Genomic DNA, 144,179 nt, shown 5'->3' with positions numbered 1-144,179 from the left:
CAGTTCAAAAATGGACAGTAACAGTTGGACAGTAACAGTCCAAGCGTTTGTTAATGAGCGATTTTGACTACCTTAGACGCAGAAATGCATTCTTCCTAAAACATAGAACTTGTATCCTCATGTCTTACCTTTCCAACGCCACAAATTTCACTTGAATTGGAGTTCTATAACTCCAGATATAGTTAAAAATATGAGGAGAGGTCAGACAGTAACAGTTCAAAAATAGACAGTAACAGTTGGTCAGTAACAGTCCAAGCGTTTGTTAATGAGCGATTTTGACTACCTTAGAGGCAGAACTGGGTTCTTCCCAAAACATAGAACTTGTAGCCTCATGTCTTACCTTTCCAAGGTAACAAATTTCACTGAATCGGAGTTGTATAACTCCAGATATAGTTAAAAATATGAGGAGAGGTCAGACAGTAACAGTTCAAAAATGGACAGTAACAGTTGGACACTAACATTCCAAGCGTTTGTTAAAGAGCGATTTTGACTATCTTAGAGGCAGAAGTGTGTTCTTCACAAAACATAGAACTTGTAGCCTCATGTCTTACCTTTCCAAGGACACAAATTTCACTGAATCGGACTTCTACAACTCCAGAGGTAGTTAAAAATATGAGAACAGGTCAGACAGTAACAGTTCAAAAATGGACAGTAACAGTTGGTAAGTAACAGTCCAAGCGTTTGTTAATGAGCGATTTTGACTACCTTAGGGGCAGAACTGGGTTCTTCCTAAAACGTAGAACTTGTAGCCTCATGTCTTACCTTTCCAAGGACACAAATTTCACTGAATCGGAGTTCTAGAACTCCAGATATAGTTAAAAATCTAAGGAGAAGTCAGACAGTAACAGTTCAAAAATGGACAGTAACAGTTGGACAGTAACAATCCAAGCATTTGTTAATGGGTGATTTTGACTACCTTAGAGGCAGAACTGAGTTCTTCCCAAAATATATAACTTGTAGCCTCATGTCTTACCTTTCCAACGCGATAAATTTCACTTGAATCGGAGTTCTATAACTCCAGATATAGTTAAAAATCTGAGGAGAGGTCAGACAGTAACATTTCAAAAATGGACAGTAACAGTTGGACAGTAACAGTCCAAGCGTTTGTTAATGAGTGATTTTGACTACCTTAGAGGCAGAATTGGGTTCTTCCCAAAACATAGAACTTGTATCCTTATGTCTTACCTTTCCAACGCCACAAATTTCACTTGAATCGGAGTTCTATAACTCCAGATATAGTTAAAAATCATAGGAGAGATCAAACAGTAACAGTTCAAAAATGGACAGTAACAGTTGGACAGTAACAGTCCAAGCGTTTGTTAATGAGCGATTTTGACTACCTTAGACGCAGAACTGCATTCTTCCTAAAACATAGAACTTGTATCCTCATGTCTTACCTTTCCAACGCCACAAATTTTACTTGAATTGGAGTTCTATAACTCCAGATATAGTTAAAAATATGAGGAGAGGTCAGACAGTAACAGTTCAAAAATGGACAGTAACAGTTGGACAGTAACAATCCAAGCATTTGCTAATGAGCGATTTTGACTACCTTAGAGGCAGAACTGGGTTCTTCCCAAAACATAGAACTTGTAGCCTCATGTCTTACTTTTCCAAGGCCACAAATTTCACTGAATCGGACTTCTACAACTCCAGATGTAGTTAAAAATATGAGAAGAGGTCAGACAGTAACAGTTCAAAAATGGACAGTAACAGTTGGACACTAACATTCCAAGCGTTTGTTAAAGAGCGATTTTGACTATCTTAGAGGCAGAAGTGGGTTCTTCACAAAACATAGAACTTGTAGCCTCATGTCTTACCTTTCCAAGGACACAAATTTCACTGAATCGGACTTCTACAACTCCAGAGGTAGTTAAAAATATGAGAACAGGTCAGACAGTAACAGTTCAAAAATGGACAGTAACAGTTGGTAAGTAACAGTCCAAGCGTTTGTTAATGAGTGATTTTGACTACCTTAGAGGCAGAATTGGGTTCTTCCCAAAACATAGAACTTGTATCCTTATGTCTTACCTTTCCAACGCCACAAATTTCACTTGAATCGGAGTTCTATAAGTCCAGATATAGTTAAAAATCATAGGAGAGATCAAACAGTAACAGTTCAAAAATGGACAGTAACAGTTGGACAGTAACAGTCCAAGCGTTTGTTAATGAGCGATTTTGACTACCTTAGACGCAGAAATGCATTCTTCCTAAAACATAGAACTTGTATCCTCATGTCTTACCTTTCCAACGCCACAAATTTCACTTGAATTGGAGTTCTATAACTCCAGATATAGTTAAAAATATGAGGAGAGGTCAGACAGTAACAGTTCAAAAATGGACAGTAACAGTTGGACACTAACATTCCAAGCGTTTGTTAAAGAGCGATTTTGACTATCTTAGAGGCAGAAGTGGGTTCTTCACAAAACATAGAACTTGTAGCCTCATGTCTTACCTTTCCAAGGACACAAATTTCACTGAATCGGACTTCTACAACTCCAGAGGTAGTTAAAAATATGAGAACAGGTCAGACAGTAACAGTTCAAAAATGGACAGTAACAGTTGGTAAGTAACAGTCCAAGCGTTTGTTAATGAGCGATTTTGACTACCTTAGAGGCAGAACTGGGTTCTTCCCAAAACATAGAACTTGTAGCCTCATGTCGTACCTTTCCAAGGTAACAAATTTCACTTTAATCGGAGTTCTATAACTCCAGATATAGTTAAGAATCTGAGGAGAGGTCAGACAGTAACAGTTCAAAAATGGACAGTAACAGTTGGACACTAACAGTCCAAGCGTTTGTGAATGAGCGATTTTGACTACCTTAGATACAGAACTGGGTTCTTCCCAAAACATAGAACTTGTAGCCTCATGTCGTACCTTTCCAAGGCAACAAATTTCACTTGAATCGGAGTTCTAGAACTCCAGATATAGTTAAAAATCTGAGGAGAGGTCAGACAGTAACAGTTCAAAAATGGACAGTAACAGTTGGACACTAACAGTCCAAGCGTTTGTTAAAGAGCGATTTTGACTATCTTAGAGGCAGAAGTGGGTTCTTCACAAAACATAGAACTTGTAGCCTCATGTCTTACCTTTCCAAGGACACAAATTTCACTGAATCGGACTTCTACAACTCCAGAGGTAGTTAAAAATATGAGAAAAGGTCAGACAGTAACAGTTCAAAAATGGACAGTAACAGTTGGTCAGTAACAGTCCAAGCGTTTGTTAATGAGCGATTTTGACTACCTTAGAGGCAGAACTGGGTTCTTCCTAAAACGTAGAACTTGTAGCCTCATGTCTTACCTTTCCAAGGACACAAATTTCACTGAATCGGAGTTCTAGAACTCCAGATATAGTTAAAAATCTAAGGAGAAGTCAGACAGTAACAGTTCAAAAATGGACAGTAACAGTTGGACAGTAACAATCCAAGCATTTGTTAATGGGTGATTTTGACTACCTTAGAGGCAGAACTGAGTTCTTCCCAAAATATATAACTTGTAGCCTCATGTCTTACCTTTCCAACGCGATAAATTTCACTTGAATCGGAGTTCTATAACTCCAGATATAGTTAAAAATCTGAGGAGAGGTCAGACAGTAACATTTCAAAAATGGACAGTAACAGTTGGACAGTAACAGTCCAAGCGTTTGTTAATGAGTGATTTTGACTACCTTAGAGGCAGAATTGGGTTCTTCCCAAAACATAGAACTTGTATCCTTATGTCTTACCTTTCCAACGCCACAAATTTCACTTGAATCGGAGTTCTATAACTCCAGATATAGTTAAAAATCATAGGAGAGATCAAACAGTAACAGTTCAAAAATGGACAGTAACAGTTGGACAGTAACAGTCCAAGCGTTTGTTAATGAGCAATTTTGACTACCTTAGACGCAGAACTGCATTCTTCCTAAAACATAGAACTTGTATCCTCATGTCTTACCTTTCCAACGCCACAAATTTTACTTGAATTGGAGTTCTATAACTCCAGATATAGTTAAAAATATGAGGAGAGGTCAGACAGTAACAGTTCAAAAATGGACAGTAACAGTTGGACAGTAACAATCCAAGCATTTGCTAATGAGCGATTTTGACTACCTTAGAGGCAGAACTGGGTTCTTCCCAAAACATAGAACTTGTAGCCTCATGTCTTACTTTTCCAAGGCCACAAATTTCACTGAATCGGACTTCTACAACTCCAGATGTAGTTAAAAATATGAGAAGAGGTCAGACAGTAACAGTTCAAAAATGGACAGTAACAGTTGGACACTAACATTCCAAGCGTTTGTTAAAGAGCGATTTTGACTATCTTAGAGGCAGAAGTGGGTTCTTCACAAAACATAGAACTTGTAGCCTCATGTCTTACCTTTCCAAGGACACAAATTTCACTGAATCGGACTTCTACAACTCCAGAGGTAGTTAAAAATATGAGAACAGGTCAGACAGTAACAGTTCAAAAATGGACAGTAACAGTTGGTAAGTAACAGTCCAAGCGTTTGTTAATGAGTGATTTTGACTACCTTAGAGGCAGAATTGGGTTCTTCCCAAAACATAGAACTTGTATCCTTATGTCTTACCTTTCCAACGCCACAAATTTCACTTGAATCAGAGTTCTATAAGTCCAGATATAGTTAAAAATCATAGGAGAGATCAAACAGTAACAGTTCAAAAATGGACAGTAACAGTTGGACAGTAACAGTCCAAGCGTTTGTTAATGAGCGATTTTGACTACCTTAGACGCAGAAATGCATTCTTCCTAAAACATAGAACTTGTATCCTCATGTCTTACCTTTCCAACGCCACAAATTTCACTTGAATTGGAGTTCTATAACTCCAGATATAGTTAAAAATATGAGGAGAGGTCAGACAGTAACAGTTCAAAAATGGACAGTAACAGTTGGACACTAACATTCCAAGCGTTTGTTAAAGAGCGATTTTGACTATCTTAGAGGCAGAAGTGGGTTCTTCACAAAACATAGAACTTGTAGCCTCATGTCTTACCTTTCCAAGGACACAAATTTCACTGAATCGGACTTCTACAACTCCAGAGGTAGTTAAAAATATGAGAACAGGTCAGACAGTAACAGTTCAAAAATGGACAGTAACAGTTGGTAAGTAACAGTCCAAGCGTTTGTTAATGAGCGATTTTGACTACCTTAGAGGCAGAACTGGGTTCTTCCTAAAACGTAGAACTTGTAGCCTCATGTCTTACCTTTCCAAGGACACAAATTTCACTGAATCGGAGTTCTAGAACTCCAGATATAGTTAAAAATCTAAGGAGAAGTCAGACAGTAACAGTTCAAAAATGGACAGTAACAGTTGGACAGTAACAATCCAAGCATTTGTTAATGGGTGATTTTGACTACCTTAGAGGCAGAACTGAGTTCTTCCCAAAATATATAACTTGTAGCCTCATGTCTTACCTTTCCAACGCGATAAATTTCACTTGAATCGGAGTTCTATAACTCCAGATATAGTTAAAAATCTGAGGAGAGGTCAGACAGTAACATTTCAAAAATGGACAGTAACAGTTGGACAGTAACAGTCCAAGCGTTTGTTAATGAGTGATTTTGACTACCTTAGAGGCAGAATTGGGTTCTTCCCAAAACATAGAACTTGTATCCTTATGTCTTACCTTTCCAACGCCATAAATTTCACTTGAATCGGAGTTCTATAACTCCAGATATAGTTAAAAATCATAGGAGAGATCAAACAGTAACAGTTCAAAAATGGACAGTAACAGTTGGACAGTAACAGTCCAAGCGTTTGTTAATGAGCGATTTTGACTACCTTAGACGCAGAAATGCATTCTTCCTAAAACATAGAACTTGTATCCTCATGTCTTACCTTTCCAACGCCACAAATTTCACTTGAATTGGAGTTCTATAACTCCAGATATAGTTAAAAATATGAGGAGAGGTCAGACAGTAACAGTTCAAAAATAGACAGTAACAGTTGGTCATTAACAGTCCAAGCGTTTGTTAATGAGCGATTTTGACTACCTTAGACGCAGAACTGCATTCTTCCTAAAACATAGAACTTGTATCCTCATGTCTTACCTTTCCAACGCCACAAATTTTACTTGAATTGGAGTTCTATAACTCCAGATATAGTTAAAAATATGAGGAGAGGTCAGACAGTAACAGTTCAAAAATGGACAGTAACAGTTGGACAGTAACAATCCAAGCATTTGCTAATGAGCGATTTTGACTACCTTAGAGGCAGAACTGGGTTCTTCCCAAAACATAGAACTTGTAGCCTCATGTCTTACTTTTCCAAGGCCACAAATTTCACTGAATCGGACTTCTACAACTCCAGATGTAGTTAAAAATATGAGAAGAGGTCAGACAGTAACAGTTCAAAAATGGACAGTAACAGTTGGTCAGTAACAGTCCAAGCGTTTGTTAATGAGCGATTTTGACTACCTTAGAGGCAGAACTGGGTTCTTCCTAAAACGTAGAACTTGTAGCCTCATGTCTTACCTTTCTAAGGACACAAATTTCATTGAATCGGACTTCTACAACTCCAGATGTAGTTAAAAATATGAGAAGAGGTCAGACAGTAACAGTTCAAAAATGGACAGTAACAGTTGGTCAGTAACAGTCCAAGCGTTTGTTAATGAGCGATTTTGACTACCTTAGAGGCAGAACTGGGTTCTTCCCAAAACGTAGAACTTGTAGCCTCATGTCTAACCTTTCCAAGGACACAAATTTCACTGAATCAGAGTTTTATAACTCCAGATATAGTTAAAAATATGAGGAGAGGTCAGACAGTAACAGTTCAAAAATGGACAGTAACAGTTGGTCAGTAACAGTCCAAGCGTTTGTTAATGAGCAATTTTGACTCCCTTAGAGGCAGAACTGGGTTCTTCCCAAAACATAGAACTTGTAGCCTCATGTCTTACCTTTCCAAGGACACAAATTTCACTGAATCATAGTTTTATAACTCCAGATATAGTAAAAAATATGAGGAGAGGTCAGACAGTAACAGTTCAAAAATGGACAGTAACAGTTGGACACTAACAGTCCAAGCGGTTGTGAATGAGCGATTTTGACTACCTTAGAGGCAGAACTGGGTTCTTCCCAAAACATAGAACTTGTAGCCTCATGTCGTACCTTTCCAAGGTAACAAATTTCACTTTAATCGGAGTTCTATAACTCCAGATATAGTTAAGAATCTGAGGAGAGGTCAGACAGTAACAGTTCAAAAATGAACAGTAACAGTTGGACACTAACAGTCCAAGCGTTTGTGAATGAGCGATTTTGACTACCTTAGAGGCAGAACTGGGTTCTTCCCAAAACATAGAACTTGTAGCCTCATGTCGTACCTTTCCAAGGTAACAAATTTCACTTTAATCGGAGTTCTATAACTCCAGATATAGTTAAAAATCTGAGGAGAGGTCAGACAGTAACAGTTCAAAAATGGACAGTAACAGTTGGACACTAACAGTCCAAGCGTTTGTTAATGAGCGATTTTGACTACCTTAGAGGCAGAAGTGGGTTCTTCCCAAAACGTAGAACTTGTAGCCTCATGTCTTACCTTTCCAAGGACACAAATTTCACTAAATCGGAGTTCTACAATTCCAGATGTAGTTAAAAATATGAGGAGAGGTCAGACAGTAACAGTTCAAAAATGGACAGTAACAGTTGGACACTAACAGTCCAAGCGTTTGTGAATGAGCGATGTTGACTACCTTAGATGCAGAACTGGGTTCTTCCCAAAACATAGAACTTGTAGCCTCATGTCTTACCTTTCCAAGGCAACAAATTTCACTTGAATCGGAGTTCTAGAACTCCAGATATAGTTAAGAATCTGAGGAGAGGTCAGACAGTAACAGTTCAAAAATGGACAGTAACAGTTGGACACTAACAGTCCAAGCGTTTGTGAATGAGCGATTTTGACTACCTTAGAGGCAGAACTGGGTTCTTCCCAAAACATAGAACTTGTAGCCTCATGTCGTACCTTTCCAAGGCAACAAATTTCACTTTAATCGGAGTTCTATAACTCCAGATATAGTTAAGAATCTGAGGAGAGGTCAGACAGTAACAGTTCAAAAATGGACAGTAACAGTTGGACACTAACAGTCCAAGTGTTTGTGAATGAGCGATTTTGACTACCTTAGATGCAGAACTGGGTTCTTCCCAAAACATAGAACTTATAGCCTCATGTCGTACCTTTCCAAGGCAACAAATTTCACTTGAATCGGAGTTCTAGAACTCCAGATATAGTTAAAAATCTGAGGAGAGGTCAGACAGTAACAGTTCAAAAATGGACAGTAACAGTTGGACACTAACAGTCCAAGCGTTTGTTAAAGAGCGATTTTGACTATCTTAGAGGCAGAAGTGGGTTCTTCACAAAACATAGAACTTGTAGCCTTATGTCTTACCTTTCCAAGGACACAAATTTCACTAAATCGAACTTCTACAACTCCAGATGTAGTTAAAAATATGAGAAGAGGTCAGACAGTAACAGTTCAAAAATGGACAGTAACAGTTGGTGAGTAACAGTCCAAGCGTTTGTTAATGAGCGATTTTGACTACCTTAGAGGCAGAACTGGGTTCTTCCTAAAACGTAGAACTTGTAGCCTCATGTCTTACCTTTCCAAGGACACAAATTTCACTGAATCGGAGTTCTAGAACTCCAGATATAGTTAAAAATCTAAGGAGAAGTCAGACAGTAACAGTTGGACAGTAACAATCCAAGCATTTGTTAATGGGTGATTTTGACTACCTTAGAGGCAGAACTGAGTTCTTCCCAAAATATATAACTTGTAGCCTCATGTCTTGCCTTTCCAACGCCATAAATTTCACTTGAATCGGAGTTCTATAACTCCAGATATAGTTAGAAATCTGAGGAGAGGTCAGACAGTAACATTTCAAAAATGGACAGTAACAGTTGGACAGTAACAGTCCAAGCGTTTGTTAATGAGTGATTTTGACTACCTTAGAGGCAGAATTGGGTTCTTCCCAAAACATAGAACTTGTATCCTTATGTCCTACCTTTCCAACGCCACAAATTTCACTTGAATCGGAGTTCTATAACTCCAGATATAGTTAAAAATCATAGGAGAGATCAAACAGTAACAGTTCAAAAATGGACAGTAACAGTTGGACAGTAACAGTCCAAGCGTTTGTTAATGAGCGATTTTGACTACCTTAGACGCAGAACTGGGTTCTTCCCAAAACGTAGAACTTGTAGCCTCATGTCTTACCTTTCCAAGGACACAAATTTCACTGAATCGGAGTTTTATAACTCCAGATATAGTTAAAAATATGAGGAGAGGTCAGACAGTAACAGTTCAAAAATGGACAGTAACAGTTGGTCAGTAACAGTTGGTCAGTAACAGTCCAAGCGTTTGTTAATGAGCGATTTTGACTACCTTAGAGGCAGAACTAGGTTCTTCCCAAAACCTAGAACTTGTAGCCTCATGTCTTACCTTTCCAAGGACACAAATTTCACTGAATCAGAGTTTTATAACTCCAGATATAGTTAAAAATATGAGGAGAGGTCAGACAGTAACAGTTCAAAAATGGACAGTAACAGTTAGACACTAACAATCCAAGCGGTTGTGAATGAGCGATTTTGACTACCTTAGAGGCAGAACTGGGTTCTTCCCAAAACATAGAACTTGTAGCCTCATGTCGTACCTTTCCAAGGTAACAAATTTCACTTTAATCGGAGTTCTATAACTCCAGATATAGTTAACAATATGAGGAGAGGTCAGACAGTAACAGTTCAAAAATGGACAGTAACAGTTGGACACTAACAGTCCAAGCGTTTGTGAATGAGCGATTTTGACTACCTTAGAGGCAGAACTGGGTTCTTCCCAAAACATAGAACTTGTAGCCTCATGTCGTACCTTTCCAAGGTAACAAATTTCACTTGAATCGGAGTTCTAGAACTCCAGATATAGTTAAAAATCTGAGGAGAGGTCAGACAATAACAGTTCAAAAATGGACAGTAACAGTTGGACACTAACAGTCCAAGCGTTTGTTAATGAGCGATTTTGACTACCTTAGAGGCAGAAGTGGGTTCTTCCCAAAACGTAGAACTTGTAGCCTCATGTCTTACCTTTTCCAAGGACACAAATTTCACTAAATCGGAGTTCTACAATTCCAGATGTAGTTAGAAATATGAGGAGAGGTCAGACAGTAACAGTTCAAAAATGGACAGTAACAGTTGGACACTAACAGTCCAAGCGTTTGTGAATGAGCGATTTTGACTACCTTAGATGCAGAACTGGGTTCTTCCCAAAACATAGAACTTGTAGCCTCATGTCGTACCTTTCCAAGGCAATAAATTTCACTTGAATCGGAGTTCTAGAACTCCAGATATAGTTAAAAATCTGAGGAGAGGTCAGACAGTAACAGTTCAAAAATGGACAGTAACAGTTGAACACTAACAGTCCAAGCGTTTGTTAAAGAGCGATTTTGACTATCTTAGAGGCAGAAGTGGGTTCTTCACAAAACATAGAACTTGTAGCCTCATGTCTTACCTTTCCAAGGACACAAATTTCACTGAATCGGACTTCTACAACTCCACATGTAGTTAAAAATATGAGAAGAGGTCAGACAGTAACAGTTCAAAAATGGACAGTAACAGTTGGTCAGTAACAGTCCAAGCGTTTGTTAATGAGCGATTTTGACTACCTTAGAGGCAGAACTGGGTTCTTCCTAAAACGTAGAACTTGTAGCCTCATGTCTTACCTTTCCAAGGACACAAATTTCACTGAATCGGAGTTCTAGAACTCCAGATATAGTTAAAAATCTAAGGAGAAGTCAGACAGTAACAGTTGGACAATAACAATCCAAGCATTTGTTAATGGGTGATTTTGACTACCTTAGAGGCAGAACTGCGTTCTTCCTAAAATATATAACTTGTAGCCTCATGTCTTACCTTTCTGACACCATAAATTTCACTTGAATCGGAGTTCTATAACTCCAGATATAGTTAAAAATCTGAGGAGAGGTCAGACAGTAACACTTCAAAAATGGACAGTAACAGTTGGACAGTAACAGTCCAAGCGTTTGTTAATGAGTGATTTTGACTACCTTAGAGGCAGAATTGGGTTCTTCCCAAAACATAGAACTTGTATCCTTATGTCTTACCTTTCCAACGCCATAAATTTCACTTGAATCGGAGTTCTATAACTCCAGATATAGTTAAAAATCATAGGAGAGATCAAACAGTAACAGTTCAAAAATGGACAGTAACAGTTGGACAGTAACAGTCCAAGCGTTTGTTAATGAGCGATTTTGACTACCTTAGACGCAGAACTGCATTCTTCCTAAAACATAAAACTTGTATCCTCATGTCTTACCTTTCCAACGCCATAAATTTCACTTGAATTGGAGTTCTATAACTCCAGATATAGTTAAAAATATGAGGAGAGGTCAGACAGTAACAGTTCAAAAATGGACAGTAACAGTTGGACAGTAACAATCCAAGCATTTGCTAATGAGCGATTTTGACTACCTTAGAGGCAGAACTAGGTTCTTCCCAAAACATAGAACTTGTAGCCTCATGTCTTACTTTTCCAAGGCCACAAAGTTTACTTAAATTGAAGTTCTATAACTCCAGATATAGTTAGAAATCTGAGGAGAGGTCAGACAGTAACAGTTCAAAAATGGACAGTAACAGTTGGAAAGTAACAATCCAAGTATTTGTTAATGGGTGATTTTGACTACCTTAGAGGCAGAACTGAGTTCTTCCCAAAGTATATAACTTCTAGCCTCAGGTCTTACCTTTCCAACGCCATAAATTTCACTTGAATCGGAGTTCTATAACTCCAGATATAGTTAAAAATCATAGTAGAGATCACACAGTAACAGTTAAAAAATGGACAGTAACAGTTGGACAGTAACAGTCCAAGCGTTTGTTAATGAGCGATTTTGAGTACCTTAGAGGCAGAACTGCGTTCTTCCGAAAACATAGAACTTGTATCCTCATGTCTTACCTTTCCAACACCATAAATTTCACTTGAATCGGAGTTCTATAACTCCAGATATAGTTAAAAATATGAGGAGAGGTCAGATAGTAACAGTTCAAAAATGGACAGTAATAGTTGGACAGTAACAATCCAAGCATTTGTTAATGAGCGATTTGGCTACCTTAGAGGCAGAAATGGGTTCTTCCCAAAACATAGAACTTGTAGCATCTTGTCTTACCTTTCCAACGCCATAAATTTCACTTGAATCGGAGTTCTATAACTCTAGATATAGTTAAAAATCTGAGGAGAGGTCAGACAGTAACAGTTCAAAAATGGACAGTAACATTTGGACAGTAACACTCCAAAAATTTGTTAATGAGCGATTTTGACTACCTTAGAGGCAGAAGTGGGTTCTTCCCAAAACGTAGAACTTGTAGCCTCATGTCTTACCTTTTCCAAGGACACAAATTTCACTAAATCGGAGTTCTACAATTCCAGATGTAGTTAGAAATATGAGGAGAGGTCAGACAGTAACAGTTCAAAAATGGACAGTAACAGTTGGACAGTAACAATCCAAGCATTTGCTAATGAGCGATTTTGACTACCTTAGAGGCAGAAGTGGGTTCTTCCCAAAACGTAGAACTTGTATCCTCATGTCTTACCTTTCCAACGCCATAAATTTCACTTGAATTGGAGTTCTATAACTCCAGATATAGTTAAAAATATGAGGAGAGGTCAGACAGTAACAGTTCAAAAATGGACAGTAACAGTTGGACAGTAACAATCCAAGCATTTGCTAATGAGCGATTTTGACTACCTTAGAGGCAGAACTGGGTTCTTCCCAAAACATAGAACTTGTAGCATCTTGTCTTACCTTTCCAACGCCATAAATTTCACTTGAATCGGAGTTCTATAACTCTAGATATAGTTAAAAATCTGAGGAGAGGTCAGACAGTAACAGTTCAAAAATGGACAGTAACATTTGGACAGTAACACTCCAAGAATTTGTTAATGAGCGATTTTGACTACCATAGAGGCAGAACTATGTTCTTCCCAAAACATAGAACTTGTAGCCTCATGTCTTACCTTTCCAACACCACAAATTTCACTTGAATCGGAGTTTTATAACTCCATATATAGTTAAAAATTTGAGGAGAGGTCAGACAGTAATAGTTGGACAGTAACAGTCCAAGCATTTGTTAATGAGCGATTTTGACTACCTTAGAGGCAGAACTGGGTTCTTCCCAAAACATAGAACTTGTAGCTTCATGTCTTACTTTTCCAAGGCGATAAAGTTTACTTAAATTGAAGTTCTATAACTCCAGATATAGTTAGAAATCTGAGGAGAGGTCAGACAATAACAGTTCCAAAATGGACAGTAACAGTTGGACAGTAACAATCCAAGCATTTGTTAATGGGTGATTTTGACTACCTTAGAGGCTGAACTGCGTTCTTCCCAAAATATATAACTTCTAGCCTCATGTCTTACCTTTCCAACGCCATAAATTTCACTTGAATTGGAGTTTTATAACTCCAGATATAGTTAAAAATCATAGGAAGGATCACACAGTAACAGTTAAAAAATGGACAGTAACAGTTGGACAGTAACAGTCCAAGCGTTTGTTAATGAGCGATTTTGAGTACCTTAGAGGCAGAACTGCGTTCTTCCAAAAACATAGAACTTGTATCCTCATGTCTTACCTTTCCAACGCCACAAATTTTACTTAAATCGGAGTTCTATAACTCCAGATATAGTTAAAAATCTAAGGAGAGGTTAGACAGTAACAGTTCAAAAATGGACAATAACAGTTGGACAGTAACAGTCCAAGTGTTTGTTAATGGGTGATTTTGACTACCTTAGAGGCAGAACTGGGTTCTTCCCAAAACATAAAACTTGTAGCCTCATGTCTTACCTTTCCAACACCATAAATTTCACTTGAATCCAAGTTCTATAACTCTAGATATAGTTAAAAATATGAGGAGAGGTTAGACAGTAACAGTTCAAAAATGGACAGTAACAGTTGGACAGTAACAATCCAAGCATTTGTTAATGGGTGATTTTGAATACCTTAGAGGCAGAACTGAGTTCTTCCCAAAATATAGAACTTGTAGCCTCATGTCTTACCTTTCCAAAACCACAAATTTCACTTGAATTGGAGTTCTATAACTCCAGATATAGTTTAAAATCTAAGGAGAGATCAGACAGTAACAGTTCAAAAATGGACAGTTATAGTTGGACAGTAACAGTCCAAGTGTTTGTTAATAGGCGATTTTGACTATCTTAGAGGCAGAACTAGGTTCTTCCTAAAAAATAGAACTTGTAGCCTCATGTCTTACCTTTCCAACGCAATAAATTTCACTTGAATCGGAGTTCTATAACTCCAGATATAGTTAAAAATCTGAGGAGATATCCTACAGTAACAGTTCAAAAATGGACAGTAACAATTGGACAGTAACAGTCGAAGTGTTTGTTAATAAGCGATTTTGACTACCTTAGAGGCAGAACTGGGTTCTTCCCAAAACATAAAACTTGTAGCCTCATGTCTTACCTTTCCAAGGCCATAAATTTCACTTGAATTAGAGTTCTATAACTCCAGATATAGTTAAAACTTTGAGGAGAGGTAGACAGTAACAGTTCAAAAATGGACAGTAACAGTGCGAAAGTAACAGTCGAAGCGTTTGTTAATGAGCGATTTTGACTACCTTAGAGGCAGAACTGGGTTCTTCCCAAAACATAAAACTTCTAGCCTCATGTCTTACCTTTCCAAGACCATAAATTTCACTTGAATCGGAGTTCTATAACTCCAGATATAGTTAAAAATCTGAGGAGAGATCAGATAGTAACAGTTCAAAAATGGACAGTAACAGTTGGACAGTAATAGTCCAAGCATTTGTTAATGAGTGATTTTGACTACCTTATAGACAGAACTAGGTTCTTCCCAAAAAATAGAACTTGTAGCCTCATGTCTTACGTTTCCAACGCCATAAATTTGACTTGAATCGGAGTTCTATAACTCCAGATATAGTTAAAAATATGAGGAGAGATCAGACAGTAACAGTTCAAAAATGGACAGTAACAGTTGGACAGTAACAATCCAAGCATTTGCTAATGAGCGATTTTGACTACCTTAGAGGCAGAACTGAGTTCTTCCCAAAATATAGAACTTGTAGCCTCATGTCTTACCTTTCCAACGCCATAAATTTCACTTGAATCGGAGTTCTATAACTCCAGATATAGTTGAAAACTTGAGGAGAGGTCAGACAGTAACACTTCAAAAATGGATAGTAACAGTTGGACAGTAACAGTCCAAGCGTTTGTTAATGAGCGATTTTGACTACCTTAGACGCAGAACTGGGTTCTTCCCAAACATAGAACTTGTAGCCTCATGTCTTACGTTTCCAACGCCATAAATTTCACTTGAATCGGAGTTCTATAACTCAAGATATAGTTAAAAATATTAGGAGAGTTCAAACAGTAACAGTTCAAAAATGGACAGTAACAGTTGGACAGTAACAATCCAAGCATTTGTTAATAGGTGATTTTGACTACCTTAGAGGCAGAACTGAGTTCTTCCCAAAATATAGAACTTGTAGCCTCATGTCTTACCTTTCAATGCAACAAATTTCACTTGAATCGGAGTTCTATAACTCCAGATATAGTTAAAAATCTGAGGAGAGATCAGATAGTAACAGTTCAAAAATGGACAGTAACAGTTGGACAGTAATAGTCCAAGCATTTGTTAATGAGTGATTTTGACTACCTTATAGACAGAACTAGGTTCTTCCCAAAAAATAGAACTTGTAGCCTCATGTCTTACGTTTCCAACGCCATAAATTTCACTTGAATCGGAGTTCTATAACTCCAGATATAGTTAAAAATATGAGGAGAGATCAGACAGTAACAGTTCAAAAATGGACAGTAACAGTTGGACAGTAACACTCCAAGCGTTTGCTAATGAGCGATTTTGACTACCTTAGAGGCAGAACTGGGTTCTTCCCAAAACATAGATCTTGTAGCCTCATGTCTTACTTTTCCAAGGCCACAAAGTTTACTTCAATCGAAGTTCTATAACTCCAGATATAGTTAAAAATCTGAGGAGAGGTCAGACAGTAACAGTTCAAAAATGGACAGTAACAGTTGGACAGTAACAATCCAAGCATTTGTTAATGGGTGATTTTGACTACCTTAGAGGCAGAACTGAGTTCTTCCCAAAATATATAACTTGTAGCCTCATATCTCACCTTTCCAACGCCATAAATTTCACATGAATCAGAGTTATATAACTCCAGATATAGTTAAAAATCTGTGGAGAGGTCAGACAGTAACAGTTCAAAAATGGACAGTAATAGTTGGACAGTAACAATCCAAGCATTTGTTAATGGGTGATTTTGACTACCTTAGAGGCAGAACTGAGTTCTTCCCAAAATATAGAACTTGTAGCCTCATGTCTTACCTTTCCAACGCCATAAATTTCACTTGAATCGGAGTTCTATAACTCCAGATATAGTTGAAAACTTGAGGAGAGGTCAGACAGTAACACTTCAAAAATGGATAGTAACAGTTGGACAGTAACAGTCCAAGCGTTTGTTAATGAGCGATTTTGACTACCTTAGACGCAGAACTGGGTTCTTCCCAAACATAGAACTTGTAGCCTCATGTCTTACGTTTCCAACGCCATAAATTTCACTTGAATCGGAGTTCTATAACTCCAGATATAGTTAAAAATATTAGGAGAATTCAAACAGTAACAGTTCAAAAATGGACAGTAACAGTTGGACAGTAACAATCCAAGCATTTGTTAATAGGTGATTTTGACTACCTTAGAGGCAGAACTGAGTTCTTCCCAAAATATAGAACTTCTAGCCTCATGTCTTACCTTTCCAATGCAACAAATTTCACTTGAATCGGAGTTCTATAACTCCAGATATAGTTAAAAATCTGAGGAGAGATCAGACAGTAACAGTTCAAAAATGGACAGTAACAGTTGGACAATAACAGTCCAAGCATTTGTTAATGAGTGATTTTGACTACCTTAGAGACAGAACTAGGTTCTTCCCAAAAAATAGAACTTGTAGCCTCATGTCTTACGTTTCCAACGCCATAAATTTCACTTGAATCGGAGTTCTATAACTCCAGATATCGTTAAAACTTTGAGGAGAGGTAGACAGTAACAGTTCAAAAATGGACAGTAACAGTGCGAAAGTAACAGTCGAAGCGTTTGTTAATTAGCGATTTTGACTACCTTAGAGGCAGAACTGGGTTCTTCCCAAAACATAAAACTTCTAGCCTCATGTCTTACCTTTCCAAGACCATAAATTTCACTTGAATCGGAGTTCTATAACTCCAGATATAGTTAAAAATATGAGGAGAGATCAGATAGTAACAGTTCAAAAATGGACAGTAACAGTTGGACAGTAATAGTCCAAGCATTTGTTAATGAGTGATTTTGACTACCTTATAGACAGAACTAGGTTCTTCCCAAAAAATAGAACTTGTAGCCTCATGTCTTACGTTTCCAACGCCATAAATTTCACTTGAATCGGAGTTCTATAACTCCAGATATAGTTAAAAATTTGAGGAGAGCCAGACAGTAACAGTTCAAAAATGGACAGTAACAGTGCGAAAGTAATAGTCGAAGCGTTTGTTAATGAGCGATTTTGACTACCTTAGAGGCAGAACTGGGTTCTTCCCAAAACATAAAACTTGTAGAATCATGTCTTACCTTTCCAAGACCACAAATTTCACTTGAATCGGAGTTCTATAACTCCAGATATAGTTAAAAATATGAGCAGAGGTCAGACAGTAACAGTTCAAAAATGGACAGTAACAGTTGGACAGTAACAATCCAAGCATTTGTTAATGAGCGATTTGGCTACCTTAGAGGCAGAACTGGGTTCTTCCCAAAACATAGAACTTGTAGCCTCATGTCTTACCTTTCCAACGCCATAAATTTCACTTGAATCGGAGTTCTATAACTCCAGATATAGTTAAAAATCTGAGGAGAGATCAGATAGTAACAGTTCAAAAATGGACAGTAATAGTTGGACAGTAACAGTCCAAGCATTTGTTAATGAGCAATTTTGACTACCTTAGAGGCAGAACTGGGTTCTTCCCTAAACATAAAACTTGTATCCTCATGTCTTACCTTTCGAACGCCATAAATTTCACATGAATCGGAGTTATATAACTCCAGATACAGTTAAAAATCTGAGGAGAGGTCAGACAGTAACTGTTCAAAAAGGGACAGTAACAATTGGACAGTAACAGTCCAAGCATTTGTTAATGAGCAATTTTGACTACCTTTTATGCAGAACTAGGTTCTTCCCAAAACATAGAACTTGTAGCCTCATGTCTTACCTTTCCAACACCATAAATTTCACTTGAATCAGAGTTCTATAACTCCAGATATAGTTAAAACTTTGAGGAGAGATCAGACAGTAACAGTTCAAAAATGGACAGTAACAGTTGGACAGTAACAGTCCAAGCGTTTGTTAATGAGCGATTTTGACTACCTTAGAGGCAGAACTAGGTTCTTCCCAAACATAGAACTTGTAGTCTCATGTCTTACCTTTCCAACGCTATAAATTTCACTTGAATCGGAGTTCTATAACTCCAGATATAGTTAAAACTCTGAGGAGAGGTCAGACAGTAACAGTTCAAAACGAGGCAGTAAGAGTTGGACAGTGAAAGTCCAAATATAAAGAAAGGAATGATAACTAGGATTGGACAAAGAACGACAGTAATAATAAGTGAAATGAGAAAAACATAAAGTACTATGAAACGACTGAAAGAAAGACTTATTGGTTGTTGATATGGTTATTATAAAACATATCCTTGAGTGAGGAAAATTTATGAGATAAACCTATGATTTGCAGGAGGGACCACAGACGTGGTGCAACAGCTGCAGCAGGGGAGCACGAGTAGAGCTTCTATTGCAGGTAGGTGATTCACACTTATGCTTCCTAGTTAAATTCCATGATTTAATATATTTTGATGTGAAATGTGAATTACTGAATGTATGTGTATTCAAGGTGAAAAGTTGTTATGTGAATTGCCAAGTGATGAAATTGTCACTGAAAAAGAAAAATATGAGAAGTGTGATTTAAGGCATAAACTAGCATACATTGAGTGTATGTTAGGATCCCGGGAAAGGGGATCACCATGTATTGTCTAGCATACATTGAGTGTATGTTAGGATCCCGGGTAAGGGAATCACCCTGTATTGGCTAACATACATTTAGTGTATGTTAGGATCCCGGGTAAGGGGATCGTCACGAATGGACTAACATACATTTAGTATATGTTAGGATCGCGGGTAAGGGGATCTCCACGTATTGGCTAACATACATTCAGTGTATGTTAGGATCCTGGGTAAGGAGATCACCATGGAATGGCCAGCATATATTTAGTGTATGTTAGGATTCCGGGTAAAGGGATCCCCTTATATCGACTCCTATGGGGTGGTGATGACGATACCAGTGAAATTGGTATCGGTAATGTGATAAGCAAAAGTAACCACGTTGATCTTATAAGGTCTGGAATGAAGGTTGATAGTGGTAGAGGGAACGGTTATTAATAGTTTAAATAAGGAAGAGATTTTAAATAAAAAAAAACTAGAAGGGAGAAGTAAATGAAATATGAATGCATGTTACCCTGTTGAAATTATTAGATATTCATATTGTTATATTTATGGAAATATTCACCTTGCAATAATATGTATTTTGTTTCAAGATCATCGCATGCACGACAGGAGTAGATCGTAGCTTATGTTCCCTTTTTGAAGTCTAGGTTCTAGGGAGTATACCCTTGTATTTTGTAAACATGAAAATGGTTGTATAACTTAATTTGTAAAATAAATGTTTAAACTTGATTGAATGAATTTAACGTTGTAGTTTATATAACCATATTTCATGTCTATGAATTTATATTTATTTAAATTATCCATCCATAATGATATTTTTGTTATATCATGCATATCATAAATATTATGGTTGATAGGTGTGAGTATAATTGTGGATTTGAAACCCAGGTTGATTGGGTCGGGAATTAAGTTATGAGATGCGAACTGTTAGAAGTGTAAACAGGTTACATGTCAGTAAGTTGGGACCTTCCGGTATAGGGGGGACTCCGTCGAAATTTCCGGTAGATGTTAACACGAAGACCGGGAATATGTATATATATATATAAAAAAAAATTAACTACTCTGTTTTTCTATTGACATGAGATTGTGGTTTTATCCCAGAAATGGGGGATGTTACATTTGGTATCAGAGCTCAGGTTGCTATTCCGGGGATAGGAATGATTATATGGTTTTGAAATGTGTTTCAGGATGGTGAGAACAAGACAAGGAGCCATGACTGATCCATCCCCAGTTCGGGGAAGTGGCTAGAGTATTCGTAATGAAAGTGATCCAGACTGGGATCCCTTGGCAGACACCTCCTCTCATATACCTGCAGCATCAGTGTACTCAGAAGGGGGCGAGTCAGTGAGACTTCAAGATGATTCATCATTCCGTCAGGTAGATGAATCCATGCCCGAGGGATCAGACAGACATGAGGGAGATAATATACCTCCACCAGTGGCACCGGTAGCTGAATCAAACCTATTTTCGGATCCTGCTTTTATGGAACATATAGTGAGAGCTGTGACAGCAGGAATGGTAGCGGGGGCCTCCAATACGACTCCTAGATCAGGGGGAATAGTCACCATAGTGCAATGGGTGAAGGGTATGAGAGAGATGGGTTGTATGACTTACCAGGGTGAAGAGGATGCTGAGGTTGCTGGGCATTGGCTGAGGAAAGTGGAAAGAGTTATAAATCAGATGCAAGTGCCAGAGGAGCTACGGGTGGATTGTGTGACTCAACTATTGGTTGAAAGTGCTCACTCTTGGTGGGAGACCATTAGAGAAAGGAGATCAGGGGAGGTATTGAGATGGAGGGATTTTCATGAAGAGTTTGAGGAGAGGTACTATTCTTGGGAGCATAAGAGGGAGAAAGAACATGAGTTTTTGGAATTGAAGCAGGGAGATTTGACAGTGCTGGAGTATGAGTGGAGATTTCAGGATTTAGCAGTTTTTGCCTCCACTTACCTTCCCACAGAGCGCCACAGGGTGGAGAGGTTCCGTGATGAACTGAGGCTGGAATTGAGGATGATATTGATAGCCATGCAGTTTCAGTCGGTACGGGAATTGGTACGTGCTGCTCAGGGTATGGAGAGGGTAATAAAGGATACCCTGAAGCCAGTGGTAGAGCAGAGTCAGGCAATGGGAGCTAAGAGGAGAGATTTTGAGTTTATAACTGAGAGACCTCCTTTCCCAAAAAAGGGGAAGAGCGGGCCATCATCAGGACCGTCCCAGAGAAGGGGTGGGAGTTTTAACCCAGGAGGGAGCTCAGGAGGATCTAGACAAGTCAGTGGAAGAGGAGCTTGGGGAGGACAGTCTAGACAGGGAGTCAAAACTGCTGGAGGGTTTACAGAGAAAAAGGGACCAGTATATCCATTTTGTCAGAGGTGTGAGCAGCGACACCCGGGAGATTGCTCTGCGATGCCAGGGAGATGTTATATTTGTAGAAGTGAGGGGCATCGATGGAGAGAGTGCTCGCATGTAGGAAGAGGTTGTTACTATTATGGGGACACAAGTCACCCGAAGAAGGATTGTCCTCGTAGAACTACTGAAGGAGCCCATGGTCAGAGGATTGAGGTTCAGAGCTAGCAGCAATCGATGACAGTTAATCGTCCTATCAGGCCTACCCAGTCAGGGACGAGTGCTACTCGTGGGAGGCCCAGAAATCAGGAGGGGAGGACTCAAGGTCGGGTATATCACATGACCTATGAGGATGTGGGAGCTGTACCTGATGTAGTGGCAGGTACTTTACAGTTAGATACAATGCAAGTTTATGCTTTAATTGATCCTGGAGCTAGTCATTCCTTTGTATCTTATAGAATTGTGAATAACTTGCATATGTTATCTAGTAACTTGGGAGTAGGGGTGACGGTTAGTACACCTTTGGGAGAGAATATACATATTGATGATATTTATAGAGGGGTAAAACTATATATTGGAGGATTAGAGTTGAGGGCAGATCTTATGCCATTAGAGTTATATGATTTTGATGTGATTCTGGGCATGGATTGGTTAAGTAAACATAAGGCACAGGTGGATTGTTTCACCAAGACGGTGACAATCCAAGGAATAGGTGATAAAAGAGTAGTGTTTAAAGGGGAAAGAAAAGTAATTCCAAGTTGTGTAATCTCAGTTTTGGTGGCTAGAAAATTACTGAGGAAAGGTTGTTCTGCTTGGTTAGCCCATGTAAGAGAGCTGGAGAAGGGTAGCATAGATTTGGCTAGTATTCCTGTTGTGAGGGAGTTTCAAGATGTATTCCCAGAAGAGTTGCCTGAATTACCTCCAGTTAAAGAAATTGAAGTTTCCATAGAAACTATTCCAGGAGTTCCTCCTATAGCCCAGTCCCCTTATAGGATGGCACCTATGGAATTGGCGGAACTGAAGGTCCAGCTTCAGGAATTGTTAGATAAAGGCTTCATCCGGCCTAGTAACTCACCCTAGGGAGCTCCAGTATTGTTTGTAAAGAAGAAGGATGGCACCCTTCATTTGTGCATTGATTATCGTCAATTGAATGAAGTGACGGTGAAGAACAGGTACCCACTCCCATGAATAGATGACTTATTTGATTAGTTGAAGGGTGCTAGGGTATTTTCTAAGATAGATCTGAGATCTGGATATCACCAGTTGAGAATCAAGGAACAAGACATACAAAAGACTGCCTTCCGAACCCGTTATGGGCATTACGAGTTTTCGGATATGCCTTTTGGGTTAACCAATGCTCCAGCCATGTTTATGGACTTGATGAATCGGGTGTTTCGGCCTTACCTGGACCAATATATGGTTGTATTTATTGACGATATTTTGGTGTATTCAAACTCTCACTTGGAGCATGAACAACATCTAAGGGTTGTGCTACAGACTTTAAGGGAAAATCAATTATATGCAAAGCTGGATAAGTGTGAGTTCTGGCTCAAGGAAGTAGTATTTTTGAGCCATGTAATATCCGCAGAAGGAATATTTGTAGATCCAAGAAAGGTTGAGGCCGTGTTAAAATGGGAAAGGCCTACCAACGTACAGAAATCCGAAGTTTCTTGGGTCTTGTTGGATATTACCGAAGGTTTATTGAAGGATTCTCCACCATAGCCTCACCTTTAACTAAGCTGACCTGCAAGGAAGTCCGGTTTGTTTGGTCGGAAGAGTGTGAAGCAAGTTTTCAAGAACTGAAGGAGAGGCTTACTTCTGCTCCTGTGTTGGCCCTTCCATCAGGGACAGAAGGGTTTGTGGTATATAGTGATGCCTCAAAAAGGGGTCTGGGATGTGTATTGATGCAAAATGGACGTGTGATTGCTTATGCATCAAGACAGTTAAAGTCGCATAAGGTGAATTACCCGGTTCATGACCTAGAACTTGCAGCGGTGGTGTTTGCCTTAAGAGTATTGAGACATTATTTATATGGGACACAAGTTCAAATCTTTACAGACCATAAAAGTTTGAAGTATTTGATGTCACAGAAGGAGTTAAACATGCGGCAGAGAAGATGGGTAGAGTTAATAAAAGATTATGATTGTGTTATTGACTACCATCCTGGTGAGGCTAATGTAGTAGCCGATGCCTTGAGTAGGAAGGGAAAAACAGTGATGAATGATGTGGAGCTTAAGTATCAAAAAAGTATAGTGGAATTAAAGAAAATGGGCTTGCGGCTAAGTGTAGGGCTTGAAGGATCACTGTTAGCTCAGTTAAAGATCCGATCTGTGCTTCGAGACAGGGTCTTGGTGGCTCAACAAGCAGATGGGAAAGTAAAAGAGATCAATGAGAGGGTAAACAAGGGTATAGAGACATCATTTCAAATGTTATCGGATGGGCTAATAGCTATGGGTAGGCGAATTTATTTGCCAGAGGATAAGATTTTGAAAGATGAAGTATTAAGAGAAGCTCATGAATCTCGATTTGCTACTCATCCTGGGAGTACAAACATGTATAGGGATTTAAAGGAAAACTACTGGTGGCCAAATATGAAGAGGAAAATAGCAGAATTTGTGTCAAATTGTGGGATCTGTCAACAAGTAAAGATAGAACATCAGAAACCTGCAGGGGAATTACAGTCATTATCAATTCCGGAATGGAAATGGGAGGATATTTCTATGGATTTTGTGACGGGATTACCCAGGGGAAAGAAGGGGAATGATGCTATATGGGTGGTTATGGATCGACTAACAAAATCTGCTTTGTTTTTGCCAATGAGGATGACTGATTCGGTGGATAAGCTGGCAAAATTGTATGTAAATGAAGTAATCAGACTTCACGGAGTGCCGGTTTCAATTATATCGGATCGGGATCCAAGGTTCACATCAAGATTGTGGCCTAGCTTACAATGGGCAATGGGGAAAAAGTTGAATTTGAGCACAACATTTCATCCTCAAACGGATGGTCAATCTGAAAAGACCATCCAAACTCTTGAGGATCTCTTGAGGTCCTGTGTGCTGGAGTTTGGAGGGAATTGGGAGGATCTACTACTATTGGTGGAGTTTACTTATAATAACAGCCATCAAACTACTATTGGTATGGCTCCATATGAAGCCTTGTATGGGAGGAAATGTCGGACCCCAATTTGTTGGGAGGAAGTAGGAGAAAGGAAGCTTTTGGGACCTGAGATGGTGCAACTGACAACTGACAAGGTGAGGGTGATCAAAAAGAGAATGAAGGAAGCCCAGGATAGACAAAAAAGTTACGAAGATCGCTGAAGAAGGCCGTTGGAATTCCAAGTTGGGGATAAAGTATTTTTGAAGGTGGCTCCTTGGAAAGGCATCATTCGATTTGGAGTAAAAAGGAAATTAGCCCCAAGATATATTGGCCCTTTTGAGATTAAAGAAAGAATCGGGCCAGTTGCATATCGATTAGAATTGCCTATATATTTGGATAAGATTCACAATGTGTTCCATGTATCATTGCTGCGAAAGGCCAAGATAGACCCCTCACGGGTATTGCCACAAGTTCCTATGAAGATTAAAGGGGATCTAACCATGAAAACTAAGCCCGTCAAGATCTTAGATCGAGATGAGAAATTGTTGAGGAATAAAAGAGTTCCCTTGGTGAGAGTATTGTGGAGAAGCTCTCGAATAGAAGAAGAAACATGGGAAAGAGAATCCGAGATGAAGGAAAAGTTTCCACACTTATTCTCCGACATAGGTACGTAACTTGAATTTCGAGGACGAAATTTTTATTAGGAGGGGAGATTGTAAATCCCGAGAAAAAAAAACAAAGCTGAATTAAATTAAAGAAAATAAATTAAAATAAAAAGAAGTGGGGGCAAGAACGAATACACTTGAAGAAAATGGGGCCTAAATGCAAATAAGAATAATTATAGAGCATAAATACTCCTATTCTCACCAAAAACAGATCTGCAGCTACGTAAAGAAAGAAAAGAGGGAGTTTTTATATCTATTTTTACAAATCAAGAGAGAAACACCAAAATTTCAAGAACCCATCCCAGATTGAGGGTTATAGGTAAAATAAACCCTGGTAGGAAAGGGATTAACAAGAAAAATTGAACAAGAAGAGAAGAGGGGAGGGTTCGAAGCCTTGATTCGCATCAGGTAAGATATTCTAAACCTGGTCTTATGAGTCATTTCAAGTCGATTATGAATTGATGCCTGGATGTTAATTTATATACTGAGTTCTTAGACTAGAATTGAGGAAAAAGTAAGAGTTGCTAAAGTAAAGAACTTCATGTGTTGTGTGTAAATATAAAGGTTGATGAATCTGGACAGTTTCATCTCTTGACCTTCAAAGAGATTTTGGGTAGGAGAATGAAGGAATTAGGATCAAGTTCCTTCATAGAAATTGTAGTTTTGGATGTTTATTAATGAGTGATTTTGACTACCTTAGAAGCAGAACTAGGTTCTTCCCAAAACATAGAACTTGTAGACTCATGTCTTACCTTTCTAGCGCCATAAATTTCACTTGAATCGGAGTTCTATAACTCCAGATATAGTTACAAATCTGAGGAGAGGTCAGACAGTAACAGTTCAAAAATGGACAGTAACAGTTGGACAGTAACAGTGCAAACATTTGTTAATGAGCGATTTTGACTACCTTAGAAGCAGAACTGGGTTCTTCCCGAAACATAGAACTTGTAGCCTCATGTCTTACCTTTCCAATGCCACAAATTTCACTTGAATTGGAGTTCTATAACTCCAGATATAGTTAAAAATCTGAGGAGAGGTCAGACAGTAACAGTTCAAAAAGGGACAGTAACAGTCCAAGTGTTTGTTAATGAGCGATTTTGACTACCTTAGAGGCAGAACTGGGTTCTTCCCTAAACATAGAACTTGTATCCTCATGTTTTTCCTTTCTAATGCCATAAATTTCACATGAATCGGAGTTATATAACTCCAGATATAGTTAAAAATCTGAGGAGAGATCAGACAGTAACAGTTCAAAAATAGATAGTAATAGTTGGACAGTAACAGTACATGCGTTTGTTAATGAGCGATTTTGACTACCTTAGAGGCACAACTGGGTTCTTCTCAAAACATAGAACTTGTATCCTCATGTCTTACCTTTCCAACGCCATAAATTTCACTTGAATCGGAGTTCTATAACCCAGATATAGTTAAAAATCTGAGGAGAGGTCAGACAGTAACAGTTCAAAAATGGACAGTAACAGTTGGACAGTAACACTCCAAGCATTTGTTAATGAGTGATTTTGACTACCTTAGAGGCAGAACTGGGTTCTTCCCGAAACATAGAACTTGTAGCCTCATGTCTTACCTTTCCAACGCCATAAATTTCACTTGAATCGGAGTTCTATAACTCTAGATATAGTTAAAAATCTGAGGATAGGTCAGATAGTAACACTTCAAAAATGGACAGTAACAGTTGGACAGTAACAGTTCAAGTGTTTGTTAATGAGCAATTTTGACTACCTTAGAGGCAGAACTAGGTTCTTCCCAAAACATAAAACTTGTAGCCTCATATCTTACCTTTACAACACCATAAATTTCACTTGAATCGGAGTTCTATAACTCCCGATATAGTTAAAAATATAAGGAGAGGTCAGACAGTAACAGTTCAAAAATGGACAGTAACAGTTGGACAGTAACAGTCCAAGTGTTTGTTAATGGGCGATTTTGACTACCTTAGAGGCAGAACTGGGTTCTTCCCAAAACATAAATCTTGTAGCCTCATGTCTTACCTTTCCAACTCCATAAATTTTACTTGAATCGGAGTTCTATAACTCCAGATATAGTTAAAAATATAAGGAGAGGTTAGACAGTAACAGTTCAAAAATGGACAATAACAGTTGGACAGTAACAGTCCAAGTGTTTGTTAATGGGCGATTTTGACTACCTTAGAGGCAGAACTGGGTTCTTCCCAAAACATAAAACTTGTAGCCCTCATGTCTTACCTTTCCAACGCCATAAATTTCACTTGAATCGGAGTTCTATAACTCCAGATATAGTTAAAAATCTAAGGAGAGGTCAGATAGTAACAATTCAAAACGAGGCAGTAAGAGTTGGACAGTGAAAGTCCAAATATAAATAAAGGAATGATAACTAGGATTGGACAAAGAAAGACAGTAATAATGAGTGAAATGAGAAAAACATAAAATACTAAGAAACGACTGAAAGAAAGACTAATTGGTTGTTGATATGGTTATTATAAAACATATCCTTGAGTGAGGAAAATTTATGAGATAAACCTGTGATTTGCAGGAGGGACCACAGACGTGGTGCAACAGCAGCAGCAGGGGAGCACAAGTAGAGCTTCTATTGCAGGTAGGTGATTCACACCTATGCTTCCTAGTTAAATTCCATGATTTAATATATTTTGATGTGAAATGTGAATTACTGAATGTATGTGTATTCAAGGTGAAAAGTTGTTATGTGAATTGCCAAGTGATGAAATTATCAATGAAAAAGAAAAATATGAGAAGTGTGATTTAAGGCATATACTAGCATACATTGAGTGTATGTTAGGATCCCGGGTAAGGGGATCACCATGTATTGTCTAGCATACATTGAGTGTATGTTAGGATCCCGGGTAAGGGGATCACCCTGTATTGGCTAGCATACATTTAGTGTATGTTAAGATCCCAGGTAAGGGGATCGTCACGAATGGACTAACATACATTTAGTATATGTTAGGATCCCGGGTAAGGGGATCTCCATGTATTGGCTAACATATATTCAGTGTATGTTAGGATCCCGGGTAAGGGGATCACCATGGAATGGCCAGCATACATTTAGTGTATGTTAGGATTCCGGGTAAAGGGATCGCCTTATATCGACTCCTATGGGGTGGTGATGACGATACCAGTGAAAGTGGTATCGGTAATGTGATAAGCAAAAGTAACCACGTTGATCTTATAAGGTCTGGAATGAAGGTTGATAGTGGTAGAGGGAACGGTTATTAATAGTTTAAATAAGGAAGAGATTTTAAATAAAAAAAAACTAGAAGGGAGAAGTAAATGAAATATGAATGCATGTTACCCTGTTGAAATTATTAGATATTCATATTGTTATATTTATGGAAATATTCACCTTGCAATAATATGTATTTTGTTTCAGGATCATCGCATGCACGACAGGAGTAGATCCTAGCTTATGTTCCCTTTTTGAAGTCTAGGTTCTAGGGAGTATACTATTGTATTTTGTAAACATGAAAATGGTTGTATAACTTAATTTGTAAAATAAATGTTTAAACTTGATTGGATGAATTTAACGTTGTAGTTTATATAACCATATTTCATGTCTATGAATTTATATTTATTTAAATTATCCATCCATAATGATATTTTTGTTATATCATGCATATTATAAATATTATGGTTGATAGGTGTGAGTATAATTGTGGAATTGAAACCCAGGTTGATTGGGTCGGGAATTAAGTTATGAGATGCGAACTGTTAGAAGTGTAAACAGGTTACATGTCAGTAAGTTGGGACCTTCCGGTATAGGGGGGACTCCGTCGAAATTTCCGGTAGATGTTAACACGAAGACCGGGAATATGTATATATATAAAAAAAAAATTAACTACTCTATTTTTCTATTGACATGAGATTGTGGTTTTATCCCAGAAATGAGGGATGTTACAACCTAGATAACCTCAACCCCTACCCCCACCCCCCAAATTGCATATCGTCTAGTATAAAAATCTGAACTACATCTTTCTCATGAGATCGACCCCTTACTTGCTCTATACTATATTGTTTATTTAAGCTAGGGTAATTAATTTATGTGACCGCAACATCGCAACATAAATCTATGGCCCAATTTTAATCAAAATTATGGAAAAACATGTAAGGGACCCACAAATAAATTCAAATGGTCCCTGAATATTTTTAGAATTTTTTGAAATTTTTTAAAGGTCTATTTGGCTAGATATTAAAATAAAGACAAGTTAAAAACTAAGGGAAATACATAAGAGTGTGTTTGTCAAACACACTCTTAGCCTAGGGGCTAGGCTGGTTGGGCCTCCAAGCTTAGCCTAGTTGGTTGGGCTGACTGAAGGCCCAATAATTTTTTTAATATAAGGATTGGTTGGACCCAGCCCAGCCGTGTGGGCTGAGAGTCCAACCCATTTTAACCTTTGCTAGCAAAAGCTCACATCCTGGTGTCGGGGAGGAAAACATTGGTGGTCTGCCATGAAGATGGTGGAGAGTCTGATCGAGTCTATAACTGCTCACAGTGCTAGCTGGGGAGGTTGTCACATAAGAGAGGCTATTATTTTTCCACTAGAGAGGAGGAGGGAAGTTGGTGGAGTCCACTTTTGTTGGTCGCTGTAGAGATGATTGGTGTGGCTAAGAAGAAAAGATCGTCGTTGTTGCGCTGCTAAAGAGAAAACTACTTTAAATGGTGAGTAGCTGTTAAAGATCACGGTTGAGGAGAGAGTCGTTGCTTTGTGGTAGGGTTGTGACATTGTTGAAATTGTTGTAGGAGGCATGGAGGAATTTACGTTTGTTGATAGTAAAGGGGAGATATATGTTCTTTTGTAAGGTTATCGTGAGGGGGGTGTTGTATGGTTGTATTCTTTGGTTTTTTTTCTTTTGGGTATTTTTCTTTTTTTTTCCTCTTCCCCCAATGCTGGAGTGGATAATTCATATTTATAGGGGATGAGGGAGATGTGTTGGCTCCTATTGAAGCCAAATCTTAGCCATTGAGTCTTCTGGGATTAATCCCAACCATTGATGCCAAGCCAAAGCAAACTAGTACTCTTCAACCAAGCTGTCAAAGCCCAGTCGAGTTAATGGTTTTGGATCGGTGTTATAGTGGCTACAGGGGAAAACACTCGGTGGGAATCGTGCTAGGAGGTAGTACGATGTTAGGTATACCAGAAGGGCATCTTCTTTTGTCTTGAATGAGGCGTGACAGAGTGTAAATCCCAAGATAAATCAAGGCTGGATTAAATTAAAGAAAACAAACTAAATTAAAAAGAAGTGGGGGCAAAACAAATACATTTAAAGAACATAGGGTCTAAATGCAAATAATAATAATTATAGAGCATAAATACTACTCTTCTTACTAAAAACAGATCTGTAACTATCATAAAGAAAGAAGAGAAAGAGTTTTGGTATCTATTTTTATAGATCAAGAGAGAAACACCAAATTTCAAGAACCCACCCAAGATTTAGGGTTATAAGTAAAAAAAAAATAAACACTGGTAGGCAAGGGATTAACAAGAAAAAAATTGAACAAGAAGAGAAGAGGGGAGGGCCGGCTGTCATTAGAAAGAAAAGGAGGGATCGAGACCTTGATTCGTATCGGGTAAGATATTCTAAACATGGTCTTATGAGTTGTTTTAAAGTTGATTATGAATTGATGCCTAGATGTTAAATTATAGAGTTGAGTTCTATAACTCCAGATATAGTTAAAAATTTGAGGAGAGGTCAGACAGTAACAGTTCAAAAACAGACAGTAACAGTCCAAGTGTTTGTTAATAAGCGATTTTGACTATCTTAGAGGTAGAACTGGGTTCTTCTCAAAACATAGAACTTGTAGCCTCATGTCTTACCTTTCCAACACCATAAATTTCGCTTGAATTGGAGTTCTATAACTTTAGATATAGTTAAAAATCTAAGGAGAGGTCAGACAGTAACAATTCAAAAATGGACAATAACAGTCCAAGTGTTTATTGATGAGCGATTTTGACTATCTTAGAGGTAGAACTGGGTTCTTCTAAAAACATAGAATTTGTAGCCTCATGTCTTACCTTTCCAACGCCATAAATTTGAGGAGAGGTCAGACAGTAACAGTTCAAAAATAAGGTAGTAACAGTTGGATAGTGATTGTCCAAATATAAAGAAAGGAATGATAACTAGGATTGGACAAAGAACGACAGTAATAATGAGTGAAATGAGAAAAACATAAAGTACTAAGAAATGACTGAAAGAAAGACTTATTGGTTATTGATATGGTTATTATAAAACATATCCTTGAGTGAGGAAAATTTATGAGATAAACCTGTGATTTGCAGGAGGGACCATAGGCGTGGTGCAATAGTAGCAGCAGGGGAGCACGAGTAGAGCTTCTATTGCAGGTAGGTGAATCACACCTTTACCTTCTACGTAAATTCCATGTTTTAATATATATTACTGATGTGAAATGTGAATTACCGAATATATATGTACTCAAGGGGAAAGGTTGTTGTGTGAATTGCCAAGTGATGAAATTATCACTGACAAATGAAATATGAGAAGTGTGATTGGAGGTGTAAACTAGCATACATGTAGTGTATGTCAGAATCCTGGATAAGGGGATCGTCATGGTTGGACTAGCATATGTTTAGTGTATGTTAGGATCCCGAGTAAGGGGATCGCCATGGTTGGACTAGCATACATTAAGTGTATGTTAGGATCCCGGGTAAGGGGATCGCCATGTTTTGGGCTAGCATACATTCAGTGTATGTTAGGATCCCGGGTAAGGGGATTACCATGTTTCAGCGTATGTTAGGACCCCGGGTAAGGGGATCACCATGTTTTCGGCTAGCATACATTCAGTGTATGTTAGGATCCCAGATAAGGGGATCACCCTACATCGACTCATATGGGATAATGATGATGATACCAGTAGAAGGGGTATCAGAAATGGGTTAAACGAAGATAAACATATTTGATCTTATAAAGTATGGAATGGAGGTTAATAGTTTGAATAAAGAAGAGATTCTAATGAAAACCAGAAAGGAGAAGGGAACAAAATATGAATGCATGTTACCTTTTTAAAATTGCTTGGTTTCATGTTGTTATTTCTTTTTATGTGATAGTCACCTTTCAATAACATGTATTTTGTTTCATGAACATCTCATGCACGATAGGAGTAGATCCTAGCTTATGTTTCCATTCTTGTAATTTAGGTTATAGGGGTTATACCTTTATATTTTGTAAACATGAAAATGTTTGTATAACTTAATTTGTATATTTAAAATTTAAACTTGATTAAATGAACTTAATCTCTGTAGTTCATGTAACCATCTTTCATGTCTAAGTATTTACTTTTATTTTCATCCATAATGATATTGCATTATATAATGCATATTATGAATATCGTGGGTAAGAGGTATGAGAATATTATGGAAATTGAAACCCAGGACGATTGGGTCGGGATTAAGTTATGAAAAACGAGTCATTAGAAATGTAAACAGGCTGCATATCAATAACTTGGGACCTCCCGGTATAGGGGGGACTCCTTTGAAGTTTCGGTAAATTTTAATATGAAAACCATGAATATATATATAGAGAAAAAAAAATTTCTCTGTTTTTGGTTGACATAAGAGTGTTGTCTTTTTATCTCCAAGTAGGGGGGCTGTTACATAGAGAATTAAATGCTTCACAAGAAAGAACCCCCGACCAACTCCCCACAGAAGAAAAGAAGAAGAAAATGAACAGTGGTGCCAAAACAACATTGTTTTGTTGATTTTACAAAGAGGTATTTGATCTTTCAATTGCGTCAAATTTGGCCAATTTGGGTTAATTTCTCAAAGTTTCCTTAGATTAAGTCCTTGGTCATGTCAATTTAGACCCTCAACTTTCATGGGGACAATCTGTTCAAATTCTGACATTAGCAATGATGTTTTGCTCATACAAGAAGATAAGGATTGTCACCAAGTCAAGATGTGGTCACTCACTCAACAATTAGTCATCAAATTAATAGTTCCAAATTTTGACCTATAAAAGAAGGCATTTGCCATGTATTTTAGCATCTTAGTTTTCATATCAAGATCATATTCTTGCTCTCTCTCTCTCTCTTTATATTTTTGTAATGCTTAAGTTTTGTTTCTTGTTTATGCTTTTCATTTCCTTTACTTAGTTAACTTATATCTTATTTATGTTCTTATCTTGTTTATTTATGTTTCTCTCTTTCATTATGTTTAGCTAAGTTTATTATGTCAAGGTGAAAAGGTTACACTAATAGTGTAAGAATAAGTATAGTATAAACTCAACATGGAATTTAATGTTTGATACTAACATGTTTTGTAATTGTTATCTTGTTCACTTTTAATACTTTGCTTGTTAAATGTTTAATCTAGATTTATGTTGTACAACCCTTGGTACAACAAATACTTAGCACTTTCATAACCCAACCGTATGGTATAACCGACACTTGTGCTATGAAAGGAACTTTATTTGTTGTTAACATAAGTTATAATCATGTTAACAATTTATAATCCGATTGGAACCTCCTTTGTGTGTGGTTTCCAGTTGAGTAATAAAAAGAGTTTATACTATACTTGTTTGAAATACCATTAGTGGATCCTCTAACCTTGACAATTATTTTATCCTTATATCAATATCACATCTCAAAGCTCTCTTCAACTCCTTTTTTGTTATTATTTATTTCTTTATTTGTAGTTTATACAATTAACCTTCATGTGGTTCGACCTCGATCTTGTCGGGTTATTTATTACTTCGACACTCCTACACTTCGGAGAAGACAACAGCTATTTGGTCGTGTCAAGTTTTTGACGACGTTGCCAGGGAGGTAAATTCTTGTATAAATTATAATATTTATTTTATTTTCTCTTTTCAGTTTTTATTTTATCCATACTTGCATTTAAGGGAATTTGAGGAGGTCTGTAACACCTATAATGACTTACATTATAGCATGAACACCATTAAATTAAAACTTTTTCCTTTTTCATTAAAAGATAAAGCTAAAACATGGCTACAAAATTTGAGACCAGGATCCATTCGTACTTGGGATAAAATGTAACAACAATTTTTAAAGAAATTTTTTCCATCTCACAAAACAAACTATTTCAAAAGACAAATCACCACTTTCACTTAAAAACCAAGAGAAAAATTTTACCAATGTTGGGATAGGTATCGAGACTTGCTTAATACTTGCCCTCATCATGGTTTTGAAACATAGAGATTGGTTTCACATTTTTATGAAAGGTTAACACCTAGAGATAGGCAAATGGTTGAATTGATGTGCAACGGAATTTTTGAAGATAAAGACCCTAATGAAGCAATGGAGTACCTAGACTTGCTAGCTGAAATGCTCAAAATTGGGACACTACAGGCACTTATGAGGCACCAAGTAAAACCCAATCTCATACATCTAGTGGAGGTATATACAACCTTAGGGAAGATCATGACTTCCAAGCCAAGTTTGCATCTTTAGCTAGAAAAGTCGAGGCACTAGAATTGAAAAGGAGTGGTCAATTAAAATCTGTTCAAGACATTGTGTGTCAAATCTATGAAATCAATGAACATTCAACCAATGACTGTCCAACTTTGCCTTCTTTTAAGGAATGTCTCCATGAACACGCTCATGCTTTAAACAGTTTCCGAAGGCCCAATCATAACCCACACTCGTAAATATACAACCCTGGTTGGAGAAATCACCCAAATTTCAGTTGGAAGAGTGATAACAATAATACACAAACTTCACAGCCACCGTTTCAAGCACACCATAATTTCCAAAATTCTTATGGATATGCATCTCCTTATGCTCCACCTCCTAGAAGAAATCTTGAGGAAACATTGCATGCATTCATTGAAAAGCAAGAGACAATCAACACTCAACTTGCTCAAAGCATGACAGATTTTAAAGATACTCTTGCAAAATTGACATTTGCTCTCAGTTTTCAAGAGAGGTAAGTTTCCATCTCAACCTCAACAAAATCCAAAGAGGCAATACAATGCAAATGCAAGTGGTTCTAGAAGCCAACACATGGATCAAGTCAAATCAGTCACTACTCTTCGTAGTGGTAAGGTTATTGAAAAACTCATTCTTGAACCTTGTGAGAAAGATGATGAGTCAATCTCTGAGGGAAAGGAAGGGGTTGAATCTGAACATTGCAAAGAAAAGACTAATTTCCCGCCAGCACTTCAATTTCCACATACCTTGACCAAACAAAGGAAAGTCAATCACAACTCTAAAATCTTTGACACTTTCAAACAGGTAAGGATCAACATACCTTTGTTAGATGCTATTAAATAGGCACCTTTCTATGTTAAAATTTTGAAAGATCCGTGCACTGTGAAGAGAAAACTGAATGTGAAAAAAAAGCCTTTTTAGCCGAACAAGTGCCATTATTCAGAACAATAATGCTTTGAAATATAAAGACCCTGGTTATCCTACAATTTCTTGCTTTATTGGAGAACATAAAATTGAAAGAGCTTTACTTGATCTTGGAGCTAGTGTGAATTTACTTCCATATTCAGTTTTTCAAAGTCTCAATCTAGGTGAGTTAAAACCAACTTCTGTAACTCTCTTACTTGCTGATAGATCTGTAAAAGTTCCTAGAGGAATAGTTGAAGATGTGTTAGTACAAGTTGATAAATTCATTTATCATGTGGATTTTATTGTCATGGACATACAACCTGTTGAAGCATGTAATTCATTTCCTGTTATTTTAGGATGTCCGTTTCTTGCAACTTCTAATGCATTGATTAATTGTAGGAATGGGTTGATGAAGCTATCTTTTGAAAACATGACATTGAAGATGAATATTTTCAATATTTGCAAGCAACCTGGAGATGATAATGATTTACAGGAAGTGGACTTTACTAAAAAATTAGTTCATGATCAATTTCAAACCACTTCCAGTGAAACTGAGATTGATGAATCTGACGATGTGTAAATGGTTTATTTTCAGGAAGAATCAAAGGCAAATAGTTGGAGACCAAAATTGAGGAATTGCCACCATGATCAATTGAGTCCATATCTTCAAGTGTTCAACCACCAAAACCTGCTTTGAAATCGTTATCATTCAATCTCAAATACTCTTTTTTGGGAGAAAATGAAACTTTTTCGGTAATAATCTCTTCCAAACTTAACGCACATCAAGAAGGTAAGTTATTACAAACTATGAAAATGAACAAAAATGCATTAGGATGGACCATAGCTGACATAAAAGGAATTAGTCCTTTGATTTGCACACACAGGATCTATTTGGAGGAAAATGTTAAACCCTCTAGAGAAATGCAATGAAGGCTTAATCCTAATATGAAAGAAGTAGTGAAAAGTGAAGTCATTAAGCTTCTAGATAATGGAATCATTTATCCTATTTCTGACAGGAAATGGGTAAGTCCTACCCAAGTTATACCCAAGAAGTCTGGAGTCACTGTGATAACAAATGAGAAAAATGAGTTAATTCCAACTAGGACTATTACTGGTTGATGCATGTGAATTGACTATAGGAAACTTAATTCAATGACTAGAAAAGATCATTTTCATTTAGCTTTCATGGATCAAATCCTAGAGAGAGTTGCAGTCATGAATTTTATTGTTTCCTAGATGGCTATTTAGGTTACAACCAAATTGAAATTGCATTGGAAGATTAAGAGAAAACTATTTTCACATGTCCATTTGGTACTTTTTCATATCAAAGGATGCCTTTTGGATTATATAATGCACCAGCCACGTTTCAAAGATGCATGCTCAGTATATTTAGTGATATGGTTGAACGTTTTCTTGAAATTTTTATGGATGATTTTTCTATTTTTGGTGATTCATTTGATGATTGTTTGACTAACTTAGAAAAGATTTTAAGCAGGTGTGAAGAGAAGAATCTTGTACTGAATTGGAAAAAAAATGTCACTTTATGATAACAAATGGCATTGTACTTGGTCACATTGTTTCATCAAAAGAAATTGAGGTTGACAAATCTAAAATCGAGTTAATTGCTTACTTGCCAACATCAAAATCTATTAAAGATGTTAGATCATTCTTAGGACATGCTGTTTTTTATAGAAGGTTCATCAAAAATTTTAGTGTGATATTTAAGCCCTTGAGTAACCTTCTAACAAAGGATAATATTTTTTAATGGACTGAACATTGTGAAGAAGCCTTTGTTAAACTTAAAAACTTGCTTACTTCTGCTCCTGTCATTCAACCTCTTGATTGGTCAATACCTTTTAAAACCATTTGCAAAACTATTGTTACTACGATGGCAGAGTAAATGAGGCATTTTAGTGATTCTTAAGACGCATTTTAGTAAACATTTCCAATAGTTATTTGCAATATTCATAACAAGGTCTATCAAAATACTTCTTGAAATATTCAAGTTTAACTCTTGCATTGTTATCACTTGATTTTGCTTATATACTCATTTAACAAGTATTTTTAAACCTTTATTTTCACACACACACTTTAACATATGATTGTGGGTTGCACATTGGATTATTATATTATTTATGTTCTTATGTTAAAGGTAACAACTAAGGGAATGGGATAGTATATAATTTTGAAAAAAAAACAAATTGATAATATTGATGATAATAAAAACATAGATAAGTTTGGTTTCGTAGCCTTCCTAACCTAAGCAATTAAGCCCGAAGGGGTGTTTTAACATCTAATACCCTAAAGTCAACTGACTTGGGAGCTATTGGCCCAACGCTTGTTACATGGGTTAAGGAGAAAAGCTTAAGGGAATTAAACATTGCACTATCTACGTATCAGTATCTGCAACCTGAGTTACTAAGCTCGTAGGGGTGTCTCAACACCTAATGCCCTAAGACCAACTGGTCTGGGACTCATTAGTCGAAAGCTCGTTACATGGATTAAAGATGCATTGTGTTTTAAGTTATATGTATATATATTAAAAAAAAGAAAAAGAAAAAAAATATAATAATCCCAACCCAAGGAAGTTAACTTTAAACATTAGAACAAAAATGTTGTTTTCTTCCAAGTAAAGCCCCATAACTATGTGTTGATATATTGAGTACAAAAGAAAGGTTTATTAATATCTTGTTTAAGAAGTATGAAGTAGATATATAAATTTAATGAGAGTTTGTTTACTTAGAAAGATTAATGGAAGTTGAATGATGAATGTCTTGCTTTGTGGAACTTGCAAATTATTTTTCTATTTTAACGCTTTGATTACTAAGGACTAGTAATAAGCTGGTTAGGGGGTGTGATTAGTACTTAAAAGTATATTTTTATCAAGGTTTTATCTCATCATTTTGCACTTGAAGTATCAATAACTCATTAACTAAAGCATGTTTTATAATAACAAGTCTGATACTATAAGATGCCTTTAATTTATGATACATGTTCATCTTAAATGTAGGCCTATCATATAAATCAAAGGATTGATTACTCAATTGAAAACCACACACAAAGAAGGTTCCAATCGGATTATAAATTGTTAACATGATTACATTAGTTATCTTATTCGAATAATGCTAATACTTGTAAATGTTGTCAGGTATTCATGATTAGAACTTATGTTAACAACAAATCAAGTTCTTTTCATAGCACAAGTATCGGTTATACCATACGGTTGGACTATGAAAGTGCCAAGTAGTTGTTGTACCAAATGTTATACAACATAAATGTAGATTAACTATTTAACAAGCAAAGTATTAAAAGTCAACAAGATAACAAATACAAAACATGTTAGTATCAAACATTAAATTGCATGTTGAGTTTATACTATACTTATTCTTACACCGTTAGTGTAACCTTTTCACCTTGACATAATAAACTTAGCTAAACATAATGAAGAAGAGAAACATAAATAAACAAGATAAGAACATAAATAAGATATAAGTTAACTAAGGAAATGAAATGAAAAGCATAAACAAGAAACAAAACTTAAGCATTACAAAAATATAAAGAGAGAGAGAGCAAGAACATGATCTTGATATGAAAACCAAGATGTTATAATACATGGCAAATGCCTTCTTTTATAGGCCAAAATTTGGAACTATTGATTTGATGACTAATTGTTGAGTGGGTGGCCACATCTTAACTTGGTGACAATCCTTATCTTCTTGTATGAACAAAACGTCATTGCTAACGTCATAATTTGAATAGATTGTCCGCATGAAGGTTCTAGGAAATTGTCTCAGATTTCCAACAAAAAAAGAATTGGTGCATTTGGATTTCTAGAACTCGAGATAAGGGCTGAACACTGAATAGTGTCTGGGCTGCAGGACAAATTCCGACATCTCCGTTGTTGCTAAGATTTGGACTTCCAAAGAGTAGAATTGAGTCTTTGACTTCCCATAAATGTTTTAAGCCTATGTCTTAGCTTTTTATCCATATAAACCAAATTGAAATCCAAGATCAACAGCTCCAGATATGACCCAATGACTGAACAGTGTTCCAGTGTGAACTGAACCAATATCTCTTTTCTAAGCTTAACCCTCTCTTTGTCTTCTCAATTTCAGTAGTTGAACTCATCAATCAATCCTTTGATTTATGTGATAGACCTGCATTTAAAATGAGCATTTACCATAAATTAAAGTCATATTATATTATCAGACTTGTTATTATAAAACATGCTTAAGTTAGGGAATTTAATGATACTTTAAGTGCAATATGATGATATAAAACCTTAGTGAGAATGCACTTTTAAGTACTAATCACACCCCCCAACCAGCTTATTACTAGTCCCTAGTAATCAAAGCATTAAAATAGAAAAACAATTTGCAAGTTCCACAAAGCAAGGCATTCATCATTCAACTTTTATTAATCTATCCAGATAAACAAACTCTCATTAAATTTATAAATCTGCTCAATACCTCTTAAACAAAAAATTAATAAACCTTTCTTTTTATGTGCTCAATGTATGAAAACATAGATGATGAAACTTTTATTTGAAGAAAATAATATTATATTCTAATATTGAAGGTTAACTTCCTCAGGTTGGGATTATTATCCTTTTTTTAACTTTTTTAAATATATATACGTACAACTTAAAACATAATGCATCTTTAACCCATATAACGAGCTTTCGGCTAATGACTCCCAAACCAATTGGTCTTAGAGCATTAGGTGTTGAGACACCCCTACGAGCTTAGTAACTCGGGTTGCAGATACTGATACGTAGATAATGCAATGTTTGATTCTTTTAAACTTTTCTCCTTAACCCATGTATCAAGCCTTGGCCTAATAGCTCCCAAGTCAATTGACTTTAGGGTATTAGGTGTTAAAACACCCATTTGGGCTTAATTGCTTAAGTTAGGGAGGCTACGAAACCAAACTTATCTACGTTTTTATTATCATCAATATTATCAATTTGTTTTTTTTCAAAATTATTTACTATCCCTTTTCCTTAGTTGTTACCTTTAACAAAAGAACATAAATAATGTAATAATCCAATGTGCAACCCACAATCATATGTTAAAGTGTGTGTGTGAAAATAAAGGTTTAAAAATACTTGTTAAATGAGTATATGAGCATAATCAAGTGATAACAATGCGAGAGTTTGTAAACTTGAATATTTCAAGAAGTATTTTGATAGACCTTGTTATGAATATTGCAAATAACCATTGGAAAATATTTACTAAGATGCGTTTCAAGAGTCACTAAAATGCCTCCTTTACTCTGCCATCCTAGTAACAACAGTTTTGCAAATGGTTTTAATAATAGAAAACACAGTTTCTTAATTTTTTTTATATATATAAAGATTTAAAAGTTTAAAGAAATAAACCTCGAAATTGAAATTTGTATTAATACAAAGCTAGTGATAATTTATAGGAGATATAGGTTACAAGTTTTGGGAATTGATACAAAGATTAAATTACAGAAGAAAAATGATTCGTCTACAGAGAAGCTAGATAAAGTTTAAGTACTTAGGAATTGATACAAGTACTTATTGGTATCTGAGCCTACTAGGATTTGGGTAGGAATAGTGACATAAGAAACATATCCCCTGCTTGAGGAAAACCTTAGTTTATAGGTGAATGCTACTAAATGGTGTAAGTCCCGTTAAGTGATTAGGACAATAAACCGATATAACTTGCAGCTTGTTTTCTAAATTATCCTTTCAACCTATGCATTCTGTTTTTTATAGATCTACTTATGTTTCAGCTTCTTCTACATCTGAAACCTCTGAGAGTAAGAGGATTGTAAAAAGTGAAGAAATAACTATTGAAGATATTACAAAAAAACATTGATGATTGGAAAATTCCAAAAATTTCTCAAACACAGATTTATCAAAAATCAAAATATGATATTTTCAAAATAGATTTTACAATTAAAATTGAAGAACGAGATATTCAGCTTACAAAACCTTTTAAGACCATTCAACTCCTCTCCCAAAAATCCATACAAAAACACCTAGCTAGAAACTACAAATATATTCATGTTGGTCTGGTCCAAGTCAGTATAAAACCCTTTACAAAAAAAGTTTAAACACCTCCATTCTAGCTGTCCTTCGAGATGCTAGATTCCATAGTTTTCAAGACTCACTTCTTAGTTCTATTGAGTCTAGCCTCTGTAGCGGTCCAGTATCTTTTGACTGTTATCCAAAAATTACTATATCCCTCAAAGACAAAAATATTTTACAAAGTATGATACTGCAAATCAAATCACATAATTACAATATGCTTGAAGGATCCATCCCTGTTGCTCTCATTTTCAAAATCCATTACAAAACCATGTTCTCAGCCTTTGCTAGTAAACACAAATACCAATCCCAAAAAAGAGAAACTCTCCTTCTTTAAACAGACCTATCCTAATCAAACACAGTTGTTCCAAAAGCTATCCAATGGAAAGATATCACTCTTCCAGATGATTGGATCCTTGAAGGAGCAACCCCACCAGAAATATCACAACCACCACAACCAAATGTCCAAATCAAAGACATAACCCAATATACAGATGGTAAAGTAAAATTATATTTCCATTGTCATTCTACAAGTTCCAGATTCTCTGAAGAATCTTTTTTTTCCAACACAGTAGATCATGATAGAATTTCAAAAATACCTTCTGTCATTAACATTCCATATCAGCCAAACCCACCTAGACACTCTACGTCAGATATCCCTTATGCATGTTTCCAACATGCAGATTACACTACAAATATCCCAAAACCAGTGTATACCAACGTTGAACAACAATCACCTCCAACATCTCCAACCTTCTCTTCAGTCACAGAAAATGTCCAAAATGAGTTGAATGTTTTAACTTCAGAAAAACATTTTGTTTTTGACAAAACTCTTTTCAAAAAAGATTTTTATGCTGCCTATAATTCTGCAAAACGGATTTGGTTTTTTCAACACTTTCTCCAACAGAGAAGTGAGATACAAAAACAATTTTATAATTTCATTGAATTATATAAAGTACAAATTTTGTTCTTTGATTGGTTCGAATTGCATTATGTATTTGAACAGTACATTTCATATCCTTTTGTATCCATTAAATATGCATGTCCGGTCACATCAAGATCCAAAACACTTATTTAGAACCTCACTAGTGGACTAATAGTTGAGTCTGACCATCCAACCTTGAGAAATATCCAAATTACCCACAACAACCAGACTGTAGATGTAGTTCCCTACAAAATACCCTGTGATGACACCCTTTCAAATACCAAACACATTATTAACCAAAATAACTTTACAAACACCAACCTCAATACCTTAGGTAAACAGTTTACCCGACTAGAGAAACATATACAAAGAACTACTATCAGCCCAGTTGGAACCAAAACCTTAAATGACCTGAAACTAAAAAAATCAGTCTTCAAACCTTATCAAATTGCACAAACAAGCCAAACACAAATCCAAGAAAAACAAACAGATTTTCTCAGAGCCATCAAAACACACTTACAACACATTGACAATTCATCCTTAACTGTCCCAGATACACCACAAACAACCAACCCATCTACATCTACGAACTAAGTTAATACCTTACAAAATAGTCTTGACCAATCCTCTTATATCAATATCACATCTCAAAGCTCTCTTCAACTCCTTTTCTGTTATTATCTATTGCTTTATTTGTAGTTTATACAGTTAACCTCCCTGTGGTTCAACCCTGGTCTTGTCGGGTTATTTATTACTTCGACACTCCTACACTTGGGAGAAGACATCAACTCTTTGGTCGTGTCAAGTTATATGGAGCATGTTATGCCAGGAGAATCTTTGGTTATAAGAAGATCTTTAAGTGTTTTGGTTATAAGGAGATCTTTGAGTGTTCAGGTTATAAAGAGAATATCTTCCATACAAGGTATTACATTGATAATAAGGTATGTAGTATGATAATTGATAATAGTAGTTGTACTAATATTGCTAGCTCCAACTTTGGTTACAAAGTTGAACCTGAATATATTTATACATGTTATAAGCCATATAAGCTTTAATGGTTGGATGAATGTGGAGAAGTTAGGGTGACTAAGGGTGTGTTTGGGAACGCGGTGCAAACCGCGTTCCCTTAAAATTTGAATATTGTTTTTTGCTTAAAATTTTTTTTATGTTTTTATATCATTTTAATGTGCTGATGTCAAAAATAATATTTAAAAAATAAAAAAAACTTCATTTTGATGCATTTCTAAGCGAAAAGCACTTTTAATCGCCACCACTACCACAATCCTAAACACACCCTATGCATGTTTTGGTTTCATTCATAGTAGAAATGTTTAAGGATAAAGTTGTAAGTGATGTTGTTCCTATGCATCCTGCACACCTATTTTCTAGAAAACCTTGATAATTTGATAGGAAAATCAAACTTGATGGGTTCAAAAATAGGTATATTATGGAGAAAGATGGAAAGATTTACACACTTGCTCCATTGTCACCAAGGCAAGTGTACAAGGATTAATTAAATCTTAACAAAGCTGAGGAAGCTAAACAAGAATTTATAAAAATATTGGTAATGATGTGAGGCTGAGTGAAAATAAGGTGAGCCATGAGTGTGAAATAATTAGGGGAAAGTTTCGGCCATTAGAAATAGTTTTGAAGATTTCAGCAAAAATATAAAAAAATATAAGGTAGGTTGAGAGTGAAGAGAAATTGAGTGAAGAGAAGAAAGTAAGGGTAAGAAAAGAAGAGTGTAAAAAAATTAGGGAAACACCTTAATTTTTATGCAAAACAAAGTGACCTTACTCTTGTTTATCATTCCAATATGATTTTACTTTTGTATAAGAAGATATATTTTAATATTGATGATTTGAATTCTTGTGTTCCTAGTTTTGCTAAAGTTCTTTTACATGAATTTAAGGGTATCTTTCCTAAAGAGACCCCTAATGGTTTACCACCAATTCAAGGGATTGAGCATCAAATTAATTTTGTGACAGAAGCATCAATTTGAAATCAACTAGCCTATAGAAGTAATCTTGATGAGACTAAGGAGCTCTAAAGGCAAGTAGAAGAGTAGATGTTGAAAGGGTACATTTGAGAAAGTATGATTCTTTATGCAATTCCATTGTTACTTGTGCCTAAAAAGGACAATAATTGGTGTATGGGCATTGATTGTAGAGTCATTAACAAAATTATGGTAAAGTATAGACATCTTATCCTTATATTAGATGATATATTTAATAAGTTGCATGGTTCTTCTGTGTTTTCTAAAATTAATTTGAAAAATGGTTATCATCAAATTAGAATGAAAGAAGGAGATGAAAGGAAGACAACATTCAAAACTAAAAATGAGATGTATGAATGGTTAGTAATGCCTTTTGGTTTGACTAATGCCCCTAGTACATTCATGACGTTAACGAATCATATGTTAAGATTTTTCATTGGAAAATTTGTTGTTGTTTATTTTGATGATATCTTGATTTATAGCAAAGTATTAAATGAGTATATTAATCATTTAAGATAAGTTATTGAAATGCTTAGAAAATAAAGATTATATGCTAATATAAAGAAGTGTGATTTTTGCATGGAAAGAATTATGTTCTTAGGTTATGTTGTTAAAGCAAAAATGATTGAGATGGATGAGGTAAAGATTAAGACTATTCAAGAATGGCCTATACCTAAGACGGTAAGTGAGGTAAGAAGTTTTCATATTTTAGCTAGTTTTTATATAAGATTTGCCAAAGATTCCATTACTCTAGTTTCACCATTAATCGAGATTGTAAGGGAAATGGTAGGATTTTAGATGGGATGATGATCAAGAAAAAGATTTTAACTTGTTAAAATAAAAGGTTAATTTTGGCCTCATTGCTTGTTTTACCTGACTTTACAAAAACTTTTGAGATTGAATGTGATGCCTAAGGTATAGGTATTAGAGCAATTTTAATGCAGGAAAAACAACTCATAGCCTATTTCAGTGAGAAGCTTAATGGAGCAACTCTTAATTACCCAACACATGATAAAGATTTGCATGCATTGGTAAGAACCTTAGAGACTTTGCCATATTATCTTTAACTTAAGGCATATGTGATTCATACGGATCATCAATCTTTAAAGCTGTAAGGTAAATTGAATAAGCGATATGCCAGGTGGATTGAATTCATTGATACATTCCCAAATGTCATCAAATGCAAGCAAGGTAAGGAAAACGTCATTGTGGATGTGTTATCTTGAAGGTATGTTCTTCTTGATACCTTGAACACTATACTTTTTAAGATTTGAACATGTAAAAGAATTATATATGGATGATGATAACTTTGGTCAAGTGTATGGATAATATGAGCCTTCAGCTTTTGAAAAGTATTTTAGGCATGATGGATTTTTATTTAAAGCTAAGAGATTATGTGTGCCTAAATGTATGTTGTGTAAATTGCTTATGAGGAAAACTCATGAGGTGGTTTAATGAGACATTTTAGGGTAGCTAAGACTTTAAATATGTTACATGAGCATTTTTACTGGCTTAACATGAAAAGAGATTTTCAAAGAATATGTGATAAATGCATGGCATGTAAACAAGCCAAATTTAAACTCATGCCTCGTGGTTTGTATACACCTTTACCAGTATCTAAAGAACCTTGAGTTGATATATTCATGGATTTTATTTTAGGGCTACCTAGGTTTCAAAAGAGTAGAGATTTAATATTTGTTATTGTAGATAGGTTTCTAAGATGATGCATTTCATATCATGTCAAAAAATTGATGATGCAAAAAATATAATAGATCTTTTCTGTAGGGAAATAGTTTGGTTACATGGTGTTCTAAGGAGCATTATGTATAATAGAGATGTTAAGATTCTAAGCTACTTTTAAAAAGTTTTGTGAGGTATGTTAGAAACTAAATTGTTATTTTCTACTACTTGTCATCCAGAGACAGATGGCTAAATAGAGGTGGTAAATAGAAATTTAACTTAATTGTTGAAAACTATTATCCAAAAAAAATTTAAAAATTAAAAAGATTATTTATCATTCAATAAGTTTGCATATAATAGGAGTGTGCATTGTACAAAAAAATTTTCTCCTTTTGAAATTATATATGGTTTTAATCATTTAACTCTATTTGATTTATTGCTTTCACCTATTAATGAAAGAGTTAGTTTTGATGAAAGAGGATTCCTTATTATATGTAGAAACATAAGAGACCAAAGAAGAATTGATTGTAAGAATTATTTCCTTGTTTATTTTGGATCTTAAGGGGTGATGAAAATACATATTCAGCCAAAAGATCTTCTCAAACAAGGATTTTATTACAAAATTATTGGCAAACGATGTGAAGTTTATATTTTACAATGCTTGTAAGTATGTATTCAATGAGTTTAAGAAGAGACTAGTGTAACCAACAAATTAGAACCTTTCTTTTGAGATTATATGTTATACAAATGACTTTGCAGTTGGAACTTTGTTATGCCAAAAAGTTAGTTGAAATTTACATGTTATCTTTTATGCATTACACATATTTAATAAGGCTCAATGCAACTATCATACAACAAAAGAAGAACTTTTTGTTGTAGTTTTTGCACTTGAAAGGTTTAGATCATGCTTGCTTAGAACTAAAGTGACTATGGTTTCTAATTTTGTAACTCTTAAACACATTTGGCATAAAAATGAGTCAAAGCCTAGATTAATAAGATGGATCTTGCTTTTGCAAGAATTTGATTTTAAAATCAAGGATAAGAAAGGAGTTAAGAACCATGTTGTTTATCATTTAAGTAGGCTTTCATGCAAGAATGATGATGATGTCACACTTATAAAAGAGCTTTTTCCTAATAAGAAGTTGTTTTCTTTGTTTAGAAAGTTGTTTTATTTGTTTAGATTTCATCTATAGTATTACTTATTGTGATTAGGGCCTTTAAATTTTATACTTGTAAGCGAAATTTTTATTGCTTGTGGTATTTATTTCATGAGTCCTTCTCCATCTTATTTTGGTAATGTTTACATATTGTTTGATGTTGATTATGATCTAAATGGGTTGAACCTAAAGCTGCATGCAATGATGTTTCTAAGGTTAATGTAGATTTTATCAAAATTCACATCTTTGAAAGGATTGGAATTCCCAAAGCAATCATTAGTGATCTTGGCATGCATTTCTATAATTGTTCGATGTAGACTTTGCTTCGTAAGTATCACATTAGTAAACCATACTTTCACTGGTTATCATCCTCTAAAAAATGGCCAAGCTGATGTTTTTAATCGTGAGATCAAATCCATCACTGAAAAAACTGTGCAACCAAATAAGAAAGATTGGGCCTATAGAATAGCTTATAAAACACATATTAGAATGTCTCCATATAGGATGATTTAAGGTAAAGAATGTCATTTTCTTATGGAACTTGAATATCTTGTGTTTTAAGCCATTAAGCATTGGAACTTGGATTTAAACATGACCCGAAATCATTAAAAGTTATAATTGCAAGAGTTGGAGGAGATAAGGAATGATGTCTACAAGAATTCGATGATATACAAGGAAAAGAATAAGGCATTCCATGATAGAATGGTTTCGAGGAAGGAATTTCATGTTAGGCAGAAAATTCTTCTCTTTCATTCATGTTTGAAGCTCTATCTTAGTAAGTTGTGTTCTTATTGGATTAGACTCATTGTTGTTACTAACATCTTTCATCATGGTGCATTATAAATTCTAAGTTTAGAAACAAAGTGATAAAGTGAATGAGCAAACTTGCAACCTTTTTATGAAGGTTTTAAGGATGGTATCATGGTGAAGGTTAATATGAGCAGACCTTAAACATGGGCATGGAATTTAATCAAATACAGTAAATAAATACACTTATTGGGTGGTGACCCAGCATACAAAAAAAAACAAAAAATAGATTTGCTTTTCTCATTAATTTTTGTTTTCTATTTATTTTTGGTGTGATTATGCATGTTTTACCTAGTTTAGCTGAATATGTCCATTTTTTTGTGTTTTTTCTTTGCATGTGCGATTTACTTTACTTTAGGTATAAGTGCTTGTTTTTAATTAAAAAACTCTTGCTAGATTTTTTGTTTTAAATCGTAAGTGTTTAATTTTATCTTTTCACCTCATAATGGTTAATGAGAATGTGTGTTATAATTTTATCTTTTGATCTCACAATGATTGATGGGAATATGTGTATTATGGGTTTGAACTAGTTGAATTTAACGAAGGTATAAACTAAATGAATGGATTTACTTGTAATGTTTGAAGCTTAATTGGTTTAGGTTTTGACTTTGAAAGTATGACATGCTGACTTAATATATGATTTTACCTTTTGTAAGCTTGTGAGCCTCTAACATGATTATTTGATGAGTGTTATTCATTCAAAGGTTATGTATTTCCAAAACTTGTTTGATATATTATAGAGATGTATTTACATTACATGTTTCCATGAATATAATAAGGGCATGTAAGAATTTAATCATTTGAACCTAAAAAACCAACTTAAAGCATGTTATCCTTTAATGAGCCTTTTTGAACTTATTTATCTATGCTTTGATTTACCAATGTTTTATGAACAATTTTTCATATGTTTCCTTTTTAGCCAAAGATTAGGAGAACATGTGTGATACTTATATGGGTTTATGGTTGAACAAATTAAGAAAAAAAATGGTTATGTGATGGAGTTTTGTGTTGAATTTGAGTATGATTAGTTTCAACCAAATCAAGTATAAAAAAAACCAAAACATGATGGTGACAAAAGACAAAATAAATTATTCCCTTTGTGATTTTGATGAGAATATACTATGGAAATTTGAAATTAAAAAAAAAGTTAAGTATTTTTGCTTTCATGATGATGAATTTATGTGCTTTGATGCTTATATGTTGTTAAGTTAATCATTTTTATGCTTTCCTAGATTATTTGGTTATTAGCATTTTCTTTACCTTAACTACAACTCAATTACAACCTTGAATAAAGACCTTTTTAATCTATTTATTACATGTAATACTTAGTAAGATTAAAGAGTAAGCATATGTCAGATCATAACATTGAAGGAATTTGAGTGAAAATACAAAAGTCATAAACACTTGAGTGTTATAATATCTACTAATGAGAGGACTTACTATTTTGATAAGATATATATTTAATTTAAGTTCCAAAGGCTAATGAAGGTTAGAAAGTTGTATTTTGAATAAATTCATGAAATTTTATGCTTTAATCTCTTTTAACTTGTTTCTTACCTATAATGCTTGTAGTGTTTAATATTGTTTGGAGATTGGAAGTAAAATAGACTGCTTAGATGATTTTAACTTGGTTATCTTTTCAATTTACTTGCTTTTATTTTGAGTCCTTAATTTTTCTTTTTCTTTTTGAATTTTGAGTCTTATTTTTTGAGTCTATAGCCTTTGATTCCTTGCTCAATTAAAGACATGCAAGATCTAAGTGTGGAGGCTAACTTGTTTTGTGCTTAAAAATGCTTTGGAGACATAAAGTGTAAAAATGGCTAAATGAAGCATTTTTAGCACAATTTCAAGCAAAGGATTAAAAAGAACACATTGGGACAAGTCATTGGAGTTAAAAAGTGCAAATCTTAATTGCATTAGGGATCCAACATAAACAAGGAATCCTAGTGGGATTAGGATTGGTCAGAGTATAAATTAAACGTATGATAAAAAGCTTAGGTGAAAATATGGCAGAACATTGGGTTAAAATTTACGAACATACTAGACTGAACTTTCATGTACTATATGGACCAAATTTAAAGCTGCATGTGAAAGTTTGCTACGATTCAAGTTGGTCTGAAAACTAGACATCTTAAGCTTTCCATTTATATATGGTAGACCTAGTAACTCGTCCAGACAATAGAGAACGACATCCTTAAAGTCAGACTTCAAATCTACCTGTAAAGCAACATAAGTCTATCCCATGTATCCATGTTAGGATGATGACATAGCAGCTCATTAATTACATGGAAAAAGTCCTATATGATCAGGAATTCTCTTTACAAGGTCAAAGTCAATGCATAAATCACTAGAGTCAGATTAGTATATAAAAACCTTAAAGTAATCTGATTAGGAATTAGTTATTTACTAGGAAAAATTCTCCACCTAAAATAAACTCCCCTTAATCAACCTTAATTCTAAGAAGAAATTAGGGAACACGTTTAAAGAAGAGAATGGGGAGAGTTTATTTTTTATTTTTCTTTTTTTCCTTTTCTGAATTTGTGACAATTATGAATTTTATGCAAGCTTAGTTTACAATTTTAAGAGCTTAGTTATTTACAAGCTTTAGTACTCTTGAATTTTAAATTTCATGATGATTTATGCTTAAAATTATTCTATATTTGATTGTGATATATGAATATTTTATATTTTTATATGATTATACTTAATGATTGATGACCTAAATTTTATATGATGTGTAACATATGTTTTTGGTTTCAAATTTATTTCTAATTGATTAGGTTATGTCGGATGCATGACTAATAACATGAGTGGCAAAAGTATCCAATTTTCAAACTCATGTTTGATTATTTATTACGTGGAAAACATAAGTCTTGATTAAATTAACTCCCTGTATGTGTTTAATTATCATGAATCAATTACATCTATATTAATCTTAATGCTATCACGTAATTAAATCGTGTATGCTTAATAAAGGTTATCATATGATTAAGGTTAATTAATGCTAGAATAATTAAAAAGTAAGGATATGTAGAAAAACTTGTAGTTTTACATATTTGATTTATTTATTATCATAAATCAAATTTAAAAACATATTTAAATTCAAGTATTGATGTTTAATTCTTCTTGAGGAATAATTCTTATAAAGAGAAAAAAGTTTTTCTCTATTATTTTTTTTTACATTATGTCAATTTGCCTCTTAGCTTTGATCATAAACAAACCTCACTTTTAATAAATTATTGTTTAAATTGTATATTAGTTAATTTTGTAATATTAGTATATTTAATATATCTTTACTTGTTTTGCTTTAATGTAAAATTTAATAGCTTTTTAATTGAGCAATTAAGTTCTAATACTTATATATATGTGTGACAATACACTTACTTTCTATACTACAAATAATTAATTTTAAGGGTAGTAATTTGTATGACTTCAATACTCTTTAGTATGCCTTTATATGAAAAGATTTACATGCATAAATAGAAATCACCTATATTGAAAAAAGTTTGTAATCTATTATGTTATAGATCCACTTATAATCGATTCTAATCAATGTGTGATACAAACTCATATATGTGACTCATAAAATCTTGTCCTTTCATATGATTTCCATCAACATTGAAAACATCTTCTCATTCAATAAAAACATTATCAATAACTACAGTATAACAATTACAATTCGAGTATTGCAATCCAATCAAAAGCTAAACAATTTTTTCTAAAGCTTGCTTATTCAATAGCTTATACCTACCCTTCACACATAAGCTAAGAATCACACTTTAAAACTCGAAGAACCATGTGTTGTTCTTTATCCAACAATCTAACTAATTCTTCATTTCATATTAAAGGCAATGATAATTATAGTTGACAATATCCAATGTCTCCCTCCTCATTTTAACTAATTAACAAAATATTGGCTCTAGTAAACACTTGTCAACCAATCCATCTATCTCATGTTATTTGTTATGAAGATTTGCAGTTAGAGAGTTTATAAGCCTATTCATAAGCTTACATACGTAAAAGCATATATTAATAGACAATATCTCTAGTTCAAAAACATAAGTTATGGATCCATTGTTATATATAAGACCCTTATTCTTTATAATCAAAGGCATATATCATTTAATAAAATAATATATTTCTAATACTTTTTAAAAAAATTTAAGTGATTGTATTGTTAAAATATGAATTATACTTCAAATATTTGGAACTAAGTAAGTGCGCCTGAGAGGGCTTATGAGTTGAAATCAATGAATATAAAAGGTATGGTATTCTCAAAGAAAACCAAACTAGTGGGCATGCAACATAACTTTCTGTAGAAAACCCCAATGCATGTAGGGTTGGGCAATCTAAAAATATAACATTATGAACTTGAAAACCACATAATATAAGCTTATTTTCCCATGGAATGAAGATATGAGAATTCAGACTCAAAGTTGGCTCATGGGATGACTGTAAACATCATTAAGAACTTCACTGCATTGTCAACCCAAACTCAAATAAACCATCACCAATAGAACCATTAGAGGACACTTTTGTGTCATGTTCCCTCGATTGAAAAAGATTCATCCTTGGGTCATATGTATTATCATCATCATCGTAAGGAGCTAAGTCATCCACGTTAAAGGTGTTTGAAATATCTAAACATACAGGTAACTTAATCTTGTAGGTGTTTATATGCAAACCCAAAGGGTACGAATATATGAAACCATGATTAAGATTGAACACAACCCAAGAAAGCTAAAGTGAAGTTAAAAAGAATATGACCCGGTGATAACCTGAACTAAATAATCGTAGTTATTGGATGAAAAACCTTAACTCGTTGATTATATCTAACCAAGAACTGAAGGTATAAGGATAAAACCCCAACTTGTTAATTATAAGAAACTAAGAACCATAGATATAAGGATGAATATCACTAAGACAATTGATCTTTGATAAGTTCTTTAAAAAGTTCCATGAGGAACCAAGAGTAAGAGCAAACTCCTACACACAAGTTTTATTTCTGAATAATCAATTCATATCTTATTATTAAAAGAGCTAAATAACCTTATTATACTAGGTAAAACATCCTAAATAAGGTTGAAAAAATAATAAAAGAGTTTCAAATAAAATAGAAAAAAGAATCCTAAATCAACTAGGAAACTAATATAATTCTCATACAATATCTTCTGGTCTTTATTAAAAGCCTTTTTATATGTTTGTTTGTTATGAAATTTTAACCCTATGAAAAAAAAGATCTTTAGAATCATTTGGAAAAATTTCATCTCGATCGAATGATCATATTAAAAGTTATTCCTATTAATATAAAACTATACATTAGGAAAATATGTTCAATCCGCTTGTAAGTAGGAAAATAAGTTGATTTGCAAGTCTTGTAGGAAATAAGGACTAAATATCTTGAATTAACTCATTGAATGCTTATTTAACCTTCATAGCTCTTAATTTTGTTATAGGCTCAATTAATGCAATGGATTATGTGGTGTTTCTTGATGATTCTCATCATGTTTTCACATATCCACTTCAAAACCTTAAATGGATCATCAACTCTAGGTTTGGGCCTAGCAAACTTACCCTATGGAAACCTTCTTTGCCGAGATGTGCCCAAACTAGATAACCTTCTTTGAACTTTATATACCTACAATATTTATTATCTTGAGCTTGATACTTCTAATTTTGCCTTTCAATCTTGTCACAAACTTGTTCATGCAAGTTTTTAAGCCTTTTCATCATCACCATTGAAATTGTAACTTGTTGGAAGTGAGATTAATTCCAATATACTTAATGGATTGTAACCATACACAATTTAAAAAGGACTACAACCAATACTTTGGCTAGTTGAATGGTTGTAAGTGAATTTAGCTTGTGACAATACAAGATCATAATCTTGAATATCTTCTTCACCAAATTTCTTAAAAGACTTCCCAAACTCTTATTGACGACTTTAGTTTACCTATTAGTTTATAAATATAAGTACTGTTGAATTAAAAATGAGTTCCAAGTTTTCTCTAAAGTGTAAGCCAAAAATGACTTATAAACTTTGAATTTCATTTAAAGTTATTTTTTTTTGAATATCATGAAGTATAACAATCACCTTGATGTATAAATCAACAATATTTGTAGCATCAAGTATTTTGCTACATGGAACAAAAGCGTCATTTCAGGAAAATGATCAACCACCACTATAACTGAATCTTTGTTTCTTGAACTTCTAGCAAACCTAACATAAAAATCATGCTGACATCTTTCCAATAAGCTTTAACTACTAGAAGTGGAGTGTATAAACCTGATTTCAAAATATGTGATTTAGCAATATGGCATGTCCTACAACATTGTATGAGCCTTGTACCATTTCTCTCCATCTTTGGCCAAAAGAAATTATTCTAGATAATAACATGTGTTTTTTTTTTATCTCTCAAAGTGTCCACCAAGTCCACCGCTATGAGTTTCAAAGATAATAGCTTCCCTTGAAAAACCTTGAGGAATACACAAATGATTTTCTTTGAAAAGATAACTCTCCAACACAACAAAATGCTTGGAAATACCACTTTCATATTTAGCCTATATATTCCCTATCACTTCCACTTGCATATTAGTCAATAACAAATGTCTTCGATTCAAAGCATCAACAATAACATTATGTACTCCATATTTGTGCTTTGTAGAGAAACTAAAAGTTTGTAGAAATCCAACCTACAAGGCATGTCTTTAACTAAGTTTATGTTGACTATTAAGAAACACCAAGCCTCATGATAAAAAAAAAATAACACAAATAGTTTTGGATGCAATTATTGACACCAATGGTCTAAAGCACGAGCAATGGCATAAAACTCTTTGTTATAAGCTAAATATTTTCTTTATGAATCATTGAGCTTCTCATTATAGAAAGCATAGGTTTGCTCTTTTAGCTAAGAACAATACCAAATCCAACATTAGATGCATCACATTTAACTTTAAAAACTTTTTAGAAATCAAGTAGAGAAATAATAGGTGCATTGGTTACCTTTTGCTTCATAAGTTCAAGACTTTTCTTTGACTTATCAGTCCATTTGAAGCTACCTCCTTTCAAGCATTCATTGATTGAACTAATAATAATGTTGAATTGTTTTATAAAATGCCTTTAAAAAGATGATACGTAATGAAAACTCTAAATATCATGAAGAGTTTAAGGATGTGGTTAGTTTAGAATTGCTTTAATCTTTTTATGATCCATCTTCACTCATTTGTTAGAAACAACAAGACCCAAGTAAACAATGTTGCTAGTGAGGAATTCACACTTCTTCAAATTAGCATAGAAATTTTGATTCCTTAAAGTCTAAAATACTTATTGCAAGTGACTAAAATGCTCTTATTTATTCTTGTTATATATAAGAATAGCATCAAAGTAAACAACAACAATTTTTCCAATAAAATATTTAAACACATTTTTCATCTTTCACATGAAAGTGTTGTGTGTATTAGAAAGGCCAAATGGTATAACCACCCATTCAAAAAGACCATCCCTCATTTTGAAGGTTATTTTCCATTCATCATCAACTCTCGTCTGGATCTAATGGTAGCCATTTATGAGATCAATCTTTAAAAAGGTGGTAGCACCATTAAGTTAATATAGCAAGTCATTTAGCTGAGGAATAGGACATTGATAACCAATATTGATTTTATTCACTGCCTGACTATTGATACACATTCTCTATAAACCATCCTTGTTTGGAATAAGAAGAGAGGGCACACCACATAGACTCCTGCTTTCCTTTACCAAGCCCTTCAAAATCAACTCATTAACCTATCTTTGTAATTTTATATGTTCAATATAACTCATTCGATAGGCTACCTTGTTATGAAGCATAACAATATCTCTTATTGGAGGAAGTACAAGTGGTATTTCTTTAGGAACTACATCAGTAAACTCATCAAGCAAAGGCTGCACTTTTGGAGGCAACTTATTCATTTCAGTATTTTTCTCAGAAAACAAGAAGAACATAACCCAAATCCATATCATTATCAAGTTTTTCCATTTCAGAACAAGTAACCAAAAGTGTTTATATCCCTTTAGAAAGTTTGGAAATAAACCCAGGTTTCAAAAGACCTAAAATAATCTTTACACCATCTTTCACAAAAGAATAAGTATTCTTAAAGTCATCATGCTAAACTTTCTTATCATATTGCCTTGGATGAACAAATAATAAATAACATACATCCATAGGAATTACATCACACTAGACCTAATCAAAATACTCTTTCCTAATGGTAAAATGAAACACGACACCTATTTGTTACCTTTTGTTCATACTTATTTTCCAATTACCTTAATTTTTAGGGTTGAGGGTGTGTTTCCATCTTGAGCTACAACTTGTTCACCATATCAATAGATACAATATTAGTATAAACACCACTATTAATGACATCACAAACTTTCCCATTTGGTATGGTCTATGATGAAAAGGATTAACACCCTCCTTATTATTACTAGAGGAACCAATTTTAGTGTCATTCTCATCATCATCGCCTTGATTTTTATATCGTTCAAGACGCTCCTAGAGTTGCTGGAGTTGCCTTCTTGTTTCATCCATTTCAAGAGTATGGATATCCCTCTCAAATTCTTGCATACGACATTCATGAACAACCATGGTTGTAAATCTTAAGCTCTAATACTAACTTGATATAGGGATGGTAAGGATATCGTAAAGTAACATGTCACTCACACAAATGATATTTTTTCCCTTACCACTCTAGGGTACAAAACTGAAGAGATACAAACGCAAATAAATCAAAGACTTCAATTCAATTTTTTGTCGAAAGATATCAATACATAATTTGAATCATAATTATATACTTTAAACAACCCTTAAAGCCTAAGGAAATACTAAAATGACATAATTAAGATCTGAATAAATGGCTTGGATATAAAATTAGATAAATATTAACTAGCACTTATTTTTGACTTCCTAGAAATGTAAACATATAGAAACTAAAACAACCATAACTTTCTATAAAAAACTCAAATGCATGTATAGTTGGACAATTTGAAAAGATCATATTCTAAACTTGAAAACCACATAAGATAATATTATTTTCCTATGCAATGAAAACATGAAAATCCAGGCTTAAAGTTAACCCATTGGCTGATAGTAAACATCACCAAGGATTTCACTCATTTGCATTGTCAACCCAAACTCAAATAGCTCATCTCCAATAGGATCATTTGACACTTCAATGTCAAAAAGGACCTAAAAAAAGACCTAGGTCAATCTAGGCTAAACTTTCAAATCCGTGACTCAGGTTCTAATACTAGAATTATCCCATAAAAGACAAGCTGAAAAAATCATGAAGTCAAATTCTTGATTAATAAAATATTAAGGAATGAAATTTAAAAAGAATATTTCAATAAAAAATGGATCTAAAACAAAACAAATAGCAATTAAGAAAATAAAGGACCAAATTTAAAATAAAAATAAAATAAAACAAAATATTAAGGGATGAAATAGAAAAATATATTCAATTAAAAAAAATAAAAAAAAATAGCAATCAAAAGAATATCATTTGTGTGAGTGACATGTTACTTTGAGATTTTAAAAAATCTCAATTCTATGATTTAAAATAGAACAAGTAGAAATAAAAAGAACATAAACTAAATTTAAAAGAAAAAGAAATTAAAGAGGAGTTGCTTTTAAACTTTGCAGATCCATGCACAAAAATCAAGGAGGAGAGAGAAAAGAAAAAACAAATCATTAATACCAAACCAGAAAGGCATTGGTCATACGCGTCGTCGAATGATGGAGGTGCTGTTGTGAAGATTCAAATGTTGCCACTTAAACTAGCATAGACCACTTAAAAACATATCACACGTAGTCTGAATAACACGAACGTGGGGTGTTCATGTGAACAACATGCACCATTAGCTTTTTAATATTAAATAATATTTTATATGTGCTAAAATGTCAAATTGCTCATGATCAACGCGATAATAATAAAAAAAACCATAATGAAAAAAATTAAAGAGCTCTTGGATACAAGTTTAAGATAATTTGAATTTAAGAAGAATGTAATCATTTTACTTTGCTAATTAAAACATAAAAGACAAAGCAGCCCTTGTAAACTAGTTTTTTTTATTATTATTTTTGCTTTAAAAGGTATTTTATGTATCTCACTTTATTAAAAAAAAAACAAAATTATCTTATTACTCTTATTATCAAAATCTTTTTTATTAAAATGGACAAATTAGTAATTTCACTGTTTCAATCTACAATACCAATAAATCTAGAGTTACAATAAAACCTCCTTCCCTTTTTATTAATAATAATATCTATACAATAATTTAAATTTTATTATTATTATTGAAGAAAAATCATTATATAAGTACATAAATAAATGAAACATTTAATAATTTTTTAGGTAACAAAACTTTAATAAATAAATTTTAAAAAAAACACACACACCATCCGGTTTGTTTTAAATCCCGGGCCAAGTTGATTTTAATATGTTAGGTTTTGGCTTTGTCGAGTAGTCGGCATTGATCTTCTGGAGAAACAGAATAGAGATTAAAATCCAATAAAAAAGCAAATTATCGACCATGACTGGTAATTTCCTTTGATTTTCTTAATGGGTTTTTTGAATATATTGTTTATGATTAGATATATTGGTTGGTTGATAATCAGTTCCTTCCCAGTAGAGAAGAAGTGTTGCGTTGGGCTGCAGCAATGGGGCATGTTTATATTATGTGTTAAGAACTGATTGATTGAATGAAATGAATTGGCAGACTATGGACAGGAGCAGGAGATGGAAATCGAAGCATTGGAAGCCATACTTATGGATGAGTTCAAAGGTACTTTCTTTCTTTCTTTCTTTCTTTCTTTCTTTTTTGGTTTTTCCAAAGGAAACAAACTAATGATATGCAATGACAGAAATTCATTCTAGCGAGAGTGGCTTAAACACTTCTAATCGTTGCTTCCTAATAACAATATCTCCACAGGTTGGTTGGTTTGTTCTTACTTTACATACATTCTATCAGATTGGATCTCTCTTCAAGTTTTTTTTTTTTTTTTTTTGTATATTAGCACTGGCTGGAAAATATTAATTTGCTTGTTTTTCTTCATATGTTTACTTTGCTCTGTGGTCAACAGGATGATGACACGGATGAGTCTACTGACATTCCAGGTTATTCTCTTTATTTTGGTGCGATAAACATGTTTTGATTTTTGCTAGATCAGTAGAATGAATTATCCCAGCATCCTACAGAATTTAAGAAACTTCCATAGTCATCTTGTTAAATTCAACTTCATGTTTGGCTTTTAGGACTGTTATGGTGGGTGCCCTCCTTTGATCAGACTTGAGTATTTATTTATTAAGTTCTTTCCCATTTCCTTTGCAGTTCAGCTAGGTCTAGTTTTCTCCCACACTGAAAAGTATCCGGATGAACCTCCACTTTTGAACGTGAAGAGGTTAGTGTGTACATGTTGCAGACATTCCTTTGTGGAGGTGCTCCTTTCATGATCTAGTGTTCTCTATCTCTATTTAAAATTAAAATGTATTACTTAAAAGAAAATTACTTTTTTTTGTCTGTGGAGCTCAACTTTGCTCTCGGTGTGCTTTCCTTGATTTGTTAAATGCTTCTCAAATACCACACAAACATGTAACAGAAAAGGACCGCTGTTTTCCTAGCCACCTTCTTCTGAACTCCGATTGAATTGAAAGATTAAAAAACAAGAAAGAGACAAATAAGAGAGGGAGGAGGTGAAGACATTAGAGGCACACCTGCCTTGGTCCCAGATTATAATGTTTATAGTTTGCCATCAAGGTTCTGAGCAAATAACAAGAATGCATGAGTATTCATGGACATTCATGGAGTCTCCATTGTTCTGTTAAGTTCGGAATCCTGTATAGAAAAGTTTATAATCAATATCAAGTCTGACTTGGACGTAGAAAATAAACCTCTGATTCATAAAACCCTTAGAAAATTGACTGAAGTGCCAAAATACAGAAGGCAATTGTGGTTGCAGAATTACCAAAACTTGAAACAATAAGATAATTTGACCATGAATCAGTAAGGTACATTATTGAAAGACTATTCATGATGCCTCACGTGCACCACTCACAAATCACAAGGAGAAGCTGCATTTACCTATCTGAAAATTGTAAGAAAAAATACCTTCCCTTTTCCATGGTTGCATCAACTTTTTTACATGTCTGTGCTACATTGTTGCTTCCACTGCTGCACTGTCATCTCCAAAATCTAGTTACAACCTGCAGCTCGGAAAAACTGTCAGTGAGAGTGGTACAGCAACCAGGTTACCTGCTGCAAAAGTGACTAGATATGCAGTTATTGCTTGCTCCTGGTTTCTTCTTCTGTAGAGTCTCTATATCAACCTTGATATTTCTCTATGATGACAACGCAACGGAAATTCTTTGCAAATTCATTGTGGCTTGTGCATAGATTTTTATTAAAATGCTTTGTTCATGAAACTGTAAAATTTTTAAACTTAATTTTCATGAAACAGAAATTCCTTGGTGTTTCACAAGTATACTGCTTTTCTTTCTTTTTTATCACGTTTATTTTCATTATTTTTATTAGAAGCACTGACAGGACATCAAGCCGTAGAGGTAGCCAGCCTGCACTAAGTGCTATTTCGCAAGTATTCTTTTCACTCATCAAAAAAGCCTGACCTACAAAAATATAATGCTCATAGAAAGGTTGTTGAGTTCTTGTCTGTGTGCTAAACGTTCAAATGCACTCAGAAAGTGTTTAAACCACCTATCATGCTAAAGTCAGTTGATGGGCTGTGTGGTGCAAGGGCTGGGTGATACTTAAGTAACATGGATCAAAATTACTACTGTCAAGTGATAAAAGTATGAACTATAATCGAACTATTATATAGATGAACCCTTTCTAGAGACATCTGATTGTTGTTCCTCTCTGTTCCAGCATACGAGGTATCCAAGCAGATGATCTTAAAACTTTGAAGGAAAAGCTTGAGCAAGAGGTAATTACTTGAACTCAATATATTTATTTTTTACTGTACCTTTTAAGAATGAAGTCAAGCTAGGTATCATACTTCTGATAGAGCTGTGTCTAACAATTTCTTATGCCTGGAAATGCTGAGGAATGTTAATGCACTCTATTCATGATGTGTTACCTGGGACAATGATGGGTAAATACAACAGAAAAATCCTCAAAAACCACTTAAGAAGAGCAAGAACTGAGATGGAACGGGCCACTGTGAAAGTGTAAATTCTGTAGTGCAGCAAAATATTCAATCCTCTAAATGAGCTGTTTATTTTTGTTTGGTAAAATATGTGTATACTGTAAAGTGAATACACAATTCAGGAAACTGTGAGGTTATGCTAATAATTTGACTTGATAATATGCTTCACAGGCATCTGAAAATCTTGGTATGGCGATGGTCTACACACTAGTTACATCTGCTAAAGAGTGGCTGTCTGAAAGATACAGTCAAGATGCCAGCAATGAGGACATTGAAAATGAAGAGGCAGCAAAAGATGATGTATGGATTCCTGTGTTCTGATTTTTTTCTTTTTTGTTGGCAGTATTTTTACTAGATTTAAGTGAAAACATAATTTAGCATTCCAAGATATGTCCACTAGATCTCAAAACCTTATCATATCACTGTGCATTGATAATTTCAGATGTTTGCTGTTGTCCTTATTTTTATTTTCTTAAGAAGCCACTTCATACCTATTCATCCATTTACAGGTAATTGTACCACATGGAGAACCTGTTACTGTCGAGACATTTCTGGCTTGGAGAGAGAGATTTGAAGCAGAGTTGGCCCTTGAGCGAGCCAAGTAAGTTCTATTATTTGAACCCTATATTTCAGGGTCAAGGTTCCATTCCATTTTTGTTATTGGGATATGTTTCTTATCCTTGAAATCTTATGGTTGTCCACAGCTTGGAAACAAAATCATGCCATTTTTTGTTCTTGTCGTTGTTGTTATTGTGTCATGGTGTTTTTTTAACCCTAAATAAAATTTGTTAGTTGGCATGGCTACCCTTTTTTCATAGGGTATGGAGCGAGTAGATAGGGTTGCCTATTATTTTCATGAGTTGAGAGAATTTAATAATTTCTATGAGACCTACTACCTTTGACATGGTTTGATTGCAAAACTTAAGTTGCAAATTGATGCTGCAAACTGATAGTTGAACAATTTTAGAACTCGATGGGTCTAAAACAAACCATTACTAAATGAGATATGGTTGCTGCTTCTCATTTTGCTTTTCTGTTAATGTTCATTTTGAAAACAATTGGAGAGAGGAAGGTGGGTCAAACCTTGAAGAAGTTGGCATCATTTGCTACTTTTAGGAGGTACTGTTCAAAATATTTTTTGTTGCTCTCATGAGCAAGAGAATTGTGACTTCATGCTAAGCAAAAGATTAATCATACAGTAGACTCATCATGCATTAGTATGGAAAACCCACCTATAGGTTCTATTAGCTTATATAAAGAACAGAAGAGAAAAGAAGAGAAATAAAGGTGCTTGTTCATTGGAGTTTGCCGAGACAAGTTGTGGGACTTCAACGAGAACAGGTTTCATTTTGAATGCACTACAAGAGTGAAGTGGTTAGTTCATCTCATTGAAGAAGCCTTCTTTTATGTTCATACTATTCCCTAGAGGTGTCATGAAATTACAAGCACTGCCCAAAGCTTGAATGTTTGATAGATGACCCCTTCTATGTTTCAGATATGCAACAGAAACTGCGTTTTATACCCAAAATGACCTTTAAAATTACTCTATCTAATGGTAAGAGCATTTTGGTATAAAAGGTGATTTGTGTAATATTTTCTTGAATGGGAGTATTTACATGTTATTTTATTTTTTCATTTTTCTTAATAGCTTGCTACTTGGTTTAAATCACAAACAATCTAGAATTTCTTATTCCAAGTGATATTCTCCATGTTATGGGCAATATATAGTTGAGTCATTTGTTTCGTAGATGTCTTTTTATGTTTTATATAGTAAGCATGTGATGCTACTGTGTAAGGAAAAAGTGGATACGCAGTTTCAGATGATTTTCTTCTACATTTCACCTCACAAATAACCATGTGCTGCATTTTATGAAACTCTTTTTCTTAGATTATAATCATATCACTGGAATAATTCTTTGTTCAGTCATTAATTCATGACTAATGGCTGGGACCATTTTTCAGGCTGATGCCTGAGTCTGCTCTCACAGCCCCAAAGGAGAAGAAGCTTACAGGCAGACTGTGGTATGAAAGTGGAAAAGCGGTATGCTACCCCCAACTTTTCCTCCCTCTCATAAAGTGGATGCATAATTCAATTTCCCATGTTAAGATTTGATGGTATTCCCAAAATGTGCACTTAATAGACTGCTCTAAACTGTAGCATCTAAAGTATCTAGCATCTCTGATGATGTATGGTTTCTCGGTGGCTGAGCTGTAGCAGTCATCCTGTTCACTAATATTGCTTTGCTACCTGCGTTAGAGATGATATCCCATTTGCTCAATTTCAACTAATGATAGAATGCTGTTTAATCAAGTTTGAAATGGATGATTAAATAACATTATTCTTTTTCCCCCAGTGCTAGCCCTTGGCTGGTGAAATTTTATTTTAGGTCAAGAAATATAAATCAAGATGAACCATCAATGCTCTTAGACATCATTAATTCATCCTTTCATTGAGCAGGCTATTTTACTTGATTAAAGGCATTTTATTAACATTTGAGATCAACTCTAATTTATATTGCTAGCACTGGGATGGCTATTGATCGTCATTTTTACTGGCCATTCCAAATCACAGACCCAAGTCCATAAGATAAAAGCAATGTAGTTTCCCAAAAATAATTTGAATTCTCTCATGCATCTTTTGCTGGCATATATCAATAGCAAGTTGGTTTCCACTCTAGATGTCTATCATAGAGATGGCTTGATGTTTAGATAGAAATTGCATTCTAATTTCTAACTGAACCTCTTTTATGCTAAAAGGTAAATAACATGTTGAGTCCCTTTTGCAGAAAGGTGCTATAGCAGTCAATGAAGGATCTGACGTTGAAGACGAGGAAGAAATTGATTTTGATGACGATGATTTTGAAGGTGATTCTTTATCTTCTTAGTCTATTCATAGTATTGGCATTTTATAGGCGTGGAGATTTTATTTGGTAACTTGAATTTCAATGTCGGAACTTAATCATATGCATCCTGTTGAACTTTGTCCTTTCTTTATATAATGGCAGATGATGAAGAAGATATGCTTGAGCACTATCTGGCGGAGAAATCTGACTCTTCTCACTCTTCAAGGAAAGCTGCTTAAATAAAAGTTTTTGGTGTTGTAATATAGGTTATTGAAGGCAAAGTGTGTATGAGCAATAAATTTTTGGGCGTTGTCCTACACGTATTTATCTCCTTTTCTCCTATGTATTTAATGATTGAGGAAGAGGGCTGTGTAGATCAGAGTGATTTCCTTTTGTTCAAGTGAAGGGTTACTGGAGATGTAATTCAGAATTTAGAACAAGTTGAGAAAAATCTAGCACGTTAATCGAAGTGCTCTATTTGCTAAGTTAATCCATTACCACTACATGTGGACGTTGTTACTGGCAGAAAAACGTGAAAACAAAGTCATGGAAAGCAGCGACGGCGTGTCATCTCCAGCCTTCCAAACCTCTCACAATTCTCAATCTCGAGCTCCGGCACATGAAGTAAGGCTTCACCCCAACAAATGGGAACCTGTACTGAAGATGCAGATTCGCTTTGGCTGACAAACAGCAAGGATCTGTTCGTTCTCTACTGTTTGAGATGGAGCTCCCTTGTAGGAAGGAGAACATCCTTTTCTTGCGCCACTAGATACATGTAAATGAGAGCATTTTTCCACTTAGCAAGCTGGTAAAAAACTACTCCAGCATGACATAAAATTCATGAATTAAGTGTGTTCTTTGGTTCTAATTCCATGTTCAAGTTACTAGTTAAAAATATCAGAATATAAAGCGAAGGCGAGAACATTTTTCTCAAAGAATAGCAACGATGAATGATTTTATTTCTAATAACAGTATTAGAATATTTCACATGACTGCAACATCTGGATTGATTAATGGGTCCAGATTAGAACACACACCCCTTTGGGCTCTGGCGCCCTTCTATTATACCACCACTAGAACTAATTTTTACAATAAATATGTTGTAATAAACCCCCCACCAATTATCATTTTGTGTCTCAGTTGATATTACACGAGTCGAGATACAGATCTTGGACCTTCCCTGGCACAAGGATCCGCATGACCTTGCTGATAATGATCACTTCTTTATGCCAAAGAGTGCCCCCTTCAGAGATCATATAACTTTAGTGGAGCATGTGAATTATATGTTATCCTTGACTTCTATACGCATCCTTGATCAGACATAGCTTGAGCAATGGTTAGAAAAGCAGAGATGACAGCTCCGTGCACCAACGCCCTGAGAAGAACAAAAGATGAGAAGGCAGATAAGGAAAATAATATCTCTCTCGTGTTACAGGCTCAAAATAATTTCATGTATCGCATCATTTTGGCCTTTGGTAGTCTGTAGAATCTCCCTACAACGAAACTAACAAAACCAAAACACTGATGCGTCTAAACTAATTTCAGTGAATAGGTTTTTTAAACCTATCACTTGTTACACTAATGAAGTCACTAGACGTGTTCTCAATTCATGAATTTGTGGACTGTAAACAACATCATGAAACCTTCACGGTTTTGACTTTTGAAGAGCAGGAATTCAAAAAATGCTCGTAGTAGATTGAACCAAGTCACCAAACCATCAGCTCTTCTAACTGTAGCGTCCCAAAACTGTCAACTTCTTGTTAGATTTAGACTCTCAAGGAGAACATCTCAGTAACTAGTTTCTGATACATAGCACACCATGTGATAACATCATATAGTAAGAAATAAAAATCAAAAACTCCTTGCATAATAATATAAATCGTGAAACATGAGCGCTCTCAAGTTGCTCTACATAAGAATTTTCAGACACTCATTCCCCCAACTGCTTGCTATGGGTCGCTTGGATCACAACTCATAAAAGACAAAATTTTAGACATGATAATGCCAGTAGGAAGACACTTACTCAGGACTCTCCTTTTGGTAGCCAAAATCGTTTGCTGCTTTCAGGGCTCTTTGGTAGATCTGTTTCATTGCTTCCTACCATTAGGAGGAGTAATAGGAAAATCCACATAAAATATGTCAATAAATAGAAAATCCAACCAAACTAAAATGTATAATGTTCATCAAGTATATTTTCATCAGTCATCAGAAAGTAGAATATAGGAATTAAGTACAACTAAAACCTACAAGGAGCAGATCCACCTACTGAACCCCAACACAGACCCAAACACTAGTCATTATGTGGTACTGTAGCGAGAAGGATCCCTTTTGAACACTTCAGGCCACTTCAAACATTATAATCTAATTTGCAGTCTGGACCAGAAATAATATATTACAACTTTGAGTTGATTACTTTGGAGTCATTTTAGAAGGAAATCTGAAGGAGGTGGTTCTTGCAAGCAGATGACATAATAGCTTCTCAGTTTGAGCACAGAGCTCCAAACTCCAACATTGAAAAAACAAAAATACCCATTCCAGCTAGAAAATATTCAAAACAACATGAAAAAATATAAAAGCAAGATAGCCTTACCTGCAATTTAGATTCAAAGTCCTCAGGTGACCAGTTCAGCAAATTGCACTCATGGTTTAACTCAAGCTCCCCAGCAACAACCTGCACCCAGGTGTATTACTGATTTAGCACATATAAATAGGCTGAATAAAATTGTGAAGACTCAAACCCATCTTGCACAAACAACAATGATAAATTGACCAGTCTTATCAATACACATTCAACTTTCTAACATAGATTGCAAGTGCAACACAGCTTTGAGACCATATTTGGCCAAAGGTACTCTTGATGAAACTAGTCGACCCTATCTCAACAAATAACAAAACCTGGCTCACGGCAACCTTTTGTGGGACAAAAGTCCAAAGAGGTCCTACATCAAGACCTGATCTTATAGAGAAGTTGAAACTATAACGAATATTCAAGTTTCAATGATTTTTGACTCCTAAGCCCCTGGACTTCTACAATCTTTTGAATAGTAGCAGTACCTACCACATACAAAAAAATAAAGGAAACAAGCCCACTTCATCATCATGATAAGATGCATTTCTTTTCAAAAGGTATGCTTGGTCAACATTCATCCGCATTGCATGGGGCAGAGTCATAATATGTCAAACAAAATTCATGACATTGTTCAACATGTATTGAATATTTATCGTGCACAAGTTAACTGGAATAACTTACCCCTCCAGCACCAGCTGCTATAGCAGGAGCAATGAGAACATTGGCTTTTTTGAAAACATCAACAGCTTCAGGAGTACAAGGCATGTTTGAACCTACGAAACAGAGAATATTGCAGAGTCCCCATCAATTGATGTGAAAGTTCAAAGTCATGGAGGAAATATTAATGCCTAAAGGGATTACGCTGGGAACTCCTACCTTCAACGAGGATACGACAGCCTGAATTAACCAGACTAATGGCATCAGATTGATCGATTTCATTCTGGTAACCACAAGGAAATGCAACATCACACCTTTCACTCCAAGGTTTTGCTTCGTCATAGTACTTAGAACGAGCATAAGTCTTTGAGTAGTCTCTGTAGATTCCACATTTATAATAACACCATAAAATGTCAACTAAGCAACAAGATTAATGGTGACTAAGGAAAACACACCTCAAACTTCTCTGCTGCGCTTTGATATCTCTGAGAAAAGATATTTTCACATAATCAAATCCATCCTCATCCACCAAATATCCCTTTGAATCTGTCCAATATTTTGATACATGTTACAAGAGTAGCTACTCAAATAATCCTCTGCAGCAAAACCTCTACCGCATTACAGCCATTAACCCCTAAATATCAGAAACACTGAAAGTAGAAGAACCAAATAAACAAAATTGTGACAAGAAATAGAAAGCTTTTTCTGTATTTTTATGTTTTTTTGATAAGATACAAGATAAAAGACCTACAAAACCTTGAAGGCATCACTCCTCTTGCAAGTCTTCTAAAGAAGTTGGAAGAAACACTTTTGAAAGATGCAGTTATGGTCTTATAGAATTGTGAATTGTGAATTGTGATGATCAACATAGCTTGTTCTTGTTGAGGTATTTTGACTTGGGGACTAATTTGACATGCTAGAGCCCATCACTCAATTTGATAGTTTAAAATATTCACCGACGACTAAACGTACCTGATACTGTGATCGGAAGGGCACCATAAGCAATAAGCTTCTCTAGAACATGCATTGTAATCTTTCCAGAACCACTTACAGCACATCTGAACGGGAAATTCAGAAATAAATAAATGCTAAAAATTTGCAAGAGCAGCTCAGCATCAACTAAATGCTTTATTCAGTATATTAAGCAGCTAATAAACCTAATACAGGTGAGAAATATTCAGATATTTGCAAGAATCAAACGCAATCATGTCTCAAACACAATACATCTCACTGCATTATAGCGAATGTAAGAATATATTCCTATTGGCCTATACTCCATTAACTTGAGGGATATTGACATCAACAGTAACAAGTTTTCAGAGTAAGGGAGGAACCTTAGTCCTTTGATTTCTTTATTCATGTCAGCAAGCATAAGCTGCACAAAGAAAACCTGCAAAAGCATGATGAATTTGTTAGATATTAAGATACTTAAACAAGAGTAATACAGTGAGTTCATTAAACTCACTAAGAAGACAATTATAAAGTAAACCAGAGAATAAATAATTTCACACACAGGAAACAATCTCAAACTATGGCAAAACAGAGAATAAAGACTGTTCACACACGGAAGCACACAGCTATAAATCATAAAACTTAAAAACATGTGCACGTGTAGTATCTAAGAGTTTGATAGGAGAATCATTACCAACCCATAGCCAGTAGCTTCAGTTCGAAGGCTAGAGCCAGACCAAAATATCCTTGGCCCTGTAAAACTTCCCTGCATGAGTTAGGCATGAATATGAAGGAAAAGATAAGTCTCTTTCCATAATGAATATTGACAAAACAATAAATTTGAAGCACTTATAATGTAAAATAGGTGTTACAGAACAATATAAATCATATCTTGAGACTTTACCTAATTCCTTAAGCTTTTGAGCTGAGATGGTTCTTTGATATAGTATTGGAGTCTTGATGACCAAACGGTCATGAGTTCGAATCTCACCACATCCCTTCTCTTTTCTAATTAAAAATTAATTAATAGCACAAGATAGTGCAGATTCGTGCAAGTTTCAAGCCCAAAAAGCTTTCACTTGAGAGGGTGTATTAGAAAATAATATAAATTATATCTTGGTCTAATAGCTTAAAATTTTGAGTTGAGATAGTTCTTTAACAGAAAATACATTAAGGTAAGCCTCACACCCCTAAAAATAAATGTGGAAAACTTGTGTACAGGGAAGCTGTAGGAAAAAGGCATCTCGCATAATAAAGTTTCAGTATAGTTAGATTATCTAGAACAAGCAACCTTCAGTTCAAGACTGTAAGGCTCACTTTTATCCCAAGAAGAGGCGGTATTATCAATTTGATTTTAAAAGGAGAAAAGACGCCAATCTAAAGGTAGAAAATGAAGGACTAAGATTTTGAATCAGTTATAATAGATATGGACATGATATAAGATTCTAACAAGAACAATTCTCAATCCTAGTTCATTGTGAACTAGAGTTCCTAAACAGAGCTATGGGTTAGAGAAATAATTTTTTCCCTATGCACTTGCATCTAGTCCTGGTTCAATGAAGTTCTAGAAGGAAATTTTTTTCAATTGAAAGCTCTAGTCTCTCGCGTCTATTTTTTTCTTTTTCCCTTAATCTTCACAACCTCCTTCACAAGCAAACATGACAATCGAGGGAGAAAAGACATGCACACATTATGACAATCACAACATTTTAAGTATTCATTAATCTTTAAGAGCATCCAATTCAATAACAACAACCAGAGAGTGAGAATGCAACAATCTTCAAAATTTATCTCTCAATGATGCTTTACAAGGTAGGATAGTTTTCCTTGCCTTTGCATCTTCAATCAGCCAATGCTATGGAGGCCCTAGCTGATTGGAATGCTCTTTTATTTGTTTCTTGGGTTTCTTTTTCCTTTTCTGGGGGATGCTTTTGTATTCCAGTATTGTTCATTCACTTCTATTTCTTTCTATAAAATAATCTGCTTTATAAAAGAGGGGATAAGCAAGCACTAGAGAAGGAAAAGTAAAAGTACCTGAAAATGACCTGCTAAGCGTCTATATTGTCCAAGTAGATACCCCATTTCTCTCGTACCAACACCCATCTCCTCTGATGGAAGGTCCTAAAAAGTTATAAGATGAAATCAGACCAGTAGAACCATGAGTGAGCAATTAGACATTAGAACAATTAGAGCAATAAAGTCTTCTTCTACTTGCCTTGTCCGGACCTAGATATCTATAGATCTCATTCATGAAACTTTGGCAGAAGCGCATAATCTGTCAGTGAAGGTTTCATAAGAAACATATAAAAACTTTCAGAATTTCCGAGAATTACATATGAAAAAGATTATAAAGTCACTTCCAATGCCACCTCATTGTCAGTTTTTCCTTTTGGATCAAAATCACTTCCACCAGCAGCCCCTCCTAGTCTGTATGGCGATAAGGCATTCTTTAATGTCTGCAGCAAAGTAGAGAGCATGACATAATGTAGCATCTGCATGAGTTTTGCCCTCTTATTATATAGGTCAAGTTAGATCAATCCATTTCAGTTTCTAGTGTTCTAAAAAAATATTTTCTGCTTCATGCCCAGCAGTTTAGAAGGCAGAAATGTAAAATGCTTGGCAAAGTTTCATCATGAATTTGGGACACAGAACTGCGGAAGATAGTCCACTGAAGACAATAGATACAATGAGTACCTGTCCAAAACCAAGAAACTTGGCAATGCTTAAGTTCATTGATGGGTGGAAACGAATACCACCCCTACATGGACCCAATGCCTGGTTAAAATGCACCCGAAAACCTCGATTGACATGTGTCTCACCCCTGTCATCCACCCAAGGCACTCGAAAAACAAGCATGCGTTCAGGTTCTAATAAGCGTTCCATGATGTTGACGTAACTGAAACAAAGTAAAGTCACTTCATGAGGATACCAGATAACTTTGACTTGAACTCCTTTTCACTTTTGAAGGCTAAAAAAACAAGAAAGAAAATTAGAAATGCTTTGCTATATGGTAACTTACTGAGAATTTTTTGCAATAACTCTGTCTAAAGCATGAACAGCTTCCTGCACTGATTGTATGAACTCAACCTCATGAGGGTCCCTTTTAAGTGCAGCTTCAACAATAGATCCAGCTGTTTTTGACATAAGAGCTTCATTTACGGAACATTGTCATGAAATGGACAAAAGGTATATTTCAGCAAGAAAGATTACGAAAAAGAAAAACCTTATGATAGAATAATGCAGTCACAAGAATGGTTCTATATATATATATATATATATATATATATGCATCCAACAAAACCACTTGTTAAAATCTTAAAATCCACCCTTGAGAGAAGAAAATCATGGATAAGCAACCAACCTTTTACATAAATAGTTTTATCGACCACAATCTTATCCTTGGAGGCCATCTGCAGACGAAGAGCCTCTTTGTGAAGCAAACTATTGTTATGCTCTTCCAGTGCACTCATCTGCATATTTCTACTGCCTTCATTCCCATATGGATTTCTTCGATGCTTCCTCCCATACTCTCTACAAACAGAGCAAAATATCCTTGCAGTTCCTTCTTTCACATCCACGTATGCCCACTTGTAGGTATCTGCCCATTCCTCTCTCCATCTTTTGACCACCTTTTTCTTCCTTTTTACTGGTTGTGTCTTTGGCACATCTTGTTCTTCGTTTGAAAATTGAGAAGAAGCCATCATATTCTTGACTTCATCATTGTCCTCAGCAGAATGTTCTCGTGGTCGACCACCCATAATAGGAGTGTTAGCAAATGAATGGTCATCATCTCCATGACCAATTTCCAAATCGATCTCCTCTCCAAGCTCTCTGACCACCAAATGATGCCTCTGTGCTTGCTGAATCAAGTTAATATCATCCATCGTGGAATTCATCCTTATCCCCTCAGCTGGTAGCAACATGCAGCATCACAATCTAACCCACGCAGTACTCCTCTATTTTCAGTTACCAATTACCTGTTTAATTCTCAGAAACTGTCATCAAAGATTAAATGTGCTTCCAAAAGATGATGAAAAGGGCAAGATAAAGGACAAAAACAAAAGAACTAAGATTTGATTCTCATAAATCTCATTAGGTGACTTCAGAATACATGAACCCCAATCAATTGCAATTTGATAGAGCCTAAAACTTGCATGCCTCAGTTACATTCAATAAAAAACTCGAGACTTTCTTCTAATGTCAAATTTTTCAGCCAATATAAAAACATCAAACTAGGAACAACACCATCTATTACATCTTAAAAGAATAGCTGAAACAAAGTGACATAAACTTAGTATCTAATCCAATATCAGAAATGCAATTAACGTTGTCATGTCACGATGACATAAATCCATTTTACACAAGCATGTTGTGTCGCAAAAATGAAAAGACCTTTGAACCACCCACTAACTTCCATTAGCAAAATTCAGCGTTACCATATAATCAAATACTTCCCAATTTAAAGAACAAAAAAACCACAACCAAAAATTGAACTTGGCTTGCTAAAAAAATCAGGCAAGTTTGATTGACCTTTCAATCCTGTTTACTTATCCACCGCTAACTAATGCTATAAAACAAGCAAAAAGGGTGCCCATAAACACACTCAAAAACAGAAATTTAACCATTACCATCCTTGATTAGTCAACCAATAAACCATCAAAACTACCCAGACACGCAAGTTGTAAGGCCAAATTGAACATGGCTAGAACTTATAAAGCCATAAAGTTGAATTTTTTACCAAACCCATAAGTTAATTTTAGATTTTGAGCGAAACCCAGAAGCCTAAATAGAAAAGAGAAAAGAAAGCACCTGGAGAACAAACGGAATGGCAAGGCAAAGTTGCAGTATAAAAGGAGTTCGGTTCTCTCCTTTTGGGCTCTAAAAATTTCAGCTTTTCTTGGGTCACAGTCACAGCAGTGATTAGTGAAGGTGCTGAATGTTAAGAAAGTGAGATCGAGCTGCTTATTGTAAGCGAAGACAAGAATCTGTCTGTCTCTTTCAGACTCTTGTTGATCAGTCTCTCTGTTTAAGACATAATATAGCTAATTAAAAAAAAAAAAACATCTGTTCCCTTTTCGGTTTGAGGTATTTCTTTTTCAATAAAACTGATAACCGCAAACCTATTTAGTTCTGTTCGGAGGGTAGTTATAATTATTTTTTAAAATATTTTTTATTTTAAAATATATTAAAATAATATTTTTAATTTTTTAAAAATTATTTTTAAAATTAACACATTAAAACAATTTAAAATATAAAAATTAATTTTTAATAAAAAAATTAATTTAAACTTTTTAAAAACATAAATTTATCCATGTTTGCAAACTATTTTTTAATTTCATACCGAGATAAGTAAAAAATAAATTTTCTAATGAGAAAATTTTATGTAAAGAAACTCTGGATTTTAGAATTGATTTTAAAATTTAAATATTTTATCATATCAATAAAATCATGAAAAAAAGAATTTGATTTTTTTTACATGATAATACATAATCTTTTCTAAAGTCATTCCATTTTTTTTACATAAATAATAATAATTTTTTTTCTTTTGATGCTTTTATGATGATAAAAATAATATTTATAAATTGTAGAGTTCATGATTTTATATTCTACGTATCTCTTTAGTAATATCTTATTAACACCAATAAAGAATCTCTAAGAAATTCAAACAATTCTTGCTAGACATGTCTTTGCTCTATTCCCTAAGTTAGATGTCCACTTTCAGGTCAGAGAATAATCATTAAGAAGAAGTCCAAAACATGTCAGTAAAGATTGATTGTCGATGATGTAAAGGATGTGGGGTGGGCAGTTGGTCATATAAATCATGACGATTATAGGTAAAAAAAAATTCATACTTTAAACCAATTAGGTGAATAATAGTACATATAAATGAAATTTTTTTGAATAAATATTTCATTTGAATGAAAGTAATTGATATTTAAAATTAATAATTTTTATAAAAGGTCGGATAGTTTATGATCCACATTCTTAGCTATAAAAGTAAGGAATCTAAAACTAATTCATTGTTCAATATTTAAATAATACTTGAAATTAAATAAACACACGTATATAAATATTTGATTTTATTAAATATATAATTAGATATAATTTTTATTTAAAATGTGTTTACAAAAAAAAAGATAATCTTCTAATTTTTCCCTTAAATTTGATATATATTAACTTGATTTATTTATAAAATCAAGACAAGATTTATGCTTTATAAAAACATGATTTTAAGCATGAATTATGGAGCAAAATTTGACGATTTGATACTTTCAATAGTATTTTTGATTTGTCTTCAAAGTATTATTGAAGAACTTTTATGGAGCATTTATATTTGATTCAATATAGTTTTATTTTTTGTAGACTTCAAGCGTATATAAAGAAAGTTTAAGTGTTTTTTGAAAGAGCTTCCTTGAATAAATAAAAAATTTCTAAAAAGCTCCTAAAAAAAATGTTAGATTATTGAATATCATTTACCAATATTTCATTCTAAGAATACAAAATCTTAATGTCTTCTCCCACCAAATTTACTACTGTAGTAATATTTGTGAGTTTCTCTTGCATTAAAATATTTCTTTATTCAAATAAAATCTACTTATAACAAAAAAAAAAAGATGAGGTGTATGATGCTAACAAAATTTTTGTTTAGTACTCCACTGAATTTTAAAAATGACATAATCGAGTATTTATTATATATTTGTTTTTTAAAAATATGTATAATTTTATATAAAATTTGATAATTTATAACTAAGCTAATGTCCTTGATTTTTAAAACTACTAAATAAATTGAATAAACTCGTATAAAAAAATTAAAAATGTAAATATTTGAAGATGCTGTTAAGTTAAAAACTAAAAGGCATTGAACAATGTAGCCTTGATTCGGAGATTTCAATAGTCTATTTTTTTAGTTACTGATTTTTTCCTTCTTTTTGATTGAGTCTCTAATTTCTTAACAAATGGCAATATTAAATGATAACGGATCGAAGTAAAACAAAGTAGAGAAAATAGGTGGTGGCCTCAAAAATTAGCAAGCAAAGTTTACTTTAGTACTCATGTTTTTCAAATGATCAGTTTTTGGTCCTTTTAGTTTTTAAATTTTGATTTTAATTTAAAATTTTATTTTTTTATTTTTCAGTCTATTGTTTGAGAGAGGGGAGAGGAAGTCATTGAATTTTAATGGTAAAGAAATAAATCATCGTTGACACCAATTATTATCACGAAAAAAGTCGTTCTCGGTGTCAATGAATTTCATTTGATGAGAGGAGTTTCAATAAGGTGTTGTTTGGCATTTTATCGCTTGAGATGAAACATCTGAAATCAAGAAGTTTTTTAAATTTGAGTTGATTTTGAATTTTTTGATTGGTTTTTAGATTATTTTTTTAAGGATATAAATATATTTATCAAGGTCCTTAGGGTGTTATCTAGGTTTTGTAGGGCAAAATTGATTCAAAATCAAATCTTTGAGCACAAAATACCTATGTCTTGATTTTTCTGCTACCCTCTAGTCACTAAAAGGGTAACAAGCAAATGACACATCATCAACACCATTTAAAAATAATAATAAAGGGAAGATGACATGTCATTCTCCCTTTAATATAAGAAAAAAAAGGGTCTAGCATAGGCCCACACATGTGCCTAACTGTTTTTTTTTTTTGTTCCTTCTTTTTTTTTTCTCTTCAATTTTATATTTTGATCAATTCAAGTAGATTGACTAAAAAATAATTTTTCTAATTGAATAGCATTGAAAATCCTTTTTTTTTAATTATGAAACTACTACCCTTTTTTATTTAGATTGAAACAAATTATGCTATTTTTTAATTTTTAGTTCAACGCGCTTGTTCTATTTGTTCTTTCTTTAAAAAATTGTTATTTGACATGAAAAGAGTCCCATGCGCTTTGTTGTTTTATGATTAAAGGGAGAATAATTTTAAGAATAAAAAGTTATTAAATACAGCGGGGTGCATAATAAAGATTGTGGGTTCAACAAATTAACCCAGGTTCACTTTGATTTTTTTTATTTTTTTATTTAATATTTTTTATTTCCAGTTTTTTTTCTTCTACATTAGTGGAATGGGAATTAAGAATTGGGCATCATAATTTTTTTCAATTTTTTTTTATATGATTATTACAGTTTGATGATTTATATCGCGGGTTTGATTAGTTAACGTACACTGACTCATGTTGATCCAATATAATATCGTCTCAATATTTAAAAAAGATGTCATCTAATATGTGTCATATTTTGAATTCAAAATTAAAAATTAATATGTTATCGTTTTAATATTTACAAAAAAAAAAAAATATCTTCTTGAAATTTTATTTAGTCAAAAGACAATTTTTATCAATCTTCTACATTTCCTTTAGACTCAAAAAGTGGACCGAGTCATGCTAGGTTAACACCTATATAATTTCATTTTAAACCTGAGCTAGACATAGATTGAAGTAGAAAGATTTCAAGGATGACTAGTAGAGTCGGGTTTGATAGCACTTACAAAGAGTGCCTTTCGACAATGCACATGTGTTGTATTATTTTTATGTCTATAAATACATTTGCATTAAAGTTAATAGGGTTTTTTTTAAAAAAATTAAAGTTGATTTAGAGATGATTGTTAAGATTTTTCTTATTTTTGGAGAACACACTTAGATAAAAAAAAAAATTACATTTTAAAAAACTTAGTGATGTCGGAGCATAATGGAAGATACCTATCTAATATATAATAAAAGGGATGGACCTAGTTTTTAAGAAGTGATAGCAATTATTATTTCAACAATGTTAATGTTGGATTTAGCCTATTTTATATTTTTCATGATTTATTGAAATTCTATAATTTGGAAAATAAAAATACTTTCCATTGAAATTATTTCTTAGAGTTTCGATTTAAATCTTAGAGCGTGCTTCGCTGATTATATATCAAGCCAATGTGGAGGTGTGCCTTTAAAATTGTCTTGCAAGGGAACATACATGCAAGCTGACTCCAGAATAACTTCTACGGTATCAATTGTGAGTTGAAATTTAAAAATTTGCAAAGTTTGCTTTTAATTTAAAAAATTATATTTTTACTGAAGAAAACAATCAACATGTAATAATAAATTATTTTGCTTTTAGCTAAAAACAAAAGTATCCAGCTCTCCAATCTAATAAATTATTATTTTGCTTTTAGCTAAATTATTTTTGCTATGATTAAAAATAAAGTAGCTTCCTTTCAAAACAAATGAGAACTTAATCAAATATTAATTTTAGACCAAAAAATGACATAAAAGTAATAGGTAAATGACTTAATCTACCGTTATACGTCTTTGTGTTTTTAATTATATTTATAATCATGTCATTAAATAATACCCAGCTCTCCAATCCTATTATTATGTCTTTTTTATCCAAATTAATATAATTATATTTTTATTCTAAAAACATACTTGAGCTCTACAAGAATATAAATTTGAATTAAAAAAGCAAATTAAAACCTTTATTTTTTAAAAAATTAATAGTCAAATAAAAAAACACTTTTGATTGTTTAAAATAATTTGAGCAATTTTGAAATGAAAAATATAATGTTATTAATTTAGATGGGAAAAACTTGATTAAAGGACATATTGGAGAATTCAGTAATAAGTTAAAGCGTGTGGGGAATTTACTGTTCACCCATACCCAAAGCAATGTGGATTACAACAGTAATCCACATTGCATTTCTCTTTTTTTTCCTTTCTTTTTTTTTCCAACTTCCCCATTTTTTTGTTTATTTTTTACCAAAATTACTTTTTTTTTTCCAACTTTCCCCTTTTTTCTGTTTATTTTTTTCCAAAATTATCTTTGTCGATTTTACCTTTTTAATATTGAACTGGTTAAAATTTTTGCTTTGTAATTATTTTTCTTTAAAATATTATGGATTGCTACGGAATTTTTCCATAAAGTTTTTCTATTTTATTTTTTATTTTTCAAAATTATATTTGTCTATTTTTTTTATTTAATATTGAGCTGATTAAGAATTTAGTTTTTTAATTTTTTCTTTAAAACATTGTTGATTGATACAATGTTTCTCCACATGTTTTGTTTTTGTTTTTTTTATGATTTTCTCTGAAATTATCTTTTTTGATTTTATTTTTTAATATTGAGCTGATTAAAAATTATAATTATAATATGTGAGGAAAATACTGTAACTTTCCTCACAAATTATTGTGGATTGCTACAATGTTTTTTCCATATGGTTTTTTTTTCTATTTTGTTATGTTTTTCCTTAAAATTTTCTTTGTCAATTTTATTTTTTAAATATTGAGCTAGTTAAGAATTGTAATTATAAGTAAATACAAGTAAGACTAAATCATGTGGGGAAAACACTATGGATTGATATAGTTTTTCCTCACATGGTTGTTTTCCAGTTTCTTTTGTGTTTTCTTTTTTTGTAATTTTTTTTCCAAAATTATCTTTGTCGATTTTATTTTTTTAATATTAAGTTGGTTAGAATTTAACTTTATAATAAAGCTTAATCATGTGGGGAAAGCAATGTAGCTTTCCTCACAAAACATTGTGGATTGCTATAGTATCTCTCAACATGGTTTTTTTTTCTTATGATTTTTTTAAAATTATCTTTGTCAATTTTTTTTTTTTTAATATTGAGCTAGTTGAGAGTTACAATTACAAGTCATTACAAATAAGACTAAATCATGTAGAGAAGCATTGTAGCTTTCATCACAAAACATTGTGAATTGTTACAGTGTTTCCAACATGGTTTTTTTTTCCTGTTTTTTTTTCTAAAATTGTCTCTATCAATTTTATTTTTTTAATATTGAGCTAACTGAAAATTTAACTTTGTAATTTTTTTTCTTTAAAACACTGTGAATTGTTGTAGTGTTTTCCCATATGATTTTTTTATGATTTTTTCCAAATTATCTTTGTTGATTTTTTTAAAAAATATTAAGTTGGTTAAGAATTATAATTACAATAAAGCTCAATCATAAGAGGAAAGCATTATAGTTTTTCTTACAAAACACTATGAATTGCTACAGTATTTCTCTAAATGGTTTTTTTATGATTTTTTCTAAAATTATCTTTGTCGATTTTATTGGGGAAAGCACTGTAGTTTTCCTCACAAAACATTGTCAATTGCTACAAAGTTTTTTCTCATGGGTTTTTTCCCTTCCAAAATTATCTTTGTTGTTTTTTTTAATATTAAGTTGGTAGAGAATTTAGTTTTGTAATCATTTTTGCCTTTTATTAACAGAAAAGCTAAATCATGTGGCGAAAACACTGTATCTTTCCTCACAAAACACTGTGAATTGCTACAAATCATTTTGTTCAGTGTCTAAGTTTTTTATCACCAACACAACTTTTTTTTCCATGATGAAATATTGGCTCCATCGTACATTTGATTTATATTACTTATCTAACACTAGTTCACAATTATAAAACTATCAAGTACATTTATTTTATAAGACCGCGGCAACGCACGGTAATGCCATCTCGTATATATTATAAAAAAATATTGGAACATATTAGAGACTTGCTCACCTATATAAAAACATATTGAGCTATTTACTCAAAAGTAATTGTATCAAAATCTATTATATAATAGAGTTGAATTATATATATATATATATATATATATATATATATATATATATATATATATATATATAAATGATCTATCATACAAATATAAATTAGTTAACTGTATTACTTTAATCATAATAAAAAAAAAACAAAATGCATCCACTATAAATAAATCTTCTCTCTCATATGCAATGGAAAAATACAAAAACCAAACCTTTAAAAATGATAAAAACAAGTACAACAAGAGGCTAGTGTATTTTCATCGAATAAGAATTAAATAAAAAAATAATTATACATGTGTATATATAGTCCCTTTATGGAATCTTAAAAAACCAAACCAATGACAACAACTAATATGAACACCAGGAAACTTGCCATAACATTAGAAGATGATGAACTAGGTGAAGGAGCCATCGCCGATAACCTTGGAGCTATTGAGTTTGCAGGGCTTGATGTTTTGTGTTGTAGCACAATCAATATGTGTACTGATTGAAGAAGGTTATGGACTGGTTGTGGGAATTGTTGGTACTCGAGCTGGTACTCTAGGTGTTGCTGTCGTTGAAGATGGTGAGGCACCTGATGTGCCTGATGATATAATGATAGCTAGCTTTTGTCTAAATTGACAATGTTAGACAAAACCATATAGATATAGTAGTGTTCATCGTTAGATTCAACTTAGCAGGACTTGTGGTAATAATGTTGTTAGTGTATGTTACTCGTAACCAATTGTTTGGTTACACATGATATTGACTTTATTCATGTGTGTGTATGTATATTTATTGTTGTTGCCTATTTATATAATATTTTTATTAAATTAATTGTGCTTATTGAATCATGTCAAGTTAATGATCCAAGTCTTAGATCTTTTTTACTTCTTTAAAAACATTAACATCACCTCAATATATTTTGTAAATCCTCGGTTTAAAAAATAAATATGGAATTATAGAAACAAGCCTTGTAATAAATTAAATAAAAAGGTAGATAAAGAAATAATTAAAGAAAAACATGGTTGAAATAAATAAGTCAATGACGAGGTATTGAGATTCGGTATTAAAGTGAGCCGAGATGGGATTTTCACGTAAAAATAAGCATTAAATATGTTAGGGGCATTGATGTAATTAACACAAAGTAGACTAAATAAGAAGAATAGCTTCCTAACCATTCAAAGAGGCCGACTATCACCTCTAAAAAGAAGAAGAATAAAATTACTAACCCCACCTATTTTCACATCAAAAATTCATCAAAAACTTATAGATTAAGGTTGTTGATGAGAGCTTAGAATGATTTAAATGTATATTATTCATCATATTTTGAAGAATTGGAGCTTGTAAATGGAGGTTTGGGAATATAAAGAGAGATAAAAAAAACAAGTGAAGAAATTAAGCTTTCCTTCTCATTTTAATTCTTTAAAACTTCTAATTTAGAGGTAAGACATCTTATTGCAAGGTTAAATTGAGTGTTTAGTTAATATTGAATTTTTTAGCCTACGTTAGTATCGCGAAATTTTGATTTAAGGGTTTTGTGATGTTGTAAATAATGATATAACCCTTGTAACATGTAAATGGTCATAGATAAACATTGAGTCAAGTGAGAAATTGATGAAATTTAAAGAAAATCCCATCCCCATTTTGAACATTAGGTTTGGCCAAATAGGTGTTTGATGGGGGAGGAATTTTTCTTGATTGACATGTGTAAAATTGTATGAAAAATATGTGTTAGGATTGGCTAATGAAAGATTATGATGATTTGATTTTATAGAAATTAAAAGAAACCTATGGTTTCATTTAGACATGGTTTGACCAAATCGGTCATGAAAAAAGGGGAATAATTGATATAAATTATGTATGTCATTGTCATGAAAATGCATTTTTGAACCCAATTGTGTTGAACTGATATTGAATCATAAGAAAAAAATAAAACTTGAATATGAATATATATACAGGAAATAGTCGAAAGGTATTACTTTGGAGATTCATTTATGAGTTCAAAGATTATGGAAAGTAATGATGATGAAATGATCTTATGTTGACAGAGGATACTACTACAATAAGCCTATAGTCTAGAGTAGTAGTTGGGACATCACGTGTATTAGGTAGATTTGTAACACCTATTTTTTAGTTAATTAATGCACCATTATAATTGTAAAATTTATTTCTTTATGTTTTCTAAAGTGACGTTGAAAAATAAATAATGTGGTGGTTAAAGAAAGAAAGAAAATTAAAATTAAGATTTGATTAGTCATTTCTAGAATGAGAGACTAATGATATCAATAAGGATCATTAGTATAGACATTTAACTAAGATTTGATGAGTCATTTCGGGTATGAGAGACTAATTATATCAATAAAGATCATTGATATCGGCATTTATCTGAGATTTGATTAGTCGTTCCTGATATGAGAGACTAATGATGCCAATGAGGATCATTGGTATCGGCATTTACCTAGACTTGATTAGTCGTTTCTAGTAGAGGAGACTAATGATACTAATATGTTTCATTGGTATCGACATGAACATCAAAAAAATATGTGGAAATAAACTTGATTAGTTGTTCCTGAAAAATAGAAAAGACTAATTATGCCAATGTGAATGCATTGGCATCAACATGTGCTTAAAAACTTGATTAGTTATCCATTAGGATAGAAACTAATGATACTTGGTGGATAGGTATAGGCATACTTTTAATTAATTATGCTTGAGGTAATGGTCAATGATAGCAATTTAAAATTGATATTGGCATTGGATAATGGACTTGGGTTATGAGTGACTAATGGTATTATGAAGTTAATGTAGATAATTGAAGTAAGAAAGATCTTGGAATGATAATGAAATTTATTTGTATTCTTTGATGTAATAATTGTTTATTATTTATTTCATTGGCTGATGTCTTGCATGTTGCACTTTTTAGGGTTGTTACACCCACACTAGGAGTATATTTACTTTATCTTTTTTGTTCATATAGATTAGGTATTTCACGTTAAGTTTGGATTGTAATATATTTTGTTGTAATGCATTTAAACATGAACTTTTAACTTTTGTTTATAGATACATGAAATTAAATGTTCACTTTTATTTATGCATGCTAGAATTTATATAAAATCTTAACCTTTGCAATTAATATGTTATATAATTAATTAGATGAAATTATTGGTAAATGATTGATGTGGATTATGATCCAGGATGATTGGATCAAGAAATTGAGAATGTTTATGAAGTAAAATAGGTTTAAGTCGATAATTTGGGACCTTTTATTATAAAAAAAACTCTACCGAAATTATGGTAGAAATTGTGGTAGAGCACCTATTAATTTGAAATAGGCATTTATATAAAAAGGAAATAAAAAATTTACAGTAACTCCATAATTAAGAATGTGTTTTGTCCTGAAATAATTTGGACTGTTATAGTTGATATCGGAGCATTGGTTAATGTCCAATAGACTGAAATATTGATATGAAATCGTAATGTGTTTCATGATGGTGCGTATTGGAAAAGGAACCAAGACTGATCCATCCTCGATTCGAGGAAGGAAACACAATATCCTTTGTGATGATGATAATGATCAAGAGGGGGATCTTTTGGCAGACATTGCCTCGCATATACTTGCAACATTTGTACACTCCAAGAGAGGTAAATATATAGGATACCAGATGATTATGTTTCCCGTCGAGTTGAGATATCACGGCCTAGGGCATCTAATAGACAAGAGTAGAGAGATAGACTCCTAGTGACGACACCAGCTGTTATGTCGACACTATATTCAAATCTTGTCTTTCTAGAGCAGTTGGTTAAAGTAGTGGCTGCAGAATAGAGAAAATTGTCACACTTATTCATTAGGTGAAGAGCATGAGAGAAATGGGTTATGCGATGTATTCAAGAGGAGAAGATCAACGAATTGTAAGATATTGATTGAGAAAGGTTATAAACTCGTGATAAATCCCTTAAAATTTTAATTGGAAAAGAATAAATCAAAAGAAACATATTTTTAATTGTAGTAAGATTCTTAAAATATTAGTGTAAAACTATGAATAAATAAAAAACTATATTTTTATATGAAAAATACTGATGATCAGATAATTAATCGAAATAAGCCTGAGGATACTAATTGAATGGTAAAACTGTAAATGTAAACCCCATGTTTCCTAATTTAAAACTCAAAGTCAATGAAAAAGCTTCGGGTGAAAATAGTAATAAACTTGTATGCAAAAAATAATTATGGTTGAAGATTTGACAAAAAAGAATTATGATAATAATAAAATAGCATGTGTGACATAAATAAGGGTAATTTGGTAAAATAAAGAGAAAAATATCTCCTCATTTCTTTATAAGTCGGCGGCATTAAAAAGAGCATATAAGGAAGATGTTAAACGGAAAATAAAAAAATAAAAAATATTATTTTAAATTTTTTTACTAAAAAAATATTATTTTATTATTATTTTATAAAAATATTATTCTTATATATCTTGAAAAAATATCAAAATACTATTTATTATAATAATGTTTTATATTACCTGTGTTATGAGTTTGACAAGTTTACTCGAATTAATTCGGGATAATTTATTTATTTTTTTAATTAAATTTTTTTTTTATTTTTTAATATTAGATTAATTGAGAATTATCTAGGTTATTTTTAAATTTATTAAATTAATTGGATGATGTAAAGTCATTAAAATAATTATATATTAAATATATTTAAATACAACTTGCTCTTATAAATGACACTTTTCCATTAAAATACATATAAATAAAAATAAAAAACTATATTTATTCTTTTTAAAAAATTATATTGCCAATTTGACTCTTTTAAATAGAATATCTGTGAGATACTCTAACAGAATAGGAGGCCAGTAATTTATTCTTCTTCTTTTCTAATTCATGGCATGAGTGGTAATGAGAGTGTTTCTAGTTCTACCAAAAACAATTAACACAAACTTGTGAGATTATTGAGAAATACTCCCTTTCTTGACACTTCACATTTAAAGCAGCTATAACTGTAATTTTTGGCAACCTCGTCTTCTCATCGTTTGAACCCAAGATTTTTATAGAAATGGTTGTTAGTTCCGTTCTAAATGCCCTCGTGCAGCGTGAATCCCTGGTACGCAGGTTGGGCTTCCTTCCTTTCATTTCATTTATACGAATCTTTGAGGTGTGGTGCTGTATTGTGCACATTTGTTTTAAATCTTGATTTTCTTGAAAGTTTTAGCATTTCTGTAGTTATGGGGATCTTGGTTGTTCATTTTAGTATAATGCACAATATTAGGGTTCAGTGTCTTTGTGAGGAATGGATACAAGGCAGTTAGTGATTCGCTTGTTGAAGAGGACTAGGAAACAATTTGTGCATGGATGGTTCGTTGGGAAATTTATGGAATATTGTCGCGTGGGAGGAGATAACTGGTCTTTCCTTTTCTCTTGAGGGTGTGGGTCGATGGGTGGAATTGGTGGTCAAATGAATGAAGAAAAAGAAACAGCTTTAGGAAAAATGGACTCGTGTGATTGTGCAATTTATTAAGGATAGGGTATAGATAGGGTTCTAGTGACAATTTGATGGTATTGGAGGAATGGGTTTCGAATCTTTTGTCTTCTTTTGATCCAAAGTAGCTGATGAATGCATGGAGAAATTGAAAGGAGATAATGGAAATGAATGGAAGTAGGAGACTTTTGAAACTTGGAGAGGGTACTCATGATTTTGTAAATGAACAAATGATAATAAGAAGAGCATTTTCAATCTTGTGACGTTTTCAAGAGGCATGCTGCCCCTGCTCTTGACACTCCTGCTGCTCTTGAAACGAGAGACACACATGGGAAAACACGAGGAGGAAAAAAAGTGATTAATTGTGATCTTGCTGGCCAGGGTGGAAAGCTTTGTTCTCTGAAGTATGAACCATTTGTTAGACATGAGGCTGTGAATGGCATGGCTTCTTTTAAAAGGTGTCAAATGTCCAAGGTGTATTGAAGAGATAACCCATCTATGTAAGATATCAGGAATTTTAACAATGTGATTTTGATATTGCTGGTCAATATGAAGAAAAGGGACTGGACTTTGAGATCTGTTGAGGTTTTGATAACATTATGTAACGAGCTAGAAATTGGAGATTATAAGCAATTATTTGGGTAGGTTAAGAAAGGAATGACCAATTTTTGGGTGTTGTTAAAATTGGCTAAATTACTGGTTAGAGAATTTTGGGAAGAATTCGGGAAGATAATCTTTATAAATTGATTAAATTGTATTATTTTTGGTTAATAAATGAGCTTTAGTCCAATTAACTATGCAAGTTGGAGAAATTTCATGTTAAGTTTGATTTAAATTGATAGATTTTAAAATTTGTAATGTAAAAGTTTTAAGTGAGGATTTAATTTGATGACATAATCATTAACCTATGAATTATAGTATAAATTAATAGTTACTGGATATTAATTTAAAATTTTGGGATGTATATAAATTTTAATTCGTGGTATGAACACTAATGGTTATTTTTAGAGGGTTGTAGGATAAGTGTTTGGGATGGGGTCGACTTCTCAGAAGTATATAAAGTAGGAGCTGAAGGTAACTCTCCCTTGCCTTTTAATTTATTTAAATTGTCTTTGTAATTTGTTAGATTTACAAAGTTATTTAATTGTGCTGTGTATAACTAATATTGTGGGTAATTGTGTATGTGATGTGAAATTACCGGAACAATAGTAACCATGCATTTTATAATTTGAAATTTACTGTAATGGTGGTGTCAGTTATGTGATTGAAATTAACAATAAACGATATGTGAATATGATTTACAACAACAACAAAATTGATAACGAATGAGAAAGTTGGTCATTTGAGTACAAGTTATTTAATTATTATGCCTTTGAGGCAAGTTATACGAATAAATACATCTAGGCAGGTTATATGATTATTATGACTTAGGGGTATGTTAAATGAATATTATGCTTTTGGAGCAAGTTAATGCGAAATTGTCATTTATATTGCTAATTTGAGGTTTTGATAAAAATTTATAATTTGACCCAACAAGAATCTTGCGTTTGAGAACCAAAGTTATGATATGAGGCAACTTGTAGATAAAATTTATAAATCTCAAAATAATATTAACAATTGATTTATATAGTAGAAAGCTAATAGTAATTTGACTTAATAGATCCAAACTTGATAAGTAGGTCTTAACATATTAGAAGCTCAAAATAACTAATATAATAAAATAAAACATAATCCATATAACCCTTAAATATCATTGGCCCTGTAACAAACTAAAAGATAAATAAATAATAGTCCGACTAATTAAAACGAGCCCAAAGTTAAATTTTGTAATTTGTCGGCAAAATTGAAACCCAACTTCAAACGGATGGTTCTCTCTCATCTTGATGAATTAGAAGATATACCATATGTCATTGGATAGGTTTGGTTGTGTATTTTCCAATGCAACTAGAATCGCGTTAAAATTCATTCTATAGATCCAGTTATAGCCAAAATAGTAGTGAAAGGTCAAGATTGACAAATTTGAGTTTTTTTATTCCAATCTTTTTGTAATGTCTAGAAGCTCTCCTACAAGTCTTTCTTGAATATGAATCAAAATAATCAAAACATGTTCTTCATTCTTTGATATCCTCTCAAAGTCCATCTTAGCCTATGTATCTTGAAGAAGTCCATTAATTGCTTCATTAAACCTCTTTGATCTAAGTCTTGTGACTAGACTTAATGAAACCTCTAATGAATATCTCAGTGTTAAAGCTAGGTTCACATCATTATATGTGTGACCCATTAAGTTCTCTAATAAGTTACCCAAATATAAATTACAATCAATAATTGATTGATTTATTATCTCATTCTTTATTAGATAATCTTGAAAGTCCTGACTCAACTATTCACCACTTTAATCAAATCGAAGTAACTTGATACTCTTTCTAGTTTTTTTTTTCAATTTCATTTTTAAATTCTTTGAACCTTTCAAATGATTCAGACTTTCATCTAATACATATGATCATATTAAATTTGATCATCAATGATGAAACATGTATATTCATCTATGACACAAATAGTTATTGGTCTACATACATCTATATGTATTAGACCTAATAATTTATTAGATCTTTTACTCTTTTAGTAAAGGGTGTTTTAGTTATTTTACACAATAAACAAGCTTTACAAGTTTTATATGATTCATAATCAAAATGATCAAACATCTTTCTTTATGTAATTTAGTGATTATTGTTTTATTGATATAACATAGTCTACAATGCGATAAATAATATGGTTATTGATTATCTAATCTGGTTTTCTTACTATTTATATTGAACTTGGACATTTCAAGAACATATATATATATATATATATATATATATATATATATATATATATATATATATATATCATTTTTTTCTAAAGCTTGCTATACTTTTTATGCTACGCTTTTAAAGATTTATAATATGGTCTATTAACATAGTATTTTTTTATATATATATTTATTTGTGGTAAAAAATGGATAAGAACATGGCAAACAAATTTGGTCTAGACCATTGTGGTCCCATATAGACCTATTAAGAGTTAGTGGAGGCCTTTAGGCTTATCCCAATTAATATAATTTTGAAAAGCAAGCTGACTATTTGTTCACCATCCTCTAAGGTCTAACACTCATTTTCAAGAGTGAGGATTAGGCCTTGTCACCATGCCCATGTCTCAAATCGTTGTCATAGGTTATGATAATTTTTACTTTCAATAAAAATCCATGCATATATTACTTTAGGCAACCTTTTGACTTGAAAGCATATTTGGAATATTTATCATTAAAAACAAATAACAATAGAGTTTACCTTAGATAGGATATATTAGGTGAATTTTATCTTTTCAATTAGATAACTAGTCTCTCACCTAGAACCTCTGAAAGATCAATTATAGTTTTTCATTATCATAAAACTAGGTGGCGACTCTTTTTTTTTTACATATAGTTTGCCTCAATGTCCCTCACGACACGGTTAGTGAGATGGAGGTGATGGTTGAAATAACTGAATGATATTGTAAGTGAATTACTATTTATAAAATATTTTATAAAATTTCACGAGTTGAAAATATTTTTTTACAAATGAATTATGTTTGAAAGTTGAATGGAAAATATTTTACTCTTTGTCTTATGACAAGATTGTTTTTTATGTGTTTTTTCAAATACTTGTGACACACGCTTTAGTTTTCATTTTAAGGTGTTTTGCTTAACAAAGATTTCAAAAGATTTACTTTGTCTTTTTAAAAACTTATGATTTTTTCACAGGCTCAAATGGTGTTTGAGGTTTTTTATGGATCCAAGATCACTTTCAATTTATTTTTGGCTTATTGGGCTTTTCTATTTTGTAGCCTCAATCAATATCTCATGGATTCTGTGCACAAGTATCCTATCTTTTTTGTGTTTTCCAACCACTTTCTCATCATTGGTGGATATTTTCAAATACCTTCATTCTTGCAATCTCTTAATACTTGCCCTTAATGTGGGGTGTGTTCCTAGTCAATGTTATCTTACCAAAGAAAAACTCCACTTCAGCTTAAATTTGGATTGAAAAGGATATATTTATTTTTAGGGGGTATGAAAAATGACATTTTCTCATTTTAAGCAAGATTGGTTAGGACTGATAAATTTTGACCTTATAACCGTGGCGATTTGCAAAAAATTGTTTTGCAAGTTCATGATTCATGAAAACTTTATCGTCATTGTTTCTTGTAGCTTTTCACAACAAACTTTGATGGTTGGGTAATCGATTTTGGTTTCTAGGTATTTAGCCGTCTCTTAGGGAGTTGTATGGTAAATCATTGCTCTTGACATATTATCGATTTTTTTTTTGAAATTGTTAGCCAAAGTCAAATCTTGAAAACCTTTATTTAAGAGAATGATTTTTTGTTAATCCTTTTGAAATCATTTATAAAATACACAAGATGTAATGAGAATGAATAACCAAATTTTATTGATTTAAAAAACATGAGTACATTATTCATAATATTTCTTTGCAGAATCAGAGTTCACAGGCCTAGGCAAGTCATCTCCATCCATTCTTCTCAATAATAGAGCTCCCATAGAGAATATTTTCTTCATTACATATGTGCCTTTATAGTTAGGTGTTCATTTACTAAGATCTTTGCCGGGTAGAGGTATGATCTTTCTCAGTACTAGATCTCCTTCCTAAAATACCATATGTCTGACTTTCTTGTCATATGCTTTAGCCACTTTTTGTTGGTACAACTAGTGATGACATATTATAGCTAACCTCTTTTCACTAATTAGATTTAATTGCTCATATCTTATCTTGACCTAATCAGCTTCCTTAAGTTTTGATTTTATTAGTACCCTTAAAGATGAGATTTCTTCTTCTAGCGGCATCATTGCTTCCATCCTGTAAACCAATGAATAAGGTGTAGCTCTTGTAGACATCTTTATTACGGTGTAAAATGCATGCAGAGCAAAAGGGAGCATTTCATATCAGTTCTTGTACATGACTATCATCTTCTTGATATTCTTGTTGGTAACTTGTATAATATCGTTCATCTTTTGCTTGTATAGAGATGAATTTGACTACTTGATTTTTTATTTTGTGCAAAGCTCTAATATTATTCTTTTATCAAAGTTCTAAGCATTATCAATCATTATCTTTTTAGGAGCTCTATATCGATAAATTTTGTTCAATAAATCTCTTCACTACCTTTTAGGTTGCATAAGCATATGAAATGGCTTCTATCCATTTTGTGAAGTAGTTAATGGCCACTAGGATAAGCCAATGTCCATTGATAATTTTTGAATTGATAGACCCAATTACATCGATTCTCCACACTACAAATGACTATGGAGATGTCATACTAAAAAGAGGAGTTGAAGGGGCATTTATCTTTTTATTGTACATCTGGCATTTTTGGTATTTTTCGACATATTCTATGCAATCCCTTTCCATGGTCATTCAGAAATATCCCGACCTCTATATTTGTCTAGTTGTCATATGTCCACTAGCATAAGTTGCACAAATCCCTTCATGAGCTTTTTGGAGCGCTTTTTTTACTCCTATCCCATTAAAACATCCCAACAATATTCCATCGGACAACCTCTTATATAACACTTTTGCATCGAGGTAATAGTCCATGGCTAACTTTCATAGGGTTTTCATATTTGTAATGGATGCCCTTGAGGGATATTTCCGGTGTTAGATAAACTGTGTGATATAATAATACAACAAATTCCGATACATTTCTCCTTCATTGAACAATAATGGGTTAGAGAATTTCTGACTTCAATACTTATGCTTTGCTCTCTGTTCCTATAATCGATTTTGGACATGAAAGTTAAAGTGGCCAGAGCATTAGTAAATTAGTTTCTCTCTTCCTATATTAGTGAATTTTATCTCGTTAAATTCTTTTGCGAGTTTGGATATATATCCTTTATACAACCTCGACTTCTCATTTTTTGTTTGCTATTCTCTTTTCACTTGGCAGATATCAACATTGAATCTCCATAGACATCAAATTTCTTTATCTTCAACTCTAATGTAACTTCTAATCCGAGGACACAAGCTTCATAATCAATCGTATTATTAGTGCATTCAAACTGCAATTTGATTGAAATAAGGTATAGCTTTTTGTTAGGAGAAGTTATCACTACTCTTGCCTCATTACCATGTACATTTACTGCTATGTCAAAATATATTGTCCACCAGTATGTTTTTTTTTACTACTAGCACATCTTCATCTAGAAAATCAAAATTTAAAAGCTCATAATTTTCAAAGCATTATCTGCTAAATGATCAGCAATAACACTTTTTTCTTTTTATGGTTTTTCTTGTCATGCACACTATGTCATACTCAACCAACAACATCTGTCATCTTGCTATTTTTCTTGATAAATAAAGCTTTTCATATATATATATATATATATATATATATATATATATATATATATTGTAGCCTATATAAGTTCACTACAAAGCTTCTCTACCATTATATATCTAAACTTCTTACTTGGCTTTTACCTTGAGCACCATATTTGGACGAGTTCTTTGTAGTTTCTACTTCACAACAATACTTCCTTCATTTAAGGGCACTTTATGTACTATAATGCTAGTATCTAAACTAAGCATATTTGTGTAGGACCAAGCAAACACATCAACATACTTGCGTAGCAGTAAGATCAAGTTTTCCCTTTCACTAGTAGTGATTAGAGTTTCTATTTTCAATTCTCTTTCATCCTGCCCTGTACCGATATTAATTGTTTCCAATTCTTCTTTTGTTGGTTTCCAAGCTTGCTCTACTAACCTAAAAATTATTTTACATCATCCTTTTCCCATTCCTCTAGGGAACTACCACTATATTAGTACCCATTTGGGGTACCTAACCATCTTAAAAAAATTAGCATCCTATTGTCTTTCTATCTTAGCTTTTACCTTGAGCACCATATCTGGACGAGTTCTTTGTAGTTTCTACTTCACAAGAATACTTGCTTCATTTAATGACACCTTATGTACTATAATGCAAGTATCTAAACCAAACATATTTGCGTAAGACCAAACAAACACATCGACATACTCGCATAGCAGTGAGATTAAGTTTTCCTTTTCACTAACAGTTATTAGAGTCTCTATTTTCAATTCTCTTTCATCCTACCTTGTACCAACATACGATGCATCGTTTGTAACCCCAAAATCGAGCTACCAAAGGGTTGTAAGAAAATTGAGGCTAGGGTGTTTCATGCTTAAAACTTTGATTTTCCATTTATTTTTTACCCAAGATTCTTAGAAACACATCCTAAAAGCCTTAATAAATCCGTTTATAGTCTCAAACAACGTTAAAATTGATTAAAAAACCCAAAATCAACCCAAACATAAAAAAAACTTCTTGAGGTTAAATATACCATCTCAAGCGATAATAATGCCAAAGAACACCCTTGTGGAACTCTCTTCATTGAATGGAACCCGTTGACATCAAGATCAACTATTTTGGTAACTAGAATTGGTATCAACTAAAAATCTCTCTTTACCACTAAAATCCAACTACTTTATCTCTCATCTCTCAGACTAGAAATTGAAAAATAAGAGAAATAAAACTTTATACCAAAAATTGAATTTTAGAAAATTAAAGGGACTAAAAATTGATCATTTAGAAAGTAGGATGACTAAAGTAAATGTTTCTTTGAAACCACCACCTATTTTCATCACATTTTCCACTGTGATGTTTTTTTTCTTTCAATTCTATCATTGCATAACAAATTAGAAGCAATTGACCTTTAATTTTGCAATACTAGGATCCAATCAAGGATAAAAAATACATAGTGAATTATGAGAGGATGTAGAATGAAAATGTGCATAGTAAAACCTCCTCACCTCTTTGTTTCTTTTATAATCAATTAATGTTATAAATTTGGATACTATAATACTTATTGTTATAGCTTTGAAAATAAAAAACATGTTCCCATATATATGCCATTGTTGAATTGTAGTTGAAGAACCTTTATGTTGAATGGACACTCTTAGAATCTTTTTTTTGTATAAATGCAATTATATTAAAGGAAAACGCTATACAAAAATATAAAGGGCATACCCCAAGATATACATCATCCTTTAACTCAAATCAAGGCAATAGGAAAATAAAAAAGAAAAATCTAAATATAACTCAAAATAAAATTGAAAACAAGATTGTCTAGATAATAATTGTTAAATCGGTTTACTGGTTTGTGAAAAACTCAGAATCGATCGACTAGTTCTACAAAAAGAGTAGACATGCTAAGTGGAACTCTAAGGAAAACAATCTAGAGGTATCTCATGACTCTAGGGCCCCGTTTGTTTGCTGAAAAGTAGTTTCCTTTTGGAAAGTGAATTCTGGAAACGTGAATTATTTTTCAATATTTGGTAGTGTAATGGAAAATAAGTTGGAAAACACTTTCCAGTGTTTGGTTATGTCATGGAAAATGAGCTGAAAAATAACTTATTAATGTTTTATTTTTCTCAAGTTTATTAAAATAATGAGGAACAAATCTTACAAATTAAAAAGTTGAATGAGAATGAAATTGAAAAAAAATATAATTTCATAAATTATCTCAAATAAAATAAATAATAATCAAAATAATAGAGATCAAATCTAAAAAATAAAAAAATGAAAGATGAAGAAATTAAAATAATAATAATTAACACTTCACAAATTATTTCAAATAGAATAAGTAACAATAAAAAAAATGAGGACCAAATTTGATACATAAAAAATTTCAATAAAAAAATGATAAGGGAAAAGAAAATAACAATTATAAAAATGAGGATTAAAGTTAATATAAAAATTAAATTTTAAGAGATAAAATTAAAAAATAAATATTAAAAAATATATATAGCAATCAAAAGTTTGAGGACTAAATTTGATATAATCAGCAAATAATATGACATTTCTAAATTTTTCACAACTTTTGGAAAGTGTTTTCGCCCAAATTTTTCAGGAAAACACTTTCCTGGAAACCAAGCCAAATTTTCCTTTGACTGGAAAGTGTTTTCCGTTGACCAACTTTCCTAATGGCAAACAAACACAAGAAAGTTTAGAAAGTGGTTTCCTGGAAAGTGAATTCCGGGAAACAAACATAGCCTAAAAGACAATATATGGATCTAAGAGTAGCTATAATATGGTATTTTGGTTCTAGCTCAACCAACCTAGACATGATAAACTTAAAGATTTCCTCACTAATAACATGATGAGGATGATAAGCCTAGTGAAAAACTCGATTATTCCTCTTATACCAAATGAAGTAAACCATAACTGAGAGAACTAATTGAGCAAGTAGATGTAGGAACTCCTTCTTCTATCTATAGTGTATGTTTTTCCACTAAAGCAAAGGTTGTCATGTCATAGAAGTCCAACTCATAAGAGTATTGCTCATGGTAGCCCTTCATACAAAAGTAGAGAAAGGACAGTAAAAAAACAAATGGTCATGTATCTCGATATGCGAGCCATAAAGGATATGTTGAGGAGCTAATGATCTAATAAGCATGAAGTCTGTTTATAGTGTGTAGGCGACCCATAGATACAAGCCATAAGATAAAAGAGTGTTTTAGGATATGAATCGACCAGTTTCTTGGATAGTAGCTTACAAGGCTTTTGTCTTGTTCAACCAGTTGTTTAGTTCCTGGGATGTTTGAATCGGTCAACCAGTTTTTATATAACTATTTATTTGGGGGTGTTGATTTTATTGTGGCAATAACATTTGAATGAAATGTAACCTTATCGACAATGGTAACTGAGGAGCTACATGAATGCAAAACATTATCTTATTTTGGATCTTTAACAAATCCTCAACTAAAAGATTTGAGCCCTCTACCTAAGCCTTACAAGAGTGCCTAAATGCTTTGCAAGTATCACAGACTTGAGGTTTCCATTTATACTTAACTATAATTATGATAAGGTTTGAAGATAACTTACATTTCAACTAGAAACTATGAACTATAGGTAACGAGGCATCCAATTCAATACAAACTCGGACGTAGTCAAGCTTGGTGTTGTTAAGTGTTTGTTAATTATAAACCAAAGGTCTTCCAACCATGCTAGCCATTCCTAGACCCATTTCATTGCAAATGGAAAAAAGTAACCTTTGAGGAGAACCTATGCAACCACTTTTGAGATTTTATTTTTTTCAAGAACAAAATATGAGTGTCATGGTTAGAGGATAATGGTCTTTCCCATAAACATCCACAACCTCTTTTTCATAACTAAGTGGGCATCATCCTCTGTTTTGAAATGAAAAATCAAGAAACCTTGTTGTGTCGACATGACACTTTCAAGGACATAACTCTTCCATTCCCGAAAGGCAATAGAGTTGGCTGCATGGTTTGACATCCTATAACCAGGAAAGAATCCCATTAAGCATCAGTTCCATTTTCATGTACTCTCATTAATGACATTATCCAGTATTTCCAAAATAGTATCAATCTCTTGTCATGGAAAAAAAGGCTATTTTCGCTCGAGTTGTTGAGTTTGACACTTACACTCTATTAGCCCATGAGGTGCTAGGGGTGGAGGTGGTGGTGGTGGTGGTGTTCTTTAGTGTCGGAATGGCAATGTGGGTGGTAAAAGGGTTTTTTATGGTTTCAATTTTGAGGTGGTTTTGGTATTTTAAGGACGTTAATGGATGTTTGAGGTGTTGGTCTTATTTGGGTTGGTGGTGTTAGAGATGTTTTTTTAGTAGCTGTGGTGGTGATAGTAGTTTGTTGCATTAACTGGTCGATCAGTTCCTAGATAATTGGTGGTCATGTCTAAAACTGACAGAAGACGGTTTAAGGAAAACAAAAAGTTTCAGCATTGTTTAAATATGATCTCCACTGTTCAGAATAAAGAAGACATCTAGGAAAATCTCCTCAATAAATTTGAAGCAGGTCCAATGGTGAATGAAGGAGAACCAAGCTGGGATCTACGATTGTCCTGAGCTTAGTTTTCCAAAAATAGTGCAGTGGTGATATCTCTCAAACATAAATAGATCAGAAAAATCCAAATGATTACATTGTAGATCATCATTAGTCACATAACATACTAAAAACTCAATTGAATCCAATGGTGGATGGTGGAGTTATGGCAATGACAACCTATTTCACTTAACACTCTAAGAATCTATTTTGTCATGTGGTGGCTTCTATATGTCTTGATTTTTTTCTCTTCTTATTTCTTTACCATTGAGATACACCTATATCAAAATAACCTTTAAACTTCAAAAAAACTATTTTAAAACAACTCCAAAAGATCTATAAATCATCTTTTATAGCTCACGAAGCAACTCCAAGAGTTCTATAAATCATCTTTGGGAGTGTAGAGAGTTGAAGTATAAATGCCAATAACAAGAGATCTTTTTTTTGGTTCGTTTGAATGAATTTCTTACCGAAATTGTTTCAAGAAGCTTGGATAATAGTTATGTTAAGAATTTTTCTTTCCATTTTCTTTTTTAACTTCAAATCATGGCTTAACTTGATGAAAAGTTTTGGTGTTCTTTAAAGACAAACCCATCTTAAGTGAAGCCAAGATTTGACAGTAAACAAGATCTTGGTAAATTGGTGTTCATTGATACTTGCGTGCATGATATGACCTATTCTGGTGCTCGCAACTTGTTTATAGCTTTGGTGTTCAAAAAATTATGGGTTTTCTTTCTTTTTATTTTGGGGTTCTTGATATGTGAACAAAATGGTTAAATAAGGACTTAAGAGTGTCTATATGTAGAAGAAGAGAAGAGAGAACAAAATGGGTTTATTGTGGGTCCTCTTTTTATTCAAAATATAGCTTTGATTTTAATGATAAAGTTATTAGATGATCATCTTTATTGTATTTGGACAAAGAAATTGAGGTTATAAATTAAGGGTAAAGAGCAATGAAGAGGATGTAGATTAAAGGTAAAGAGCAATTGAGAGGTTAGCAATTTGGGCAAGGTCATTGTTAGCAATTCGAGAGTATCCATGTCTTGATTTTTGTAAGGCTAGTTCAATTGATAATCATTGTATTTTAAAAAATTATTTTGATTATTTTTGTACTAATATTAATTTATTGAATGAAAAGTAGAATGAGACTAAGGGATGAATTTAATTATTCATTTTTTTTATGTTTAGAATTTATATTAATGATGTGTCTATAAACAACATGATAAATTTTGCTTGCAATTTCAAGTAATTAGCACGCATTAGGTTGGCTAGAATGTTACTCTATAACAATCTAGCTAGATCTTTGAGCACATCCTATTATGTATGACATGTTGTTTTTTCCTAATATTTGATGCCTTTGTCTTTATTTTTTAGTTGCATATAAGAATTGTTAATTACCTAATGTTCATACATAAAGTAGTTATTTTTATAATCAGATAAACTATTTTCTTTCTTTAAGGAGAACAAAGACATATAGTTTATAGTTAGATTTGATGTTGAAAACATGGAGTTTAGTGACTATTTAGTGGCCCTAATATTGAAGAATTAGGTTTATATTAAAAAAAAGATATATATTAGGGAGTAAAGGCAATTATAGATATGGTTCCTAAGCAATCATATTCAGACTAAGGAGAAGGCAATCAGACTAGCTGATGCTTCATTAAAATCTTAATAATGTGATGTTATGGTTTTTCAATAAACAGATTACAAACCTTCTACTGTTTGCTTATAACTTTAACTGGTGATGATTATGTACTGAGATTTTTTGTTTTTATTTTGTATACATGCAATCATAATATTTTTTTTTTGTTTATAAATGCTTTCTATTGTCTATTTAAAACTTTATGTTTTTATATTTTGACCTTACGATCTAAGTAAGAGACAATAATGTCAAATGATTCTTAAATATTATTCACTTAATTTGGTGTTGTGAGATACAAAGTGGCTTTTATGGCTTTAAACAACATAACCTTTAATTAATCTTAAATACTCATTTATGTGCTTGTGTTTGTTGAACAAACTTAGCAAATAAAGTAATGGAAAGTTCTAAAAGTTAGGATAAAGCTACTTCGACTAAAGAAATGTTGCATATTTTTTGTGATATTTCTATCAAAGCTATTGAGATGGGAATTATATTAAATACTCGTTTTGATAAGACTAGTTAGAGATTTATAATGACTACCTTCAAATAAAAGATTGGTCATGCCTTTACCATGACATAATTGAAGAATAAATAGGATGATATAAAAAAAAGATAGAAGAATTTAGGGAAAAAAAAGATTTTTAAAACTAGTGTTGGATAGAGTGGTGAATTAGGAACTATTTCTACAAGTGATGAGTAGTAGAAAACAAAAATCAAGGTTAGTTAGGAATTTTAGGTTTACAATTCTGATTCTCTTATTTCTGTAGTTGAGAAATTAATTAAGTTTCATTGGTTATATTGATTTTCTTTTATGTAGGAAATCAGAAAAGTATAAATATGATATAATATTCAGCAATATAGTGGCTATTAGATAGTATGCTTGGATTCCTTTTTAGGTAGTGTTGTTTGAAGATGACGGTGGGGATGATGATATTCAGAATATTAATGATGATGATGATGCTAATTTGAAAGAAGAAAGTGGTGCTTGAAAGGAGGATGTCATTTGTAACTTTATAGATGATATGAGTAATATAATAGTTGGAGGTAATGTGGAAAGTAGCAGTAGCACACATAGGTTATGGAATTGGATATCAGTTATTTTTATGTTTAGATTGACTAGTTGATAGTGTTTTGACCAAGAGTGATTGCACCTCTAGTAGTTTGGGTAATAAAATGTGTAGTATTGGAGAGGTAATGACAAAGCTTCATTCTATAGATGAAATTAACATTTGTGATAATTTTCATTCTTTTGCTACTAAGTTCTTTTGTTTAAGGAGCAGGAGGGCAATGTGGGCTACAATGTAAGATCTTGATATAAAGCTTAAATGGCTACAAGAAAATGTAAAATTTAAAGCCTTAGACTGAGCAAACAAATGTATTTTATTTTCTAGGTTTATGGAGTTGCAAAGGCAAAAATTGAGTTTGACTATTTGATTGCATCTTTGCTTTCTATATAGATATACTTCCATGAAAATGATACCTCTAGGAAATGTTATAGTGTCTTTGCTTTTTCTAGGGCTATACTTTCATTGTTAATTTTTTATGGGTTTATGTTTTTTTTACACGTAGTTTTATTGTTCTATGTTGTTGTTATCTCCTAAATGCCTGTATTTCATGAGAGAGCTACAGTAGGGTGATTCACAGGGATTTGATTGCACATGGCCACTTGAGTGTTCATCATAGGGATTTTTTAAAGATGTTAATTTTATTACTTTAAGCCTTTATGTTAATTTTTTTATTTCTTCTATTAATGCTTAGTTTGTATTGTGTGCACTTTACTTTGAAATTCCTTGCTATTGTGATTTACTTTAGAGACGTGTAAATTTGAGTTGTTATTTTACTATATGGAAGTACATTAATTAGCTAATTATATACTCTAATTTATATGAATTCATATGTATTATAACTTCTTCTTCTTCTTTTTTTTGGTCTAAACCCACAAATAAAATGATTCATCCCAACAACTAAAAACCTTATAACCTAACTTTGTGCCAAATGGATTAGCCAACATAAATGTGCAAAAATAGAAAGAGATTATTAGGTTAAAAGACCAAGTTTTGAAAGGTAGTTGAAATGGATGCAACTTAAGTTAAGAGTGTTAATATGTTAAAATATGAAATACACTTGCATCCAATATCACCTTTAACATTGAGCTCCTACATTTTTATCTTGTATATTTATACTTAAAAGCTTATATCCACCTATAGAGTAGTACAGAAACATACCTATCTTGTATCCATGCATACACATTTTATCACCAATAGACCATATATAGTCCACCATGGTAGCTCATTGTCTCTTTTTAATTCCTTTAAATGGCATGGAAGTAATAGGGTGAATTGTGCTCCATCTCCTTCACCTTTAAGTGTCATTGACTCTTTAAGCTTCTCAATGCCTGCCAAAAATATCCAAAAAATAAAGAATAAAGTATGGTGAGTTTACATCAATGAATATATGCAAAAATACTAATGTTTCAATTATTATTCAAGCTATCATATATAATCCAAATGGCACATATAGTAAATACAAAATGAGAATAAAGTTTCTCCATGTTTTCTAGATTCAAAGCTCATCTTCATAAGCTATAGGTTAAATAATTTATTTTGAATCTATTATATGCATGGTACACATTATAGTATTTTATTCTCAACGAAACAATACATTATATATTTGTTTATTCATTTTTCTTTGTAGATATGGAATTTGAATAGTTTAATGCTTTATTCAAAGATAATTTTGAAGAGGATTATGATGATATAATGAATCGTGTTATTGATTATATTAATTATAGTGGTGGTAATAGTGGTAATGGTGATGATAGCAATGTTGGTGATGAAAGGAATATGGATGATGATGATGATGACAACGACGCCAATAATAGTAATGAGGATAATGAATCATTTGGAAGCGAGAGTTTGATCATCATAAATTAATATTATACACCACTGGAGCTCTTTCTATGTATTATGTTAATTATATGCCTAAAGAACTTTGTACGGTTTCAAATAATATAGGTAGGATATGGTTGACTAAAATTTTAAAAGGATATTGGAAATGATGGGTCAACATGTTTATGATGGATGCAACAACATTTCAAAGCATGTGTTATGATTTAGAAACATGATATAAGTTAAAAGCTTCAAGAAGGACGAGTGTTATTGAGAAAGTGATCATGTTTCTCTATATACTAGTATTAGGTGCTTTAAATAGAGAAGTTCAAAAAAGATTTTAATATTTGGATAGTAATAGATACTTTAATGAAGTTTTGAAAACAATATGTTTACTCACAGTAAATAATATAAAATTAGAAGACTTTGAATTTAAAAACACTCCATAGAAAATTCCGATGAATCCAAGATATATACCTTATTTTAATGTTACAATAATATAGTTTTTTTTAATTATTAATGTTATGTATAAATTATTAGGGTATTTTTATTCAATTATTTGAAAACTAATGTTTCTTGTTTTTTTATACAAAACCGTGTATGAATAATTGATGGCACACATATGTGTGCTTGTGTATATTAGAAAATCAAATTTTATTTATTGATAGAAAGATTTACAAACATAAAACATAAAGTTTACATATAGCTTTGACATATAATTCACATTTGTCTTGGTAGGATAAGAAGACAGTGCATATGACATGCATTTGTTTTAGAGGCAATTGGCAGTCCTAATATAAAATTTCTAAAACCACTGTATAAAATCTTAATGTTATTTTATAAGAAAAATTTAATGTTATTTTAAATATGGTTATGGATAATCTTTCTTTGTAAAATATCTTGCAAATTCATTAATTGTATAATAGGAAAATACTATTTGATAAATGTTGGATATCCAAATGAGTATGAATTTTTAAGCCCATATAAAAATGAGAGATATTACTTGCTAGATTTTCGATTTTGAGGAAAATTATAAGGTTAGAAAGAAGTATTTAGTCATACACACTTATCAATACGAAGTGTGATGAAATGTACCTTCAGAATGTGGAAACAAAGTTGGAGATTTTACAAAAGATGCTTATGTATCCTTACAAAATGTAAGTTCATATTGTAGTGACATTACTGGCACTATATAACTATATTAGAAGAAAATTGTAGAAAGATGTGGCTTTTGAAGAATTTAATTGTCATCCTAATTTTGTTCCCGATGATTTTTTTTAACAAATATCGTTCCATGTTTGTAAAGTCATGGATACTAGAAGTCTTCTCAAATGAATTATGTTCATAATAGGATCACTACTAGTTTAATTGGTCAATAAAAGTAAGAGCTTAATGTCATGTTGTTGTATTTATAATGTATTAATAATTGCATAAACAATAATCTAATTTGAAACTATAAAATTACTACATGTTTTTTTTAGTCATTTTATTTTCAACAATAGTTTTAACTAAACACCTTTAAACTATTTTTATTCAACAATAGTTTTAATTGTGATTTTAACTAAACACATATTTTAATTTAACTAGCAGTAACAATAAATGACTTTTTAAAATCTATTTTTATCAAATCACACCTGTAAAATTATCACAATATCAAACACACATTTAATTGTAAAACTGTAGCTATTACTTCAGGATAATTTAGGACCATCAACACTTAATGAAACTATTCCTAATTGTTAATGTTGTTTGGTGAAGTAAAAAATATACTAGAAAGTTGTAAAGAAAGTCAAAATTTTAACGCTAAAATGAAGGGAAAACTCCATCTTAACTGAAGGGAAGAGATAAAAGATTTTTATGTGTTGGATGAATTTATCTCTCTCAGAAATGTATACTTCATCCTTTTCTATTTTACGAAATGAATATAACTTTGTCCCTTTATGTTATCTAAACTTATCAAGCAGTCCTAATAATATAAAAAAATAAATAAATAAGTGTTTGACTAGTATTGACCACCATATATGGCTGTGAGGAAGTTTACTCTAATGCATGTTGAAGGAAATTACTTTCCGCTTTGAATTAACTATAACTAAAACTGATTAGTGTTTCACTGTAGCGCGGGTTACTGTACACTGTGAGTACTTTTAGTGTGGATTGCATTGTTTTGCACTATAGCGACCCTGTGGGTGCTTTCACTGTGGATTGTGAGTGTTTTCACCGTGGATTGCACTGTTTGGCGGGGGAATGTGTGAGGCTGTAGCTAGCAGGTGCCAGGTTGGAGGCGTGCCCGCTTGGGCTGCAGCCACCTGGTGCTCGGCCTTTTCGACCTTAGGTGCTTGGGTTGTCTGCCTATGTGTAGGGTAGACCAAGTATACATGTGGCGCCTAGGCTGACTTGCGGTGGCGTGAGCCAGGCCATCGCCCGCCCAAAGGGTCTTGCGTAAGGACCCAATTCTATTGCGTCCTTCATCAACACCCCAGGTTCTTAGGTCATAGGATTCTAAATATAATTATTTATATTATAGATATTATTATTTATATTATAATTAATATATTATTATTTGTTTTAAAAATATTATTATTATTATGATAATGAATAAAATAATTAATAAATTTGAAAGAAAATATTATTATTAATATTGAAAACATATTATTATTTATATTATAATTTTTTATGATATTTTTTATAAAAATGTTTCATTGTTGCGCAGGCTATTGTGCACGGTGAGTGCTTTCACTATGGACTGCACTGTTTGGTTTGGACTCCATGTTGGACCTGGGCGCTTCCACACGCAACCCTATATTCGGTCTGGATACGACCGCGACCGACTCCATGTTGGACTTGGACGCGACCGCGTCCCACTCTATGTTGGCCCTTGACGTGTCCACACCCAACCGCACGCTGTAAATATTATTATTTTTATTATAAAGTGCGGTTGGGCGTGAACCCCAATAATTTATGTTATAAATATTCTTGGGTTTTCTTAATATAATTGTCGCATATAGGCGACGTTGCGATGAATATTCCACTTCAATCTAAATGTATCTATCTGTCAAATATGGGGAGACAAGAAATTCTTGTTGTTTATCGGTGGAAAAAGAGAATAGGAGTCGCTACCTAATATTTTGGTCACTAGGAACCGTAACTGGTCTTAGAGATCGGGTACGGAGATTCATTGCGTAAAAGGAAGGTATTAGCACCCCAAATACGCCTGACCTAAGGTAAGCTGCATTGTTTGATTGTCTGATAAAAAGCTAAGGTGTTATTATATTTCTAATTGTTGATCTATCTAAGGTTTAAGAAAAGTCCTTCTTAATAAGGAGGTTCTTATCTTATCGGGTAAAAACCTAGGCGTTCTAACGTCTATATATATATATATAAAACTACATTTTTAATATCAGGAATATATTTTATGTATAAATTCGTAATCTCATATACTAAAAGAAGACAAAAATATTTTTTGAGAATTTTTGAAATATTGGCCTAGTTCTCATGGCTATAACAAACTTGTTATTAAAGCCAAAGTGCATGATAAAATATTTTTTGAATTTTTTTGTGTTTAATGTATAAAAACAATATGATTTTTGTTGTTGTATGAAAATATGATGTGATGATTTTTCTTATTTTCAAGAGACTTGACTGCATGCATAAAAAACAAAATATTTTTTTTGTTTTATAAGTTTTTTTGCAATGTTTCGATGAAAACTAGATATTTTAATACTGAATTTGTATCTTTACGGTATAAAAATACAAACCAGTATTAAGCAATTTTGATAAAAAATATGCAGGAAAATCAACAAACATTTTTAAGGATTTTTCAGAACTTTTAATTATATATATATATATATATATATATATATATATAACATTATAATATATAATATTACAATTATGTGGGCTGGGCTGACCTAGCTAATTGGGTAGGACTCAGCCCAAAAGGGTTGGGCCGATCTCGACCCAATAGTTCTCTCTGTTTTTTAGTCTAGGCCGGACCCAGCCTAGACATCAGGGCTGGGCCAGAACCAGCCTGGCCCAAAAAGAAAAAAAAATAGGGGGGGGGGAATTATTTTCCCCCTCCCATCCTTCTGTATGCATAACAAATGAAGTAAAAGATGAAAGAAAAAAAATGGAGGGGGAAGAAAAGTTACCTGGCATGGAGGAGGCGGTGCCTTGCTAGTCTGATTGCTTCGCTGATGGTGCTATGGTGGAGGCTGGTGGCGGTGTCGTGTCTTACGAACAGCAGCTCCAAGCAGCGGCGCTGCTGTTTCAAGCAGCGGAGAGAGAGGTTCCTACTCTTCCCCTCTCCTCTAGTGTTTTGTGTTTTTCTTTCTCTTTTTTCGTTGTCAAGTGGTTTCTCCCTTTGTACTCCTTGTTTATTTTTTCTTAAATTCCCTCCCATGTTTCAAGCTTCCCCGTATTCTTTCCTTCCTCTCTCTATTTCGTTTCCTCTCTTTCTATTCTCTCCGTCCTCTCTTCCTTTTCGGTCCCCCTTTTTGTGTTAGTGTTGGGTGGTATTTATAGGGCAAAGGGAGTGGGGGTGTCCCTATTGCCGTCCTATTGCTGCACATGGGGAGCAGGGCTTTACTACCTTGCCACAACGCTGGGTTAGTTGGCTAGTGGGCGTGGCTAGCAGGGCGCGACTCCCCTGTTTTCTCATCATGAAAAGGCATGTGGCTTCAGGTTTTAGCAGGGCAAGCGACAGGAAGGGGTAAAGAAGAAAAAACAAAAGCTTTTATCTTCCTCTGCTGCACATCTAGGGGAAGAAGAAGGAGGAACAGTGTCACTCAAAACGACATTGTTCTGTTCTCTCTCTCTCTCTCTCTTTTTTAACATGAAACGACGTCGTTTTGGACAAAACGCGCCATTTCATTTAAATATGGTGCCAACACGTCCACTTCCAAATTAGTCCTTAATTTATCCTTTGTTCATTTAAGTCCTCAAATGTAACTTTTATTTTAAGAATCAATTCAATTGTATCCCTGCCAAATTTAATCGCCACCCCTATAGTTGGCCGCATTTTTCACTTTAGTCATTGGTTTTGAATTTGTGCATTTTGACCCTCAATTGATTAATAAACTTCAAATTTCTTCAATTTGATCCCTGATTCGATCAATTTCAGTCTCTATCTTTACGAGCCTTTTCCAGTTTGGTCCTTGGTTTCGGATTTCTTCAATTAAGTCCCTAATTGGCCATCAAACTTATATATTTATGCAATTAAGCCCTTGATTTGACCAAATCAACTCTAAAAAATTATAATTTGACCCCAAAACTTTAATTTCTTCCAATTAAAACCCAAATTGACTTAAAAATTAATTTTTCTTGCAATCAAACCCTCTATAAATTTAATTAAACCTTCAATAAAATCCAATTGAGTCTATAAACATCTAATTTTGGGCTTTTCTGCCCAAATTGAATTTTCTTTTCCAACACGGCTCTCCTCATTCAAGTATATATCGTAAAAATTTCCATCCTTGTATTTTTGAACCTCCTTAATCAATTTTTCTGACAATTTTCTGAGCGATCCAACCTCCTACTGTTATTATTATTTTTACAACTTCTTCCGACCATATATATATATATTTATTTTTTTATTATGTATTTATTATTTTTTAATTATTTTTATCATTATTTTTTATGTGGGGAACCAAAAATGGGTTATAACAGATGCCTCCTCTTTATATTATTTACGGAGCAGGGGTTTTGCGTAGTAAGTTTTATAAAGATAAACAAAACTGAAGTTTCGAAAATAATCTTGTCGAAGCTTGATGATTTGAAACTTTGTCTTTACAACAATCCCCTTCAACTCAAAACTAAGATCAAAACTTAGTCATCTTGAGATTCCAATCTGGCGATCCTCTGAATTCTAACTTCGGTTAGATTAACTTGGAATTCCATCCGAGATTCCTTCTGGCGACCTCTTTTAACCAAAAAATCTATATTTGTAACCAAAACCAAAAAATCTATGTTTGTTCTTCCTGATGGCAAGGTTCCTTTCTTTTTCTTTTGAAAATTTCCTAATAGGTTCTTCTCACTTTATTATTATTCCAGAATCAAAACCGTGATTCTTTGCTATCATCAACTCAATGATTCTCTTTTCGTCCACAATCTTATTGGATTACATTAAGGATTCCTCCTATAACAATTCAAAAAAACATTCATGCATTGATTTAGGGTTAGATTCCATACATGCATTCTTACCTGGCTTTGAAACATAGGTCCCATCATCTTCTTCTATTGTATGAAACTCTCTCTTGACATGAGCTTGCCTTTGAAGTCGTATGCTAGATTCATTTTTTGTGCTGCCTCTTTTTACCTATCATATCTTTGAGAAGAAGTCTTTGACTTTTTACAAGTAGCTTTTTTTCAAAAATGTATGATTTGTCATTGCCTTCTTTGTCATGCTCTTGTCAAATGCTTTAGCTTATTGTTTTCGAATCTACAGGCTTTCATCCCGTTTCAAATACGTAAAACTTTTCATGAAATATCTCTTATTGCCCCCAGTGTGGGGGTGTTGTGATTTTAGTTCGGACTTTTATAAAGAAGAAATTCATTCTAGTTCAAAAGGGGACCACTAACGATAAACTTTTTAGAGAGTGAAGGGATGCATATTGTTAGGATTGATAAACTCTGTTCTTATACTGAAGATTTTTTTTTATATATAGATTCTTCTTTCTAGAAAACAAATTAAGTTTTGTGAGATCAATGCAATGAAAAAAAGGCTCTTTACAAAGAGAAATCAATGACCAAACTTCACTTTATTGTTTTGGGAGCATACATTAAGCATAATATCTCTTTACAGAGTCGAAATTCACAAGTCTAGCTAGGTCTCCTCCATCCATTCTAGCCAACTTCAAGCTCCTTCTGAGAATGTCTTCTTTACTACGTAAAGACCCTCGTAATTTGGTGCCCATTTGCTTTGATCTTCTCCTGGTAAAGACAATATTTTCTTCAACACTAGATCCCTTTCTTGAAAAAAACATGGTCTAACCTTCTTATCGTATGCCTTGGCCATTTAATTTTGGTAAAGTTGATGATGACATATTGCAGCCATCCTCTTTTCACTGATCAGGTTTAGTTGTTCGTATATCACTTTGGCCCATTCAGCCTCTTCTAGTTCGGAATCCATCAATACTCTTAACGATGGGATTTCCACTTCCAAAAGCATCACTGCCTCCATACCGTACACCAGAGAATATGGGATAGTCCCTGTCGAGGTCCTAACTGTGGTGCAGTATGCATGGAGAGAAAATGGCAACATCTCATGCCAATCTCTATATGTGACTACCATTTTCTGAATAATCTATTTAATATTCTTATTGGCGGCTTCTACTGTGCCATTCATTTTTGGTCGGTATGACGAGAAATTCGAATGCTTGATCTTCTATTTAGTACACAACTCCACTATCATTTTGCCATTGAAATTCTATGCATTATCAGTCACTATTTTTTTCGGAGGACCATATCGATAAATCAGGTCCTTTTCTACAAACCTCTTCACTACCTTCTGTGTTACGTGGGCAAACGAATTAGCTTCCATCCATTTTGTGAAGTAGTCAATAACCACGAGGATGAATATATGCCCATTGCTAGCTTTTAGGTTAACAGGACCGATCACATCAATTCCCCACATTGCAAATGGCCAGTGAGATATTAGATTAAATAGAGGAGTTGGAGGCGTATTGACCTTATCACTATAAACTTGACACTTGTGACATTTCCTGACATAATCGATGCAGTCTTTCTCCAATGTCATCAAAAAATAACCAGCCCTTTTGTATTTTTCTTGCTATCATATGCCCGCTAGCATGAGTTGAACAAATCCTTTCATGGACCTCTCACAATGCCTTTCTAGCATCTGTCTCATTCAAACACCTTAGCAAGGTTTCGTCAAATGATCTTTTATATAAAATCTCTCCATCTAAATATAAATCTATGGCCAATCTTCTTAGGGTTTTCTTATCCATTTATCCATTTTAGAGGCTCCCACCGGATATCCGTGATTTTGCACAAGATTCTTGATATCGTAATACTAAGGCTTTCCATTTATCTCTCTTTCAATTAAGCAACAGTGAGCTGGGTCATTTCTAATGTCAATGTGTACAGGTTGTACCTTATGCTCGAAGTCAATGGTGAATTTAATCTCTTCAAATTTTTTTGCTAGTGTGGATAGGTATTCCTGGTATGGCCTCAACTTTTCTTCCTTGGTTTGCCATTCCCCTTTAACCTGACAAATAATCAACATTGAATCCCCATATACATCTATCTTTTTTATCTTTATCTCTAATGCAGCTTCTAAACCGAGGAAACAAGCTTCATACTCAGCTATATTGTTGGTGCACTCGAAATGCAGTTTAACCGAAACCGGATACTGTTTCTTATTAGGAGAGATTATTACCACACCGGCCCCGTTACCATATACATTCACTACCCTATCAAAAAACATGGTCCACCAATTTGTCTTCTCTTCTTCTTTCTCTATTGACAATATATCTTCATCGAGGAAATCAAAATCCAAAGGTTCGTAATCTTCAACAGCATTATCAGCCAGATGGTCCGCAATTGCACTTCCTTTTACGGCTTTCCTTGTCATATACACTATGTTATATTCTTCTAATAAAACCTGCCACTTTGCAATTCGGCTTGAGAGAAAGGGTTTGTTACAAATATACCTTAGAAGATCCACTTTTGAAATCAACCAAGTGGTATAGTATAACATATAATGTTGTAATCTCTTTGTCGTCCATACCAGCGCACAACACAACCTTTCTATCTCAGTGTATCTAGACTCACATTTGGTGAGTTTCGTACTTAGGTAATAAATAGCTCTTTCCTTCCTTCCAGTTTCATCATGCTGACCCAATACACATCCCATGGCTACTTTGGTTACCGTTAGATATAATACCAAAGGTTTTCTTGACACCGGAGGAACCAGTAAAGGTGGATTTTGTAAATAATGTTTGATTTTATTGAATGCCTCCTCACACTCCTCATTCCAGGTTCCAGGATTCTTTTTCCTTAGTAGTTGGAATATAGGTTCACAAGTTGTTGTTAATTGAGCTATAAAACGAGTTATTTTTAACCTTCCCAAGAATCCCCTTACTTCTTTCTCCATCTTAGGGGATGACATAGCTTGAATGACCCTTATTTTATCTGGATCCACCTTTATACCTCTATTACTTACCACAAATCCCAACAGCTTACCTGATTTAACTCCGAATGAACATTTTGCAGGATTGAGCCTTAATTCATACTTCTTCAACCTCTCAAATAACTTCCTCAAAACCTCAACATGATCTTCTCCCTTTTTGGACTTAGCAATCATATCATCTACATACACCTTAATTTCCTTATGCATCATGTCATGGAACAGAGTCATCATTGCTCTTTGATAGGTTGCTCCTACATTCTTCAAACCAAATGGCATGACCTTATAGCAATATGTCCCCCAAGGTGTGACAAAAGTTGTTTTCGCCTTATCCTCTAGAGCCATTTTTATCTGATTGTATCCTGAAAAACCGTTCATAAAAAAATATGTGGAACTTTGGGCAGCGTTGTCCACTAAAACATCTATGTGTGGTACAAGAAAATCATCCTTAGGGCTAGCTCTATTCAAATTCTGAAAGTCCACACAAACTCTAATCTTCTCCTCCTTCTTAAGCACAAGAACAATGTTAGATACCCATTGTGGATATCTAACTACTTCTAGAAAGCTAGCATTCCACTGCTTCTCGAGTTCTGCCTTGACCTTGATCCAAATATCCGGGTGGGCCCTCCTCAGCTTCTACTTGACTGGTTTACAACCTTCTTCCAATGGTATCTTGTGTACTACAATATTTGTATCCAAGCCAGGCATCTCTTTATAAGACCAAGCAAAAACATCTGAATATTCTTGTAATAGGGCAATCATTTCCGTCCTTTATTCAGAAGTAATTAAGGTACCTATTTTCAACTCTTTCCTGAGCTGATCACCGCCCACATTTATGGTTTTGAGTTCCTCTATGGCGGGCTTTCAAGTCTGTTCACATTGTTCCACTAGTTTGGTGAAATCATTGATATTGCTTTCATCCCACTTTTCTTCTTCCATAGCTATCACATGTTCATTCACGTTTGGCCATTTATTCTTGATGCTAAGTGTATGTGATGTTGTAGGAGATCCGCTTTCAGGATTTCTGAAAGTGGGAAGTGTATGGTGTAAATGCATAAAAAAGACAATTTTAAAAAGTGCATGATCTCATCAGTTATTTAAAGAAAAGGTGGGCTCAGTGACAAACACAAAATCTAGCTGACATCATGAGCCTTGATTATCAACTAGAGAAAATAAAAGCAAACAAAAGCAATGACAAAAGCATGTTAAGGCAAACAAAGTTGATTTACATTTTGAAAACTACTAGAGCTTCTTGGGTCACCCAGTTCTGAAACTTCTCACCCTGAGCCAACTTACGCACAAAGGTCTTGGCGGAGACTTCTTCTAGTGTGTAGACAGTCAGTTGTGGTAGCGCTTCATCTCACTTTCCCGCTACTGTCTTCATATCACCTCCTTCTACCTTATTTTCCTCCAAGATGTTTATGCTCATATTTGATAGTTCTTTCCCAAGGCTTTCTACTCTTTTATCAGGTTGCATTACATACGCAACTTTTAGGAATGACACTCTAAGGGGAGGGATTTCTAGCTTTTCTTCTTTAGGCTCTCTTCTTTCAATTCTAGCCATTCTTTTTCCCCTTTTCCGACCAGTAGCCCACCAATGATCCTCTTTGTTAGGTTTATACCCCAGCCCAAATCTTTGATCAACATATTTCATTTTTATCGGATTAACCCTTTCTGGTACCTCGGTGATAGGGTTATACTGAAATGGGATCCCACATTCCAAAAAGCATTGAGTTGCCATCCTTGTTGCTTTTTAGATCCTTGGCCTTCTTAGTATTGTGTTCTCAGGCACCCATTCCGTGTTCACAATCTCAAAAGCATGGATATTGTTATCCTTGCAATCCTCCGCCTCGATGAAAGGTATGGCCACATTTTTTATCATAGATACTGTCTCCTCAGCTTTGACAGTTACCAACATCCCATTCATGATATACTTCAAGCATTGGTGTAAGGATGAAGTTACCACCCCCGCTGCATGCATCCAAGGTCTTCCTTAACAACATACTATAGGAAAGGTGGATATCCATAACTTGAAGCGTCACCAGGAACATTTGTGGCCTCACATACATCTCTACTTCTAAAGTCCCAATTATTGGCCTAGGCGGGCCGTCATATGCTCTGGCCATCATAGTACTCTGCTTCATATGAGATTCATCGATCAACATTTCTTACAGAATGTGCTTTGGCAACACGTTAAAAGCCAAGCCATTGTCGACGAGCGCCTTTCCTATGAGGTAGTCGTTGCACCTAATAGTAATGTATAAGAGCTTGTTATGTCCGATACCTTTAGCATCAAGTTCATCAGCCGTGAAGTATAGGTAATTAGTGGCGTAGATCCTCCCCACCAGATGCTCCATAGTTTTATGTTCGATGTCTTAGGGCACATACGCCTCATTCAATACCTTTTGCAAAGCGTTTTGATGCAATATTCGCTATGTTGAGTATCAAGGACATAAGGGAGATCCTTGCTAGAGTCTTTTTTAGTTGATCTACTATGCAATATTCGCTATGCTTTATCAACTTCAAAAATTCATTCGTCTCCTTTTTAGTTACTAGCTTATTAACTTCTAGTGTTTTGTCAAGATCTACCACTTATTTGCCTTTTGTTTTCCGCAACTCCTCAGGCATGAAGCACCAGCCACTCCGAGTCAAACCACTGATCTCAGTTTGGAACAAAGGAAGAGGAGCTTGAATGTTGGAGGCGTAGCCATAATTATAAGGCATGGCATTGTGATTTCCTTTTGTGTAGGAATGTTTAACCAAGATTAACTTTGGTGGCCCATTAGCTATTGGTTGGACCCTACATACTCCTGTCATCTTATCTTGACCTTCAATTATACTCACCTCATGACTGCCCTCCATGGATTCAATCCTCAACTCCCCCATTATCAGCATTTTCGCAATCTTTTCGCGAAACTTGATGCAATCCTTAATATGATGTCCCACCTTTCCATGGAACTCATAATACTCACATCCCTCCAAATGGCATTCAACATTTATCTCTAGAAATCCTGATTGTACTAACATTTCGTACAACTTCTTCATGGAAACCTTCAACGCCTTGCTTTGATTCCCAACTTCTATCATGCCCACTCCACTATTACTTGCGGCATGTTTAGGCAATGGGTTTGAATTAACATTGGGTGTGTATCCTATCTTGATGAGCTCCAACAACCTCTTCTTGAAAGCATAGCAGGTTTCAATCCCATGCCCGGAATTCCCAGCATGGTACTCGCAAGTCAACTCGGGCTTGTACCAGATTGGGAATGGTGGTTGCACTGGTAGTGCAAGGATAGGAGCTATGTGCCCAATGCTCAACAGTTTGGCATACATGTCTTTCAAAAGCATGGGTAATGGCGGTAGTTGTTCTGAAATGTATCTTGTATTTGGTCTTTGGTGGTTGTTTTGGTTGTTTGACTGGTTATTTGTTCGATTAGGGGAAAAAGGTTTGCTAAAGTTCACGTGGGAAAATTGAGAGGTAGGTATTTGTGGGTTACGTGAATCCACTCTCTTGCCCTTGTACCCACCTTCCAAGTTGTTAACGTCACCTTCCCGCTTCCTTCCAATAAAAACCTTATTCTCCAATGGCTCAGCTATGCGTCCAGCTTTAATCTCTTGCTCTATCCTTTTAGCTACACATACCGCATTGTAGAAATGCTGAGATGAGCTACCCATTAGGTGCTCATAATAAGGTGCCTTGAAGGTATTTGCAAACATGGTCACCATCTCTGTTTCTATTAAAGGGGATTGGACATGTGTTGCCTCATCCCTTCACCTTTGAGCATAAGCCCATACTGACTCTTGGCTCCTTTTTTCCATTGACATTAGACTTGTTCGATCTGGAGCGATTTCAAGTTAAACTTGTACTGCTTAAGGAAAGCCTCCACCAAATCTCTCCAGCTCTTGATCCTGACACTGTATAACCTCATGTACCAGCTCAAAGCAGATCCTGCGAGGCTATCTTGAAAGAAATAGATTAGTAATTTATCATCGAGGATTACTTTTGCCATTTTGTTGTAATAGGATCGAAGGTGAGTGTTTGGGCATTCCAAACCGGTGTACTTAATGAAATTTGGTATCCTGAAATTCTTTGGCACCACGATGTTTGGTACCAAACATACTTCGGCTACTCGTATAGGGTCAAACCAATCATTATCCTCAACTGCCCTTAATCTTTCTTCTAAAGCAAACAACTTGTCATGGTCCATCAAACTGGTAGACCTATTATCTGGGGTTCCCTCCGCCGTTAAGTCCATGGTGGTTAGAGCATGAGTTGGCTGGATAGGGGTGATGGGCACAAAGTGTTGTTCATTGGCTGAATTTGCTCCCTGGTTTTGAGATGTTTGAGGGATATGAGCTGCTGGCGCTTCTGCAGGCGGTTGTAAGGATGTTCCTTCCCCATTCTTAGCTCTTAAAAATTGCTCGAGTAGGTCCGTCAGTCGAACAACTTCATTTTTTATGGATTCTAACTCAGTCTGATAAGTGACTCTAAGTGAGCTCTTTCTTCGTTCTCTATCCTTGATCTGGACTGGGTGTGGTAGACTTTGGATATGGGACCTATGTTTCACAATTTGGAATGCATATGATAAATTAAAAACAAATGCGTGATGAAAATATGATGCACATGCGATGTGAATTTTAGAGTTGATTCATGACTTTTGTAATCCTTTAGGCAAGATTTCTGAGTTGAATTGATTGTTGTAAAGGAGGGTTTGCCAAGTTCTTGTCATAGTAGCTTACCAAAACACATTAGAAAAAAAGATAGGTCATGGCCTTCTTATAAATAACAGTTGCTCATACAAAACTAAAATAGAAAAAGAGCCTTGTACATCGCTAACCTATTATAGATCTCTTAACCTTATTTTCTGTGAGCCCATTCTTGTTAACCAGCTCATCATATTTAGTTATTTGATTCTTTAACTCAGTCTGGACCCCTTTTGTTATTTCTTCAGCTGCCTCGGCCCTTTTCTGCCATTCTTTTAAAGATGTTAACTGCTTATCCTATTTTTCCAATTGCTAGTTCAAGTAATTCCTCATCATATTTTCTTCCTCTAACTGATTTTCCAGTAGTTGTTGCTACCCTTTGCTTTTGCTGAGATCAATTCTACATCGTTCTAGCTGCTTTCTTAACTCTTCCTCATTATCAATCCTTTTCCATTTTGGTTGCTCTATTACTAATTCTGGATGTTTTGGTGTTGAGAAGCCCCTCACTTTAGAAAGCTGTTCATTCCTCCTAACTGTATAATTCTGGCTAAATGACATTTCAAAATTGCTTTCTTCTTCCCTTTTTACCAATAGGGGTCTTTCCCAGTCTTGTCGGATAAGTTCCATCTCATCGAGGAATGGTTGGTGCTTGAATAAACCTATTAAATCGGCTAAACCCAGAGTTCTTGGTGCATACTGCATTCCACCCAACTGCCTTGTTACAAGTACGGGTGCATAACTGATGTATCTGGTTACACCGATTAAGGGAACCCATATCTTGCTTCCACAACTCCTTGTACATATGGCATTGTTCATCCACGGTGCTTTCCATTTGAAGTTGCTCGGCAATGCTGCATATTTATCCATCCATGTTTTCTCATCCCAGTTCTTCCAAGTCTCATCTATGGTAACTTTTAATGGTCGCAGGTCAAACCACTAGAAGTTGTTAAAGATGTCCTTTGGTGTTTCGATATGACTGATAATCCATAAATCAATATAGGGATGCAACATCTCATGGCTCCTTTTCTATGCGTTCTGCAATGGTTGAGTGATAACATGGATTCTCCCAAAATGGCTGAAGAGGGATTGATTCGGTCATGCTCGTATTCTATGAAGACATTTGCGGCTTCTAAAATGATGACTCTGATTTTGGATGGGAATAATACTAGTCCAAAGATGGCGAAGGCCACCAACCTGTATTGTTCATCTCCTAACTTGCCTTCTTCAACATTTTTCTTCATTCGGGCTTCAATGACCTTCCATTTAAAACCCCCATCAATGACTCTACATTGGCTGATCTTTTATAGGCCTAATAAACTGACTACCTCCGAAGCTGTGTCTTCAAATCTTCGCCTAAGGTAGATCTTGTGGCTGTTATTTGGAAAATCTAGAATCCTATGGTATTCCTGATGCAACCATATTATTCAATAGTTTCACCCACATTTAACTAGTGTTTTGCCTATGTTTTATATATAAAATGCCTTGATATTCTTTGTTTTATGTTTTGAAGGCACTTTTGGATGAAAGATGCAAAAAGGAGTAAATTGGAGATAATTGGCAGATTTGACCTTCAGTCGATGTTTTGTGCAGAGCGTGAGCTCTAGAGGTTGAAATGAAGTGATTCCAGTGGAATTAAAAAGGTAACATCCATACCTTTCTGGACATCTAAGGCAAGAAAATAAAATAAGGAAGAGCATGGAAATCGCAGCCTTCAAAGTCAAATCTCGCAATCTGCCAGTGTTGACCTTCGTCCATTCCAACTTGAATATCTGGAGCTACAGAAGTCCAATTTATGCAAACTCAATTTTTTTGGATTCATGACTCAAAGTTATATAAACGCTCAAAATTTCAGCCAAAAAGGATGTCATATGAGGGAGATATGATTTTTCAAAGATGACATCTGAATTCTGCCAGCAAACAGGTTTCGTGAAGAAACGAGTCCAAATTACGTTCCGAAGCATCTAAACCAATATCCAAGTTTTTATTTCAGTAATTTAGCTCCTCTAAGTCAAAGCTTGAAGATTTCATGCAAGGCTATTTCTTCTTTTTTAGGAAAATAGTTATTGAAGTACTTAAATGTTAACAGTCTACTTAATGGAGGACTATTTTGTAAAATAGAGACCTAGGGTTTCCTAGGATATAAAAAGAATGAGAGAAGAGAAGTGGGGCAGCCAGCCAAGGAGAGAAAAACGCCCCCTTCCTCTAAGAAACCCTAAATTATGCATTCTTCCTTCTTTTTGATTAGTTGTTCAACAAACATGCAAGGCTAAACACTTTTTCTTGGTTGCAAGGACACGGAAACCTTCGGATTTCAAGAACTGTGAGATTTATTTTACCTTTTCTTTTCAGTTTATATGATGAATATGTTTGTTCTCCTATGCTTATTTTTTCTATGATTGTTTATTTTAATTGCTAGAGCGGACTCTAAGTTATTATTGTAGACAATCTATTGTTAAGTTTGATATCAAAACCGGAGTTGTGGTATATGAACTTGTGAAGCAACTGAGTTTAATAATTGTGGCGGATCTACGTTATTAATCTTAGGGAGAACATTCAATCAAATCAAACATAGACTGCGGACAATTATGTTTTCTTGATTAATCAACTTATCTAGTTCTTAAGGCTGCCATTGAATTAAATTACTAGTGCGAACACTGTGGATGTTTGATGGTTATGGCTAGTTATACGGCGGATCCGTTAACTAACCAATGTTAAGAAGCGATAAATATTCAGAATATAAATTGATGTTTCGTTTCCATGATCAGTTCTGATTTCTGTAGGTGGATGTGTGCTTGTGACCAAGGTTTGTTCTCTTGATAATTTTCTGATTTTATTAAATTTAGTTTGATAGTTTTCTGTTTTCTTTTGCTTTAGCCTAGATAACGTCCAAACCCCCCCAAATTACATATCATCTAGCATAAAAATCTAACTTGAATCTTCCTCGTGGGATCGACCCCTTGCTTGCTCTATACTATCTATCTTGTGTGTTGTGTTTGAAGCTAGGGTAATTAATTTGTGCGACCGCGACATCGTAACAATTCCTCCAGGGTAGGTGTCATATCGATGTTCCTGAAGGTAAAACACCGATAACTAGGATCTTAAAAATTTAATAAGGCTTTGATTGATGCCGCTTGTATGGGTAACCTCATTAGTTGTGCAATACTCCTATATCGCATTTTAAAAATAGTCTCATCAATATATTCCATAATAGACAATAACTTCCCCAAGTCATTTACCATGTGATTTATCTTGGTAATGCAAGGCAACCTACTAGCATCGATTCTTGGACATTTTCCTTCAGCTACCTGAGTCAACTCAGATTCTTGCCCAAACTCTTGGAAAGATAGGTATTTGGTCATGATTTCAGCTCAAAAACCTAAATTGATGAATTTAACATTATTAATCATGATACAAATGAAAGTAAGATACATATCCTAAGGACAAGCTCTATTTATTAAGTGAGAATGGGTAAGTTTTCTATTTGGTCTTGAAGGGGTCTCATATATGCCCAATGACGTTCTTCATAAAAATAGTATGGGGGCGTTACAAGGAACAATTAAGACACGTATGCCCACCATTACCGAGCAGGCACTCAGATATGAGTTGGATGTTTCATGCATCTGAACCCTGATCAATAGTCATAGGGTAAATCACTAATCCCCCACCTAACTTAAGGCTTGAGTGTGCTTCTCCAAATCAAAGTATGTGATACATGAAACAATTATATACAATGCATGAACAATATGTGTAAAGAAATTAAAGTATATAAGCAGATAACAAAAGGAAAGGCATATTAACAATAAACACACGAAAAACACAAATAAATCACACAAAAACAAAGCTTAGTCCACAAGGTTCCTAATGGAGTCGCCATTTTGTCGCACGTGTGCGGCATCGCGATGAATATTCCATTTCAATCTAAATGTATCTATCTATCAAATATAGGGAGACAAGAAATTCTTGTCTTTTATCGGTGGAAAAAGGGAATGGAAGTCGCCACCTAGTATTTTGGTCACTAGGAACCCTAACTGGTCTCAGAGATCGGGTACGGGGATTGATTGCGTAAAGGGAAGGTATTAGCACCCCAAATACGCCTGACCTAAGGTAAGCTGCATTGTTTGATTGTCTAATAAAAAGCTAAGGTGTTATTATATTTCTAGTTGTTGGTCTATCTAAGGTTTTAAAAAAGTCCTCCTCAATAAGGAGGTCTTTATCTTATCGGGTAAAAACCTAGTCGTTCTAACGTCTATATATATATATATAAAACTATATTTTTAATATCAGGAATATGTTTTATGTGTAAATTCGTAATCTCAGATACTAAAAGAGGACAAAAATATTTTATGAGAATTTTTGAAATATTGGTTTAGTTCTAATGGCTATAACAAACTTGTTATTAAAGCCAAAGTACATGATACAACATTTTTTGAATTTTTTTGTGTTTTATGTATAAAAACAATATGATTTTTTTTGTTATATGAAAATACGATGTGATGATTTTTCTTATCTTTGAGAGACTTGACCGTATGCATGAAAAACAAAATATTTTTTTGTTTTATAATTTTTTTTTTGCAATATTTTGATGAAAACCAGATATTTTAATACTGAATTTGTATCTTTACGGTATAAAAATACAAACCAGTATTAAGCAATTTTGAAAAAAAAAATATGCAGGAAAATCAATGACACGACCAAAATATGTAATAAATAACCCGGCAAGACCGGGGTCGAACCACAGGGAGGTTAATTGTATAAATTATAGATAACAATAATACAAAAGTAACAATAACAACAACAATAACAACAACAAAAACAATAATAATAATAGTGTTAATAATAATAGTGAAGAAGAAGAGGAAGAAGTCGATGAGAACTTTGAGATGGAAGATTAACGTAAGGATTAAACAATGATAACAACAAATGTCAAGGTTAAAGGATCCACTAATAGTATTTCAAACAAGTATAGTATAAACTCTTATTATTCAATTGGAAATCACACACAAGGAGGTTCCAATTAGATTATAAATTGTTAACATGATTACATTAGTTATCTTATTCGAATAATGCTAATACTTGTAAATGTTGTCAGGCATTCATGATTATAACTTATGTTAACAACAAATCAAGTTCCTTTCATAGCTCAGGTGTCAGTTATACCATACAGTATGGGCTATGAAAGTGCCAAATATTTGTTGTACCAAGTGTTGTACAACATAAATCTAGATTAACCATTTAACAAGCAAAGTATTAAAAGTGAACAAGATAACAAATATAAAGCATGTTAGTATCCAACATTAAGGTCCATGTTAAGTTTATATTATACTTATTCTTACACCATTAGTGTACCCTTTTCACCTTGACATAATTAAGTTAACTAAACATAATGAAAGAAAGGAACATAAATAAACAAGGAAAGGAAATGAAAAGCATAAGCAAGAGATTAATATAAGCAAAACTTAAGCATTACAAAATATAAAGAGAGAACAAGAACATGATCTTGATCTTAAAACCAAGATGCCTAAATACATGGCAAATGCCTCCTTTTATAGGCCAAAATTCGGAACTATTGATTTGTTGACTAATTGATGAGTGGGTGGCCACATCTTGACTTGGTGACAATTCTTATCTTCTTGTCTGCCAAAAACATCATTGATGACGTCATAATTTGAACAAACTTCAATCATGAAAGTTGTAGGCAATTGTCTCATCTTTCCAGGGTAAAAATTTGAGATCAGTTGGACTTCTAGAACTTGAGATATGGGCTGAACACTGAACAGTGTCTGGGCTGCAGGACATATTCGGACTTCTTTGTTGTTGCTACAATTTGGACTTGAAAACAGCCTTTTTAAATCTTGGGTTCCACATGAAAGTTGTAGGCCTATGTCTTATCTTTCCAGCCATATAAAATGGACCTAAATCTAAGATCCTTAGCTCCAGATATGACCCAATTACCGAATAGTGTTTCAGTTTGGACTGCACCAGCATCTCTTTTCTAAGTTTGGCCATCTCTTTGTCCTTTCAATTTCAGTACTTTAACTCATCAATCAATTCTTTCATTTATGTGATAGGCCTGCATTTAAGATGAACATTTACCATAAATTAAAGGTATCTTATAGTATTAGATATGTTATTATAAAACATGCTTTAGTTAAGGAGTTATTGATACTTCAAGTGCAAAATGATGATATAAAACCTTGATAAAAATGCACTTTTAAGTACTAATCAATCAACAAATGTTTTTAAGGATTTTTCAGAATTTTATATATATATATATATATATATATATATATATATATCTAAAACATTATAATATATAATATTATAATTATGCTAGTTGGGTTGGCCCAGCTAGCTAGGCAGGACTCAGCCCAAAAGGGTTGGGCCAATCTCGGCCCAATAGTTCTCTCTGTTTTTTGGTTTGGGCCGGACCCGACCCAGACATCAGGGTTGGGCCAAAACCAACATGGCCCAAAAAGAAACAAAACGGGGAGGGGGGAATTATTTTCCCCTCCCATCTTCCTACATGTAGAACGAATAAAGTAGAAGACGAAAGAAAAAAAATAGAGGGGGAAGAAGAGTTACCTAGCGCAGAGGAGGCGGTGCCTTGCTGGTCTGACTGCTTCGCTGGTGGTGCTACGGTGGAGGCCGGTGGAGGTATCGCGGCTCACGGACGACAGCTCCAAGTAGTGGTGCTGCTGTTTCAAGTGGAGGAGAGAGAGGTTCCTGCTCTTCCCCTCTCCTCTAATGTTACGTTTTTTTCTTTCTCTTCTTTCGTTGTCAACTGGTTTCTCCCTTTGTTTTTTCTTAAATTCCCTCCCCTGTTTATTTTTTCTTAAATTCCCTCCCCTGTTTCAAGCTTCCCCGTATTCTTTCCTTCCTCTCTCTATTTCGTTTCCTCTCTTTATATTCTCTCCATCCTCTCTTCCCTTTTGGTCCCCCCTTTTGTGTTGGCGTTGGGTGGTATTTATAGGGCAAAGGGAGAGGGGGCGTCCTTATTGCCGCTCTATTGCTGCGCACGGGGAGCAGGGCTTATTGCCCTGCCACGGCGCCGGGTTAGTTGGCTAGTGGGCGTGGCTGGCAGGGCGCGGCTCCCCTAGTTTCTCATCATGAGGGGGCGTGGGGCTTTAGGTTTTGGCAGGGCACGCGGCAGGAAGGAGTAAGGAAGAAAAAACAAAAGCTTTTATCTTCCCCTGCTACACGTCTAGGGGAAGAAGAAGGAAGAACACTGTCGCTCAAAATGACACTGTTCTATTCTCTGTTTTTTTAACATGAAACAACGTCGTTTTGGACAAAACGCGCCATTTCATTTAAATATGGCGCCAGCACGTCCACTTCCAAATCAATTCTTAATTTATCCTTTGTTCATTTAAGTCCTCAAATGTAATTTTGATTTTAAGAATCAATTTAATTGCATCCCTGCCAACTTCAATCGTCGCCCCTATAGTTGGCCGCCTTTTTCACTTAGTCCTTAGTTTTGAATTTGTGCATTTTGACCCTTAATTGATTAATAAACTTCAAATTTCTTCAATTTGGTCCCTGATTCGATCAATTTCAGTCCCTATCTTTACGCCCTTTTCCAGTTTGGTCCTTGGTTTTGGATTTCTTCAATTAAGTCCCTAATTGGCCATCAAACTTCCTTATTTATGCAATTAAGCCCCTGATTTGACCAAATTAACTCTAAAAAATTATAATTTGACCACAGAATTCTAATTTCTTCCAATTAAAGCCCAAATTGACTTAAAAATCAATTTTCCTTGCAATCAAACCCTCTATAAATTCAATTAAACCTTCAATAAAATCCAATTGAGTTTGTAAACATCTAATTTTGGGCTTTTCTCCCCAAATTGAATTTTCTTTTCCAATAGGGCTCTCCTCATTCAAGTATTTATTGTAAAAATTTCCATCCTTGTATTTTTGAACCTCCTTAATCAATTTTTCTGACAATTTACTGAGCGCTCCAATCTCCTACTGTTATTATTATTTTTACAATTTCTTCCGACCATATATATATATATATATATATATATATATATATATATATAAATATATAATGTATTTATTATTTTTATTATTATTTTTTATGTGGGGACCCAAAAATTAGTTACAACAATAATAATATGCGTTATAAATATTATTATTTCCCTTATAAGTCAAACTATTCATATCAAAAATATTATTATTTATGTTATAAATATTATTATGTTTATTATAACTCAAAGTATTTATATAAAAAATATTATATAATTATTTATGTGATAAATATTATTATTTTTATTATTATTTTAAATACTCATATAAAAATAGTATTCTTTGTGTTATAAATATTATTATTTTTATTATATTTAATAGTATGAATATTAAAAATATTATCATTTGTTTTAGAAATATTATTATTTTTATTATAATTAAAAAAATAATTATTAAATTTGAAAAAAATATATTATTATTAATATTGAAAACATATTATTATTTATGTTATAATGTTTATGATATTTTTTTATAAAAATAAAAGTGAGCCCGCGGCGTGGTATTATTAAAAATATTAAACAATTCTAAATATTAATATAAAAAATATTATAATTTGTATTGTGAATATTATTATTTTTCTTATAATACAAAGTATTCATATAAAAAATATTATTATTTATGTTCTAAATATTATTATTTTTCTTCTAATTCAACATATTCATATCAAAGATATTATTATTTATGTTATAATGTTATTATTTTTATAATAACTAAAAGTTTGAATATAAAAAAAATATTATTATCGTAAAAACCTTGGCGAGGCAAGTTTCATATTATTATTAATATAATAAATATTATTATTTGTATTCTAGATATTACTATCTGTATTGTAATTAAATGTATTAATATTAAGCATAGAAGAAAATTGAAAAACAAATATTATTACCATCAAAGGAAAACCATATATTTTTTAAAAAATAATTAGGCCCCAAACGCTAGGCTGGAGGTATGCCCTTCGGGGTGCAGACACCTAGCGCTGGGGCTGCCAGGCAAAGGGCATTTGGCCCAACATGTGGCCTGCCTTGGGCACCAACCTTTAGCCTCATCCTTTGGCGCTAGAGGCTGACCCGCGTGCCTGACTGCATCCTAAGGCAAGCGGGTTGCAGCCCTGCTAACCTTGGGTCCGGCCTGGGCACGACCCAAAATGGCCTTGGATCCTGCCGCATGCATTGTTGTCTTCTAGGGACGCCATCCTTTTATAGATGTGGCTTTCATGTATAAAGCCTGGGGAGGAGAATTTGTTGGTGTCTGTTATTCACGACTTGCCTCTTCTTTTCTTTAAGAGTCATCTGCTGCCTGTAAACTTTCTTTTCTAGAGATGTGTCTCTTTTGTGTATAAGTTAGTGGACATGTCATCATAGTGCATTAATTGAACACTGACTATCATAGGCTAGGTGTTTCTATTATGGGTTACCGTTCAGTTAGTGAATGACGTTCTGGTTAACTTTCCAGTTTGTTTTCTTTTAGTTTTCCTGTTGTTGTTCTGTTACGAATTAACTATGATTGTGTTTTGCGTGCTCTATGGTTTCATTGTCTTTGGTGTGTAGTTTTCCCATGCATTCGTGTTTTGGCATCTGCTAACATAACTTTGTTCTTTTTCATTGTTTTTGGTGTGTAATGTTCCCATGCATTTTTTTTTGGGCATGTCTGGTGACATGACTTTGTCCTTTAAGTTTATATGAGAGCCCTTGCAATTGAGAGGTCATTCGTTTACGGAAAATTATATAAATTTTTTTGTGTTTTTTTTCTAAATTGATTGATGTTTGGTTTTGACATTGATAACTAATATGTTTCTCTAATGATCATTGCAATTAAAGGTTATTGGTCTGCATGAGAGTTTACACACATTTTATTTTTCTTTTCCTTCGTTTTAGAAAACACAGGAACCTTTTCTGCAATGTTTTTTGCTATTCTGGAACTGGTTTGTATATCTGCATTTTGAACTTTTGATCTTACTGGTTTTTTCTTATGTTTTTTTTCTATTTTTTTGCACAACACTATCTTTTGTCTTGTATGCTACTTTTAGCCTTTACTTACTCATTTGTTATCATGCTAACTTGGTTTTTATCTTTTTATGTTGCAGTAATATGTCAATATTTATTGGTTATCAGTTAGGGTTGTTTTGCAGCACTTCTCCTTTCCTCTTCTGGTTAGCTACAACTCATCTTTTTTTACACACCGTTTTCCTTATTTTTGCACTTATTCCTTTCTTAGCTCTTTAGCTAATTGTCCTCGCAATTAGTTTTAGCCTTTACTTATTCATCTGTTATCATGCTAACTTGCTTTTATTTTTTTTAAGTTGCAGTAATCTATCAATATTTGTTGGTTATCGGTTGAGCATTGTTATGCAGGGCTTCTCCTTCCCTCAGTTCTTTAGCTAAGTGTCCTTCCTGTTAGTTAACTTTTAACAGGTGTTTTTAGTTTGCGCTTTACTTCAACATCTGTTATGTAGATAAGTAATGTTGTGCATTCGTTTTTTTTTTTTTGATGCATGTTATGGATCAATTTTTTGCATTTCAGTAAGCCTTTAGTTGGTAAGGTTTTTTTTTCCTTCAGATAAAGAATAATTCATGAATTGTGATGTGTTGCATATAGTTAGTAGCTGAATTATCACTTTCATTTGGATTGAATATAATTAGTGGTTGAATTCGTTTACTACATAGATTTGATGGGGAAAAAAATATTGCTTTGGTATCACCTGCAATAAATTCTAGTCACATTCTTTATTATTATATTTGCATATACTATAATTAGTAGCTGAATTGGTTTACAACAATAATTTAGTGAGAGAAAAAAATGTTCATTTGTTACCAACTCTATTTGTTACAACAAATACCACTTTCTTTATTGTTGTATTTGCTTTTTTCCATGTAACAACTGTCAATTTTACAGTAGAGTGAACACATTTTTCATAATTGTTTGCTTGCGATTTTCATTATCGCATGTGTTTTTTTTATTGTTGCTATTGTCCACCTCTCAAGTTTAAATTTTCTTACTGACTTTCTAAGTTTCCCCATTTGTTGTAGACCTGTTGTTCCAAATGTTGTTGAACTATCTCCACATTGCAGGGAACTGAAACACCATTTTCTTCCTGTCTCACTCAAGCTACAGGTGCACCTTTATTTCCAAAGTTGGCCTGCTTTTTACATGTTTTCTGTTGTATCTTTCTTTTCCATTCTATGCTCAATAGTTTTCCAAATCAATTTGAATTTTTTTTGTGTTCATGTTTCCTCTATTTTATAATTAAGTTTTTTGTTCAGTTTCTTATTCTTTTACATAATTTTTTTTCCTTTTTCATTTATATTCTTAATTCTAACCATGTTATTAAAATTGCCTTGATTGGAAAATTTAAAGCCATTGCCCTTGCGAATTTAGTTTTACTTAGACTATTTTTGACCATTTAAATTTTTCTTTTAACTTTTAGAAATGAATTTATGACTAGCGATCGACAAAAATTACAACCATTCCATGATGTTGAACCTTATGTTTCTTCACCATACAACTCAACAACCCAAATTTATAGGGAAAGAAATTTTGGTCACGAAACTTTTTCATTCACATAGACAACACCATATAGCTCTGATCACCTAATAAGTGATCACTTGCTTTTACATACAATTGATGTTGGTGCATCATATTGTACTTCCTTACAAAGAAATTGTTCCATTTCAAATAGTATTGCGTCTATCTCAATGGCATCAACGAGTCAGACACATTTTGCTCATGAATTGTCGACCAATGAAAATTTCAATGCCAATACTAGCTTTGATATTAACACAACACATGGACCAATTGCTTATCTAAATCCATTAGCTGGCCAATCTGAATACTAGAAAAAAAAAAAGGGAAAGTGAGTTTACCTTAAACTTTCATGAATTCTCGATCATTTTTATTATACCTTACATCATACATGTTCCTTTTTTATATTATTGACACGACCAAAAGATTGATGTCTTTTCCCAAGTGCAGGAGTGTCGAAGTAATAAATAACCCGGCAAGACCGGGGTCGAACCACAGGGAGGTTAATTGTATAAATTATAGATAACAATAAAACAAAAGTAACAATAATAATAATAATAATAATAATAATAATAATAATAATAATAATAGTGATAATAATAATAGTGAAGAAGAAGCGGAAGAAGTCGATGAGAACTTTGAGATGGCAGATTAACGTAAGAATTAAACAATGATAACAACAAATGTCAAGGTTAGAGGATCCACTAATGGTATTTCAAACAAGTATAGTATAAACTCTTATTATTCAATTGGAAACCACACACAAGGAGGTTCCAATCAGATTATAAATTGTTAACATGATTACATTAGTTATCTTATTCGAATAATGCTAATACTTGTAAATGTTTTCAGGCATTCATGATTATAACTTATGTTAACAACAAATCAAGTTCCTTTCATAGCTCAGGTGTCAGTTATACCATACAGTATGGGCTATGAAAGTGCCAAGTATTTGTTGTACCAAGTGTTATACAACATAAATCTAGATTAATCATTTAACAAGCAAAGTATTAAAAATGAACAAGATAACAAATATAAAGCATGTTAGTATCCAACATTAAGGTCCATGTTAAGTTTATATTATACTTATTCTTACACCATTAGTGTACCCTTTTCACCTTGACATAATTAATTTAGCTAGACATAATGAAAGAAAGAAACATAAATAAACAAGGAAAGGAAATGAAAAGCATAAACTTGATATTAATGAAAGCAAAGCATAAGCAATACAAAGAGAGAAAGCAAGAGCATGATCTTGATCTCAACACCAAGATGCCTAAATACATGGCAAATGCCTTCTTTTATAGGCCAAAATTCAGAACTATTGATTTGTTGACTAATTGATGAGTGGGTGGCCACATCTTGACTTGGTGACAATTCTTATTTTCTTGTCTGCCAAAAACGTCATTGATGACGTCATAATTTGAACAAAATTGAATCATGAAAGTTCTAGGAAATTGTCTCATCTTTCCAGGGTAAAAATTTGAGATCATTTGGAGTTCTAGAACTCGAGATATGGGCTGAACACTGAACAGTGTCTGGGCTGCAGGACAGATTCGGACTTCTTCTTTGTTGCTACAATTTGGACTTAAAAACGGCATTGTTAAATCTTGGGCTCCACATGAAAGTTGTAGGCCTATGTCTTAGCTTTCCATCCATATAAAATGGACCTAAATCCAAGATCTACAGCTCCAGATATGACCCAATTACCGAACTGTGTTCCAGTTTGGACTGCACCAGCATCTCTTTGGCCATCTTTTTGTCCATTCAATTTCAGTACTTCAACTCATCAATCAATTCTTTCATTTATGTGATAGGCCTACATTTAAGATGAACATTTATCATAAATTAAAGGTATCTTATATAATTAGATATGTTATTATAAAACACGCTTTAGTTAAGGAGTTATTGATACTTTAAGTGCAAAATGATGATATAAAACCTTGATAAAAATGCACTTTTAAGTACTAATCACACCCCCCAACCAGCTTATTACTAGTCCCTAGTAATTAAGGCGTTAAAATAGAAAAACAATTTGCAAATTCCACAAAGCAAGGCATTCATCATTTAACTTCCATTAATCTATCCAGATAAACAAACTCTCATTAAATTTATATATCTGCTCAATACCTCTTAAACAAAATATTAATAAACCTTCCTTGTTATGTGCTCAATGTATGAAACATAGATTATGGGGCTTTTGTTGGAAGAAAACAATATTTTGTTCTAATGTTTAAGGTTAACTTCCTTAGGTTGGGATTATTTTATTTTTTTTTACTTTTTTTTTTTAATATCTATACATATAACATAAAACACAATGCATCTTTAACCCATGTAACGAGCTTTCGGCTAATGACTCCCAGACCAGTTGATCTTAGGGCATTAGGTGTTGAGACACCCCTACGAGCTTAGTAACTCGGGTTGCAGATACTGATACGTAGATAGTGCAATGTTTGATTCCCTTAAGCTTTTCTCCTTAACCCATGTAACAAGCTTTGGGCCAATAGCTCCCAAGTCAGTTGACTTTAGGGTATTAGGTGTTAAAACACCCCTTCGGGCTTAATTGCTTAGGTTAGGGAGGCTACGAAACCAAACTTATCTACGTTTTTATTATCATCATTTTTTTCTCTTTTTTTTTTGTTTTTTTTTTGTTTTTTTTTTGTTTTTTTTTGTTTTTTGGAAATTATAGACTATCCCTATCCCTTAGTTGTTACCTTTAACAAAAGAACATAAATAATGTAATAATCCAATGTGCAACCCACAATCATATGTTAAAGTGTGTGTGTGAAAATAAAGGTTTAAGAATATTTGTTAAATGAGTATAGGAGCAGAACCAAGTGATAACAATGCGAGAGTTTGTAAACCTGAATATTTCAAGAAGTATTCTAATAGGCCTTGTTATGAATATTGCAAATAACCATTAGAAAATGTTTACTAAGATGCGTCTCAAGAGTCATTCCCCCTTACTCTGCCATCCTAGTAATAACAGTTTTGCCAAATGGTTTTTAAAACAAAAACAGTTAGTTGGTTTTTTTTTTTTTTTTTGAAATACTACTACCCTCTCCCCCCAACCAAAACGAGACATTGTCCTCAATGTCCTAAGGTAGAAAGATAGAGTATAGAAGACATCACCTGAAACAACGAACACTGACAAACCTGAAACACACTTAAACAAATATAACAAATAACAGAACAAAATACTATGTGAGAAATAAAACCAAAAGACACAAGGATTCACAAACGAAGGCTCAAATCCAATCTAAGCTTTTTACGGCTTTCTGTAGTTGACCAATTGATGCGACTCATGGAAGGATCAATTACAGGGGTGAAAGATTGTAGTTTGTCGATCAATTGTTCAGCAGTAGCAGCAGAGATTATGATTTGTCGTGCCGAAGATGTTAGAAATTCCTGTTCCACAGCTTGATCAAGAAAAGACAACAAAGTATCATAAAAACCATTAACATTGAGCAAACCTATAGGTTTATGGTGAATGTGAAGTTGGGCCCAAGAGGAAATATGAAAGATCTCTTCCAATGTGCCCAGACCACCTGGTAAGGCAATGAAGGCATCAGCATGGTTAAACATTGTATTCATTCGATCAAACATTGTGGAGACCTGTAGTTCCTCTCCAATTGTTCTTCCAATGATGTCCCCTTTTGTTAAAGCTTCAGGGACGACCCCCAAAACTTGACTACCTCCTAAAAATGCAGCTATTGACACACCCCCCATTAACCCAAGGCTACCTCCCCCATACACTAAATGAATCTGTCTCTCAGCTAGGACCTGACCAAGATGATTTGCTGCTTCTAAAAATGCTATTTCCTTCCCAGGACTGGATCCACCGAAAACACAAATATTTTTGATGTGATAACTTGAGGGACCTGCCATTTCTACACACTTCTATATCTGTCTAATGTAAGGGTTGAGTAGAAATGAGGGGAAGGAAGAGAAGATTTTATAGATGAGAAATTGAAGATGCAATCATACCCCTATATGTAGACCAGCTGGAGTCTCACACACTCTTTCTCTCTCTCTTTATTTAATTATTTATTTTGAAAAAGCATGTGTATGTACAGGTAGTTGTGATTGTGGCTCACATCTTCCCTTGGTTTTACGTCCAAGAACGGCTTAAACGCCCTCTATGGGTCGGGGATAGGCTTCCCATCCAGTTTTCTTAAAAACTGGCAAACAGGGTCTTTTTTAGTCAGATTCCCAAGACTAAGTCGATCATGTTCTTTATGAAAATGGGGCCATAAATCATGAATTGCACGATGCACATCTCCACTAGGATGCGTCTCAAGGGTCAACAAAAGATTATCTAAAGACCCCTTACTCAGGCCATCCTTAATGAATTGTATTTTATCTTCACGGTTTATAGATACCATTCCTAAAGAACGACATGTTGCATTGCAAGTCCATCTGGCACATTTGTGACAGACTTTCAGTCGTTTTGCACGACGTTTCTTTGCAAAAGTGCTTGTACCTGTTCCAGGCATGTGTGAAATGAAAGAATTGGAGGACTCACCTGATAATCGGACCTTTGCTTCAATCAGCCAGCGAATATCTTCAGGAATTCCATGATTCATTAACAACTTCAATCTTGCACACCTAGCACGGTAAATTTTTGTAATCGCATTCTGAGGCAGAGCGGGAAAATACTTTTTCAATTTTTCAAGAGTGGTGTCCATTTTCAAATGAGAATTGGAGAACAGAGTCAAAGAAGGGAAAAAGAGCAAAGAATTGCACAAATATATACAGATATCAGCTATTATGGGAAACTGAAAGAACTGACTTAAGTCACGGAGTACCGTTATCCGCCTTTTGACCGGGGTGAGAGAAACTAGCAAAATGAAACACAAAACAATGTGAGAAAACTAATCAATCTTTATATACAGGATCACTCAATTCAATCGAGTCATTTTCAACTGAAAAATTATCAAAGTAAACTTTCAAACGATGTCCATTTATCTTGAAAACATTGCCATTCTTTGGATTCTCGATATCACAGGCCCCATATGGATACACATGTTTCACAATGAAAGGACCACTCCATCTTGATCTTAGTTTTCCAGGAAATAAATGGAGTCGAGAATTATAAAGCAAGACTTTTTGACCAACATTGAATGTTTTTCTCAATATTTTCTTGTCATGAAACTCTTTGATTCTTGCTTTATGAATTCTTGAATTTTCATATGCATCATTTCTTATTTCCTCAAGCTCATTTATTTGTAATTTTCGCAGTTGACCAGCATCATCAAGGTTTGAATTAAAAGCTTTAATAGCCCAATAAGCTTTATGTTCAAGTTCCACAGGCAAGTGACAAGGTTTTCCATAGACTAGTCTATAAGGTGACATACCTAATGATGTTTTATAAGCAGTTCGATAAGCCCAAAGTGCATCATTAAGTCTTAAAGACCAGTCTTTCCTATTAGGGTTCACTGTTTTCTCCAAGATTTGTTTGATCTCCCTATTAGCAAGCTCTACCTGCCCACTAGTCTGAGGGTGATAAGGGGTGGCAACTTTGTGAGTGATTCCATATTTCTTCATTAAAGACTCAAATGGCTTGTTGCAGAAATGTGTTCCACCATCACTTATCATGGTTCGAGGGATTCCAAATCGACTCAAAATATTTTCTTTCAAGAATTTTATCACTATTTTGTGATCATTGTTTCGACTTGGAATTGCCTCTATCCATTTTGAAACATAATCTACTGCGACTAATATGTACACGAAACCAAATGATGAAGGAAATGGACCCATGAAATCTATACCCCAACAGTCAAAGATCTCAATGACAAGAATAGGATTTAAAGGCATCATGTGATGTTTTGAAATAGATCCCAACTTTTGACAATTTTCACAAATCTTACAGAATGCATGTGAGTCCTTGAACATGGTGGGCCAGTAAAATCCGCATTGTAAGATTTTTGCAGTTGTCTTTCTTGATGAGAAATGGCCCCTACATGCCTCAGAATGACAAAATTTAATGACACTACTTACCTCATTGTCAGGAATGCATCTTCGAAATATTTGATCAGGACAATATTTGAATAAATAAGGGTCATCCCAATAAAAGTTCTTTACTTCGTTCAAGAACTTTCTTTTGTCTTGGGTACTCCAATGAGCTGGCAATTTTCCTGAAACAAGAAAATTAACAATATTAGCAAACCAAGGCATCGTAGAGACAGAAAATAAAGATTCATCAGGAAAGTAGTCATCGATTGGTGTGATGTCAGATTTTGAATCTGTTGTCAATCTTGACAAATGATCGGCGACAACATTTTCGGTGCCTTTCTTGTCTTTGATTGTGATATCAAATTCTTGAAGTAACAAAATCCACCGAACCAATCTAGCCTTAGAATCTTTCTTAGAAAGAAGATATTTCAATGCTGCATGATCACTGTAAACAACAACAGGTGAGCCAACAAGATAAGACCTGAATTTTTCACATGCAAATACTACTGCAAGTAATTCTTTTTCAGTAGTGGTGTAATTCATTTGAGCACTATTTAAAGTTTTACTTGCATAGTAAATCACATAAGGTTTCTTATCTTTTCTTTGTCCCAAGACAGCACCCATGGCATAATCACTAGCGTCACACATTATTTCAAAAGGTAAAGACCAATCAGGAGGTTGAATGATAGGAGCAGAAGTAAGCAAGTTTTTAAGTTTAACAAAGGCTTCTTCACAATGTTCAGTCCATTCAAAAATATTATCCTTTGTTAGAAGGTTGCTCAAGGGCTTAGATATTACACTAAAATCTTTGATGAACCTTCTATAAAAACCAGCATGTCCTAAGAATGATCTAACATCTTTAATGGATTTTGGTGTTGGCAAGTTAGCAATTAACTCGATTTTAGATTTGTCAACCTCAATTCCTTTTGATGAAACAATGTGACCAAGTACAATGCCGTTTGTTACCATAAAGTGACATTTTTCCCAATTCAGTACAAGATTCTTCTCTTCACACCTGCTCAAAACCTTTTCTAAGTTAGTCAAACAATCATCAAATGAATCACCAAAAACAGAAAAATCATCCATAAAAATCTCAAGAAAACGTTCAACCATATCACTAAATATACTAAGCATGCATCTTTGAAACGTGGCTGGTGCATTACATAATCCAAAAGGCATCCTTCGATATGCAAAAGTGCCAAATGGACATGTGAAAGTAGTTTTCTCTTGATCTTCCAATGCAATTTCAATTTGGTTATAACCTGAATAGCCATCTAGGAAACAATAAAATTCATGACCTGCAACTCTTTCTAGGATTTGATCCATGAAAGGTAAGGGAAAATGATCTTTTCTAGTCATTGAATTAAGTTTCCTATAATCAATGCACATGCGCCAACCAGTAATAGTCCTAGTTGGAATTAACTCATTTTTTTCATTTGTTATCACAGTGACTCCAGACTTCTTAGGTACCACTTGAGTAGGACTTACCCATTTGCTGTCAGAAATAGGATAAATGATTCCATTATCTAGAAGCTTAATGACTTCATTTTTCACTACTTCTTTCATATTAGGATTAAGCCTTCGTTGCATTTCTCTAGAGGGTTTAGCATTTTCCTCCAAATAAATCCTGTGAGTGCAAATCAAAGGACTAATTCCTTTTATGTCAGCTATGGTCCATCCTAATGCATTTTTATGCATTTTCAGAGTTTGTAATAACTTACCTTCTTGCTGTGCATTAAGTTTGGAAGATATTATTACCGGAAAAGTTTCATTTTCTCCCAAAAATGAGTATTTGAGATTGAGGGGTAACGGCTTCAAATCAGGTTTTGGTGGTTGAACACTTGAAGGTATTGGCTCAATTGATCGTGGCGGCAATTCCTCAATTTGTGGTCTCCAATTACTTGCCTTTGATTCTTCCTGAAAATAAACCATTTGCAAATCATAAGATTCATCAATCTCAATTTCATTGGAAGTGGTTTGAAATTGATCATGAACTAATTTTTCAGTAAAGTCCACTTCCTGTAAATCATTATCATCTCCAGGTTGCTTGCAAATGTTGAAAATATTCATCTCCAATGTCATGTTTCCAAAAGATAGCTTCATCAGTCCATTCCTACAATTAATCAATGCATTAGAAGTTGCAAGAAATGGACATCCTAAAATAACAGGAAATGAATTACATGCTTCAACAGGCTGTGTATCCAAGACAATAAAATCCACAGGATAAATGAATTTATCGACTTGTACTAACACATCTTCAACTATTCCTCTAGGCACTTTTATAGATCTATCGGCAAGTAAAAGAGTTACAGAAGTTGGTTTTAACTCACCTAGATTGAGACTTTGAAAAACTGAATATGGAAGTAAATTCACACTAGCTCCAAGATCAAGTAAGGCTCTTTCAATTTTATGTTCTCCAATAAAGCAAGAAATTGTAGGACAACCAGGGTCTTTATATTTCAAAGCATTATTGTTCTGAAGAATGGCACTTACTTGTTCGGCTAAAAAGGCTTTCTTTTTCACATTCAGTTTTCTCTTCACAGTGCACAGATCTTTCAAAAATTTAGCATAAGAAGGAACCTGTTTAATAACATCCAACAAAGGTATATTGATCCTTACCTGTTTGAAAGTTTCAAAGATTTCAGAGTTGTGATTGACTTTCCTTTGTTTGGTCATGGCATGAGGAAATGGAAGTGCTGGCGGAGAATCAGTCTTTTCTTTGCAATGATCAGATTCAACCCCTTCCTTACCCTCAGAGATTGATTCATCATCATTCTCACAAGGTTCAAGAATGGGTTTTTCAATAACCTTACCACTGCGAAGAGTGATGACTGATTTTACGTGATCCATGTGTTGGCTTCCCGAACTACTTGCATTCGCATTGTATTGCCCCTTGGGATTTTGTTGTGGTTGAGATGGAAACTTACCTTTCTCTTGGAAACTGAGAGCAGATGTGAACTTTGCAAGAGTATCTTTAAAATCTGTCATGCTTTGAGCAAGTTGAGTGTTAATTGCCTCTTGCTTTTCCATAAATGCATGCAATGTTTCCTCAAGATTTCTTCTAGGAGGGGGAGCATAAGGAGGTGCATATCCATGAGAATTTTGGAAATTATGATGTGCTGGAAACGATGGCTGTGAAGTTTGAGCATTATTGTTCTCACTCTTCCAACTGAAATTTGGATGATTTCTCCAACTAGGGTTATATGTTTGCGAATATGGGTTATGATTGGGCTTTTGAAAACTGTTTAATGCATGGGCTTGTTCATGGAGACATTCTTTAAAAGAAGGCAAGGTTGGACAATCATTGGTTGAATGTTCGTTGGTTTCACAGATTTGACATGTAATGTCTTGAACAGATTTTAATTGACCACTCTTTTTTAATTCTAGTGCCTCAACCTTTCTAGCTAAAGATGCAAACTTGGCTTGGAGGTCATGATCTTCCCTAAGGTTGTACATACCTCCACTAGATGTATGAGGTTGGGTTTTACTTGGTGCCTCATAAGTACCTGTGGTGTCCCAATTTTGCGCATTTTCAGCTAGCAAGTCTAGGTATTCCATTGCTTCATTAGGGTCTTTATCCTTAAAAGTTCCATTGCACATCAATTCAACCATTTGCCTATCTCTAGGAGTTAACCCTTCATAAAAATGTGAAACTAATCTCCATGTTTCAAAACCATGATGGGGGCAAGTATTAAGTAAGTCTCGATACCTATCCCAACATTGATAAAATGTTTCTCCTGGTTTTTGAGAGAAAGTAATGATTTGTCTTTTGAAAGAGTTTGTTCTGTGGGATGGAAAAAACTTCTTTAAAAATTGTTGTTGCATTTCATCCCAAGCACGAATGGATCCAGGTCTCAAATTTTGTAGCCATGTTTTAGCTTTATCTTTTAATGAAAAAGGAAAAAGCTTCAATCTAATGGTGTTCATGCTACAATTTGAGTCATTATACGTGTTGCAAACCTCCTCAAATTCCCTTAAATGCAAGTATGGATTTTCTAAATCTAAGCCATGAAAAGATGGTAAAAGTTGAATAATGCCTGTCTTAAAATTAAAATGAGATGCATCAGGAGGAAAAACTATGCATGAGAGTGCACTTGTTCTTGTGGGATTCATGTGGTCTCTAAGAGTTCTAACCCGAATATTCTCATTATGAAGTGATTGGTTATCTTCTTCAGCTATATTTTCTGAAAATGATGAGGATACCCTATAAAGTCTACCACTTAATGTACGTGACCACACTCTCATGCACGTATAAGAAGAGAATAAAAGGAAGAAGAAAACAAAAGAAAGAGAAACAAAACAAAAGAAACAAAGTTAGATACAAGAAAAGAGAAAAGAGAAAATAAAATAAATACTATAATTTGTACAAGAATTTACCTCCCCGACAACGGCGCCAAAAACTTGACACGACCAAAAGATTGATGTCTTTTCCCAAGTGCAGGAGTGTCGAAGTAATAAATAACCCGGCAAGACCGGGGTCGAACCACAGGGAGGTTAATTGTATAAATTATAGATAACAATAAAACAAAAGTAACAACAACAACAACAATAATAATAATAATAATAATAATAATAGTGATAATAATAATAGTGAAGAAGAAGCGGAAGAAGTCGATGAGAACTTTGAGATGGCAGATTAACGTAAGAATTAAACAATGATAACAACAAATGTCAAGGTTAGAGGATCCACTAATGGTATTTCAAACAAGTATAGTATAAACTCTTATTATTCAATTGGAAACCACACACAAGGAGGTTCCAATCAGATTATAAATTGTTAACATGATTACATTAGTTATCTTATTCGAATAATGCTAATACTTGTAAATGTTTTCAGGCATTCATGATTATAACTTATGTTAACAACAAATCAAGTTCCTTTCATAGCTCAGGTGTCGGTTATACCATACAGTATGGGCTATGAAAGTGCCAAGTATTTGTTGTACCAAGTGTTATACAACATAAATCTAGATTAATCATTTAACAAGCAAAGTATTAAAAATGAACAAGATAACAAATATAAAGCATGTTAGTATCCAACATTAAGGTCCATGTTAAGTTTATATTATACTTATTCTTACACCATTAGTGTACCCTTTTCACCTTGACATAATTAATTTAGCTAGACATAATGAAAGAAAGAAACATAAATAAACAAGGAAAGGAAATGAAAAGCATAAACTTGATATTAATGAAAGCAAAGCATAAGCAATACAAAGAGAGAAAGCAAGAGCATGATCTTGATCTCAACACCAAGATGCCTAAATACATGGCAAATGCCTCCTTTTATAGGCCAAAATTCAGAACTATTGATTTGTTGACTAATTGATGAGTGGGTGGCCACATCTTGACTTGGTGACAATTCTTATTTTCTTGTCTGCCAAAAATGTCATTGATGACGTCATAATTTGAACAAAATTGAATCATGAAAGTTCTAGGAAATTGTCTCATCTTTCCAGGGTAAAAATTTGAGATCATTTGGAGTTCTAGAACTCGAGATATGGGCTGAACACTGAACAGTGTCTGGGCTGCAGGACAGATTCGGACTTCTTCTTTGTTGCTACAATTTGGACTTGAAAACGGCCTTGTTAATTCTTGGGCTCCACATGAAAGTTGTAGGCCTATGTCTTAGCTTTCCATCCATATAAAATGGACCTAAATCCAAGATCTACAGCTCCATATATGACCCAATTACCGAACTGTGTTCCAGTTTGGACTGCACCAGCATCTCTTTGGCCATCTTTTTGTCCATTCAATTTCAGTACTTCAACTCATCAATCAATTCTTTCATTTATGTGATAGGCCTACATTTAAGATGAACATTTACCATAAATTAAAGGTATCTTATATAATTAGATATGTTATTATAAAACACACTTTAGTTAAGGAGTTATTGATACTTTAAGTGCAAAATGATGATATAAAACCTTGATAAAAATGCACTTTTAAGTACTAATCAATTATTTTTCATTTTCTTTGTAATTTCTAGGGGAAACATACGAGTATGTTGACTTTGGTGATAAGACTTTTACATGTCACCATTGTAATGCACTTTTTTGTCTTCAAGAGCGTCTTGCATGTTCATCCAAAAAGAATCCATCTTTCTCGCTTTGTTGCCTTAATGGTCGAGTTTCTCTTCCTGCAATGCAACCAACTCCTCCAATTCTTGATTTTCTTCTTAACCCCAATAATGGCTCTACCTCTAAAACATTTCGAGACAATATATGAGCTTATAACTCTATGTTTGCTTTCACATTAATAGGCATAAAAATTGATACTTCTGTTAATGATCAACTTACCCCATATGTGTTCAAGATAAGCGGTCATTGTCATCATTTAATGGGCTCCCTCTTACTTGTGGATGGAGAATCACCAAAGTTTGCACAACTTTATGTATATGACACTGCTCACGAAGTTGTAGATCGACTTTTACTAATTGTAGGAAGCTCCAAATCATCGTTTTTGGATGAGGATATTGTTGTGGATCTTTTAAAGATGCTTGACGAAACAAACGAGCTTGCCAAGTTGTTTCGCAAAACTAGAGATAAAACTTAGAATATTCAATATATTGATTATAAACTTTGTTTACTTTGAAAACGAGACCATGATTCACACCATTATGATGATCCTACATCCAATGACATTGGTGGATTAGTTGTTCGGGATATTGGGGATTATTTCTCTGAACAAGACATTGTTATTGAATGCTTTTCAGGCTCTTTGAACAGGATCCCAAAATTGCATCCAAAACTCATGGCATTGCAGTATCCCCTTTTGTTTCCATATGGTGAAGATGGCTACTCCTGTAATATTATGTTTGCTTACCATGGACATGAAAAAAAAAAGGAAACAGTTAAGAGTTCCGATGCGAGCTTATTATGCTTACCTTATAAATGAAAGGCCTGGGTACAATAATACCATTATCAATGGAGGTCATTATACCTGCAATTCTTGTTCGATGCATTTGTTAATGTTGAACAAGATCATCTTGATTTTATTAGAGCTAATAAAAAAATTTACGTGTAGAATTTGCGCTTAAGGGAGATATTAAAGGCTCCTCAATTGGGAAAATCATTGTTCCATCTTCATTAACTAGTAGCCCACGCTATATGATCAATATTTACCAGAATGCAATGGCTATATGCAGGACCTATGGAAATCTCGACCTATTTATTACATTCACATGTAATGTCAATTTGCCGGATATACAGAGGAAGCTCAGAAAAGATCAAATTTAAAAACACGAAGACAAACTTGATATCATTACACGTGTTGTTGATCAAAGGTTATTGATATGTTAGCCTTTATAAAATAAGGCAAACCTTTTGGTCAAACAATTGCAGGTATCTTATCTTTTATTTCATTTCTTCTAAAGATTGCAACCTTCTGTTGCTATTATGGTTATTTGTCTTAGTTTTTTTTTTTTCCTTTTTGTATATGTTTGTGCAATTGAATTTCAAAAGAGGGGTTTGCCACATGCTCATATGTTGATATGGTTGCACTCAAATTTTAAATGTTGTAAAGCCGAAGATGTTGATTCCATTGTTTCAACTGAAATTCCTAACAAATTTACAGATCCAATATGCTATGAAATTGTTTCAAAGTTCATCATACATGGTCCATATGGTCTTGCAAATATAAAATCTTAATGTATGAATGAGGGAGTTTGCCAAACTAGATTCCTGAAAAAATTCAAGTCATAAACTGTTTTTGATGATAATGGCTTTGTTTATTATAGACATCATGATATTAAAGACAATTTTGTTATGAAAAATGGCATTAAGCTCAATAACATATATGTTGTCCATATAATAGGGAATTCTTATTGCGATACAATCCCCACATAAGTATTGAGATTTGTTATCAGTCAATGCTAATCAAGTATCTTTTTAAGTATGTAAAAAAAGGCTCCGACAGATGTAGAGTTGTTGTTGAAAAAGACCATACTGATAAGATCTATACATATATGAATTGTTTTTTGTATGCCCATATGAAGCGATCTGACATCTTCTATAATTTCCAATACATTCAAGATCACCTCCTGTTGAACAACTTCATATCCATTTGCCATTACATCAAAATGTTGTTTATTCAAGAAATGAAAGTCTTCCATCAATACTTAAAAAACCAGGTATTGAGAAAACAATGCTCACAAAATGGTTCACACGTAATAGAGTTAATCATGAAGCGCGTCAACTTTACTGCTCAGAATTTCCACATAAATATATTTGGGATCCTGGTCAAAAAAAGTGGATTCCAAGATCAAAAGGTTTCAGTCTTGGTCGGTTAACATATGTTCACCCTGCTTCAGGAGAGCTTTATTTTCCGAGACTACTCCATAACCACGTAAGAGGAGCGTTGAGCTTTGATCATATAAAAAAAATATTTCGCGTGTTATGCATCCAACATTTAAACATGCTTGCAAGACCTTGGGGCTTTTAGAAGATGATAACAAATGGGAATAGATCTTTTGTGAGGCCATGGCTAATGCAACATCTCTTTAAATTAGGAATCTCTTTATCAGTGTTATTATTTTCTGTGATTTTACTTGACACGATCAAAGAGTTGATGTCTTATCCCAAGTGTAGGGGTGTCGAAGTAATAAATAACCCGACAAGACCGGGGTCAATCCACTTGGAAGTCAACTATATAAATTATAAATAATATATATAATTTAACAAAGCGTTAAAGAGATCTTTGAGATATGAGATTAATGTGAAGATTAAACAATGCTAAAATAATTGTCAAGGTTAAAGAATTTACTAATGGTATTAGAAATAAGTACAATATAAACTCTTTTTATTACTCAACTGGAAACCACACACAAAGAAGGTTCCAATCGGATGATTTATCCTTAATAGTTCATTATAAATTTTTAACATGATCATATTAATTATCTTATTTTAGTAACATCATACTTTTAAATATTGTCAGGAATTCATGATGCTAACTTATGTTAACAACAAATCAAGTTCCTCTCATAACAACGATGTCGATCGAAGACTATGAAGGATCAAACATTTATTATACTAAGTGTTATATAACATAAATCTAGATTAATTGTTTAACAAGCAAGGTATTATGAGTTAGTAAGATAAAAAGATAAGATATATTTAATAACAAACTTTCTTGGATATAAACATTGAAGTCCACATTGAGTTTATATTATAGATATTCTAACACCATTAGTGAAACCTTTTCACCTTGACAAATTAAACTTAGCTAAATATTATGAAGAAGAGAAACATAAACAAATAAGATAAGAACATAGTTATGATATAAGTTAACTAAGAGTAGTAAAGGAAATGAAAAGCATAAACAAGAGATTAATGAAAATAAAACATGAAATAAAACTTGAACATTACAAATAGAGAAAGCAAAAAAATGATCTTGATCTGAAAACCAAGATGCCTAAATGTATGGCAAATGCCTCTTTTTATAGGCTAAAAAGAACTATTTACTTTGTAAGTAACTATTGAATTAGTGGCCACCTATTGGCTTAATGGACTTGGTGATTTAGGTATGGATTTATTTTCTGGATAAAATGGCGTTGTTCCAATTTGAAGTTGGCAAAGTGGTCTTCATGAAAGTTGTAGACATCTGTCTTAGCTTTTCACCAAAAGAAGAATTAGCTCATTTGAACTTTAAGAACCCAAGATATGGACTGAACACTGAACAGTGTTTGGGCTGCAGGACAAATTCAGACTTCTCTTTTGATGCTAAGATTTGGACTCCAAAATGGCAGAATTGAGTCTTGGAATCTCATGAATGTTTTAGGCCCATGTCTTAACTTTCTAGCCATATAAACCAGACTGAAATCCAAGATCTACAGCTCCATACATGACCCAATGACTGAATAGTGTTCCAGTTTGAATTGAACTAGCATCTCTTTTCTAAGCTTAGCCTTTCCTTCGTCCTTTCACTTTCAATAGTTAATCACATCAATGAATAATTTGAATTGTGAGATATGCCTGCATAAAATAAGCATTTACCATAAATTAAAGTTATTTTATATTATCAGACTTGTTATTATAAAATATGCTTAAGTTTGGGAATTTAATGATACTAAAAATACAATATGATGATATAAAGCCTTAATAACAATGCACTTTTAAGTACTAATCATTACTAATCCAGAAGTTTTGTTCAATAAATTATGGGGCTTAATGTATGATGAAATTATCACCCGTTTCAAGTCCATCTTTGCCATACCTAATCTTAAATCATTCAATGATGAGCTTAAAAACTATGTTTTATATGAGCTTGAGCTTCTATTCAATGTTGTTGCCTCATCTCTTGAGAAACACTAAGCTTCCAATGCCTGACGGGCGTTTATTGTCAGAAATAAGGAATAAACTTTAGAAAGAAGAACTTAACTATGATATTGCAGTTCCTATATGCCAGCATTCATCAGCTTTCTCACAACTCAAACAATGTCAACTAAATGTTTATAATTGTGTTCTTAAATCTGTTCTTGAAAAAAGACAAGAACTAATTTTTGTTCAAGGCTATAGAGGGATGGGGAAAACATTTTTGTGGCATACGATAATTAATCGGTTGAGATCAGATGGTTTGATTGTCCTTATTGTCACATCATCAGGTATTGCATCGCTTTTACTCCCTGGTGGTCGCACAGATCATTCAAAATTTAAAAATCCCCTTTACTGTTTCTGATACTTAATCATGTGAGATAAAAAAAAAAAAAAACAAACCTTGCATGACTTCTAGAAATGACCTCTCTCATTTTGTGGGATAAGGCTCCAATGAATAATTGATGTTGCTTTGAGACATTGGACCGCTCATCTCGTGATGTCCTAACAAATGGTAACAAGCCTAATGATAAACCATTTGGTGGGAAATTAATTTTGTTGGGAGGAGATTTTAGACAGATTTTGCCTCTTATTCCCGGAGGAATAAAGGAAGACATTGTTCATGCATCTCTTTGTAGCTCTGTTTTGTGGTCTCAATTTAAAGTTCTCAATCTTACTGAGAACATGAGCCTATTCTTGCAATCGATGATGGAACTCAACAAGATGTTTTGTTCCCTAATGATTATGATGCATCCATGATTAAAATACCATAAAAGCTTTTGCTTGAAGCTGGATCTGACCCTATGTTAGCAATTGTATAAGCTGTGTATTCCTCTATTCGTGACATCAATATTAATCCATGTTATTTTAGAAAGAGCAATTATAACTCCAAGAAATAATACAGTTTCTGAAATCAACAATTGTATCTTTAACATGTTACCAGGAATGAAGTGGGTTTACCTAAGTACTGATATTATTTGCAAAACATTAAGTGATGGTGACAATGCATATATTTTGTATCTTGTTGAATTTATCAATCAACTTGAGTTCATTGGGGTGTCATCCCACACAATTTCCTTGAGAATTGGCACACCAATAATGCTTTTATGCAATCTTAATTTGTCGGCTGGTTTATGTAATGGAACAAAACTTACTGTTATACAACTTGCTGAGAGGGTCATAGAGGCTCTGATAATAATATGTTCTTTTATTGGCAATTGTGTTTTTATTCCCAGGACTGTTTTTCCAATAAATGATACAGAATGTCCATTCACAATTAAACGAAGACAATTTCTTATAAGACCATGTTAATTTATGACAATAAATAAAAGTCAAGGACAATCATTGAAGGTTGTTAGAATTTTTCTCAAGGAACAAGTTTTCAGTCATGGACAATTGTACATTGCTCTTTCACATGTTGCTTCAAAACAAGGACTTAAAATTATCATATACGATGCTGAAGGAAATCATTCAATCTATATGAAAAACATTATTCATTTTAAATATTATATTTGTAATACATGCCCCACAATTTACAGTTCATATATTCTTTTCATTAATATTAACTTTGTTGTTTTTATCATTGCTCCTGATATTTTTTTTTTATTAATCACCTGCATAAAAATGGCTCTACCTATAAAAGAGATTAAAAAATACAATTTCTACCCTTCATTACGAGCTAGAGCCCGTCATATTTGGATTGCTAAATTTAATGGCCAGCCTAGCAGCTTTAATTGT

The 144,179-nt window shown here is 33.7% G+C and overlaps 2 protein-coding genes, 1 long non-coding RNA gene and 1 pseudogene across 7 annotated transcripts; 3 read left to right on the top strand and 1 right to left on the bottom strand.

Moving 5' to 3' along the window:
• Positions 1-21,641: 21,641 nt before the first annotated feature.
• LOC133681177 (uncharacterized) lies at positions 21,642-25,177 on the top strand (annotated as a pseudogene).
• A 33,355-nt stretch (positions 25,178-58,532) lies between these two features.
• On the top strand, positions 58,533-64,638 carry LOC133670218 (uncharacterized). The gene is made up of 11 exons (XM_062090736.1): positions 58,533-58,688; positions 58,868-58,933; positions 59,013-59,080; positions 59,232-59,265; positions 59,480-59,549; positions 61,031-61,088; positions 61,482-61,610; positions 61,820-61,911; positions 63,273-63,351; positions 64,097-64,175; positions 64,316-64,638. The coding sequence occupies exons 1-11, from the start codon at positions 58,682-58,684 to the stop codon at positions 64,390-64,392; spliced, it is 759 nt and encodes a 252-aa protein (XP_061946720.1). The 5' UTR covers positions 58,533-58,681; the 3' UTR covers positions 64,393-64,638.
• A 439-nt stretch (positions 64,639-65,077) lies between these two features.
• Positions 65,078-73,403, bottom strand: LOC133670185 (uncharacterized). Of its 5 annotated transcripts, none has more exons than XM_062090708.1 (16): positions 73,140-73,403; positions 71,692-72,325; positions 71,350-71,479; positions 71,025-71,226; positions 70,700-70,822; positions 70,546-70,605; positions 70,365-70,451; positions 69,025-69,096; positions 68,714-68,769; positions 68,352-68,437; positions 67,835-67,925; positions 67,599-67,756; positions 67,404-67,495; positions 66,744-66,824; positions 66,177-66,235; positions 65,078-65,528 (listed from the first exon to the last, which is right to left on the bottom strand). In XM_062090708.1, exons 2-16 carry the CDS (start codon positions 72,251-72,253, stop codon positions 65,453-65,455), a joined length of 1,935 nt encoding a protein of 644 aa, XP_061946692.1. In that variant the 5' UTR covers positions 72,254-72,325; positions 73,140-73,403; the 3' UTR covers positions 65,078-65,452. The 5 variants fall into 5 exon arrangements, with proteins under 5 accessions (XP_061946692.1, XP_061946700.1, XP_061946677.1 ...); XM_062090716.1 differs by having other exon boundaries at positions 66,177-66,250; positions 71,350-71,461; positions 73,140-73,402; XM_062090693.1 differs by having other exon boundaries at positions 66,177-66,250; positions 73,140-73,401.
• Positions 73,404-84,719: 11,316 nt separating this feature from the next.
• LOC133703820 (uncharacterized) lies at positions 84,720-103,802 on the top strand. Its single transcript, XR_009843947.1, has 3 exons — positions 84,720-84,974; positions 86,350-86,415; positions 103,492-103,802. It is a non-coding gene; the product is annotated as an uncharacterized LOC133703820 (long non-coding RNA).
• The last annotated feature ends 40,377 nt before the right edge of the window (positions 103,803-144,179 follow it).

Source organism: Populus nigra, chromosome 1, assembly GCF_951802175.1.
Source record: "Populus nigra chromosome 1, ddPopNigr1.1, whole genome shotgun sequence".
In the NCBI taxonomy this organism is placed as follows: Eukaryota; Viridiplantae; Streptophyta; class Magnoliopsida; order Malpighiales; family Salicaceae; genus Populus; species Populus nigra.
The sequence above is the reverse complement of the archived record's forward strand: the minus strand, read 5'-3'. Positions and strand labels throughout refer to the sequence as shown.

What these genes read in the sequence shown, in the direction of transcription:
- LOC133670218 (XM_062090736.1), top strand. An exon ending in ACTTATGGATGAGTTCAAAG is followed by an intron (nt 58,934 to 59,012) that starts GTACTTTCTTTC and finishes ATGCAATGACAG; the next exon opens with AAATTCATTCTAGCGAGAGT. An exon ending in AAGAGGCAGCAAAAGATGAT is followed by an intron (nt 61,611 to 61,819) that starts GTATGGATTCCT and finishes ATCCATTTACAG; the next exon opens with GTAATTGTACCACATGGAGA.
- LOC133670185 (XM_062090693.1), bottom strand. Translation starts at nt 72,253, where the DNA reads ATGTTGCTACCAGCTGAGGGGATAAGGATGAATTCCACGATGGATGAT. An exon ending in TAAAACTATTTATGTAAAAG is followed by an intron (nt 71,480 to 71,691) that starts GTTGGTTGCTTA and finishes CCGTAAATGAAG; the next exon opens with CTCTTATGTCAAAAACAGCT. An exon ending in AAAGAAATCAAAGGACTAAG is followed by an intron (nt 68,438 to 68,713) that starts GTTCCTCCCTTA and finishes TTTCCCGTTCAG; the next exon opens with ATGTGCTGTAAGTGGTTCTG.